Source organism: Lichenostomus cassidix, chromosome 1Aa, assembly GCF_008360975.1.
Source record: "Lichenostomus cassidix isolate B80296 chromosome 1Aa, HeHo_3.0, whole genome shotgun sequence".
NCBI lineage: Eukaryota > Metazoa > Chordata > Aves > Passeriformes > Meliphagidae > Lichenostomus > Lichenostomus cassidix.
In genome coordinates, this window is record NC_139480.1 from 15025271 (window position 1) to 15169016 (window position 143746).

The 143746-nt window shown below is 41.9% G+C and overlaps 2 protein-coding genes and 1 long non-coding RNA gene across 11 annotated transcripts; 1 reads left to right on the forward strand and 2 right to left on the reverse strand.

Annotated features, from left to right (window-relative positions):
* Positions 1–3127: 3127 nt before the first annotated feature.
* Positions 3128–23165, reverse strand: LOC146443230 (histone H2B 5-like). Of its 5 annotated transcripts, none has more exons than XM_085041472.1 (2): positions 23000–23165; positions 3128–8074 (listed from the first exon to the last, which is right to left on the reverse strand). In XM_085041472.1, the coding sequence occupies exon 2, from the start codon at positions 8040–8042 to the stop codon at positions 7662–7664; it is 381 nt and encodes a 126-aa protein (XP_084897598.1). In that variant the 5' UTR covers positions 8043–8074; positions 23000–23165; the 3' UTR covers positions 3128–7661. The 5 variants fall into 5 exon arrangements, with proteins under 5 accessions (XP_084897598.1, XP_084897595.1, XP_084897603.1 ...); XM_085041469.1 differs by having other exon boundaries at positions 3128–8071; positions 23000–23134; XM_085041477.1 differs by lacking the exon at positions 23000–23165 and adding an exon at positions 22345–22549 and having other exon boundaries at positions 3128–8071.
* On the forward strand, positions 22681–98471 carry GRAMD4 (GRAM domain containing 4). 5 transcript variants are annotated; one of them, XM_085041455.1, is made up of 20 exons: positions 22681–22924; positions 46703–46910; positions 55167–55287; positions 68113–68233; positions 75738–75799; positions 77732–77864; positions 78337–78362; positions 80174–80265; positions 81818–81909; positions 82829–82877; positions 83681–83752; positions 85053–85096; positions 85195–85304; positions 86542–86696; positions 86867–86926; positions 90437–90584; positions 91055–91148; positions 92212–92296; positions 93908–93976; positions 94576–98471. In XM_085041455.1, the coding sequence occupies exons 1-20, from the start codon at positions 22896–22898 to the stop codon at positions 94675–94677; spliced, it is 1872 nt and encodes a 623-aa protein (XP_084897581.1). In that variant the 5' UTR covers positions 22681–22895; the 3' UTR covers positions 94678–98471. The 5 variants fall into 5 exon arrangements, with proteins under 5 accessions (XP_084897581.1, XP_084897585.1, XP_084897568.1 ...); XM_085041459.1 differs by lacking the exon at positions 22681–22924 and adding an exon at positions 23217–23374; XM_085041442.1 differs by lacking the exon at positions 22681–22924 and adding an exon at positions 23793–23969.
* Positions 38101–39489, reverse strand: LOC146443232 (uncharacterized). The gene is made up of 3 exons (XR_014846444.1): positions 39195–39489; positions 38655–38876; positions 38101–38316 (listed from the first exon to the last, which is right to left on the reverse strand). It is a non-coding gene; the product is annotated as an uncharacterized LOC146443232 (long non-coding RNA).
* Positions 98472–143746: the final 45275 nt, after the last annotated feature.

A 143746-nucleotide genomic window follows, 5' to 3' on the forward strand; every position in this document is an offset into this window, starting at 1 on the left:
AATTAGCTGCAAGGTACATGTTCATCCCAAAAAAGTAACCTCCCAACAAAGCAACCATCTTCCTCTCAACATGCTCAGGCAGCCCTTACTGCCGTAGGCTTCCCACTTTGCTAGAACTTAGTCATGCCTCAGAAAGCTTTGTGCAAGGGCAGGTTTTATTGGGATGGAGCAGTTCAATAGCCTGTTTCCATTAGTGCCTGCAAGACTAGGTTTCCTTGGATCCCTTGAATACTGCAGCACTTCAAAGAAACCAAAAGCCCACCAAAAAAAAAAAAATTCAATACCCTCACATTTCTTTCACTTTAGTGAAATTCAATGTGGTACACTTACGTTCCCTCCTTTTTTTTTTTTTTCCAGACAGTCTCAGGCAGATATTGGAGACTGGGTGCTTGTATCAACTGCACTCATAGCTCTGCCATCTGGAGTGAATTTTTCAGAGACAGGCCTGAGATTCACAAGGATGTGTTGAGCCTGGGGGGCAAATTAGGTCAGAAACATCTCCTGCTTCATTTGAAAAGTTGTGCTGGACATTTTTCAAGAGTCTTGGCAAATATGGATGTACTTTGTATAAAGCATGCTCTCCACACCTGATGAGGAGGTTTAATGGACCATAAATGGCAGCAGTGCCCAGAAGATGAGATAATTTTCCTGCCCCAAGGCTGGATGTACCCAAATGATTGATGAGCAGCCACTGTAGCAAACTCAACACAAATCCCTGCAGGAGGGTGACTTTGTGTCCTCATTGTCAGGTGAAGTTATTTTTAAGCAGCACCCTCCTGAGATGGCTGTATCCAAGCTGTCTGACCAGCATGCAGGATGAGTCCATCTTTGCAATTACTTTGAGCGTGAAGGATGATGCCCTCATGTCTGCATCAAATTTCCTGAGTTGCTCTTGAATTGGTGACATGTGCTGGCTCTGGATGTGCCTTTTGTATATTTTCTGGTAGCAACTACACTGTCCATCCTGCTCCCCCTGGGAGTTACCAGGATTCACTCCCTGCCCCTCATTCCCTGTGTCCCAAACAGCAGCATGCTCTGTGTGTGCTGGCAGCTTGGTGAGCTCCTCAGCGAGTTCCCAGCAGCATCTGTCACTCTTGCAGCATTCACTTACTGCCTCTGGTCCCTCCTGGTGCCTCACACCCACCTATTGCCATTCCTTCTTCATTCCTACCAATCTTCCCTTTTCTATCACTATTAGAATAATCTTCTTTTATTAGAAGACAGATAAATCTGTAAGAATTTTTTTTCTGAATGAATTTCTGTAAGAGATTTTTTTTTGTCAGGGGGTGGAATTCACGTTATGGACATTAAAAGGCAGGAAATGGTGTAGTTTTTTAAAATCAACTGCTTCAAGGGAGAAAATGAGAAATGTTTTTGAGAACAGCTTTCCATTATATGAGAAAGCAGAAGCTCCATTCCTCATTCTCACACCATCTGTGTTTATTAACCCTAACTATTTTAGAAACAAAACATCTCTCACATCTTTCATGTGAGCCAGGGTAACAAAATCCACATAACTATCAAAGCAAGTGCAGGAGCCACATACAAAAGCAAGGTAAAAATGTTCTTTCATTAGTTCTAAGCTCCATAGGTCTAAGAAAACTGCCTGAAACACAGTTCATGTGCAGCTCAAGCCAGACTTTACATGAGTGTATGCAGACAACCCCGACCAGCCCTTTGGTGCATCCAACCCAAAATCTTGTTTCCAGCAGTGGCTGTGACAGAATAGGCAAGAAAGACTGCAGGAATAGGACAGACACATATATAGTAGCTTGCTCTTTGTATCTCTCAGCCTATAATATTTTTCAGCATAGTTTATATGTGTTTAGCAAGTCTTGAAGGATTTCTCTCCCAGTAGTTTGTCCTTGAACCAATTCTAGCATCTCCACCATCCATTGGCAAAAGGCCCAAAAGGTGGACTACTCCTTGCACAAAGGGCTGCTCCTCTTAATTCAAACCTCATCCTCTCATAATTCCTTTTGATGTTCCTCAGCTTTTCTATTTGGTTCTGCCAACAGCCATAGTCATGTGACACCTGAGTCCAACTAATGGCCTTTGAATAATCAGTCATTAACAATCAGATAATGAGTAACTAAAAAAAAAAAAAAAGAGTCATCTCCCAACATCCTGGAGAAGGATGCCAATAGGTTATGCTATGTTTATAACCTGGTTTGGGTCTTCCTGAGATGTTGGTGTCAGCTCTGTTTTGAAAGTGCACTGTGGGTGTGTCTCTGAAAGGGGGTATCAAAAGGGAAATCAGTACAAGTGGCAAAATTTATTTCTTTAGAAATAAATACTTCAGATCAGTTAGTTATAAGTTGGGGTTTTTTCTGCAAAAATTGTTTTTCCCAATTATGTTATGCTTGTGACTGTTTCTTTAGAGACACTAGAAACATTTTCAGCTGATTTCTGTTATATGCCATATCTGAAGTCTTAGCTTGTTTCTCCAGTAGATGGTGTCCAGCATGGCACATGCATTTCCCACTCCAGTGAGTGCATTATGATGTGATGTCCAGCAGGTAAATGTTTCACTGGAGTGTATTTACCAATCATTCTTTAAAGGGAAGATCTTTTTCTTTCTGGGGTTTTCAGGTGCTACATCTCATTCCATGTTTGCTGCCTATAAACTTCTCAGAGTCCAAGAAAAGATGTTTCTAGTGTTAGCAACTGTTAATTCAGATGAACAGAAATTGTGAATATGCATAAAACACTTCTTCAGCCACAGAATCTCGCATTGTTCAGTCCAAACTGTTCCCACTTGGGGGTAAATGATGAGTGCCAGGCAGAGCACACCCCAAGCAGGAGTGTGGCAAGGACAGGCTGCAGGCTGAGCTCTGCCTGGGACAAGCTCATTTGAAGGCTCGAGAAAAAAAGATATTTATTGTGCACTCATGTTTGGGGTGAGTGACACCCCAGGAGGACACACAGTGGCAGCCTGTGACAGCCCTTCAGTGCGGAGCTCCTCTGGTTTTTGACTGACCCTCTATCAGCACCAGCTGTGCTCCATCTCTGCTGCAAGGGTGGTTGCTGTTACCACAGATCTGGAGGAAATATCATGGAGAAGGAGAAATACAGGGCTTGGGGGGACATGTGATAAGGCAGAAGCAAAGACACCCTGACAGCTGGGTCCCATGGACTTCCAACAGGTTGGTAATTACATTTTATTTAGACATTTAACAGAAAGCAGGTAATTAGCACTAAGATATGTCATAAACCAGCAGCAAGATAACATGGATCATACTTGATGTAACACTTATTGTCAGAAAAACTCTGTGTACATAAGCCCACGAGATACCATGCATGGAGTAAGCATGAAAGATTGCTCCCCAGGTGGTGGTCCCAGGAAACTCTCCAAATTCTGTCAGTAAGTGATTTTTATTATTTAGTTCACATTCTTTCTTTCCCTGTAAACAAATTGATCTGGATGTAAACCGTCAGGAAATGCTGTGATGGGACAAAGGCTCAGGGCTGTGCAGAGGCCATGTCAAAGTTTACTCCAGGGGTGGCAGGACTTGGGGCTACCCACATGGCTGGCTGTCACCAGAGCAAAGGGTGCACAGGCCACACAGGGCAGGGCTCTTTGGTGTCCCTCCGTGGGACACACAGTCGTGTCCAGGACAGGCACTCATCCTCCACACTTTTTTTCACTCTTTTCCCCATGCTTGACTAAAGACCTGTCTGTCCTGAGCAGGAGCAAGCCTCCATGCAGGTGGCCACTCAGTTCCTCAATAGGTTGAACTCTGCTGTGAAAGGCAGATAGGCTTTAAGCCCTTCTGGGAAGCAGGGTAGAAAATCAGAAGCAGATCTATAGCAGCTTGTTTTCTCTCCTCAATTGTACATGAAAACAAATAAATCAGCACACTGATGTCCTTGGGGTTAATACAAGGTTATTATCAACGCTGTATTACCCTTCTCATCTTCGTTTCCAACTTTCAACCTGCAGTTGATTTACTTTTTTTAATTGGCAAAACACAGGAACAGCCCAGAGATGCTTCTGCGACTGCAGTAGGAATCAGGTAGGGACAGTGGGGCTTGGTATATTATCTTCAGTTTTTAAACATTTTCTCAATTCCAGAGCTGGAAATGAGCATTCTTTAAAAGCACAGATACTGTAGTGCAGAACCCATCTTCTGCAGCAAACCCCCTTACCAGCAAACTGTAAAGTATGTCACACCTCCGATAACTTAGTGGACAATTGACCCTTGAAGTTTAAGACCATCTTCTAGTGCTTCTAATATTAAGGCTCAGCCCAAGCTCATCACATTCAAACTAATTCCCATTAAACTGCTGTGGATGTGTCCTTTACAGGCAGCTGTGGGAAGGGCCTTGTAGGTTTGTCTGCTGAACAAGGAGCCTCCAACTGCTACAGCTGGGTGGCTGCATGGGAGCAGAGTCCCCTTCCCAACCTGCTCCCTCTCCCTTGATTTGAGTCCTCTGGGATCTGCAGAAACAGGATGTGCTTGATTTCCAGCATCAGGACTATTAGAGAAACTGCTTGTGGGACACTGCAAGGATCACACCCATAGTGGAGTATTTAAAAGCCACATCTTTGCTGCTTAGCGGGACCACTGCAGGACTCAATTTCCTTCCTTCACTTTTTCTTGACACTAGGGCCATTAACTTACCAAAAGTTTTCTGTGTCAGTCCTAGCTTATACCAGCCTTGCCTTTCCTGGACCATCCCTTTCCCTTGCTGGCACAAGTATCTGTACAACAGTGACAGAGCAGAGCAGCTACCAGAACAGGGTTAAAACAAAGCTTGAAAGAAACAAAAAAAAACCCAGTTCATTTTAACATGGATCAGTTCTTTGATCCTGTGCTCACCATTGTCAGGAGTGAGTGAAAAAAAAAATACAAAGGGACAGTGAAGAGCAAATGATGCATGAAAGGACAACCTAAACTATAAACGGACAGACATGATCAGTCTCAGTCACTTGGTTTTAGACAATATAAAACTCTTCTTTAAGCCTTCAAGTATTTTTGTAGCCTTAAATCACTGGTTCTCCTCTCTGAAACAATCTCCAAAAATGGAGAGTGGCAACAGTGGCAGAAGAAAATGGGACCAATACTCTGAGCATGGAGCGAGCAGCTCTTGTCTGAGTTCCCAGCCTCGTTCCTGGCTCCCTGAGCTGCCCAGGAGACCCTGGAGGGCCAATACTTCATTCTATTTTCCTGAATTCTTGCAGCCTGTGAAGATTGAAACAGGACTCTGCTCTGCCCAAAAGAGTGAGAGTTTAGAGGCTGTGTCAGGTAATGCCAGGAGATGATGTATGCCCTGGCTCAAACACACTGCTTGGACCGGAGTGGGTTTATTCCATTCTGTATTCCTACCTTCAAGATGACTCCCCAAGGGGATGAATTCTGACCTCCAGCTCATACAGACAGAAGAAGAAAGCTCTAGTAATGCATCCAGCTGTTCACTTCCAATATTCCCCTGATGAATCATCCACAGCCTGGATTTCCTGTGGCAGAGAGGTCAAGGATGGTGGTTCTAGGCCCACTGCAGGTACATGGTAATCTTTGGTATGTGATTTTGACTATTTGATTGGAAAACAAAAGGAAGTACTGAAGTGTCACCTGCAAAGTGTCCTGGCCAAAAGACCCAGGTCACCAATGCTACTGAATACAGGTGCTGCTGCTGGGAGCTGCCCCTTGTGGGGGCTGGCACCCAGGGAGTTGGGTTTTGCTCTTTCTGGAGATATCACCAGAGATTCCTGCTGTCATTAGGCTAGGAAACACAACTGTGTTGTATCAGTGAGCAGAGTGTGGGATGAAAGCCCCTTTTCAAGTGTGGGGTGTTCACACCCAAAGCAGGGGTGTGGGAGCAGCCCAGAAGCAAGCTGACCTTCACTCTTGCACAGAGACCACAAGGGACCCCAGGCTGCTCCCAAGTTTCTGAGAAGCGCTTTGCAGTCCTTCCCTCAGAGCAACTGGAAAATGACTGCAATGCGAATCTTCTGGAGCTGCAGAGACCTACAGCTCCAAAAGCAACATAAATTTGTCAAAGGTCCCAGTCACACTCAAAGTGTAAAGCACCAGGATGGAGATAAATGCAGGGGAAAGACAGAGAAATACTGCAGGGCTGCTATTTTGGGATATGAATTTACCTTTTAATTAGAAACATGGTCTTCAAGCTTAGGGAGAATCTGCACTTAGTTCTGGATCTTAATTCTTTGATGCTCCTTTTATTTACAGAATAAGTTGCAGAAAGCTGTTGTTATTTTAGACATGAATATTTTTTCTTGAGTGTTACTGCCTAACAGAGCCTTTCATTTTTTTTTTTAATGTTGGCTAATTTTGTGTTTTGAGTAGGAAGCTTCAACTTCACACCAGTTCTACACAGGCTCTTCTGCTATCCAGCAGTCTGGGCAAGGTAAACCTGTAAAAAAGACATTTCTTCACTAATCTCTATGGCTTTATCATGATTTTATTATTGCTCACCTTACTGTGGACTTGGAAAAGATATGGGGAGTATCTGAAATAGTTTAAAATTATTTAATCTTTAAAATATCTGGGATGCAGGCAAGTGTCCCTATATATCCACCCAGTCCCCGTTTTTGCTTTTGCTTTCTAACTGCTGAATGAATTAGGGAAGGCAGGGCCAGGTGAGCTGCCTGCAGTGATCTCTTTGGGGAGCTGGCTTCCCCCACCTCTCAAAACGCACTAACCACCACTGCTCCCACACCTCTGCTTCCCAAATCCTCAGTCCCTGCCCAAAACCTTTGTGCTGTTTGTCCTGCACCACCCTAGTGCTCACAGGAGAAGAGACCCCCATGGGCACCACCCCACCCTGCCACACTTATGGTGAAAGGGAGTGCCCAGGCAGCATCAAGGCAGGAGAAGTCTCTGAAAAGCAGCAGAATTAGCAACGTCTTGCACACCAAACCAAGTCCTAAAGCAGGCAAAGCAGCAGCCAGGAAAGGTAAGACACCCATTCCCAACATCCCACCTTGTCCCTCCCTCCAGCTCAGCACAAGGTGGGAGGCAGTGGGCAGCTCCAGCACCAGCACCCTCATCCTGCTCTATGGCTCATCCATCAGGAGCAAGGAGGAGGATTAGTGCTTGGTATCAACGTGGGCATCTGCCTGCCTGCCAGGCTTGCTCTTTAAAACAGGCTGTCAAGCACAGATAGCTGTTGAATCAATATGTGCCTGGTAGCTGTTGATGTCACTTCTGCCAGTACAGGGTGGGCTGAGCCACTGCACACCAGGAGAGATCCAGGAAATGAGAGAGAGGATGCAGCGCTGATTCTTCAGTACCCATTTCAGATGACTGTGATAAAGCAGTCAAACAGGAAGACTTCAGGGATGGTGTCTCTGTGTTGCCACTGCCAGTCCCCCCTCTCAGTGCCAAACATGAATGTTTGCCAAGCACAGAGGAGACTGGATATACTATGGTTGGTCAGTTCTTTGAACGAGATGTGAAAGCAGGGGCCTGCACTACCAGCCTCAACAAATCCTTTCCACATCCTGAACACACAATGAAAATCAGCTGACATCCAGATCACTGTCTCCTCTTCCTCTGGGCAGCTTCTCATGCCCATCCCAAGGCTGCAAGTTGCTGTGGATAATAGCTGTGACATTCATCCAGACCATGGCTGCTCACCTGTGCTTGCATGGAGGGCTTGGTGCTCGATGGTCCCACTGCAGAGGGGATGTCCGGCTACTTGGAGCTCGTGTACTTGGTGACAGCCTTGGTGCCCTCTGAGACTGCGTGCTTGGCCAGCTCTCCTGGGAGCAGCAGGCGCACAGCTGTCTGGATCTCCCGGGAGGTGATGGTAGAACGCTTGTTGTAATGGGCCAGACGGGAGGCTTCGCCAGCAATGCGCTCAAAGATGTCATTGACGAAGGAGTTCATGATGCCCATGGCCTTGGAGGAGATGCCGGTGTCAGGATGGACCTGCTTCAGCACCTTGTAGACGTAGATGGAGTAGCTCTCTTTCCTGCTTTTGTGACGCTTCTTATCACCCTTCTTCTGGGTCTTTGTCACGGCTTTCTTGGAGCCCTTTTTGGGGGCTGAGGTTGACTTCGCTGGCTCTGGCATCCTGAGAGCTCTTTCGCTGGGTCTTGGAGCTGCTTGGAGAGAACATCAAAAAAATCTAATTCTTTTTTGATCTTCTACAGAATAATTGTACTGCAAGATGAGAGAGTCTGAGTCGGAGGCAAGCAATGGCTCTGAATCTGAGACAAACCCCATGACCCCGTGTGAGCATTTCTGAACCGCTAGCAAAAACTTCTCTGGTTTGCATATGGCTTTTTGTTGTTTTCTGTCCAAATACCTGCAACACTGAACTTGTCAACATCTCTGAACATAAGCCTAATTTGCATCTACTCAGTAAATATGAGATGGAGCCTAAACATCTTTCTGAGAAGAACATTGCAGATCCAAAGAAAACACTAAATGCGGTATGGATTAAATTAAATCTTGCTGGAATGGGCCCAAGACTGTTGCAAGGTATTACTGAGGCCACCTTTACAAGAGACTGGTCTAAATAATTTTATGTGGTTATTACAATCTCCAATAAACCATTTTTATTTGCATGTAGGTAGAAGTTTATTTTAACGGTGCTTGCATTTCTGTGGTTATTTTTTGACATCATGTTTTCCAGTGAAATATAGAAATAATAGTTTTAAGCTAGGTAGCTGAACCACAGGAATAGCTCAGTATTCACATTTGCTATCAAAAAATACCAGACTAGAAAAGCTTAGAGGAGGTGGCAAGAATCACCTGGCAGAGAAACAGAAATGGGGATATGAGTCAAAAAGCAAAGTGCTTTTGGGCTACATGTTGATGGAAAAAATTGTTTCCTGCTATTTGATGCTTTTTGCTTTCGAGAGAGAAAGCCTTTGCTGGACAGTTTACACCAAAAATGCCTGACCCTCCTTCTGAGTTTTTCTTCATTAGGTCACAACCTGCAGAGCCATGACCTGCAGCTGACTGCTGCCATGCAGAAATGCAGTAACAAAAAGACAGCAGATAAACCCATCAAAAAACTGTGTGCCTCCCCTACACTAGAAATTTACATGTGCATTACTACGTGGGCCAAGGGGAATAACTGTGTTGCAACCTGGTAAATGGTTTTGTTTTTCAGAGAACACTTGGAATGCTCCCTTGAAAGACAAAGCTCCTCCAAGCTTTGCTGGAGGGTAAGCTTCCAGCATCACCCCAGGGCTTGGGTTTTACTGCTCTGCATTTTCTCTGAAGATGACCCAGGAATTACAGTCTGCTGCCCAAGAGAGACCAGTAGGGAAAAAAAGAGCTTCAGGGCTGATGGCACAGGGGAAAATGGATAGAAGTAAACAGGAGAGAGAAAGCTGGGATGTAACACATGGTCTGCACACTCAAAGTATCAGAGAGGGACCTAAATGGAGCCCATGCCAAAGCAAAGGCTGCACACTCAGCCCTGCCTCTCCTCCTTGGGAAGGAGTGGGATGCTTGGTTTCTCCACCACTGCCTGCATGCACAGAGCCAGATGCAACAGCACTGCTGCAACCAAGTCTATACCAAGTTCCTGGCTGCTCCCTGTGGGAGCAGACATCTTTGATCCTAAGGCTGGATTTACATGCCCACACCTCAGTGGATACCAGCTCCTGCTTCCGAACCATGTGAGAAACCTCCGTGGCTCCAAACCAGCCTACGAGATGCTGCCTCCTGCCTGCAGCGAGCACCAGGGCCACTGCTGTCTGCTCTGCCCAAGGAAGCACCAGGGCTGGGCTCCAGGAGCCACATGGGCTGCAGCCACTGGCATTTCAGGTAAGGCTGTGCCCAGCTGCAAGGGCAGGCTGATGGCATTGCTCGGGATCTATGGAGCAGGGAGGCAGGGTCTGCACCACAGCCCTCTAACACACCCTCCTGTCTAGAAGCCAAGGTCAGCACCAGTGTCTTTAGTGCTGAGTTTCTGCTCCAGAAAAGCAGTTTCTTCTCCAAAGACATGATTTTCATGTGCTAAGTTTTTGACTCTGCCACCTCATGCCCCTTCTTAATCTTTCCAGGTATTCTTCTCAATGGTGGCATTTGGAAGGGCAAGTGCTGGACTGCCCCAAAAGTTCTGGACCCTTCAAAACTGACACCTGCCCCCTTAAACACCACATATTCTACCTCTGGTGAAATCACAATTTTTCTTCCATTTTTCCTCTATTTGGGAAGCAGTATTGGGAAAAGAAATCCCCTACCACTCTGTTTGTAGACTCAAAAATATGCCTTTTCAATGGAAAATGATTTTTCTATGAGAAGAAATAACTATGCACTTGCTTTTTTCTTTTGAGCTCATTTCCTGACTGAAAAACACCACAAATGAAAAATGCAAATGAGTATTTCTTCAGCTTTTTGAAAAGTATGTCCTTCTAAAATATGTATCAATTCTTAAGTGCACTTCTACTGCAGCTTTTAAAAAATGAATGGAGAGCCCAACAGGCACCAGAGTGATTTCATATGGCTCCAGAAAATGTCATACCTACAGGACATTTCCATCCGTTTGGTCAGGTAACACCCTTGGGTACCACAGCCTGGATCTCACTCTTCTCCCAGGTATGGCTGCAGTGTGGGAAGCAATGGTGCTGAAGTTCAGAGACTAGCACAGAAACTTGTGCTTCTCCCCACCCATTTCTTTGCAGCTGACTGTTTAACAGGTAAATAACACCTTCTTTGAAAACAGGTTGTGTTCTTTGTGGTTTGTTTGGGCAGTGCCTAGCACGAAGTGCCTGACTGCATTTGCCAGGTACTAAGTAAATAATGTTAATAATTGCCAACAGTATCACCAACCCTTCTGTCAACAGTGCAGTGCAACGCACAGCAGGTGCTGCTCTGCTATAAACACAGAAGTAGAGGGATTATTCCCAAAGTGTTCATGTGGAGAGTTTGTTCAGGGAAACACTAAGTGACTTTTACAAGAATGGTTTCTTTTTATGAAAATAGTGCATTTGTTTCCTTAAAGGAGAAAAAAAAAAAGAAAAAAAAAAGAAAAAAGAGAGTTGGAGAGAGAATCTGAAGAGATTAACAATTATTAGTTTTTGTTTTGGAAGTCCTGTCAGCATGATTGACTTCTCTACTGCAAGGTAGACCAAACACTGGGCATAGGATACTCAGAGAGGCTGCAGGATCTCCATCCTTCGAGATACTCAAAAATCTAACTAGATATGGCTCTGAGAAACCCACAGTGGCTGACCCTGCTCTGAGCATGGACTGGACTAGATGTTTGCCAGAGGCAACTTAATCCATTGTGACTTTTGGAGACTGAAATTGGGTAGAACATTTGATCCTTGATCAACATTTCCCATGGGACTCTGCAGCCAGAGAGCTCCACATGGACCCCTAACAGGAGATGGTGTTTGTCTCCAGGTTCAAGCCACTGAGGCCCCTGGGACACAGGGTATGGCCGTGCAAGAGAAGGCAATTTCAAGCAGTACATTTGGAAGGTTTCAGATTTTTGAGGAAAATCTCTGGGAACACTTTTTCTTTATGGCTTTGTATGCTCTGAGTTAAATCAGTTATCAGTGCTGGCAGTTTTTTCCTTCCTCAGAAAACCAACAACAAAACCAATCACAGTAATATTCCCAGCCAGTTCCAAGCAGCAGCCTGACTGCTGCCAGAAACCAGAGCAGTGCGGAGTGACAGATACATCTTCCTTTGTGTTGACATTCCTTTCTTCAGCATCATTAAAAGGAAAATGAACGGAAAAACATATTCAAAGATACAAATCACCACAGTGTCTCAGATCTGAAATGGGAGAGGAGCCCTGCTGAGAAATCCCACGTGGAGCCTGATGCTGTCTCTTTTCCCCAGGCTTGATATATCAATGGAGAGAGACAGGCAGTGAAGCTCCTGCAGCATTTTTGTTCATTTTTGGCCTTGCTGCTGAGTCTGTAGGACCAGTGCCAAGCTGGTGCCACTGGTGTATGCATGCGTGACCATGGGTGGACTATGAGCTGGCATTTTGGACCTCTCCTCATGCAGGGGTGGAAACAGAACTTGGATTTTTTTTTGCTTTCTTTTTTCCTTTGAAAGCTGTTCTTGCCATGATGAGCTCTGGGGCACCCACTGTAAATCCCCACGCCCACAGGGCTGTTCCCTTGCTGTAACTTCCTACTCAACCATAAAAGTTACATTTCTAGAATCAGCATTTTGTTCTTAGGAGGTTTTGGTGACAAATTAAACATTTGTGGGAAAACTTCAAACTCTTATCTTTTAGACATCTGAAATTCTTAAATTTCAATATCTGAAATATTTGTTAATCTTCTGATGTTCTACTTTAATCTTTGCTAGAGCAAATGAGTGCCAATGGGCACCTGCTGATAATTCTGCCCCTTAAATAGAAATACCCCATTAATTCTGTTCCATTATTGCCCCTTTCCTCATTTTATCCTACCGTATAAAAGAAAGAGTACTTGGCTTTATTCCTACATGCCAAGAAATATAAAGTGAAAATTGCTGCTGCTTTTTGTTTTCTTTTCTTTGAAACACAAAGGGCAACAAATTCAGGAATGTTTGCACCGAAAGGAAAAGGCTTTCTAATGGATTCACCTGCTCTGAAATGCTTGTAAGAAGTGGTAAATATAGTTTACAAATTACCAGGTATCAACAAATTACTGTTATTGGAAAAGAGAATTTCTGCAAACTGCAAATCCCCTTCCTTTTATTCTGTACGGCCACCTACTATTATACAAGAATTTGTTCATCTGTCAGGTGTCATTATATAGTAATAGTTGAGAAAACAAACAATATTTGGGATTATTTGGTAAGCAAGCTCTGCCTCAGGTATAAAGCAGATCTGAAGCACGATGAGTCACTGTGAGACATTGGTGATGTTGCCTTGTGCAAAAACTGATAGTCATATTTTGGTCTGGAAAGAATTTTTCCCTTGGTATGCTGTCCAGCATGTGATTATGAAGTAATATTTGCTTTATGTAAAGAGGAGGAGAATTTCCTAGAATAAGGTAAACTAATCTGAAATGCCTGATTTCTTCCAATGGTGGAGGGGTGCAGAAAACAGTTTTGGGATCCTAGGTTTCCTCCCAGGTAATCTAATACCAATAGTGAGACCCCATCCCCACTTCCACATGCTCTGCTGCACTTTATATCACTGTTCCTGTAAAGTAATAATTTCAATAGCTACTTTCAAACTTGGATATACACATGCAGTTTTCTACTGAACAGAGGACTGTGAACATAGGTTAAAACTGAAGATTTTCCAAAGATTTTATTCCCTTTTTAAGAAAGAAATGTGACAAACTCAGTCCCTGACAAAGACCCACGATGTTCACATAGCTGTTTAGATTTCTTTAGAACAAATACAAGTAGAACAGAACACTGTGATACACTGGTGTCTGAGCTCTCTGACTGATCCTTATCTTGTTTGTGTTAACCCATTGCTTGGGAGGTCAAAACAGAATACTCCCAACAGGAATCTCTTCTGTTCTTTTCTATAATTTCCATTTATGATGTTTAGAAAGCACATTTTTAATCACCAGTAACAGCTGTCATTTCTTGTGCTGCTTCTGCCCAAGTTGCAAGTACTTCTCAGGGCTGTAGGGGCATCAGTCAGAGATTATGTATTATTACCTACAAAGTAAGGAGCAGGACCCTAGATCAAAGCTCTTGGCAGAGAAGATACATTGAAATTTTAAACAAAATAAAATCTTATCCTTGAGTCAAGCAGAACAACAGAAAGACAATATTGCAAGAATATTATCAGGAGGCTAAATACTGCAGTCCTTATGCTGCTTAAAAGTGTGTGAAGTCAATGGGGATTTAACACAGGTCTGAAACCACAAGTACAATTTTTAGAAGTGGTTAGCATCAACAGCTGACATTGATTTCCACTGGAATCCAGAAGGTCTTATAGAAATCAGAACTCACATTTTATCAAGGTTTTGTTACTGTTAATAAATGAGTACTTAAAAAAGCTTTATTATCTGCTCTTTAAAAGAATACTCATTGTCTACTTGCTTTGGGATATCTCTGATCTGCATGCTTGAGCAAATACAAATAAATACAAAAAGGAGAAATGATGTTTTCTGTGGATCAATACCTGTTAAATGTATGTGGGGTACCCCCAGTACCAGCATCTGCTACAATTACACTCCAGTCAGCTTTCCTGCAGTGTCAGGGTTTCAGAGAAGCCTGTAGGAGTTAGATTTGATGATACTTGTGGGTTCCTTCCAACTCAGAATATGCTGTGATTCTTCATTATCACAACTATCCTGAGGAAGCCCTCAGTCCAATATAATCCAACAGGGAACACAACCAGGCTCACTCCCTTCCTGAGGTTTTATCCATAACTCAAAACCTCACACAACTAATATTCAGCATGAGCTTCCTCTCCAAGTTTTAGAATCATCAGGATTTTCTGCTTCTGCCACAAATCCTTTCCTCAAGCAACAGCCTTCTGTTCCCTTCATATCCCACTTCAACTCAACTGGAGCCACTGGGGTCAACCTGTCAGCAGCAACCCTGTGTCCAGTTGTGGGGTTCAGCTCCCATCCTTGGACTAACTCAGCAAAACTGCTCTGGAGGTAGGGAGAGTCAGAGCCTGCTAAACATGGAAGGACAGCTGATTTCTTCCTGACCTGGAACAACCCTGCTGGATAGAAGGAGCAACACATCACAGCAACTCTGCTGCTCAGAAGCATCACAAGCTCTACATGTCTTTTTGGTTGTTTGCAAAGTACAGGCCATTGGAGATGGGTGTGAGAACAAAAAACAGAGATGACTGGGGTCTGTAATACCAATGGAAGAAAGGTGCTTTACTTCTTCCATGACTCTCTATGTTATTGAAAATAAAAAGTGCAGAATTGAAATAATTGTTCTGTGCTGTATCAAAAATGAATATCACTAGATCTTTAACCACATAATTTCAATTTCTCTGGAAAGGCAGAAGAGCAAAAACTCACTAAGGCTGCTATATCCAAATAACTCCTTCTACAATGGAGCCATGGTCTCTAAACTAGTAATCATAATAAGCCTAAAGAACTGCTATCACATTTAAGCAAACTATTTTTATGCATTTTATGGAGTAATGGAGAATTATCAAAATTCTAGACTATTTTCATAAGTGCTGAAAAAGGCATCCATTAAAAATGTGCTAATTCAGCCATTCAGCCAAAAATAGGAGAGAAGCTACAGTCCAGCACCTGCAGGCCATAAGGAGAGAGTGGGTGGAAGAGGGAGAAGAAACCTCCCCAGGAGATGAGAGCTGCTCCAAGTTAAGGTGGGAGTTACGTGGGAACTGATGCAGACACATGGGGCCTCTTCCTCCTACACACCCCATACCCAGGTTTTAGCAGGTTCCTGTAATCCTTTTCCAGTGCCACAGATGATTTTACATAGCGAAAAGAAACAAAAGCTGAGATTGTACTCCAAGATGTGTACTTTGGCCAAACCACAGTGAGTGGGAATAATAATTTGGACATAAACCCATGCTGAAGTGGAAAGCTATGTGCCCATATTAGGGTGAAGACCAGACCAAGGTCATTAAGGCTTTTATGAATGACATGATAAGTACATCACAATATAGGTCTTACCATATATTCTCAATGCTATGGATGAAATCAACCCAGCAAAACCTTTTAACAGCCTTCAGGGTTGTATGTATATTGATCTAATGCATGTATGCCCAACACACCTGGGCATTACCACTACCAACTCTCCACCTACATGGGGGAAAGTGTCAGGCAAGGGCATGATGTGTGCAGCTGTAATCAATCATGACCGACATTCCTTCTAAATGAGTGTCTCTCACTTCAAACACTTCCCAGTTACATTTCAGCAAGTCCTGAAAACGGTTTCAGAAAAAACAGCAGAAAGCATGCAATCAAAAAAGTCAGGGATATGTGAAAGCAGCTTTATCATGGCTGTAAAGCCTGGGTGCCTGGGAACACACAGTGTAAACACAGGAGGTGGGGTACAAGACAGGTATATCCAAAAGGAACGCATGCTATGCCACAAGCTAAAGGGCAGCAAGTGGCACAGCATCTGATTTCATTGCTACAGGACACTGAAAATATTGTAATGTGCGTATTAATAATTAATTTGCCATGGTAAAAGCAATTTTACTGTAAAACAGAGATGTGTGACTATTACTGGAGCCTGCAGGGAAACAAAGCAAAATGTCTTTCCCCAGATCTCGCATCATTCAATAACCGGATTGGGAACACGATCCAAGACTGCTGACACCTTTTTCTGCCGCTGCCACCAGATCACATTACCACAGTCAGAGAGTCCTCTGAGCATTAGAGGTCATCTTCTGTAGGAAGCAGGAAAATGGAGAGTCTGTCAGATGGAAGGAGAGGAGAGAAGTAGGGCTGGGACAGCCAGCTCCGGCAAAGCTCCCCTGAAGAGGCAAGCTGGCTTTTCTCCAGAAATAGACAGGGGTGAGCACTAAGGACACAAGAGTTGCATTGGGCGGGGTCAGGGACAGGAAGGACACACGTTACAACAACTGAAGGTAAAAGTAAACTCTGAAACAAGAACTGACAATAAGCTGTTTTAAAATGTTCATGAATACATTCACACTGGAGATGAGAGGGAACCTCACTTACATCCTTACTTGGAAGTGGGAGGAAAAAGGCAAGGGAGGGAGGGAGAAAAATGAAGAAATCCATTCCTTCCATATTTCAAAGACAAAACTTGATATTAAAAAAAAGTAAAAATTCTAGGAAATGGCTCCAGCATAGCAAGTAAATGCTCTAAATTAACCAGACAACATTTTTCTATGGTGCTGTGCTACTGAAGAATTACTATCAAAACGTACAGATGTCCTTCACTTTGTACTTCTCTTTCTTTACTCTTTTATTTATTGTTCCTTCCTTTTTTTTCTCACATCCATTACAAGTGCCAGGAGGTTCAAAGCCCCAGCAGGTTTGCTGCCACTTGGTCCTGTCTCACATGTGGTATTTGTACAGAGACTAACACGATACTTTGAACAGCCACAGGGCTGAAAAACTGGCAGCTCTCCAGAAACTTTTAAAAAACCTGGCTGTCAGGTTAGCCCATGCCCAAATTCCACATTGTACAAATTGCTTGTGAATAGTGTTTTAATTTACCTCTAATTTGTGATAGCATCATTATCACATGCATTTAGTGTGCCTGTCACTATGCTGATGTGAGCTAAAAAACACCATCTCCCTTCCAGAGAAATCAAGGCATAAATGGGGATATACCAATATTTACATCAGGCAAGGGTGCAAAGAGCAATATGCTGAAGACTTGGTTGCAACCAAGCAGCAGTGGAGAAAATGGGGGCTGCTGGACAAAATGACAGTAGTCCTGGTGGTCACCAGCAACAAGGACAATTAAATGTAAGACTTGCTTTTCAAAACTCAGAAGGGTTTTCAAAGGCAGCAGGTTTAAAATGCCAGTGGAGTACCATATTAGCTGTTCAATACTGTTATTTTTAACTATCCATGGCTCCATCCTTACACATTCACTTTCCTCCTGAGTCTTCCATGCCCTTAGTTTGCCAGCTGATTTAGTCCAGTAGTCTCCAAGCTGTTCCTTCCTCCCATGAAGTGCTCACCCTTTGCCCTTCTCCCTCCCTGCTGGTGCCTCTCCCAGCATGCTGCCTCCACAGAGCTCATTAGTGCCTCTGCTTCCAGAAGCACATCTTTGCAGGGGACTGCTAAGTCCTTATCTTGAGTTGTGTCCCAGTTATCAGGCAGGTGCAATCAATAAGGAGGAGGATTGGAGCTGGGCTGAGGACCCACAGTGCAGGAGAGGAGACAATATGGGGTTAATTCTGGCATGTGAGGAAGAGGAGGGAGGGTGGTACAGGAAAGTTGAGACCAGCTGCAGCCTCTCTATCTTTGGGGCAAAGCTGCTGCATTTGCAGTGCATTTTAAGACTTAAACACATCAAGAATGAAAATAGCCTATATTAGGTAAGGTCAGACAGCTCCTTTCTGACAAGATGCTCCCTGTCTCCTGTCTTGTAGCACACCACTTGTTACTCAGTCAATTTCCAGGTCCCCTACCTAAGAAGGACTTCTCCCTTCCTGTCAATATGGAAGCAGTTTCCCTTCTCTACCCTTCCTTCACTGATATTTGCCAATGGTTCACTTCAGTCCTTTTGATTTTCTGCTTTCCTTCCCATTCCTCGATTCTACCTGCCTTTGTGACAGAGAAATGAGGAGACTCTTACCAAATGCTTTCCCTGGCCTCCCTTCATGCTACGTTTTAAGTGCTGAGCTCCAGAGCAGTACCTTCCTTTCTGCCCTTCCCCTACCTCATTTCAAGAATTTCTTTGGAAAAAAAGTCACATGCTTTTCTGCTCTAGCTTTCTAGGGTAACTCATGTCCTCTTTGTAACTCTCAATAAGCTTCCTGGGGTGGTTCTGTTCTTCTACCCTTTCTTCCATTGCCTCCTGCACACACTATCTACTGCATTGCCACCTCTGTGTTTTGTTTTCATTACTACCTTTAGTCTTCCTTTGTGCAGTATTTTCTGCTTCACAAATATCAGTCTACTTCACACAATCTCTCTCCCCACAAGAGACAGTGTCATACAGGTTATAAGAAGAGATGTGCTGTGCCCAAAAGCATGTCCATCTTTCCTGACACTGTCTAATAAAGGCATTGCCTCTGACAAACTTTGCCCACTTACATCCTTGATCACTGCGGCCAAAAGCCCACAGTTTCCCCCTCAGCACACACCACCTGCAGTGACTACCTGGGCGGAGGTCCTCAACCTTCAGCTGATGGATTTCAACTCTCCAGGTGACACATCTTGTGCCAGAGATGTGCTCTCTGCAAATGGAAACTCTGTTTCATGAGCCTCGGGTAAAGGGTATTTTTCAACAAATAACACAGAAAACCTTACTGCATTGGACCACCTATGTACTTTCACCAAATTCAGAAAAAAACCCTCACCCTATTTTTTTTATAAGAAGTTTCAAAGCTGGTTTGAAAGGTAAAGAATTCCTACTCCAAGAGGGTCGATGAAATAATATGACAAGGGTGGTGATTAAGTCTCACCACAAAGGAAAATGTTGAGTTTATGTAGGTGGCATATAAAACCCCCCACTCTCTTTATGAGTCAGGTAAGCTGCCAGAAAGCAGAGGTGGAATCCGTGGGATGGAGCTGTTTTCATTCCAGCCAGTCAGTAGTAAGCTCTTTGAACAACAACAAAAAAGTTTAAATAATAAATGATAATTTTTAAAAACTAAGACTCTTATTTAAATAGAAAAATCTAACATTTGTCCTTGATCCCCAGTGATGGTGTTTGTAGTCAGTGATAGTCAAGGTGAAAAATTATTAAACAACTCCTCTCCCCACCCTCTGAGGTTAATGTAGCATTTTTGGATTATGCATATATTCTTCCATCTCCCACCCAATGCATATGATCCTGCAGTCACAGCTCTCTCCTCTCCCTCTGGCTCCAGAAAAAAGGGAAACTGACAAGCTGAGATCCCGGTCTCACCCCACACAGAGCCCTTTTCAGAGGAAGAGCTTAGCTCTGATGAGGAGAAAGTATTTCTCTCCCAATGGTGGCACAAAAGTGGCTTAACAAATGTATAAAAGAAAACATCTGGGGGGCAAAAAAGGAAAAACATCTTATTTTGGGTCAGTCCAGCATCCAGGGGATAATTCAAAGATATGACAGTGACCTTCATTTAAAATTATAATTTTTTCATTACGAAAAAAAAAAGGAAATTGAGAAATGTAAAAAAGAATGTCATTATGTCCTTGAGTTCAAGGGGCTTGAAGTCCTCCTCTGGTACTGTCAGTGGGAACACAGCATCTGCTCTGTTCACAGTGCAGTCTGAGAAAGATGTTTTCTTAAGTACAATTCTGAATTTAAGAACATTTCCCACATACTTAATTCTTCAGTCTACCCAATACATATGTTTGAGGATGGGCAGGAGCAGTTTATTTCAGATGATGAGAAAGGGATGAAACAGGGTCAGACTATCACCAGGAGTAATTTCTTTGTTTCAGCTGGAGAGTGGAAGATGTGGAGATATCTGTACACATATATATGTAATATTTAAGTAAAATTATATATATAAATGTAAGGGAGGAAAAGGACAATGACCAAAGGAACAGCTTGGAGAAAAAAACATCAAGAGGAAGGTAGAATAAGGCAGTGGACAGAAGTGAGGTCTCAGAAAGGAGAGAGCAGGAGAGGACATAAAAAGAATGACACAGAGGGGAAAAAAAGAGATGTGAGAAGAAGATATGTGAAAGAGAACAAAAATGAGACAAAAGACACGAGTGAGCAAAAAACAGAGACAGGAAGAAGGTAAAGTAATGAGCACAATGTTTGGTAGGGCAGAAACACTGAAGCATAAATAAGACACAGAAAAGAGAGACTCATAAGAAGAAAAAAAGACCTTGCACAGCAGAGAAGACATGAAATAAGCAGTGGGAAAAAAAATTCACATGCCAGTACAGCACTTCTCAGAGTCATGGGTGAGAGGTGCTGCTGTCCCAAAAGGAGACAGAGCCAAACCCCAGGAAGTGACAGGCTAAACCCAAGGGGAGCAAAGGGTGATGCTGGGAGAAGATAACGATACCCTTGGACTAGGTTGCTGCCTTTTGTCTGAAACAGAAATCACAAAGGTCATTGAAATTGCTGCTTACATATTACATCTGATACTTGAAAAATCCTCTTTCCCAATACAGTCATTCTTCCTTCTCTCTCGATGTTGGATTAAATTAATTACAGTACACTCCACAGCTGTACCTCCCTGCCAGGGAAGAAAACCCCAGACACCATTCTGCTTAAAGTAGACCTTCCTCTCTGGCTCCTTTTGCCTACAGAGGCTTCTGTAGAAATCTTTCAGTAGACAAAGGTAAATTTCCTGCAGCTCCAAAATCACCATGATGATTTGGCTATCATTAGCAAAATGAGGAAAGAAAGAGGAAGGAAACAGGGGTAAGTGCTCAGGGAAAAAAGGCTTTTTTTTGTTATTATAATCAGAGAATTTAACCAGTATAGGGGGAAAGAAATTGCTGCCTGTAAATAACCTGTCACTCCTTTGCACATCAAATAATAGGAACAAGAGGGTGTGTGTGGGAAGTACATTCATATTATCAAATTCGTTCTGATATTAACGTGTTCAATATAATGAAAACATAATCAGGAAAATAACGTATTGTAACATAAATACTGTGGAGGCTATAGAGTAAAAACCCCAGGAAGATCAGTGTTCCCAGGGTAGCTCCAATCTGAGAAACCAGAGCTTTATTAGTAGTAACAGGAGCAACATATGGAGATGAATGAAACGATGTTTGTAAATGTGATATGCAATTGCACACTCTCGCTTGGCTTTCCTTTTTCACAATCTGACTCAGCCTCCACACTCCCCCATCTTTTGATTCATAAATTCTTGATATCAAAAAATAAAGCGTTACAAAACCAGCATGCAAAGGGCATGAGATGACGTGAAATCCAAGGATGCCAGTGAGTACAGAACGTGCCATCAATCACCAGCCTTCAAACGGACAAATCTGCTGGAGATAAGCAGCACAGACAGGGCCACCCTCTCCAGGGGCTCGCTGGAGGATGCCGCGCAGCAAACCACAGCTCATCCCCATTGCGCTAGAGGCGCATGCTGAGCTAGACAAATCTATTACAAAATTGTATAATACTGCTTACACTGCACAGCAGCCACTCGGTTAGGCAGCCCCTGCATCACCAAACACAGGAGACTGGAGGTGAGAAGAATGAGAAATGAAAGGGTTTCTTATGGCATAGACTCCCTGTATTTCTCAAGCTATGAAAAAAAGATCAGGATTAACGACAAGCAACAAAAAGCACAACAAACAGTGCACGAGCAATGGTCTACAGCCCTATACATCTACTAAATAATTAACAACCTCACAGTGTTGACACAGAGGGGGTCTGCATACAGGGTGACCCCTTCCTTCCCTGCGGGCCTGGGCTCCCCAGCAGGTGTGCGGTCAGGCTGCAGAGGGCCAGCGCAGCCCGCGGGCACTGCAGGCGGTGCCAGAGCGGCCCAGGGCAGGTGCCCCGGGCAAAGCTGCGGCCCCAGCCCTGCCACAGCCGTGCCCCTGCCCGGGCTTCGCCTTCAGCCCCCGCTTAACCGGAGCGATACGATTGTTACGAGCGCAGCAAAGCACTGCCAAGGCTGACACCGTTTCCGTGCATTCGCCAAGCCCGGAGAGCGACGAAGCCCTGATCGTGCGAGGCTCAGGGTCCGGCACACGGCAGGGTAAGGCAGGGCAGGGCAGGGCAGGGCAGGGCAGGGCAGGGCCGCCCGCACACCGCATCGCGGTACAGCGGTGCGGCAGCTCGCATGCTCGGGCAGCGCGGCCCCGCCGCGGACACTGCGGCGTACGGTGCCCACCGCTGCCGCACCGCAGGCAGCCAGCGCAGGGGAGGGTCTTGCCTGCTGGGCGTCTGGACTCCTCCGCGGGCGAGCTCCAGGCGCCGGAGGGGCGCGGGGCAGGTGCGCGCCGGCGGGGCCGGGGGGCGGCTGGCTGCCGCTCCGCGCAGATCCGGCGGGCGCCGCGCCGGCTGGGCCGTGGGACCGGCACCCGCCTCCGGTCCCGACCGGGCTGCGACCGGCGGGGCGCCTCGCTGTGCGCCGCCGCCGCTGCGGGCCGGGCCGTGCCGCACCGCCCATAGCCCGCCCGCCGGCTCCGCCCGCCCCCGCCTCTGCGGGCTCCCGCCGCGGGGCCGCCGGGGGCGGGGCGGGCGCGCAGCGCGGCCCCGGCGAGTGGCTCGGGCGCTGCGGCGGCGGCGGCTGCGCGGGGCGCTCGGCACGGCCGCGGCGGCGGACGGGCACCTGCTGCCGCCTCGCCTGCAGCGGCGCCGCGCTTTGTCCGGGCGGAGCGGGCGCGCCCGGCCCCCGCGGCGCCCGGCCCGGCCCGGCACAGCGGCCGGCGGCTCTCGGGGCGTCGCCTGGCTCCGGCGGCCTGGGCACAGCGGGGAGCGTGAATGAGAGTTTGCTCCGATTTCCGAGCAGGGTGAGTGCCGCGCCGGCCGTCTCGGGGGAGTAATAACAATAATGAATTTTTTTTTTTTTGTTTGGATGTCCGTACCTTTACACCCTAACCCGGCGCCACCTCCCCGGGGCAGGTTTGCCTGCGGGGCGCGGTGCCCCTCGCCACCCGCGGCCGGGAGTTGCTGTCTCTTGGTCCTTCCGTTCCCTTTTGTTCGGGTCTCCCGGGGCTGCGGGCAAGGCGCGGACCGGGGGGTTGCGGGCGAGCCAACGGAGAGCTCGGCCGGTGGCCTGGCTGTCCGGGCCGTTGCGGCAGACGGGACACGGTTCCCGAGCGCGCAGGAGGTGTCCGGCTGCTCCCTCCCTGCCTCCCGGCGAAGCTGTGGCCCTCCTGTCCTCCCCGCTCCCCTCCGGCACGGGGGAGCCGCCCTGGGCTGCGGGGACAGGCGGTGGCATCGCCGCCACCAGCCAGAAGGTACCGGCTGTAGTAAACACAGCGTATGGGGCGGCGGTGAACCCGGTAGAGGTCACATCCTTGTGTGCACACGCAGCCCGATCTAGCCGGGCTGCCCAGTTGTTGTCTTGGGGACGGTGTGGTGGCTGCCGGTGCCTGTCCCTGCCGGAGCCGCGCTGCCGGCCCTTGGCTCTGCTCGGCGGTGTTTCCCAGCTGCGAGCAGGGATCTCCCTTGGCGAGCGAGCAGCACTGCGAGCTGCGTCACACCCTCCTTTTACCTCTTCCCGCCCCCGGCCGGGGTGGCAACTGGGTGGCATCCGATTTAGCAATAAGAGCTGGGAATGCAGATTCTGCTGAGCAGTGGCTGAGCCTAGCTGAGTTCGGGGCTAGCCACATGTTCATGTTAAATAGCAGGCAGCAATGCACTGATCCCTCAGAGCATGCAGTGTCTGGATGCATCTTGGTGTGGAGCAATGAGGCACGGGAGTGTTGGAGCAGTAGAAGCAGAGGAATGCTGCTGGAGTGCTTACTTTCAAGGGGACGGAGAGGATGGCAGGGTAAATGGCTGTTTTTCAATCCAGGCTGTCAGTTTGGACTCCTTCAGACAGGTCAATAGGTATGCACATATTTTGTGGCCTTCTGTGTCCTTCTCTGGGTCATTGCCGGGCTTGTGTGCACAAATAGGGCAAATGGGAAATGACAGCTTTTTGTCATGTTTTTGTGTCATGCCTTCTTGCTGCAGCGCAGGAGTTTTGGATGACTAGATGTGGTACTGTTAAGCTTGTGCGATTATGGAATGAATGATGGACAAGTTCTCGGGTATCACATTTCCACTGGTGGTTGAGATGTGTGTGGGGAGAGGAAATATTTAATAAAGGAGGGTTCTCAGGTCCTTGTGCTTTGCACTATCTGGCAGTATCCTGCCTTTGGTTTTAACATGTGATAGTTTCATTCCACAGAATAAGAAATGTGAGCTTAACTACTTTTTTTAATGCCATATTTAGTTATCAAATACCATATCTAGTTGTTCAGAAAGGGAGGGCTTTTTTTAGTCCTAGTCTGTGTTCTTCTGAAGCTGACAGTTAAGCTACTAGCTCTGAAACTGGTCAGATATGAAACTGGTGTTGTTATGGCACCAAATTGTGCAAAATTCCGTGAAAGCCTGAGTTATGTTTCACTGTTTTTCATATGGTGGCCACAAGAATGTTTGGCTCATCCCTCTGCCCTAATAAAGGTGGTTTTGGGTTGAGATGCCAGATTGAACTGAAGATGAGCCATGTCATGCATTCGGTGCTGCAGGTAAACTCTGGGAGCTGTTTTTGGGCAGTGGTAGGTGGGACTAACTTGAGTTCAAGTATCAGACTGATGGGTTTGATTTTGTTTTTTTCTCATTTGACTGTGGCACTATTGAGACCTGATCTGCTCACCATGTCCTTGGTCAGGGGGTGTCTTTCAGGTGGCCTGGGGTAGGCTGCTGCTGTTCAGATGTATGTGTGCCATTCCTGGGCATGGTGTGGCTTCTGCTCTGGGTGAAGGCATCACCCAGGCTTTCACCTCCTGCCTGATGCCTTGCCAGCATCTCTGTGGCCTGGTGACCTGATATCAGTAGTTGTGGGGGTGGGAGGAATTAAGGGCAGCAGCTGGGAAAAGCCTGTCCTGGCTCTGCTCTTTTGTGGGACCCAGTTTCAAAGAGACTGGTAGAAGGGAGATCCCAATTGAGGAGGCAAAATCAGGGGGCTGACTGGCAGCCCTGCTGTCTTCCTGGCTGTAAACTAATTCCCAATGATTTACAGCAGAAACTGTTCCCTGGCCCTACCCCTCCTTCTCCTGTGAGTGATATTCAAAGCTTATAGGAATAGAAATTCATTATAAGAATGAATGGCTGGGGCAGTATTGCATGCCAAAGAGATTCAGTGTTGTTTGAGACATGGGGAAAAAAACCCCAGCTGGAATACTTTGCTTTGGTAAGGGAACCCTCACAGTGTCTGAGAAGTGATTTGTGCTGCTGTTAAAGGTCACGTGTAGGTTCTGGGTATGAAACATTGTGGATACATACGAAGTACATACATTTGATACTACATATATGTGGTGCGTCTTCAGCATAATTTTGATTCTTGAGTATTCAATCCTTAATACAGAGATGTCAAAGCTAGGGAGAAGCATTAACTGTTTAACCTCCAAAGTGATGGCAGATCTCTTGGAACAATAACAAAGATCCCATTTCTCCTCATTTTGTCTGCTGAAAATTCATATTTTACTTTTTGACTGAATCACCACCAAATCCATAGGGATTCTTCAACACCCGTCTGTGTTTTGTGTAACATATGGTACCATTAACAATTTTACAGTGACTAATTTTTTATTTAGGGAGTAATAGATCACATTTCCTGATGTTTTGTTTTTTATAGGTCTGGGTAATAAATACTGTTTAGGAAGGCTTGAGTCAAGGGCAGCAAATACCTCACTGATTTTTTTGGGTTAAAGCTATGTAGCTACTCAATGGCTTGTCATGGTCTCTTTCTCCCTCTCATTACCCCCAGTATTTCAGACTTTGCAGTGATACTCTCTAACTGCAAAGTTCCCAAAGCCCTGACTATTACCAAAACACTGCACTATTATGTGCAGAAAATTCCATCATCTTGAATTGGAGGCTCTCTTGTCCAAACCTGTGGCAGGCCCAAATAAAGTACACAGTTTTCTAGCTTTATCCTGTAACACTGATTCTGTTTCTTTCCCACATAGATTTTTCTCAGCTAAAGAGTATCTGCATGGCAACATCCATGCTGGGAGGAGAGATCGCTTTCTCTAATGTGTTATTTTTATGACACAGGGTTTGATCAGAGGGAAAGCTTTTGACAGTAAGTGCTTAATCAAGGTTTTTCAAAACAGATTTTCTCTCTGCCCACTGCCCTTAACCTGGCAGGTTAATCCATGAAATAATCTGTGCACAGAAATACAGACAACAAATGTAGTGCTTCAGTTGTAATGTTGGGTGTTTTGAGGTTTTATGTGCTTTGGTCTTTGAGGTTTTTGAACGTGCAGGTTTCCTCTTTGCACCTTGTGTCAATTGCCATCACTGCAGGACACACACTCACAAACCAAAGAAATTAGGCCTTTTCCTAGAGGTTAGAATTCACTGAAACAGTTACAGCTTAGTTGTGAACTCCCCTTAAAATTTAATGACTTAGTGCTGCTTTTTGTTATGACATAAGAAAATGAAGTAAGGAGTCTTTGAAGCTACTTCAGACTTCATAAATATTAACAGGCTCTGCAGTCTTCAGAGAGAGTAAGTTCTGGATGCTTTTTCTTCACCTTAATAGTACGGTTTCATTTGCAGAGTAAATCTTGTCTTGACTAAACTGAAAGAGCAGCTATCAGATGCAAATCAGAAATACCGTATTTGTGGGTGGGAGTGCTCTTGCTGTGTTTTCCCTTCTCTCTTGAGCATCCAATCCTTTCTCCTGGTGCATGCTCTGATAGCAGTAAATTTAATTCCATGGCTTACAAGGGCAGATCTTCAGAGTTGCTTAAATGATTGAAAATGCAGGTTTTTTGCTTCTGAGAATAATGGAAGGTAAAGATTCACAGCTTGTTTACTTTCATTGAGAAATCCTTTCTATTTGCATCTTGGATCACTATATATGTTTAATATTTGCCTGTGTTAATGAGGAAAAAACTCCACTGGTAATATTCTCTAAACAGGCCTTGAGCATACTTAAAATTGTCTCTTAAGTTTTAAAACTACATCTGCATTTTAACAAAAACTGAAATTCTGTTTAGCTGCAGCTTCTTACAAATCCCAGGCTAATGCAGAAAGTTTTTGTTGATGGCCCATAAAGAACACTTAATCTGTAGGTACACATTACATGAATTCATGTTTGGTGTATTCTTTTAAAACTTGTTCTAGGTGTCTCATCAGTAATTGAAGAGAGCTTGTCTTTTTATTTCACAGAACCGTGGAATGATTAAGGTTGGAAGGGACCTCTGGAGGTACTTGATCCAACCCTGGCTCAAGCAGAGCCACCTAAAGCAGGCTGCTCAGGGACAAGTCCAGATGGCTTTTGAGGATCTCCAAGGATGGAGACTCCACAACCTTCCTGGGTAGCCTGTGCAAATTCTCAGTCACCCCCACAGTAAAAAAGAGTGTTTCCTGATGTTCAGAGACAACTTCCTGTGTGTCTCAGTTTGTGCCCATTACCTCTGCATCTGTCACTGGGCACCACCAAGCAGAGCCCAGCTCTGTCTTCCCTGCACCCTCCCCTCATTTGTTTCTATACATTTATAAAATCCTCCCCTTGAGCCTTCTCTCCTCCAGGCTGAACAGTCTCAGCTCTCTCAGCCTCTCCTCACAGGGGAGATGCTCCAATCCTTTGCTGGCCTATCTCTGGTATGTCCATATATCTCTTGTACTGGGGCCCTCAGAACTAGGCACAATACTCCAGTTGTGGCCTCGTATTTTCCAGTATGCTTTAAAAATAAGAAACTTCTAAAATAAACTGTGCATGTGTTTTTTTAAGATGCAGGTCCAAGATGTCACTTTGGTGCTGCATATCACTGATGCAGCTCCTGAGTACTTCTGCTCTTCCACAGGAGCCGATGTTCCTTGTTTAAAAGCTCCAAACATTTCAGCATTTTCCTGATCCCATCAGTGCAGGCTTCGACAACTCTTTTGACCTGTGATTAAGGGATTTATGACTAGGTTTGCTGGCTACGCATGCCTAATAAGCGTAATCATTGGATGCTGAGTCACATGGGGACGGACATGTGTTTTTGGGGTGTGTTGATACAGACTCCTGTGTGAAACAGAACTCATTGCAGCTTATTATGAATGTGTGTTTAGGTTTGTGAGGGCACATTCTTGCTGAGGGCTGGTTTGGTTCTCCAGCAGCCACCCTTGTTCTCTGTCGGGACTGACCTGCCTGCCCCGTGGGCACCTTCTGCATTTCCCTGGAGACGAGCCCGGAGGTGAGCAGCTGTCTGTGGACTAAGCCGAGGGAAGTTTGGATGCTGTGTGCGTAAATGGGTAGTTCTGTAGTTGATGTTAAAGACAGAATTTGTAAACAGGGGTTTTATTTTTAGGTCAACAAGGTTTCTATTTTTAGGTGAACACTTTTAGGTGCAGAATAAAGCTGTTAGTGTAATGCTGCTAACACTGGTCATGGACAGAAGGGAGAGAGCAGAGCAAGAGGAAGGCATAAAGCACAAAATATCACTTTATCCTTGGGTTTTGCATCAAATTCCTTGTGAGGGGACACTCACTTCTTGACCATTAAGTGTCCCCTCCTGTTGATATAGGTATGTGGAGTGTAGTGGGTTAAGATGGGATTTTTTTGAAGGTTCTTAAAGAACATAGCAAAATCATGTGGAGAAAGCAGTTGGTAGTTGCTTGCCTTCCCTGTGTCCAAATACAATGGTTTAATAGGCACCTTTCAAATTTTCTTAGTATCCCCCCAAAAGTAACTGTACAACATGTGAGGTCTGTATTTACCTTAATTAGAAAGAACAAAACCATACACTTCATGCTGGCCTGATATATGCAATTAGTGACTGAGTGCAATTAGTTTCCAACTGCTAAAACTGTCTTATCAGAACTCTCGACAGGACTATCAGCAGTTTGTATTAGTATCTAGCGTTACTAATGCTTGGCATTTTACCCTGGTGTAAAAGCCACTTGTTCCTTCAATATTCATTTCAGATATCAAGGTTATTTACATACAGAACACATAAAATTCACTGGTTTGGAAACCAACCAATTTTCAGAGACTGAAAATTAGTACGAGGTTTTTCAGTGAAGGCTACACAAGCATCTTTAGATGCTCAAGGCAGGATTTAATTAATAAATTTAGTTCATAAACTTAAATTTATCATTAGTTAAATTTTTGAACAGTGACTTCTTCAAGTTAGAAATATGTATGAAAAAGAGGATTTTCTTAAGAGAACTTTAGCTTTAGAGGTACCTTCAGAAAAAAGTTCTCCAGCCTCTCATGTATTTTACTACCTGCAGCTCCACGTTCCTTCTACATTCAGTAAATGGTTTGCATGATTTTCTTTCCTTCTCTCTGGACCTCTTCTCTGCATTCCCAGGTGTGCACAGTAACTGTGCTTTAAAATAACTTGCTGCTCTTCTCAAGGTTAACAATGTATTGTAATTCCTGGGGAAGTGTCACAGGGCTGCAGAGCGGTGTGTGGATTTGTGACTGTCAGCAGTTTTTCAGCAGTGTCACAGCCATAGGGGTGGGGAAACATGAAGTATCTGGAGAAAGATCTCTTAAAATGTAGGGGTTTTTTGGACTTCGCCTTGCATTGTCCATGATGCTGTGTTACAAGCCTGATGAGGATATCTTTTTTTTCTATGTTGTTTTTTAGAGCCAGGTGATGTCAGTAGTTGTGCAGTTTCAGGGACACACCTAGTTATGCTAGGACTGATGAAGGTGTCTAAACCCTGTAATTTGCTGTGATTTACTTCAGATCAGAATCCAGGGAACTGTATGGTTGTGTGCTTTGGGTAAAGCTGCTTCCCTAGACATTTCTGTAGTAGTGGGACCACTAGCAGTATCAGATTTTGTTCCAGGGATAACCCAGAAAATGGGTAAGTTTATGCTTTCTGGGTTGTCTGGAGAGAGTGGGATGTCCAACTTGAGCCTTAGAGTTCTTAGCAGCAGAGAAGAGACCAGTCTGAAAATATCTATAACCCCATTCTGGGAGTGAAGGGAGCTGTAGCCTGGGCTCTTGAGCATTTTGTAAAATGCACAACTCTTGCAACAAGATACCATGTTGGAATAGGAAAAAAAATAGCATTTTAAGCACCCAAAGATGAAATGCAGTGTACCTTCGATGTGATACTCCTTGCAGTTACATGGCCCCTGATGAACACGACTTTTACCTGATTCAAATCAAGCTGCAAGATGATCTGTAATCCACGATCCTGTTTCTGAACTAATTTTTGTGTTTGGGGCTTTCTTCATCTTTTCTCTTGCTCACCTTTTCCCTTGTGAGACAGGGAGTGATGCTGAAGCAGTTGCCTGCATGTGCCTTGCTGTTTCTAGCTGAGATGTTTGATTCCCAGCAGCTGCCATCCTGTTTGTGTGGAGCAAGGATAGCTGAGAAGTGTGGAACCTGGGAGGACCAAAACATCCAAAGCATTTTCATGGGACTTACCCAAAGTCTAGGGTGTCTTTGGACTGATCATCAGTGATCATCAGGTAATAGTAAAAAACAGCTCTGCAGACTACTAAGTCTTCCATCACCCTGAAAAGATCATGTCAGAGGAAGGAGCAGGAAAAAGGGCAATCTGAATATATTCTTTGTGTGGTCTGACTCTTCAAAGCATTAAACCACTTGCAGGTGTTATTACAGTTAGATTAGGTTTATATTTCTTTGCACTTCTGCAGTGCTTTTATCCAAGATCTCACGCTCCTTTTAAAAGCTAATCTACAAAGTGACCCAAAAAAACCCCTCCAAGTGTCTGAGATCACTTTTTGCACAAAAATGTAGTGTGACTTGGTTTTGTGTAAAACCCTGCATGGTCTCAGCAGCTCAGTGGGATCACCTGTGGTCGTGCAGTGAGGAATGCCCTTTCCAACATGCCATGAAGAGTGGTTGGACATGTTTATCCTTTAAGAGATCTGCCAGCTGCTACAAGGTGCTGTGCTTGCAAGATTTTCTTCAGATGTAAAAGCTTCCTGGAAACTTGCAGTAAATTAAAACTAACGTCAAGAGTTTTCAAAACACTGCAGAAATGAGAACTATGTTCTCTTCCAGATTATTTGGAGCAAGCCCTGTTCTGTTTGGAAGAAATGTTCTGAATACAAAAACTTCTGATACTTAAGAAGGGTCTCGGCTTATTTTGAGAAACTTTGCCTTCCCTCCCTGGCACAGTTGCTTATGGGGCTGATGACTGTACCTGCATTCAACAGCTCTTCTTTTTACTTTCAGTCATGGGAATAACCAGCCAAAGTGGGATAGTTCGAACTTCCCCAGAAAACTGTATTGGGGAATATTTTTACCATAAATATACTTTTTGTAAAGCTACTTGTGATTCTTTCCTGTTTCTTCCAGTAGCAATCTTTCCCCAGTTTGAGGGTTCTGCCAACAAAGATTTCTTCTAATGCTGGATCACTTATCCCTCTGTGACAACACATTGAAAATAAATGAAGCACAAATACCATTTTGTGGAATATTTTACAGGAGGAATGTGGAGCTTACTTTGTTTAGCAGTTTCAATTTGCTTGGTGAAGCTCTCTGGCCCTTGCAGTTCTCTGTTAAAGGAACACGGGGACAGTATATGCAGAGTACAAAACAATGACCTGCATTTTCAGTCTGGTTTTCCTGGTGCACTGCAAGCCTGGCTGTGTCCAGTGTCTGCTTTGAGTTTCTCTTGGTGCATACAGCTAACCTGGATTGAGATACTCTGGGATCTATTCAAAACTCATTTTGTGTTTTGTTGGTAATACTTCGCAAATGCATAAATAGTTTTTTCTTTAGCAATAAGCTTTAAGTATTAAGCTGTTGTCTGTGACTCATTAGTCTGTTATTGGCGACAGTTTATTGTCTTTGTTAAATCATGGAAAATCCTTGCATGCAGTTTGTATTCTTTATTGTCTGAAGCAAACTACATCTGTTTGTTTTACCCTGAAGGGGGCTTTCTTCTCAGCTGGCTAAAAGTTCATAATAACATCTGAGAGCTAATATGAAAGTACGGCAGACCTCATTCATTGACCAGAAAGTTTCGTGTGCATATTTAATTGTTGAACAGTTGTGTTAGATGAGTTTTGAAAAAGTGCATAGACTGACACAAAAAAGTGTCTGTTTCCTTACTTTTTTTTACTTTCTCTTCTCATTTCAAAAGTTCCAGCAGAACCAAGTGTTGGTAGTTACACAGGATAACATTTTCTGAACTTTTTAAATCAGTGGTTCAGTTGCTATGGGTTACTGTTGCATTCTTGTAAAAGTCAGAAGAAAAGTCGGTTATAGACACGTATACTTACTGGAAACACTAGGAAGGGGTTTGACCTTGAAGATGACTGAATGACCACAGATTGCTCATTATCTGAAATGGGAGATGGGAAACTGTGTTTAGGAAACAGATGCATTGCTGAAGTTTATGAACCACAGAGGAAGCACCAGACACCAGCTCTTGAAGTAGATTAGCTACAAGCATTCAGGTGTTCTTTCTTACAAGTTGATAATTGGAATAGCTACTTTTTCTTTTTAAATATGGACTAACTAGTAGATTCAGCTTTTAAAGCAAAAGTTGTTTTTCAGAATGCAGTCAAAACTAGCAATGTGATTTTAGCCCAGTGTGCACCCTTGTGTAAGAATGCCAGTGGTCTGACCTTTTCTGCAGCTTTGTTAACTATGTACCAAATCCAAAGACTTTTTTTGTCTGTACAGATGTGAGCTCTTGGTCAAAGTTCTTAGTGTTGGTTATATACAAATCAGACTCAGCTTTCTGATCCCAATGTCAGTTGTAATTCCTGGGCACTCAGAAGCCTTCACACTTACTAGAAAATAGTCTTCTAATTCAGAAAAGCTTGCTTTCATGTCTCTGGACTGTGTGCTTGCCTCTTCTGAAGGAGGGGTTTTAGTAGGGAGTGGGTTTTATTTTGCTTGCTGCAATACATCTGTTGAAAGGCCTGATGCCCCTGCTATGTTGTGGGGCATCAAAGTTGAGTGCAGTAATTAAAAGCCAGAACAATCCTTGATTAAAGATGTGTAGTTTCTGAAGCTTTTGCATGATCCAATAAACAGAATGATTTGGTAGGAGATGAACTTTCCCTTCATTGTGTATTTACAGTTTTTCTTTTTACCCTGAAGACAGCCTGTCCCTGTTACATGTCAACTCATCTTCCAAGACTTCAGTGTTGTTTCAAGCAGACTCCTGTTTACAGCCATCCGAGTCCCTGCTCAAGCTTAGTCTGTCTGACTAGATCCTGCAGCTGAATGGAGGCTCCAGATGTCTACAACAAAGAATCCCAAAGATGTCATCTTTTCCCTTTTTTTTTTCCCTTCACCCAAATTTGATGTTTTTGTAATTTGCTTCTGGACATATTTTGCTCTGGAGATCCCTAAAATATTGAAGAATAATGTGGTGTAACTTTTTCTTTTTTCTTTTTTTTTTTTTTTTAACTTTTATGCCAATTATGTAAGCAAATCAGAGGTTAGTGGGAGTTCAGTGCTAGCTGGTGGTTCCATCATATTCAGCAATCTTGAGTATACTTCTGACATTAATGCAAAAAGTTATTTTCGCATTCGCAAATTCTCAATTGCAATTCGCAAATTCGCAAAAATTCGAAGTTTCCATGACTTTGAGAAACTGTATCTGTAATTGTGTAGTGTAAACAAAAGGCTAGATATCCCTAAACTGGAATTTGAGCCTGACTTGTAATTAAACTTTTGGGATCCTTCTTGAAAAGTGAAATCTGTGGTTTAGGTTTTAAAATTCCAATATTTAAATATGAGAATCTTATTTAAGAAATTGGGAATAAGTTAGAGCTGGAAGAAATCCCAGTTAAGAAATTGACAGAAGTGGCAAGAATGTTGCTCTCTGCCTTCATTTATCCTCCATCCCCCACATGCTTTAGGGAGTTTCATGAGGTCTTTTGGAGGTCTGTGGGTGGTCTCTGAGCTTCAGCTGGTGACATGGCCTCTCAGTTTTAACATGAGGCACCACTGGCTTCTCTCTGGCTTTGCCTTGGAAAAACACACCATTTTGTAGGAGTGGTTGGATGAAGAAAGGTGGGGTCTCTCCAGAAATCTCCTTTGTGAACTGAGGAAGCTTTGCAATGGGCACAGCTGAGGTGGTTTTATGGTGCAGGGACTATGGCTCCGTGCTCCTTCTTCCCCACCCCAGCCATGACTGCTTGCAAAGATAGGCTCTGTGTACATGGCTCTCTGCCTCTAAGTACTTTGACCTTCAGACCTTTATCGTTGGCAACTGAAGTGTCAGCATGGCATAAATAAGTCAGATCAAGTAGTGTAATTCTGGCCCTCATCCCAGCCTTAGAGGCAGATGTAAATGCCATTCTCTAGCTGGCTTTTAACTTGTTTGGTCTGACTGAAATGATGACTGATACAATCTTATTTCTCCTCCCTTGGTTTCTTCACTTTGTTACTAAACTCTCTCCTGCTATCTTTGTGTTAATTTAAATCTATTTTGAGTCTGAAGGCTCATCAGCCATGTGCCAGGTTGCTATTTGCTGTCATTGGGTTTGGATCATCTTAACAGCCTGACAGGCTTCATGGTGTATCTGTGACATTTTGAGACAAGTAAGTACTTTTGCTTTTTTTTTTTTCTTTTTTGTAATAGAGGATGAAAAAAATATGGTAATTTAGAGTGCTTGTACAGGCTTCATTAATAAACCAAAAAGCTGATCCATGAAGTGCAAACACCATTGGAGTCATGTTACCCCATGTTTGGGATCAAAAGAACCAATCCGGCAGAGATTTTTTTTTCTTTTCCATGTCTAGTACATCTCATGTTGAAGCCTGGTGGAAACCTTGCTAATCTGGCTCTATCAGGAGAGGAGCTGGCTTCTCTTGGGAGAAATGCCACTTAGCACATGTATATACTTTGGTGGTGATGCCAACAGCAGGTTCCCCCTTGGCAGAGACGGGGAGCTGGGTTTGTTGGTATGCTCTGCTTTATTTAAAGACTTGCTCTAAGATAATCTTGTTCCAGTTGTTTCAAGCAGCTTCAGAAATGTAGGTGTTAAGTCCTCTGCATAACTTTTTGTCATCTGCAGTTATGAGGCAATAGGGTATAACAAGCACCATTAAAATGATAATTTTTACAAATATGACCGAATTAGTACGAACTGGGCAAGCTTATGGTAATAACCTCAGCTGGCTGGTTTATGGTTCGGGAGAGACTTTGTATTTTCCTTACAGACTTACGTATAGCATAATTTCTGTGCTTCCTTAAAAGTACGGAATTTTTTCTTTAGTTTTCCTCGACTCTATTCATGCTTTAAGGAAGCCTCAAAATTGCTCATAGAATGTGGTTGCATATCTCCATCTTTTGCCCCTGTTCCTCTGTCAGCCACGCATGCAGCCATCCGTGTGTGCCAGGCTGCTGAAGGTGGGGAGCTGAGCTGTGCTGCTCTGTGTGTGTGTGAAGATGAGTGGGTTACAACTGCTGGCTGGAGCTTGTTTGCAGTGGTCTTGAGTGTCGAGGTATTTTGATTTTGTTTGCAAAATGAAATAGGTTTTGTCAGCTACTAAAATTTGGGAGATAGTACAAGAATGCATGAGAAACTTAACTGGCGTAATGTCTTTTTTTTTTTTTTTTTTTCCCCCCTCTTCCTCACTTTTCCATCATTCTTTCAGAGGTTATCCTACTTCCTCATAGGCTGTTGTCCCCATTTGTAACTACTGGTGGGGTGAGCAGGTGTGTACTTTGCTCAGCCCTGCCTTCGTACTTCTCCATCAGTTGCCTGTTTAACCACATTTGCTTTTTTAACTGCACTTAATACTATGGGCAGAGGTTGTTGGCAAAGAGTGTGGAGGAGATACCCAGACTACATGTGCTTCTTGGAAGAATCAGATTTAATAGCAAAAATTTCAACTGAGTTTTGCTGTCCGAAACATGTTAAAATCAACACATGAAATGAAACATCTGCAGTTATGGCAGAACACCCAAACAGTTTACTGAACAAAAGAGTTAATGTGCAGGATTGTGGTTATATTCCTTGGGGATCTAGTTTGTCACAGGGCTGTACTCTCTGCTCCCTGGTATGGATATACCAGCTGGGGGTTTAGTTTGGATTTTGTTTTTTTAAAAAAATACAATTTCTATTGTAAGCACAGAGACAAAGAGCAAATATTCTGGCTATGGTGGGAACGATGCAGTTTGAAATCTGCGAGAATAGAGGTTTGCTCTGGTAAGAAAGATTACCTTGAGCAGCAGGGCCTTTCAGTCTGGAGCCTGCCATTTCACTATGTTAATTATTTAAACAAGTAATTGCAGTTCAGATATAAGAACCATATTTTGGGTACAGTGATTTCTTTTTACAGCAAAGGCAGCAGCAGTGCTGTTGAATATAAAGGGTTGCACGCAGAAGAAATGCAGGAGGGGTCTGTGATAACTAGAGGCGAAGTTCAGTGCTTTCCTGTGTCACACAACTTCCTCTGCTATTTCCTAACTCTTCCACGTGGAGTAAAATATCTCTCTCATCTTTTGACAAGCTGGGTGGGTGGAATGAAGGAGGCTGTTTTCCAGAGTGCTGCTTTCCAGCAGAGCTGCTGTCAGTCTGGTGGGAACTTGACCTTGACTTTTTTACTGTGTGGTAGGATTTCAAGGAATAGTTTACATGGCTTTTACAATGCCTGTGTAGTACAGACAGCACCAGAAATTAGGCTGATGCCTGAAGCCAGGCTTACTGTATATAACTTGCTCTTTCTGTGTTACTCCTTCATTTAACTTGGTCTGATAAATCCCATCTTTGTGTGTAGTGTGTGTCCTTTTACACATTATTTATGCAAGATTTTATGCAATGTTTTGTGCCCCTTCATTTAGAGGTTGACGTGATGAGTAATTATAACTGCAAACTTGCATAATCCATGGAGTGTTTTTACTTCCTTTCCCCCCTTCCCTCTCTTGTGTACTTGTAGCACTAACTTCAGAAGCATTTTCATGCTTTTGTTGGGAGGAAGGGAGAAGGAATAGAATGAGCAAGCAGCTCTGATTCTTGCATGGAAATGTCTGTGATTTGGGGATTATACACATTGTTTGTAAGCTCAGGGCCAGTATATAGGAAGGAAATCAAAGGTCCTGAATTGTAGTGATGGTTGTAATTGGCATGTGCTAGGTATGCCTTTGTAGTTCTTCATGGAACAGCAGTGTTGTACTTACCCACAATGGGAGAAGTTAAAAATCTTTCATGCATTAACATTATTTTTATGACTGCATTGCAGATGGAGAGATACTGGAGTTTGGTAAAATGCTCAGTTCTTTTCCTCGGCCATGTCTGTGTTTTGATTTTTGAAGTCAGCATAACTGAGACACTTGATTTTTTTTGCAACATCCACATTTCAGAAGCTTAATGAATTCTCAGATTAGGAGTAGGATAGTTAAAGCTTGCAGAAACAAGTTACGAAGTGTTGTACACAAAGTTACAGCGTCTTGGGATTCTTTCACTGAAAACTTGTATCTGAATGGTTTAGTGTTAACTGGATACTCACAAAGTTCTAGTGTCGGCCTCTGCTGAATTGTCTCCCCAAACTGAGGGAAGACCCTCAAAATAGACCATCTTGCTGTACTCCAGCCCTTAGTCTTGTTCTGAGTGAGATACCCTGATAGGTGAATGATTTGGGAAGTATGAACCTGGCCCTGTGGTTGCTCAGTGACAGAAAGGTAGGGGGGTTCATTTTGTCACAGCATATGTAACACACCTATTGTAGGTCTGCGGTCTTTTGCCTTTTAGCTTGAGTAATTCCTTCTGTATGGCCTTGCTGTCAGTGAAATCGTACTGCATGGGATGCTTAGCACTGTGGCTCAGGGGAGCTGTTTCTTAGACATGGGAGGTGCAGAATTTGGTAAGTTTGGGTCAGGCTTCTCTTGAGTGTGGGCTGTGTGCTCTCAGCTGTGCTTGTGGGTGTGCATGCACAGCAGAGATTAGTCAGGCTGCGGTCATTAGCTGTGAGGTCTGTCCTGCTTCAGATGGGTACATCTTTGTTTATAGACACAACAAACAAAAAAAGGAATGCATAGACATTCTTCAAAACTACACGATGCTATGTACCTTTGTTCTGTTTTCTTAGGATGCTGATCAGCTACGATCAGACACCCTGAGCCGATGAGGTATTTGCTTCTGAGAGTCCTCTCAAAGAAATACCTGCTAGGTCCAAGCCATTCTGTGTAGAACTTGGAAGGCTGTTCTCAAAGGATTTTTTTTAAAGCTTCGTTTGCAGCTCAGTTCTACAGTGTCTGTTTTTCTTAGCAGTACCTTCATTCTCTGATTTATCTGTCGATGATGAACATGCAGTTGAGATGATGAAAAGCTCAGCATCAAACAGGTCTCAAAAACTTGCACTTTTTTTTACCTGAAGGGATAGAATTAAAATTCTTCAGGGCTGGCATGGCTCACTCTTTTTCTAAACAGTTAGTGATTACCTTCTTAATAAACTTATTAGTCTGCATAAGATGCTCCTGCCAGTATATGTACTTCGGACTTTAAATATTTATTTTAAAGTAGGTTGTAAAAAGCCAACTTTATTTTGAGTGCTGTGTCAAGCTAGACTTCTTCCAGTTTCCATTTGAGCAGTGGAAGAGGAGACAAATGCAGGGACAACCTAATCTTACCCTGTGTTAGTTGTGTTCTGTCTTTCTCCCCCATTGTCACCCCCCTGTCTCTGTTTTTATAGGCAGAAGCTGTGGTGCTTGTTAGGGCATCTCTTCCTCTGTGTCGCAGCTTCTTCCCTGTTGGAAGCCCATCCAGTTCTGAGCTGCCTGAACCTTCTTGCATGCAGTGGCTCTTGCTGAGCTGGTGATGCTCATCTTCCTGTCTTCACCCTCAGCTCTACCCTGAGCAAGGAAGCAGAAAAAAGCCTTTTGTCAATGCCAAGCTGTGACAAACTCTTCCCCGTCCTTCAGAGTAGGGACTGAAGCTCTGACGTCCAATTTCTGAAGTGTGCCTTGTGGCAGCTTCATAAACACTGCCTTTAGGGTGAAGCTTTGCAGTCGTTTAACCTCGTTTTAGTGCAGGTAAAAGGATGCTGTAAAAGGATGCTTTCTCCCTCTCATCACCACGGCAAACATCTTCTGTGTGGGACTATCAAAAGCTCCAATAGTCTGTGCTACCCCGAGTAAGACTGTATCCCTGTCTGCTCTGATTAGACTGACCTTGCCAGAAAACAAACACAAAAATTAGTTGCATCAGCAATGAGCTCATAAACTGCATGAATGGTCAAGTGACATAAAGGCTGTGACAGAAATGAATGGGGTTGATCCCTTTGGTGTCAGCCTGTGGTCTAGTGGGCTTCAGGCTGGGCTGGGCTTCTCTGGGATTGGGATGGGAATGCAGCAGGGGAGAAAGGAGGACCCAGTGGGTGACCAGGAAGGGAGGAGTTCATGTCACAATAGGCTTCTATTACTATCATGACATGCTAACTCTTTCACAGGATGTCCGCAATGGCTTGAACTGGTGTCACCTTCAGTCCATGCATGCTACTGGAGATCCTCTCTGCAGGCAAAGTCTTCATGAAGGGTTTTTTGTGCAGCTCTTCTGGTGGCGTAATCAGTGGAAAAATGATCTTTATCTTCCCGTTTAGAAGTAAAATTCTCAATTTACAGACACATTGATTTCAGAAAGCTTGCTAACTTTAGGTTTCACAATGAGAGACAGAGGTTTCATGATGAGAGACAGGGTTTTCATGATGAGAGTCAGGGTGCAGTGCGCAGGGTGGCTCTCTGTCAGTGGAAGAGGTGTTAGGGTAATGGGGAGTTAAGGACAAAGTACAACTCCCACAGCTGCTCAGAACTGAAACAGTTCCTGCCTTTTTTTCCTTGACGCGATAGCACGTGATCTGGATAGGTACGTGTGTGTGGTTTGGGATATTTTTTTTTTGTGAGCCACTCCACACACAATTTTCCAGTAGTGGTCAAGTCAAGGCCCCCACTTTCAGCTGAGGGACACTGAGCAGCAGCTCCCCCTTCTCTGTCGTTCTGTGGAGGGTCACTGGTGCTGCTGCCTCTGGCTGACTGAAGGGCTGGTCCTCAGGCTCTTCAGGGATTAAGGCTGATGCTTTGCACAGGTCTGCAACTCTGCAAGAACCAAGCAGCTCATTTTGGGGAATGTCTGCCTTGAAATTTTTGCCAAATATGTCAGAAGTGTTTTCTGAGGAAGGTACAGAAGAGAACCCTACAGCCCCAAGACACCATGTTCTGTGTCTCCCCTCTCATCCCAACCCTTTTGTTTGCAGCAGCCAAGCTGAAGGTTTTGAAGAAAAGTCACTTTTATTGGTGCAGTCCTGATTTGTCTCCCAGGCAGCTTCATGTTGTGAGCTGAATGACACACTAGTCTCTTTTAGGGAAAAAAAAAAAGTAGATTTTAGCGTAATGCATATTCATGAAGCTGTGTTATGGTTGCTGTGACAACCTCACCCGTGGCAGTCAGGATCTGTATGTTAAAATTCTGTCTCCAGTCCCATATTGTACCACAGAACATGTTACACAGCTTTCCACGTCTTTCTTCTTCTCCTCCTCCTCCCAGTCGGTGGACAATTTAAATTGTTTGAGTTGATGCTTAATTACTAGCTGCGTCTAATTAAACCTGCAATACGAAAGCACAACTTCCTGTTGGTTTCCAACCTGTGTTAACCAATTGTTGCTTCTGCTGGCAGTCTGTAACAGAGAGGAAGTGATTCTTGTGGGATTTTTTGTTCAACTCCCTTTAAACTTAAAGAAAAAATAATCCTGAGTTACTAAGCATAATGTTTCTCCAAAGGTAGCCTAACTGATAACTTCACCTGTCATGAAAAAGACAACCCAGCAGAGTCCATCCCCCTAGTCTATCCCTGTCTAATCTAGCCTGTTCCTAGAGTTTTAAGGACTCCTGACCCTGAAAGGAGCTTTTAGCAGGTGTTACTCAAAACCAGAAAGCAGTTTATTCAGGGTGTGTTAAGACCTTGAAGTCAGGGGTGAGATAACTGGAAGAAAACTTGACCAGAATGTGATGCTGAGGCAGTGAATATCATTTCAAGATGCACCTGTTGTGATGAGTGTGGAGAGAGCTCTGTTTGAAGATTTGTTTGTGTGTCTGTTGATGTCAGAAATTGAGAACACTTGTGCAATATTTGTAACTTTTGTAAGCATGTTTGTAAGCTGCTCTTGGCCAATCCAGCTGAATGTTTGGCCCAAAATATTGCTGTCTTGGTTTCCAATGACAAGTGATGACATCATTGTATACTGAGAATGTAAAATGTTGTATTGTCTTAGATGAGCTCAGTCTCATGTGGGGGCTGTTCATAAAATGTCTGCATTCATTGAGGGTTGTGCCCTTTCTATGTACTAAATGTCTGTTTGTGTCTTTATGTAAAGTTTTCTTGAAAGGTGCCAACTTCACTTTTACAGAACCACTCCCTGTTCAAGAAGAGGTGCTGTGGAAAGGTTTGGCTTTCTTCACAGATGTGAGACTTCTGGAGAGTAGTTTGGAAGAAGTCTGTGCACAGGATAAAAGAAAAGTGTCCTTTTCTTTTATCCCGTGCTCTAGGATGATGCTGCTTGAGCAGGGAAGTTGGACCAGCTGACCCACTGGGGTCCCTTCCACCCTGACCCATTCTGTGAAAAGCTGGGCAGACAAGGAGCTCTTGAGAGCAGTTGATCTCTCTCTGGTTAGTTTCTTAAATATTAATAAGTACAAAATGTTCAGAAAGTGACTTGAAATGAGATTCTATTCATTAAAATGAGAAATTAGGGGGAAAAATCATGTAGCAAGAGGGAACTTTTTGCACAGAACATTGTACAGAGGACTCTGAATTGGTATTAGGCTTAGAAATACTTACTGTTCCTTCCAATTTTAGTAAGACATGTCCAGAAAAGAGCACACCAAGCTTTATTTTCAGTGTATGTGGATGGATTGAGTTTGTCCTGCTGTGTTACTGCTCTCCTATCAACTCTCAGGATATTATTCAGGAGCATTTCAGTATAGAACTAATGAATACTGAACATAATCCTGATACTTTCCACTCCCTCAATTTGCACATCCCTTCCTTATGATAAGACCAAAATGTCCTCATGTTGACAGCTATGTCTATATTTGTTCATCCACACACAGTCTGGCTTTTCTTGAATACCAGGGTTCTTACGTTGGATTTCTGCAGAAATGTATTTTGAGACTGAAAGGAGAATATGAAGGAGATGGAATGCAAAGATGAGAACTAGGGGTGTGCTAGATGTGCAGTGTCATCTTCAGCTTTCTGAAAAGCTGTTTTTCTAGAAAAAGGAAAATGGGTGCTTTGAAGGTTACTGTCCTGTGTCACAGTCTTGTAGAACCTTTTTGACCTGGGATGAAATTAATCCATGATGTTTTAGTGGTTTCTTTCTTTGTTTTCCCTCAGGCTCCAGACTAACACTTGCTGAGGCAATGCTGTTTGACTTTATGTAGCAGGTTTGTGTTTTGTTCACAGCTAAGGAAAACTGACTGAACCCTGTGTTGTGAAGCAGAGCCTTTTCTCTTAAAAGTGCGCATGAAGATTTAGCTGTTCAGTCCCTGCCTGGTCTACCAGGCCAGGGTACTCGTGTGAAAACCAAATGCAACAACAGAAAACCAAAACCTGTGAACTACTTGTAGGAGATTCTGGGGTGAGTTAAGGCAGATTTCAGACAGCAGCAGTACATTGGGTGCTGTGCTTCCCTGAGTTCCCTCTGCATCCCAACCTCTTCCATGTTCATGCAGGAGTGGAACAGGGGGTAGCAGTGGCAGGAAGGGGTGGGAGGGTTCTCCATAGGAACACACCTCATAAACGAGTCCCTGCAGGCTGCACAGGCAGCATGGCTCTCATTATTTCCTGGAAGCTGGTTCTCTGCTTACTGAAGCCTTTCTGTAAATGTAGGCTGAAAATTTTCTTGTAGATGTCCTTATGAATTTTATGTGAAGGTTTGGAAAAACTTGATTTTTCTGTTCTTAGTATAAATTTGGAACGTGAGTGTATGTTGGCTTTGGTTTTTAGTTCTTGATATATTAATTTAAAATGAAGGTCTGACATTTCTGGGGGTGTTAATTGAGGGTTTATGTATTAGGTCAACATAAAGGCATCTCTTCCCTTGCCCTCTGTAAAAGGAATAAAGCTTCACCTAGAAGTATTTGTGTTAGCCGGTAGGTATTAATGGCAATTAAAAAAAAATCTTCAAAGATTATTTTAGTTAGGGTTTTTTTAAATGTGAAAAAAATAGACCTATTTCACTTGATTATTGTGACATGTATGACAGTGTTAGGAAATGACAGTGTTTAAAATGCATGGAGTTAAAATACTTGTATTTTTATTAGAGTGTTACAGTATTTGTTAATGGTTAGTTTGAAAGCAGAGTGAGATGTGGGCCTGCCTTGGCACTGAGCTTCACATGTGCAGAACTGCATGGTGGTTTTGATGTTGTGGGTATGGGAATTACTGGAAACAGCCTGAAACTCACAGCCTGAACTCACAGCTGAGCTCAGAATGGGTGTCAGGATAGGGCTGGGTCCAGGATGGGTAGCTGGGAGAAGGTGAGGGAGGAATAACTATGATGGTGAAGCAAGTGATTTGATATTTAGTTACTATATTTTACAGTAAATCTAATTCTAGATCAGATTCTGGTCTTCCATTTTATAAAAGGTTCTTCAATCTCATCTAAATTTGACTCAAGTCAGTTGGAATACAGAATCTCCAAGAATCTTTTTTCCTAGTGAGCCTGAAACTGCTGAAATATCACCATTAAAAAAGTTGCTGGTTGCAGGAACAGGCTGCTGACATAAAAAGCCTGTCTTAGATCCAGCATTTGGCTGGAGGCCAGATAATGAGATTTTATAGGAGCATGTTGGCAAGCTTACATTTTTGCTTAAGTTAATGTAATGTAACTGTAAGTAATTTGGGAACTTGGTACACGCAAAACAATTTTTAGACAAAATGATCTTATTATTTTTAAATTTTAACTGAGAAGATATTTTTATGTAACAGCTTCTTTTACTTCAAGCACTTAAGAAATGCCTTGGAATGTGGTTCTTTATTATGTTCTCTTTTAATGGTCAAACTGCTGAATAATCCTTTAAAAATATTGACCCTCATGACATGTCTGTTTTGCTAGCCTCAGAATTTTAGCTGACTCCATTCAGTGGAGTGATTTAAAGAAAGGTTTGTATTTTTGGTAACATGTAGGGGTAAGTCATAAGTTTTGTGAGTAAAAAAATACCATAAATGTGTTCATGGGTAATCTGATAGCCAGGTTATTCTGTGACCTAGGGCTGAAATGCATGAACAATCCTAGGATGAGAATGGAGCTTAGGATTTCAGTTTCCCAAATGGTGTCCATCCCTGGCAGTTATGCCAATAGGCCTTTTCACTGTCCTCGTGGCTTTTTCAGTCTTCATTCACAGCTTGATGATCAGGGAGATTTCCTGGTCTCAAGATGTTTTTGATGCTTCCCATTTCTTTTGTGTGATAAATGAGTGTGAATCTATGCAAAGGGGAGAGAAAGCTGACTTCTGATCTTGAACCATCCATGGAAGTGCTGGATATGCCAGGCTATAAAAGATGTCCAGATCCAGCCTGGCTTTTGAAGAGCAGTGGATAAATGTGGTGTGAAGAGGAGAATGCTGAGGCTCCTGTTTCTGTACAGCACAGCAGTGCTCATCTGCACTAACTGCTCCATCCCTAAGAGGGATAGAGAAGGCATGGGATACATGTTTGTCCTCCGTTGTTATCGGCTGATGGCTGCCAGCCATTCCAGAAAAGAAGTAACACTCTACCATGCTTTATTATTTCCATGCATTGCTGTATCATTAGCAGTGATATGGATGATGAACAGATGGGATTTGGTTTACAGCTGCTTTGCTGTAGGTCTCTTATATGGTATGTAAAACTGGTCGAACATAGATGTAGAACATTGTGATGGGAGGGAGAGTGATACAATTGTGCTGGTGCTTATCAGAGGTTTAAACTTCCCTCATACCATTTGTTCCCTAGCTGCTATTAATAGTAAGGCCTGGAGATATTTCTGGATTTGATAGCTGACAAGTTTCTTCATCAAATAGTCAATGAATGAGCAAGAAGTGTTTCTATTTTAAACTTAGCTTTGACAAGTAAAAGAACTTCAAAGAAAAGCTGTTCTTAGAAAATAACCTTGGTGTGAGTTACCACAAGTGACTCTCTTTAAGTGATAGATTAAACACAGGGCTGCAACTTCAAGCGTCTCTGATAAAGGAAGAATTTTGTGGGATTGTTTTGCCAGGTCTACTGTAAGGGATTTGTATTAGTTTAAAAATTCTGTGTTTAATTGAAGGGTGCTAGTAAACCTTGGCAAAGGTGCAAACTAAGATGTATTTGAAGGGAATGATCTGGTTTGAACTTGGTGTGGATAGTCATTGCAAAAGTGTTAGGGTAAGCAGAGAATCCATAGGGAAAGTTGAAGAGCTCTGTTGAAAAGAGGTTTGTCCTAGGAGGTGAGAATTGCCTCAGGTGCAAAGGCTGTGATAGCAAAACGTTTTTCTATTTTGCTCTTTATTTTTACTCCTAAAGTGACATGTGTCTGAATTTACCTTTGTGCTTTCATCTCACCCCAGTGTTTGGGATGATGTGCCATGAAGCTAAGCACGACTTCAAATGAAGAGGATGGTTGAGTTGACCATAGAGGACAGAAGAGTAGTAACAGGAGCAAGTGCCTCAAAGTAAATTTTAAAAAATCAATTTGCTAGAGCATAGCATCATCCTCCAAATGGATTTCTGTGTGCTGAGATAATTGTGGCTGTTTTGTTATAACCTGCCAGAGCATGAGCTCACTGGAGTGACAGGATCAAGGAACTAACTCTTGTGTTTGTTGTTTTGTTTGGCTTTTTTTTTTTTACGATGGAGCTTGAGACCTTTGGTACAGCGTGTGATTCATTGAATGGGACCAGTTTGGCAAGTCTGGTTTAAATCAGAAATTATGCAGTGCAGTGTCTTGGGAAGCTACCATTACAATGAGTTTACGTACATAAATTAGGCTTTCCTCTGTTGTCTTTTGAAAAGCAAAGTGTTTCTCTCAGTATGATTTCAGGGGTATATGAGATTGCCAGTTGTGGTAATTTTAAGGATTTTAGTAGTACATTTGATTTGTGGTCTGTTTCAACAGTCTCTAATTTTTGGGAAGATCTTCTGCTTGTCTGTGGCTTTCTTCGGTAAACCCTTGGTACTTTCTGTTTTCTTAGCCTGAGGAAGTAGGGAGATATGATAGCATCCTTACTCTTTTGCTCTGGTTTCTCTGGGAATTTAGAAGTTGGTTGTGAAGCTTAGTGGATTTTCCTGTCTTTGATTAGAAGCATCACAAATCAAAGAACGACTTATCTGCTAAAGTAAATTTTGTTTCAAGTAACCTGTTAGGAACTGACTTCCCAATTTTTCTTTGGAGTGCAGGTTGTTACCTATTCTGACTTCCTTTAAAAACTGCCAGGAGAAAGAGGCCATGATGGTCTGGGATGATGGTAAATGATCATCTACTGTAAAACAACTCATGCATCTGTTACACTGTGGAAAAAAATGCCTGTTAAAAAGCTAAGCTGCAGCACGTTTTTCCTCCAGTGGCAGAAGGGCACTTAAAAGATGGTTGGGAGTAGTTAGTAATAGCAATGTGTGTATTTATTGCAAGCTTTCTAAAATGCTCTTGATTTCTTGATCTTGCAGAGACTCCAACCGTCATGTTAAGGTAAAGCAGAAAAGTGCAGTGCTGAACATGCTAAAGAAGTTGGACAAAATAAGGTTCAGAGGTCACAAGAGAGATGAGTTCCTCGATTTAGCAGAGTCTCCAAATGCTTCAGACACTGAATGTGGAGATGAAATCCCGATGAAAATACCTCGATCAGCTCGAGACAATGAAGAGCTGAGAGACCCTGTAAGTACTTGATTTAAGTATTGTTATATACTGTGTTTTATAGTTGTTAGGCAAAAAAAGAACAGAAAATACTAATTCTTTATCTTTGTACTATGGTTGTAACACTTGAAGATTTGTGGGCTAGGAAGTAACTTTCCAGTAATAGGCTTGCTTGTTTTTTGTGGAAAGATGAATTAATTTCTTAATATTAGGGTTCCGTGTCCCTACTTCCAATTTTAAATGCTGTGAGTTGACAGGTTTGTTAACTTTGGATGTGCTTCTGAATGCTCTCTGGTTTTTATTTGTTTTGTTGAATTACTAATGAACATGTGAAAAAGAAAATACAACCTTTTAGTCTGAGGAGCTCAGATTTGCTCAGATGGCACTGTCTAGGGCTTCAAGGATAAGACTTCTGGTTGCTTTATTAGTATTAGAGGGTCACACCACCTCCTTCTCCACTGCAGTGTTGTGTCCAGTAATGCTTCCATGCTATTACAGCTGGTTTAAACCTATGAAGGCGATGCTAAATCATTTCAGTGCTTGTAAGCAGAAGCACCAAAGCAGACCTACCTTTTTCAAAGATGCTGCTTCAGGAAAAGTTAAATATTGGTTAAAAAAGTAAAATAAAGTCCTTCTTTAACAGTTAAAAAAATGTCTGTGTATCCATGAGCTTGGAGGGCTACAGTGTAAATTTAGATTTGTCTGTTTAACTTTATTATAGAAGTGACTTGGAAGTCAGAATTTTTATCAACCTATGAAAACTTACTGTGCAGTTTTTATCGTCAAAATATGATCACACTGCTGTCTGAAGACTCATTTCTAGGAGCAGAGGACTTGCTCACAGGAAATCGTAAACGAAAAGATTTTGAACTGTTTGTGCTCATGCATCTCTTTTGGGGTTGGCAGCTTGTATCCAGTTCTGTAGCTATTAACTTTTTAAATTTTAAAGTGGGCTTGTATGGTACCATATCTAGTCCTGTTTATGGAGAGGTTTTTTGCCAGAATGTTTTTCCTGTGATCATGAAACAAACAGGTGGTAATGACAGAGCATGTTTTGGTCACAAAAAGTCTGTTATATGTAAATCCTCAAGCTTCTCAGACAAGGAAGTCTGTTAAATGCCATTCCTTTGCTCTTATTCTACTGAAGACATCTGTCATTTGTTAAGATGTAAGTATTGTGTATACTGGAACCAATCTCCGCTGCGGCCCTTCCAGTGTGATATTTTGTGAGGTTTTTTATAGGTTAATACTGGCTTATTTTCATCAAACTTAAGGCTTTATGTTTATCTGTGGGTACATATTAGATGCCCTTTGTATTTCATCAGAAGTGTCTGGATGGCAGAGCTAGATGCTACAGAAAGATCTGCCTTAAACTCCAGGTACTATTTTCTGTATTTCTTCAGGGGAATAGTAGCTCCAGGATGGTATGGAGGGTAGCAGAGAGAACAGCAAGGTAAACCTACAGTTTTGAATAGTTATAAAGCCTTAACAGCTGAACATCTGCAGTGATGGTCTCTGTTCTTTGAAAATGTTGTGCACTGAGAAGGGAACTTGGAGAAACACTGCTTTCTGGCCAATTACTTAGATCACTGCAGCAGGCTGTTGTGATCTAAGTCTTTAGGATATAGTTGATTGCAGTTCTTTAAAATCAGGCAGAAAGGGAGAGAGGAAAGCAGCAACAACATCACACTTGTTTTGCCCCACTCCTGATGTTTGGGAGCTCCAAACCAGTGGGATGCTGGAACAGCTTAAGAGTAGCAGCTGCGTTACAAATCTGAGCAAAATAAGCAAATCGGTAAGGGGAAAGAGGTCTGACATTTGAGGGATAAATTTCAGATGGGAATTTTGAGGGATTAGCAGTTGGCCCTCACAGGCATCTGCCCACTAAGCACTGCTGCCCATGCGTAAAATTAAGGGAGAAGAAATAATCCCCTGTGCTGCAGAGGTGCCAAGATTAAAGAAAGAATTGCTTATATGTTTAAATCAATATTAAAGTGGTGGCTGAAATTGTGTGAACAATGCAATTCTGAATTATTTGTCTTTTTCGTACTGAGATTATATAGTTGAATTGTGCTTGAATTGGTTTTAATTCAGTGTCTAAAACTCATATCTTAAATTGCTTTTACAGGGTGTTTTTCTTTTATAGGCTCTATAAACAACTTAGTATTATACTTGTATTACACTGATCATGAGAAGGCCAAGTCTTACTGGTTTCTTCCTGTTTAATACCTTTGGGAATCTCTTGAGAGCACACAAAAACCAATGCAAGTATTCTTTGTAAATGGAAGTTAGGCTGCATGTCTTTTCAGACAGATGTGACTGTTCTGTGCTTCCACTTCTGTTCCTTCATTGTTTCAGTTGAAATCTGGGTACAAAACTCGTGGTCTTGAGAAAGCAAGATTGGTGGTTTGGAACTGAACATAGGCATACAAAATTAGAGTTGTAGTCCTCTTCAAACTGCATCTTTCCTGTCAGGCATTCCCTAATCAAAGACTTCGTCCCTGCCCTTCTCTGCTTCCCTCCCCCTGCCCCTGTCTGGTGTATTAATCCTTATGGAGGCAGTAAGGATAGATCTCTGTCTACTAGAACAGCACTGTGCAGTCATGTGAGTGAAGGACCCTTCTGTGCCTCACAGGTTTGCAGTGCACTTAAAAATGTGCACATGAGGTGCCTCTTTAGGTATGTATCTGGACTTGACAAGCGTATGCAAAAACTTGATGCAAATGGAGGTTTCAGAGTAAAAAGCCCTGTCATAAAAGCTGGTGATTGCAGAGCCCTGACCATCTGTCAGGAAGAGCATCATCCTCTGTTGCACTTCAGCAAATGAAGTGAATGTTCAGTCCCAGGCCACGCATTCTGCAGTGGCACTCACTCCCAGCACTTCATGTGCCTTACTGAAGTCGCGTATGTAAAATTTACACCCTGTAGAAATAAAGAAAGGATGGCCAGATGAGGGCATTTCATATTCTTTATCTTAAAACTATGAGCTTTACCTATTTAGTTCAATAATAAACATCCCAACCTGTGTTCGGGTAAAGCACACAGCTAGCTCCTGGTTGGAGGTCTCTGGATATTGAAGGATTTATATTTTCCTTTGAATTTTCTGTGGTTTCTGAGAATTTTTGTGCAAAAGGTGTCTTAATTTGAACTAGTTTGGACTCAGCTTACAGGCTGGTTGATTGCTTGTGTGGGTTTCCCCCCTTTCATATTTAAGTGCCTCAGCTACGTGATATGCCTTGAATAGCAGATATTTTCTTAGGTCCCTGTGGGTGTTTGGACACTGTGATCAGATCATTGCCAAGACAGCAGTGCTGGTTAACAAATTTAACTCTTTGCTAAACATCTCTTTCAACTCCTGAATGGCTCCCTAGATTTCTTCCTTCGTTCCCTCTTTACCGTAGGTGGTTGTTTGGCTTTGGTTTTGGTTTTTGGTTTTTTTAAGACAAGGACATTTGACACTGCATGCAGCGCTGCTGTTTCTGCATTGTTTTGTAAAAACACCACAGTTGTGAAATAGGTAGAGGGAGTAACCTGGTCCATTCCAAATCAATTAGCATTTGATTTGTTGTGACATTAGAAATTGAGATAATGTTGCTTGTGCAGTAATTAAAGGCCTCTTTATTCCACACCACCATTCCTGTTTTTACAGAAGGGGCGGCAAGATCCAGTTCTACATGCAGATGTATGAATGAACGTGGTGCAGAGGAGATCACATCCCCTTCCCTGAGGGGGGAAAAGAACAAACTGTTTAAACCTGTAGATGCTGGCGCTAACCTGGCAGTGAGAATTGCAAGTCAAAGCTCTCTTGTATCTGGCATATTGTACTGAAAGCAGTCTAATCTACTTATGCAAGTTCCCTGCCAGTGTGCTAGGATTAAATCTGAGTTATTGTGGTACAGAAAACATTAACGTAATTGCTGTTGCAGTACAGCTTGGTTTTTGCTGACACATGCCAATGTGTTCTGTATTGGTCATCTCATTTACAGTGATTGGAAGGTATAAAGCATGGTGCAGACATTACAGTTAAGAAGTTAAAATCTTCAAACCCGGCTAGGACTAGACTTTTTAAAATTTATGTAGAATATAGCTGTTTTTTAGGAGCCTGCCAGTATGGGTATGCTTCCAAGAACAGCTACTAAGGATTAACTATTCATGCAGATGCTTTCATTCTTAAGCACTGTTGTTGAGTTTTCTCTTTTCTTACAGCAGGTAAATGCAGCATTCATGGGGAACCCTTTCATAATTTGAAGTAAGAAAATATACATGAGGTCTCAGATGAAAAACTCAGGAGGCTGGAACTTCCCCCCTCCTCTTTTTTCCTCAAATGAATGCCAGTTAAAATTTGCTGTTTCAAACTACCTCTTCCCTGTGTTGTGTCCCAGCTACTTTCTGGGCCCTGAGGAGTGACTTGAGTGGATGGTTTTGCCCCTGGGGTTGGCATGTTGTCTTCACTGCTCCCCATCCTCTGTGTTTGAGAACTGCTCCTCTCCAATGTAATTACAAACTTGGAAGTGAGACCACAATTTTGTCAGATATTCCCTGAGAAAAATAATCCATATACGCATGATGTTATGGAAGGAAATTAGAAGCAGAAAATAGGAAAGTTGTATTTCTGTGTGATACTGAAGATATTCTGTGCTGCAGCTGGAGAGGACAGATCCACATCTGCTTAGTTAGGAGGTGACTTGGAGCCTTTCTGTGGCTGTACAGTGGAGTGGCAGCATACAGAACAAAGTCCCAGGGCTCGCAGGATGAAGGAGTTTTGAGGAGGTGCTGTTATGAAAAGCCTGAACTGCAGACAGCTTGAAAAACACATTTGTGGGGAGATGTGGATTTTAGGTCCTGAGCTGGATGTGGCTTGGAGAAGCAACCCTGGACTCTGCTAATGGGTTACAGGCAGTCTGTTGTCATCAGAAATGTGCCTTTAACCCCTGTGTCTCTGACTGCACATTCACCTCGGGCATTTCTCTGTCTTCCTGGGCACTGCCAGGCCTTGCACATAGTCTTGGCTAAGCAATAACGATTGCCAGCATTTTAAGAGGGCTCCTGTGTCAAATACTGTCGAAGCTAGAGAGGCAGAAGGAAAAGCAGAAATCTGTGGAAGCCTTCAAGGCTTTTACTGTGAGTCAGGAACTAGAAAGGACATGTACAGTGCAGTGTAGTTAATCCAGCCTGAGTGCCAACGCTGTCCCACAGAGGCAGCAGAGAGGAGAAACATTTACCCAGAAAACACTGGAATTAATACAAGGATTTTGTTAACTTGTGAATTAAGTTAGATATGCTAGTGTCAGACAGAGGGACTTTTTTGAATTCAGAGGCAGGCAGTTGACCTTCAGCAAATGTAGAGACCTTATTTCTTGTTTTCTTAAGTGTGTTAGTGTGGGAAAAAAAAACCTCCTGGGACAGAAAGAGACATCTACTTCAATGTCTCCCTGAGCATGCGCAGTTTTTCTGAATGCTTCTAAATGGTAGTCATAAAATGTTGTGATGATGCTAATTTTGGAAATTGGGTGCACCACCAAGCTTGTGTCACTGTGTATCTTAATAAACCATTTTATAATTACATTATAATTACATGATCTTGCTCCTAGTATTCTTAGCGAGCAGTCTTATGTTTTAACTCAGTGGATTTTTTCTTCTTTTTTTATTTTAAGTTAGAAGGTCATTGTAACCTTTTGTAGCTAGTTTAAAGATGTGCACCATCTGATTTTTAACCAGTCAGTGGATGTCAGGCTGCTTGGATCCAGTGCTTTAGCAGATAAACATGTTTGGAAGCTCTAAGAATGAGTCATGTTAGCTGGGGTCACTCTCCCCAGTGCTATGCACCTCTTTCTCTTTCCTTCTTCCTCAGAGGCACAGTTAAGGTATCCTGGGCTTTAATTGTCAACTCGACATCTCTGGAGAAGCAAAAGCAGAGCTGGTTCTCTAGATGGATTTCTGAATTGTAGCACATCTTTGGATGAAATACCTTGAGTATCCTCAATGAGGATGAAAACTTGAATATGCTTAGATACTTACTAGCCCCTTTCTTTTTCCTCCTGTCCCTCACTTCAGTTTCTGTGCTCCTTTCCCTTCCCTGGGGTTGGGGTGGGAATCAGCTGCTGTGTAAGCATGAGGCTGATGCCCAGAGTCCAGGCACATTCCTTTTGAGTACAGCATCATGCTCTTTGACCAGCACGTGAATTTATTTATCTATCAGTTTATTTATTTGTAAGCAGTGGCACTGTTTCTTCAGACAGTTCAGCTCCCTGTGAACTCCTGCATGCTGGGAGCAGAGATTGTCCCTTTGTGCCAGATGTGGGTATCCTATACAGGAAGCCGTGCATTAATACCCGAGCAGCAGTCTGTATTTTAACACTTCCCTCACTGCCTGCCTGTGGAGTGTGTTTCAGGGTGCTGCTGTTTGGCTTCAGCCACACCGTCCTCCTCGGGGCTCTCTCCAAGTGTCTGCCAAGTGATAGCACTAAATCTTGCAGTGTAAACAAATACAACCCAGCTCTGTAGATAAGAGATCAACACAGAGGTTAATTGGCATCCTGTGCTCATCTAACAGGCTCTGATAGGCTTGTGCGGTGGCTGGAGCAGTTGCAAATGGCATCTCTCACTGCGCCTCCCTGGCTCAAGGCAGGAGTGGCTGGGAGGTGTCGAGGATGGTGAGGAGGATGCTGTGCTGCAGCTCCCCATGTGAGGACTGCCCTGGGATCTGTCTGTCTCTGCTATGGCATGGTTTGTGCCTGCTCCAAAATGGGAAGTAGCCCCAGGCTGCTGCTAAGCTCACAGCTTCTGCTCCTCTTCAGGGCCAGCAGCGTTGACAGAGTGCTGTGTGGGTGGTGCTGCTTAGGGGACTGGAAATAGCATTTCTGCTTGGCACTGTATTGAGCAAGCCCAGGTGGGGAGTTGGTGCTAGGTAAATTCTGGGCAGTAACTGCCTACACCATGCTAATATGCCTGTATAGACAAATTCTGAGGCTTAACTCAGCATCTGTTCAATTCAAGCAAGAAAACAGATGTTTAATAGGTATTTCCACACTGTTTTATCTTGGAACTGCAAATTGATCCCAACTGTGAAAGTACTTTGCTGTCAGTAAGCTTTCTGCGCATCTTTCGTAAAACCCAGAAAATGTCTTAATTGAATGTCTCCTGTAGATTACTTGAGTTTATAAATGTATGTTATTTAGGCTGTCATGGTTAAATGTATGCAAGCTGATGTTTGAAAGCAGTGCAGTTCCTGTATGTTTTCAGGGTTCAGACAAGGAGTGGGGAGTAGTCAGAATAAGTAAATAAATTCCTTTTTGTCTTGAGATCTTTTCTGAGATGTAGGCTTCTGTAATCTATCACTTTGGATTTGAGTATAAACTGCTGGAGAAGCTCCTGTAATTCTCTTTGACAGATTTTTCATACCAGGTGGGGGCTGTACACAAGTGCTGAACAACCATTACCCAGGAGATGCCCTCACCCACCTTTTTCCCTGCTGTCTGAAAATGCCCAGAGAAAGAAGGCATCACCTGCTTTCTGCTGTGTGAGCTTGGGGTTTTTCTGTTTACTTCATGGAGGTGGTGGTTGTCACTGGTCTCACTAACTAATCAAACTGCTTTTTAATTCCTGCTTTCTCCAGCATTTTCAGTATTCTGCTGAGATCATTCAAGGGACAGTGGTAAATCCGTTAAGGCATGCCATCTTCTGATTTCCCCCTCTCCTAGCCTGCCGGGGTGAGCTCCTGGGCACTGACAACATCCTTCTGCAGTAATGGGGCAGTGGGGGAGTGAGGAATCCCTTCCTTGCTGAGAGACTGTGGTCTTGAGAATTACGCATTCCATAAATGAATATTAAAATATACAATATGTGTTTTCCAATAGCTCAGTAATTATCTAGAAGATCATTACTTTTGCTATCTTCACAGTTTTATATGTCAAGTGTGTTGCATTGGCCATTCATTTTATGGGAAGAGGAGAGGGATAGTATAAAGCAGATGAAAGGCTCAGATGATGATACAGTAGAACTGATAATATGGTGGTGGGAAATAAATTGTTTTTGCTGACTTCCCGAGGTTTGCCGAAATATGTGCTGTGAACTCACATTTGATTAGCTCTCATTCACTTATTTTGGTAATCTGATGCTGAAAGAGGCATTCAGAGTTGTTGTGTATATGTTTCTCACAGGCTTGTTTCTTTACTGCTCCAGAAATCAGTTGATGTATTTAAATAACCAAAAAAAAAAAAAAAGAGAGAGAGAGAAAAGTGCTTCTTAACTTTAAGCTGTGTTCTGGCTTTCTTATAGGCTGGTCCAGGGACCATCGTCATGGCTTCAGGAGTCCAGGATTATAACAGAACAGAGGCTGACAGACTGAATGAGGTCAAAGGTCACCTGGAAATAGCCTTACTGGAAAAACACTTTTTGCGTAAGTATAAAATGCTCTGTGGAGAGAAATGGCTTAAACCTGCTGAAATAAGGCTTCTCTAACTGGAGAAGTTGGCATCAGAATTTTGAGGTTTGCTGATGTGCAGATAGCACGTGGGCTTACACTTCCCTAAGAGGAACTCAAAAGCATTCCCAGGGTTTCTGGGTCACTTGTGTATTTTTTTCCTCATTGCATTCCTCACAACATACTCACTATGTGACAAAAGCTGCTTAGTTGAACTCTTGAGGTTGACATCTGCAGGTTATCTTAGAACTGAGTCAACCTTAATCTGCCTCCAAAAGGTGTTGTTCTTTCTAGTAGTAATTGCTAGGAAGAAATTTCTGAAGGGGAAACCAGTGCATTTTCTTGGCAGCTGTTTCACAAATAATGCATCTTAAAACGCATGTTCCTTAACAGCATATGAATTATTGGTAAGTGGTGTAAGAAATACAGAGAAGAGTGTAGATTTCAAGTGTTAATTGTTTGGGTATATGCTTATATATATGTATGTATGTGTGTATATATGAGAAAAAGTTGTCATTCATGGCTAGAGGCAGCTGCAAGATTTTGAGGATTTTATCTCAGCAGGTCTGAAGTGTTGGTTTTTAAGATGGGATAGTTAGAAAAATGGAAAACAAAATAACTTGATGGAAGTAGAGATCTCTATAATAAACCAATGAGAATTCTTGATCAGTTGCTTCCCAAAATGGCTATTGTACTCTTTTGGTTTTGAGCTTCAGAGGATGAGGATTGCTTTTATGTGTTCAAAGCTTGTTAGATATTTTCTAAGGGGTAGAAATAGCAAGACTGTAGATTCCATTCAAGTTCTATTCAGCACGTTCTCAAGGATTTGTCATTAATTTTCTGTGACTTGTTTTTCACTTGGTAATGTTTCTTTGATCTATTCCCCCCCCCCCCATGTCTGTGAGAGGGAGGCCTGATAAAGGAGTCTGGGCAGAAATTTATAACAAGCTGCTATCAACTTGCATTGATACCTGGAAGGGGTATCACTATTGGAATGTCAAGCAAAAATTGAAAGATTTGTTTGACTTGCCTTGTTTGTTTCAGTGATTTACTTGATTTTTATTCAACTATTCAGTACAAAATTTCCATGTACTCCTTCCATCCCCAAAGATATATCACTTAAGCTCCTGTTATCCAATTGTTTTTTAAATTAGATGGGAAAAGTGATTTCTTGATGTAATCTAATGTGTAGGACACAGTAAGACTTACCAGAACTGATTTCTGATTTGAAGTAGGATGTGCTTTTTTGATGTAAACACATTATAAGGCTGCCAGGCACTTCCATGGCTGGTGAATTCATTTTTCTTTCTTAGTATGTTCTTACAGTAACTAAATGGGGCACATAGTTTTGTGACTACTTGTAGTCTTCAGGTTCTTGCTGTAATTAGAAAACTTTCTGATCAACTGTTACCCCTTGTAGCTGAATCATTTTTCCTTTGCATAGAGCTTTGTAGCAAACTCCAAGGTGAAGGGTAATAAAATTTGCCCTTTCATGTAAACTTTGAGCAGATGGTTGGGGGTTCAGGCCAGTGGGGTGGTTCAGCTGAGTGACTTCAGTCAGCTGGGGGTGTCTCCAGCCATCACTTCTTCACCAAAGCCTGACATTTGCTCTAGCTGAAATTACAGAGTTGTCCTGACAAATTGATTGTAACTCAGTACATAAAACCAAGAATAAGAATCATAAACTGGTTGAGAAATAAGTGAGGTAAAGCTTATCCCTTATTCAGCCACATTCCATTCAAAATTTTTGGATGAAATAGGTCACAGTGTTTGTCAGTTATAGTGAAGTAGGAGTTCAGCTTTTGGGTATGGCTCCTACATTCTTATCTTTTCTTGCAGAAAAACATTCTTGAAATGTGCAGTTTGTTGTTTTCAGTTTGCCCTTGGAAGAAAGCCTGGTCATTACTGGTTTTAAACACTATTGCTGCAGTAGGTGTTTTTTAGGAAGGCTAGTTGATCTGCAGTATTTCCATACTATTTTTAACTATGGAATTCGTTAAGGACACCTTGCTATGACTGCGTTTTTGCATAAACTGTTTGCCATGTCCACTTACTCCATTTCCTCCAGCTGGGTGTGCAAAAATCAAAGCAATTGCTAGTAAGTGAGGGAAATATGTAAAATTTCATGTGTTTGCTTTTTAATATGCTGAGGTTGTACTTGCTATCAACTTGATTCTGACTTTTTTCTCTTTGCGTCTTCTATACTTTTATTTGTATTGGTGTGTCGTTAGGCAGGAGCTTTAAGGAGGAGAGATCTCCTATCAGCTGTACATCATGTGTAATTTACACACACATTACACAGCTGCAAGTCAATGTGGGTCTGTAGCTGCAGGTGCCTGGCTAAAGTGTTTCTTTAGACTCCATTCAACCAGTACTAGGCACAAGCAATAGGTGTGATTTGGCTGAGTAGTGCATTCAGTGAAACACATCCCAAACCTAACTGTAGCCTCTACAAGCTGCAGAGGAAATCTGGAGCAAGTAGATATGGAGACAAACTGTTGTGTGTAAAGGGAAAATATCTTCATCTGAGATGCCAGATGAATCTCTTCTTTATCAACGAAAACACCCAGAGATGTGAAGATGGAGAGGAATTGCTTAGCATGTGCAGAGCTGTAAATGCAAATAGAATGTGTCTGGAAATGCAAGGGGTTTTAGCTGCAGACTAACAGGAGGATGAAGCACACAGAGAAAGAGATCTTGGATAATGTCTTAAGCAAGGATGAGGGATCATCTGATTCTCCCAGCCAAAGGGGCTAAAGTTGCTTTTCCTGTCTGTGTGGGAATGGTCATAATCTCTTTAATCTGATGGCTCATTCTGAGCCTTATTATAGGAATGCTGAAAATGTGCCTGTTGAGTTTGTGGTATTCGTGTGGGTTCTGCAGAAAAAGACTTGGAACAGCAGCTGAATGAAGAGTGCAGAGAGCTTAGCCTGCTGGAGTTTCCAGTGCATGTGGACGGAAAAAACTTCATCTTGGAGCTGTGACAATCAGCATAATTTATTTCTAAAGGACTTCTTGTTACTACAACCTATTTTTTAATGCACGTGAACACTGCCTTGGGCTAGTTGAGGGCCCAGTTGGGGCAACTACTGACCCAGGGCAGTTAGATTGATATACTAAGGTTAGTAATGTTTCCATTTCAAAACCTACTTTTATCTTAATAAAAAATAAAATTGTTTGCTGCTCTTGCATTTGAAAGACAAAACAACCCACAAAATGATCTTTCTGCTTTTGCACCTTTTTTGTTTGAGGTAAACACCTTGCTTTTCTTCCTGTTACTTCCTGTGCCTGCTTCCAGAGGGCAGTTTTGGAGACATCAGTCCTCTGGTCCTGGTGCCACAAGGTGCTTTGTAACCACATGTGCATCCTGTGGTGTTCATGTAGTATTAGCTAATTCTCATTCAAGGGTGTTCAAGCCTTTTGCAATGCGGAATTTAGCAGCTCAGGGAAGAGGAGTTGGTAGCAGCAGCTGAGAGTGAACAAATCAGGTGACTGTTAGAGAAGAGGGTTAGTCATGAACTGGTAAATCAAAGGAACCTCACATGAAGATGAGTACTAGAAGGAAATAAAGTCCTCTCCCACAAGGGTTTTTGCATTCCACTCCATACAGCAAACTGTGGCAGCAGTCTTTAAGGTCTTACCAAACCAGTGGTTTCAGTCATGATGTTTATACCACATCACAAAAGAAGTTGGGATTATGCTCCTTTCCCATTGAAATTTCTGCTCCAGCACACTGTTCATCCTCATGTGCTTTTCTGAACCATTTGTGTGACTAACTCCACAGTATTTTCTCTGGCTCCCACTTTCTGGTATAAACAACTTGATGATTCTTTGTAAGAGCAACCTAGCAGAATACTGACCTCATGTTAGTAGGGCTCTAGTAAACTATATGTAATTCTCAGGCAGAAATGGCATGTTAGAAAGTGTTAAACCTCAGAGGCCAAGTTTGTGCTGGTGGTTGTGACCAGCAAAAGACCTGTCCTGAAATCCAGTTCTGTACAGGAGTGCTAACACCTCCTCAAACAGTCCCAGTAATTGTATGCAACAGTGAAGCTGCTCCAGAGTCCAATTACCAAGAGTGTCAGAATACCTTTATCCGAAGGTGAGGGTCACACCAGCTGCAGTAGCAGGTCTAGAGAAGAGAAGTGTAGATTCACTGCATTGGTTTTGCTGTTTTCTTACTGACATTGCAGCCTGTAATCTGAGCCTTAGGTTCCAAAATCTTGAAGCAGAATCTGGAGCTGATTTACGTAGCTGTGAAGACCCTGGCTAGAGAGAAAGCAGCTGCTCTGTATATCTGAGAGACCCAAATACCAGCTGTGGGCCATAACAGCCATTCCTTGCTGCATGGTCAACCCTTGGCCAAGGGATCCTGATGCTGTACCATGGGCTCTGAAGTGGGGTGTGGTGATGCTGGTGAGCGCTGAGGGTGCTGTGGCACTGGAGCTTACCCTCAGTTTCTCACATCCTGTACTCCTTCCTCTAAACTTCCTTCCTTTCAGTTTAAAATCCTAGATTCCCAAGGACTAAAAAGGTGTCCCTGGGAGATTTACATGTGTCTATTGAGATTGTGGAGTTCGTCTGATGAGGAGTGGTTCATCCTTGGTGACTGGTGGGAAATCTGGAACGTTTTTCCTCGACACCCAGAGATGGTGCAGTAAAAATCTGTGAGTCCAGGCTTTGCTATAGAGCTGTCTCTTCACCAGAGCTGCTCTCATTTGCTTACTAACAAATTTCAAAGTTTTTCTAGGACTGACCTGACTAGGAGACTTCTCAAAATCTGCAGAAAGTTTTGTGAGAGGTTTAGGAAAGGTTTTGCTTATATCCAGACACTTACATTACATACCGTGTATATTGAGTTGATTTCTAGCCTTCCTGGACAAAAAAGAGAAAAAAACAAAACCGAAAACAAATGTCCAAAACTCTGTCTTCATTTTCCTGGAAACATTGTTGGAAGAGGCAGTCATGAGTAGTGTAGAGTATTTGAGGTTTGAGGCCTCAATACAGACTAATGAGCATTTAGATCTTCATTTCTCATCTTCAGGGACTCTGCTCTGACTGGTGGAGGAGATAGGTTGGGCTTTTGCTTGCTCTCAACTTGTCTTCCAAGAGCAGGAGGTTCCTGAGACCAGGGGAGAGGGAAAGGATGTGACTCCATCCCAGTGCAGAAGCAGACTGGAGTCGTGGGCTGGTCCTTGGTCTGGGCCTGGCTTGTGCAATCTGCCCTTTTCACTGGACAAAGCATGTCCTTGTGATGCAGGTGATGATGCCTGAATGCTGGAGGATCCCTTATTGTCACACTGCCTTTTCAGGGCACTGATGAACCAAAATGCAGCAGAATGCTCAGAGGGATGTATTGTTTGAGCTCCTCCAGAGCCTTGAACAGATACCACCTACTCACTGCATTATGTACGTGGGCTGTGCTCGTTTCTGCATTTTTTGTGTGCCCAGCTTGGCTTCATGAATTGCAGAGAGGGTGTGAAAACCCAGGCAGGGCAATGGTCAGCACTGTTGTGCATCTCCCTTTTGTGTAACTGGGATGGAGATTTTCAGAGCCATGTGTGGAACCTACGTTTCCCTGCTCAGCTTAGTAACACAAAAGCCTTGGAAGAGCCTGCTGCTATTCCTAAGCCAGACGTTATTTCAACATTTATAGACTGTTTCACTTCTGCCAAAACCAGAGAGTGAAAAACATTCCTTCAATAATGACAACATTTTAGCAGCTCTGTTTATTTTAGGTGGGTTTTGCAACACTTCTTGCATTTTTATTCTCTGAAATTTCTGAAAATTCATAGAGCAGCAGTATTTTTCATTACTTCTAAGCTGACCTTTAAAGTGTATCTAGCAACAGAAAACATTCCACTTGATGTTTTGAGAAGGGGATCTGTCTCAGTAAGCTGTATTTTCAGGAAGTGTAATTTAAAATCCTTTCATAATGAAGGGCAAATGAACCAGGTCTGTGTCTATTACAACATGAAAACCTCCACTGAAGTCATTCAATGTAAATGTAAAGTTACTAATTGGTAGTTAGCAAACTATTTTGTGCAAACCTTAGCAATTGCATCTTAGTTCTTTCTAACCTCACACACTCCAAGTAGGACATGACAGAAATGGTGAGAGAGGAGACTGGAACAGTTGGCACAGAGGAAGAAGATGTTGTCAAATATGATGTATTTTGTAAATCAGTCTTCCTCATCACATGAAAGAGATGAACACTTCATATGAAACTCTTGCTGTTCAGGTGAGGAGAATAGTACCAGAGAATATTAACTGTGCTGGGAGGCAGGATGATGGTTCAGACTTTGCCTTCCCTCCACTGTCTCTGGATCAGAGTTGGCTCATTTCCTATCAGCCCAGCAGGAGCCCACACTGCTCCCCGCCCTGTAGGCGTATGCAAAGAGACTCCAGAACTGGTCCTCTAAAGCTCTGCTTAGTGTAAGTACTGGAGCAGGAGCTCTGTCTTTGGAAGAGCGAAGAGAGGCACAAAAGAACGATGGAAACAAACCAAAGTAAAAAGCAATTGTTTAACTGCTGAGCCTGTGTTAAAGTTTTAAAGGGAAATTGGCGTGACTGGTTCTGAATATGACAGGTCACTTCTTTGTTTTGATGGGTGCAGACTTAGCTAGAGAAAGGTAATATTGAAAATGTGGGGTTTATATTTAGCTGTTTCACTTCTCCACTCTACCAAAATGCCTATATAAAACAGGGTAGAGAGGAGGAAAGGATATGCATTCAATAAAGATGCTTAATCTTTAATGATTCTGTCTGCATTTTGACTTTTTATGACACCAATATTCTTATTGGAAAATAATTTTTGCTATGTTTTGTGTCTGGAGGATTCATGCAAACAAGCAAGAGGCCTGACCACAAAGGAAAGCCATTAAATTGACACATCAAGGTGTTCCCAAATGCAAAAGAAAAAGGGAAAGAAAAAAAAAAAAAAAAGGAAGAGGTCTTCCAGACCACTTGTTATCCAGCTCTGGAAGAGCTGTGGGCAACAAGAATGCTGGTATCCATTTTGGAAGTGTCCACCTAACCACTCAAAGACAAAGGAAGGGTTAGAGAGTCAGCCTGGTGTTTGGAGCTTGACAAAGGATCTTTTTAGGTTCTTCCTTCATAAAATGCTAAGAGTAATCCTCCTAAGCAGGGAGCTTTGTGATTCCCAAGTGAAGTGTGAAAGTCCAAGCATTAAAGATAACATGAACTTAAGAGGTGACTTAAAGAAGAAAGGATAGTTAATAAAGTGGAGCTGCTAGAGGGATGGCTTAAATAAGCACCTTCTCAAGCATCTGGCGTGCAAAGGAGTAGAATATCTCAAAATGTCTGGGATCAAAGCGTAATGTTTTATCTGAAAACTTTTGGGTAGATTTATGATAAGTTTTTTGGCAATCTCCATGGTTCTCAAGTCACTGATGGAAAAAACATGCCCTGGAGAAGTAGAATCATGGATTAGAAGAACAGGTAACAAATAGTGCACAATTAAGCTGTATCTAGTTATAGCTATGAATTGTGAACATTCCTTCAGAGGAGTATGTAAATTGCAGAGTAATTGCAGGTTAGGGATTTCCATTGCAGGTCCTTCCTCCATCACTGCTTGTTGGTCAGACAATGTTCTTCGTGTGTCTTGGCTTTACCACAAGTGATGGAGACATTCCATGTCTTTCACAGCATGGCCATTTGCTGCTTGTTTCTAAGGTGCAGACTAAAAGCTCTTCAGTGTCTCGGATGATAAAAATAGATCTGTTTTCAGACTCCTGACATTTTGTCACATAGTCAGTTTACTTGGGACAAAGTTAATTCTTTGGGAATTGGGAGTCTGGTAAGGATGGAAGCTGCCTGCCCTGGGGGCAGCTCCCAGTGTCTGCCTCCATCAGCACAACTGGTGGTTGGGATTTAGTGTGTTTAGTAACAATTAAATAACATACTTGAACTCCAGCAATGTTCAAAGGGTTGTAGGGAGATTTACCATGATTAACATAGTTGCAGGAGGGTTATTTTTGTCCTCTTAAGTACTGGTGTTTCCCCATGTAAATATGACAGGGAAGGGTGCACATATGCTTTTTGCCACTTCTAGTTTTTAACTCCATTTCCTTAGATCTAACACTCAACTGAGTTGGTAGCTAGGGATTGGCAGTCTCTAGCCCTGCCCTGAAAGAAATTTTTGGTCACTTTGTCCCAGAAGGGGATCTTGCAGTGTACCTGTAGGTATAGGAAGAAATGGTGTTATATAAAACAGCTACAAGGAGGTTCCCTAATCTACCTCCAATCCTGGGATTAAGGGAAACATCCGCTTTACTGCACATGTAGTGTTGAATTAGACATCCAACCTTCTGCCACGCCTTCCTAGCCTGATGTATCATCGTAATTTTCTAAACACTGCTCACATTCTGTTCAGTCTCACCAGAACAAAATACTTCGGTATTTAAGTGCATTTTATCAGAACACTTCGAACAAGCAAGTATTCTGAGGGGCAAACTGAAATTTTTCATTTGCTCTAGTGGCTGATGCTGTAAGATGATGCAACACAACACTGGGTACTTGTCTTTAGTTACATGGTATCAACTAAGCTTTTTAAAATGTTAAATCTTTAAAATTTAATTGTCCAATCCTTAGAGTTCAGATGTGACAGTTATGTTACACTGCGTAAAGGAGAAAATGCTGTAGAAAAATTGAAATGGGTAAATTTTTTTGATAACCTGTGAGATGCATCACTGATGATGGTCTTTATTATGGGGTCAATTCTCCTAGGGTTCACAGTACAATAATAAGTGTAATAATTGTTGTTGAAACACTATTGCTGCCTTGTCTTACAGACTTCTACAGCTCATTTTAAAAGAGCAATAGCATCCAGATATTGTCCTGCTTTTCTAAACAAGTTGGCTTTGCTAGAGAGCTTTTTAGCATTTTTTCAGTATTACATCTGCTGTCACAACCTGAAGAGCTACCCAGTGTATAGGTATTTAGAGATTGTGACTGAGTTCATAGGCTTCTTTAATACTCTAGGGCATGGAGGCTTTTTACTTTAAATTCTTTACTTTACTACATTTTCCACAAAAATCACTGCTAGCAACTATACCTATGATTTATAACCCAAATATATATATATATATGAGTGATATATGTATATATATAAAATATCTATTGAGCTTTTATAAATTCTTGGGGGCAATCAATAGTATGGCAGCAACCAAGTAGGTGTACACTGTTACAGGCTACTACAAATACTTCACTAATGAAGCCAACTTCCTAGTAATACCACAGAAATATAATTATGATGCAAATATTTACATTAATACCAGTATCAAGCTCATCAGACAGGTCTCAGAATGGGTCAGACCGTCCCAGATATGGGAGGACAAACCAAACTGTCCTGGGTGAGGGTCTAAGATCTCTTAGAAAGTTTGCGTGAAGAGTTCAGCCTGTTTAGGAAAGGAAAAGTATGTGCAGCATGGGAAGTTCTTGGAGAGAAAAGTTTTGTTTTGGATAAAAATTAAGTCATATCAGAGATAAATAAGGGAATTATAGGACACTACTGCTTCAGCAGCCAACAGATGCTGTTAATTTCTGTTTTTCACCCGCAATAGCCGACAGATCTTGTTTTCTGTTCTCTCAAGGCAATTATTTCTAGATGGTTTTCTTTTTCTTGTAGATAAAACAGCCAATGACAGCTACCAAGTCTCACTTTCTCAGGATGTTTTCCCTGTGTTCAGATTATTTTTCATCAGATGATAAGTGGCTGTTGTGGTTCCTTGGTTTTGTGTTTATCAGTGGTATCTCAGGGTGTTTCATGTTTCTAGGTACCTGGCTGTGCCTTTCAGAGAGGACAGTTGCACTTCTCAACAATACTTCTGGTTCCCAGGCCTAGTTCCCAGGCTTGCCAGCATTTTCTCTGTCAGTATTTCAGCAGACACTTTCTTCTGTTACTAATTTCCCCCCTCTAACCAGGTCACCTTTATCGCTGCTCACTTCACCTGAATGTCCATCTAAGGCATGCACTGAGCCTCTAGCAATATTTTAATGATTCTTGTCCTGGAGAAGACATGCCTGGGAAGGAAATTATGGAAGATGATTAATCTGGAAGCTGAAGCTTGACCTTTTATATTTTACCCTTTTTTGTGTGTGCAGAGCAAGGAAGATGTTTGAATTTTGACTGTCTGAAGATGAAATGCAAGGAGCTCTCAATTCTCATCATCAAGAAGGGTACTCCTCTGTAAAACTCACTAGATAGATAGCATGGTGAAGTGTTCTTATGAATTCTTCTCAGGGGTCCGTGACCTCTGCTCTTTGTAGCCAACTTCACTCATTCTGCAGGAGGACTCTTCAGGGATCGAGAAATATGCTTTGAAAGTGCAGTTCAGCTGTGCCAAATGGTAGATTATTTCAGGGGAGAGAGCAAGGAAAAATTTCCCCCCTTCCCTTCTCTGTGGCTTCTGTTGCTTAGCAGAGTTAAGAGTATTTAACTAACTGAACACGAAGGTTTTACAGTGCCAGACCACACTGCTGCCAAAGTAGCAACAAATACTGCTTTAAGGACTTAGTGGGGTGGATTTGAATTGCAGTCATGTATGGGAAAGTTAGGAAATGCCCTGAAATGTGAAGCTATGACAGTCCTTAAGGATGGGATGTTGGTTTTTTTTGTTTTTTTTAAGGAGCTCTGGCTCATTTACTGTTCACCCTTTAACCTGCCTCTTTCCATAAAGAATATTTGGCACTGCTTCTCCTCTTAGTGGTCAAATTTCTGGAGGTTTTGTTTTGGTTTTAGTAGTACAAGATGTAGTGCAGTCAGAACAAATGGAATTAAGGAAGCGGGAAGATGCGACTTTCAAGGACATCGAGGCTAATTTATAATGTGTGAGGTTTTCTCATGTACACAGAATACGTAGTCACTTCCTCTTTAATAAAACAAAAAATGCGTAATGAAGAATTTTTTTCCCTTTAATGGTCTTGAGAAGATAACATCCAGTCAGGTTTGGAACTTTCTGTGACATCTTCATGGTATTGCACAAGCTCCAGTGCATTTGAAGTGCAACAGATGTTCTCCCTCATTTGTGCAGGCTCTTGTTCTGGAACAAGGCAAGCCCTTGCAAGTAGGGTAAACTAATTATAAATGTAGTTTTCTTGCTGGATTTAAAATGCCTTGTGGATACATAATTAGGAACAGCTCCATGTATAAGTCTTCCCTTATAGCTGTCTTTCCATTTATTTACAGGAGAGACAATAGCTGCTGCAACAGGGACATTTCCCTACCCCACCCTTGGGGATTCTCAGTTTTAGTTGCTGGAGGATAACGTGGTTTCTGTGCTTCAGCTCTTCTTCCCAGGGTCACTAACCATCTCTCATTGGGGAGATGGGTAACCACACTCCTGTCTCTTTGCTGGAGTTCAACCTGTAGCCTCATGGTGGAAGCCATCGTGTTGTCCTCTTGATTTGTATATCTTCTTCCCATCTCTCCTAATTCTGTGCTCTAAAGCTCTTACTGCTGCAGGAGGACAGGCAATCTCCCACCAGCAGATGAAGTGACTGGACACACTGCATGAGGCCTTCCTGCAGGACACCGAGAGTCTATCAGTTCCTCTGGACATTTCCAGACCTTCTCAAGAAGCATAATCATTGGAGTCAGAGAGGCTCAGATACCAAATTCTTGGATTATTAAAGATTTAGAAGGCAGTATGTGAAGAGAAATGAAAGAGATGGTGTAGCAACCCTCTGGGAGGGTATAACATAGTACACCAATCATGTAAAACAATGTAAAAAGTCTGAACCCCTGTGTCTATGATGATAGTGGAATTAGCAAGTATTGTCTGTTCTGGTTTGTTGTAAACTTGAAATACACCTGCTGTTCTACTATTGATTGTTGTGATTGAGCTTAAAAACTAGCCCAGAGAACAAAATGTAGAGTAAATTTTGATTTAAAAAGAGATTCCCAATCTTCTTTTTGCCATGTCTCATGTATGCCTATCTGGGAAAAGTTGTCAGTAATAGTGACCCCATTTTAGCTCTAGAGTTAAATAAGGTCGTTAGCAAGGACACTGCCAGTGACAAAAAAGCAAGGCTAATTAGCCACAAAAAGGCCTTATGCATAGTTGAAACTAACTTCCTGTAAAAAATGTTGTGAGAGTGTGTATGTGTTTGTATAAGTAAATATATGAGTATATTTATATATATAATTATTACATGGAGGTTAGTGGGGCACACTATAACCTTGAAAAAGTGTAAAAATTTTAACTTAGTTTCTTGTTTCACAAACCTTTCTTAAAATTGTAAGATACTGAGGCTTGTAGAGGGACCATCTGACTTGGTGCCAGAAATTGATGGGCATGGGTTTATATGGCATCATATATCTTCCTGTGAGTTCATGGGTTTGTGTTTTCCTGCCCATAGGCATAGGGAAGAAAACAGATTGATTTTTTTTTTTTTTTTTTTTTTTTGTTATGACCACTGGATTTATCAATAGACAGCCTTTCCTGCTGATTATTTCTTTGGGAATGAAGAGTACCTCATGTTGTGTTTAAATAAAGATAGCATGTACCACGGGCTTGTTTTGCATCTTGAAAATAAAACTTTAGAGTTGTTTTTCTCCTTGCTTGACAATTGTGATGAAACATTCTGTACTTGATACAGCTGTGTGCTTTTTATGAAGTCTGTCTAGCCCCTGAACACTTGGTTTTTTCTGGTGAACATATTTGGTATAGCATGGATAAAAAACATCCCCCACACCTAATCTGTCATAATTAGATTTTAAATTTCTTATAGAATATACTAAAGGATAACTAAATCTTTGTGTTCTTGTTTAATTAACAGAGGAGGAGCTCAGGAAGCTGAGAGAAGAAACAAATGCTGAAACATTAAAGCAGGAGCTAGAAAAGGAACGGCAGAGGAGATTAGAACTAGAACAAAGAGTCACTGAAATACTTAAAACAAGGTAAGAGAAATCTCTTCACTGTAAAGCTGAGAGCCACTTGAGATCTCTGACTGTCTCTGAAAAGTGCTGGTGAAAGCATGTGTTTCCAGCTTAGGTGCTCTTAAATTAGTAGTTCACAGAGAGAGCAGCTGTCTGTGTTTTCCTGCAAAACTACATCATTAACATCCCTGTACATATAAGTTACTTGGCCATACATAGTGCTGTAGCTACAGAAGTGCCATGACACTTTCTAGTTGAGATATTCTTCATTTCACCTTTTCTGATTTCCTCCCACTGGGATCTTGCCTGCCTGGAGCTACTGCATGCCAGAGCAAGGACATCCCAGTGCCACACCAAAGCCTTAAAGACATGGGAGTAAGTGGAATTTGAGCCTTCCTTGCCACTGCAACGGCAAATGAAAACACCTCCTCATGCCCCTAGGTCCCTTTCAGCCTTGAGGACATCCATCTTGATGATGCAAAGAGTCACATTTGATGTTGTCTCTCCTTAGTCTGCTTGGCTACATGGACTTTAGATGTTAGGACCATAGCAGTTGCTTGGTGGCCTGGTTGGTCTACACCACTTGTGTACGTAGCTGTTACCTTCCAGCAGCAGCTGGGATTTCTTGGCTGAGCAGCAAGAGCCATAGCTCAGCACCAAGTGCTGTCATCAGGAGACAGTGCAGGCTGAGTTGGTGATCACATGCTGCGAGCACTGCCAGTTACTTAGAGGTGACAAGCAAGAGAAAACAGGCAAAATGTTTTGCTTGGATGTGAGGTTTCCCAGTGCCATGCAAAGTCTTCCCAGCCTCCTGCTTCCTTCTGTACTCAAGTGTAAAAATGCCTTTCTACTCAGGCCAACAGTCCATGTCCACTGGTATCCTGTAGCACTGGAAGTGGGAGCCATTTATAGGAAACATGTGAGCTTAGTTGCCTGTTGTCTGTTATCTGCCTACCTCGTGTTCCTGTGGAATCATAAGAATTGTTTAGTTTGGAAAAGACCTTAAAGATCTTTGAGTCCAACCATTAACCCTGCACTGCCAAGTCCACCACTAAACCATGTCCTCAAGGGCCACATCTACAAGTCTTTTAAATACCTCCAGGGATGGTGACTCAACCATTTCCCTTGGTAGCCTGTTCCAGAGCTTTAGAACCCTTTTAGCGAAGGAATTTTTCCTAAGGCCAAATATAAAACTCTCCGGTGCAACTTAGAGTAATTTCTTCTTGTCCTGTACCTTGTTACTTGGGAGGAGAGACTGACCCCCACCTGACTACAACCTCCTTTCAGGTAGTTATAGAGAGCAATGAGATCTCCCCCGAGCCCCCTTTTCTCCAGGCTAAACAACCCCTGTTCCCTCAACTGCTTGTTGTAAGCATTCACAAATATTTTATTTAAGGGTGTCAGAAGTACATTTCTGTCTTTCACTTCAGTCTTGGTTTGCAGACCTGTTATCCATGAATTTATTTAACACTATTGAAAGTGCTGGGGCTATCTTCCGCTGGAAGCTCTGGAGGCAGTACCCTGCAGAAGTCCCTCTTGACTCTAAAGAAGGAATTTATTTGCTTTCTTTTTTAATAGATTTCTTAGTGGTTTCAAGAAGTGCCCCATAGTTACAGATTTGTAAGGTCTGGTGAGTAGCTGTTCAGTAATCAGTTTATTTGCCATCCTCAATGAGTCCTCTCTTCTAATACCCTTCTCTCCAAACTGAAGAGTTCCAGCTTTTCCACTGTCTCCTCAAGAGTACTCCATCCCTTCCATCAATTTGGTTACCATTAGTTAAACAATTTTGTCTTAAGAGGTTGAACTCATGGAGTGTTCAGTGTTGGTGCACCAAGGCTTTATGTTAAAGATAAATTAGGCCTTCCCTCTTATTCTCAGTATTTAGTACAGTGGGATTTTTTTAGGAGATGTTTCATAGTGATGGTTTTCCAAAATCACTGGTTCCATGCAAGGTTGGTCTGTGTGAAGTCTTGACCTGTGCTGTCAGGTCAGCTTAGAAGGGGCTCTCAGAGGTCCTTGTGGAGGAGTCAGGTTCCCAAGCCAGCACCACGACTGTGCGGTGGGAAGGTGGTTGGGACTGCTCTGATAAGCACTTTTTTTTAGTGACATTTTAAAGTTGCTCTTACAGCTGGGATGTGAAAGTGCATTTTCATTGCCTGTGCTGGTTGGTGTGGCTGTGCATCTAGACTGGTATTGCCTGTTGAGTGGACAGTTGAGAGGAGAAGCTTGGGCTCATCACATGCAGAGAGTATCTGTTGGCTCAGTAACAGATACAGTGAGCGTTGTTTCCTACCATTGGTAGATGAAACTGATGTTTAAAGAAAGGATACTTTCTTGTCAAGAAGTTGTTTGAGATGCAAATTCCCCAGGCTTGTCTTTAGCACTGGCACAGGCCTTCAGCTTTGTCCCGAGGGCAGCTGTGCCTGGACTCCAGGTCATGCACAGAGAATGGGGAAAGAGATCTCATTGCTGGCAGTCCTGGAGGAGGATGAGGAGCTGTCTTCTTCTGCAGGAAGGTGCTCATCATCCTGCTGTGTTTCAGAATAATAAGGCTGACTCAGAGTCTGATCTGGTCCACTGCAGCTTGTGAATATGGGTTTTGCAGAGAAAAGAGATGGAAGGTCTGTGTTTATCAGTGTTTGTGTCAGCATTTGTGCCTTGTTGGATAGCGGACAACAGGAAATCTCTCGCAGGCGTGACATGGCTAAATTAAGGTAGGATGACGTGACTCCCTGAGTGCTGTATTCCCATTTAGATATCCTAAGGATTACACTAGTCCTGTCAGCTTGGGTATTGCACTTGGGGATTACGTTCAGCCAATTATCCTCTCTACCGGAGTGTTTCTCTAACTAGTCTTCCTACTATCTCAACCGTTTTGTGACAGGCAGGGTATGTAAGGTGACAGCAAAATAAGGCTTTGAAAATTTTTCAGTTTCTGCCAAGGGGGAGAAGAATTTTGTTGTCTGTGGCTAGCACAGGTCTTTCCCATGAGAAATCCTTTTGTGTTTTATAAATAAAGATAAGGTTTGGATGTTATTAAAAACAGTGTCCCAAGACTTGGACGGTGCAGACCTGGCCAATCAGGCCTAGGGGGAGGTTTTTGACTGACCAATCTGGGTGACTTTTGAAAACTCTATATATATGATGAAATCAAAACAATAAAGGCTTTTCCTTCTTGCCACTGAGAACTGACTTCCTTACTCTGCTAGCTGCTCAACAGCGACAGTTGTCCATGGTTTTTCCTCAACTTGTGCTTCCTTGTGTGAAATTCTTCATTGCTTACTATGTTTTGCACTTCACTGTGGGCATTTAAAAATACTTTTATTAGGACTATGGGTGACATGTTGGCTTATGTAGTCAAATATGTAATAGGCCAAAATTATGCCTGATTGAAATTTAATTTTATTAAGCAAAGTAACTGCAGAAGGTTCTATCTGCTTGTGTCAAATTCACCCTGCTTCTCAGGTAATTGTTTACACGATTTTAAAATAGATATTCATATGTTCCCTGGTGGGGGAGTGAGCAGCTTGGTGCTACTTAGTTGAAGGCTGGGGTTTGCATGTACTGTTCTTTTTGCTTGAAGAAGTGAACTGCTAAAGAAACCAAATTATGCTGTGGTGTAAGAAAGAAATTATTTTAAAAGTTGCAGTATTCTAAAGTGTTTGTGAGGCAGAACAGTACATGTAGCAATGTATAATAATGTTGAAGTTTTCCACAGATACAGTTGAGAACATTCCAGCATTTGGTATGGCAGCTGAAGCTTATGACATTTTGCTAGTGGAATGATACATAAATAATCTGGAATAGTCTGTGTGAGCTGTTGCTGCCATATTTTACAAATTGTGAGCTACAATCATGCAGGAAAAAAAATAGCAAAAAGTTTTGCAACAACACTTACCAGCAGCCTATGACTTACACAGCAAACCTTTTTATTAGGTATCATTGTGAACTATTTTTGCAAGGACCAAATAGACAATGCTTCTGCATAAGTCACTGTTCCTTCATTGTGGATGAGAATAGCAAGGGCTTCTGAAAGATTTGGTGTATTTTATTGGGAAGAACATGGAAAACATGAAAATTATTTAACTTGGTTTTTTAACAGCTCTTCAGGTTAAGAAGCCATGCATACCTGAAAGATAGGTCTTTAAACTAGGCTAAGAAAATACCTCCTTTATGCTTATCTTTGCATGTACGAGGATGGAATGTACTTTTGATGGAAGTGCACACACATTCAAGTTGCTTTGAGCAGTAGGAAAGATGTAACAGCCTTGAATGGCTTCCAAAACAGCTGTTGCAAGATTGGTGGTGGGTCACTTGTGAACTTGGAGTTAGCCTGTGGGAAAATTGCTTTGAACATGTCTGAGAACATCCTGGCAGTGACTGCACCTGTTGTGTGCAGCAGCTCTGGTCTGTGTCCAGTTTTTTGGGGGAGTCTGTTGATTCACACACATCTCAACTTGCAGCTGTACTCAGGGCCTAATATGCACCAACTAAAAATGTTTATTTAAGGGAAATGGCCTTCAGTGTCAAGGCTCCCTTAACTATCGTGTTGTACTTAAAACTGAAAAAATAACACTTTGGTGCTGTCCTGTGGGCTAGTACTGAATGGACACTGCACTAGTTGCTTTTGAGTGGTGCATGTGTCCTAGTCATGAACACCGTCTAATATTCATTAATACTGATGCTTCCCTGACCTCAGGGTATTAAAAAAAAAAAAAAGAGAGAGAGAAACAAAAAAGGCAGTTTGTGTTTGTCTCCTCCACTGTCTGAGGTTGCTCTTATCTGTTTCAAACAGCCTGTGCTTTAAATGGCTGCAATCTCTAGTTGCATAAAGATGACCTAGTCTCATGTTGGGGATGTGTTGATGTTACCAGTTACACCCTTTTTCTGGTGGAAAGTGTGGTCCAAGAGGAATTAATGCAGCTTGTTCTCTTAGGTTCAGGCAGCGGTTAGGAAGCCCACGTAGGAACACAGTGTTGTTCTGGGGACTATTTATGTTTTTCAGCCTTTTAACTCATTTCTGGCATGCAGAGTGGTTCAGACACTGTTGGAAAGATAATTTCTCCCCTCAGTCAGTGGTCTTGATAAGCTGGATGGTTCAACATGACCTGGTTTTGGAATTGAACTTCCCAGTAGGTGTGCAAGCCTAAACAATGAATTCTGCATTTCCTGGCACCAATCTGTCTGAAGTGGCTAATTATAACCTGATTCACAGGTGCAGTAATGAGCTGTCATTAACCTGATGATTCGTAAAGGTCAGGTTCTTCATGGGGAAGGAGTAACAGGCAGATGGCAAGTAAGACATTGCCAAAAAAATGAAACAAAAGCACCAAGAAGGGCCAAAGCCACCTGTCATGTGCTCCTGATGGAGCCCAGTAAGGCTGCTACAGAGAACTACTTCTTGATGAGATTTTCTTGACTTTTTGCCCAAGAAACATGGGGAGTAATGACGCTGTGCTGCTTCTGAAAATACATCCCAGCATGTCAAAGGAAGACCCAGCCTGAAGACTCTGACAGCTGACAGTGGTGGGATCCCATCTTGGCTCTGTCACAGGAGTTGTTCAGGTGTGACACCACCCCAGTCAGTGCCTCTACATGACTGGAGTGGGTGGAGTAACTGGTTCCTGCCTGTGTGAACCTGCTTGTGAATGACTACCTCCTTTCCACCTAAATGTGCCTTCAGCTTCAATGAAACACAGTTCCAGTGACAGATTTCAGATGAAAATGCCCAGCTATATGGTGTAACCATCTAATGTGCAGATTGAGGAAAACAAGACACCACTGTATAAAATAGTTGGTGCAAATTTGATCATGTTTATTGCTGTCTGTCTTTCGAGAGCTGGAAATGGAGGTGAGATGCAAGGATGTGGGAGAAGAAGCAAAGATGGGAGTTTTTAGGTGAGGAATCCATGGTTTGTATAGAAACTGGAGGAAAATGGTACAGGAACCAAAGTTAAAGTTTAGCTAGAGAAAATAAACTGGTGGCATTTCAGGTGGCTTTTGAAAAGAAGAGTTGCTGTAAATACTGTAGAAATAAAAATATTCTAAAAGTAGAAGCCATGGGGAAAAGTCCTGAAGAGTCACAAAAGCAAGTGTCTTTGAAAGCAAAAAACATTGAATTCAGCTCATCCACGCCGATAAATGTCCAGTTGTAATTAATAAATCAGTAAATTACTTCTAAATGTTCTTTTTAGAAATGAGCAAGGATGTGGAAAGCTCATTAAGAATGGGGAATGCATGTGAAGGAAGGGAGAAGCCTTCAGGCTCTACAGTTTCTCCATCATACTCGTTGATGTATGGTGACATTGAGGCAGCACACGTTAGTAATGACCTTTTCCTTGTGCAGACAGTACAGTGAGATCTTTTCCTAGTGTCCTTTCTAGATGAACAGCAGGAGACTTTGTCTGTGTATATTCCCCAGTGCAGTGGGATCCCTCTTCTCACTCTTCATTTGCTGACCATGTTTCACTTGATTCCCTTCCTGAGGAGCAAAAGATGAAAGGAGTGTTTGAAAGTACCTATACTGCCTGATCATGAGTGATCATGAATTTGCACAACTGGCACTTTTTTGTTTCAAGAAGTAATCTTTTCAGTCACACAACTCCCTGTCAAGTAAAGCTTGCTATAGCTGGTGCTATGTTGTTGAAGCTCCTGCTTCATTAGGAAAGTCTTTCTGTATGATATCTGCATGGATGACTGAAGACTTTGGGACTGAAGCCTGAAGTATTCTCAAGACAGCTTGGCAGTTGGAGGCTGTGTGCAAATGTAATTTGAAGCCTTGTACATGTGCAGAATGGCAAAAGCATGTGTGTTTTAAAAAAATCTGTTCCCTTTTAATGGACGAGAATATTCTTGACTCATTTTGAAAGGTGAGACCAATGATGTCTGCTACTTGACATATTTTTAGAACATTTTTTTTGCAATTTTTCTATTAAAATTTTTCAAGTTCTTAAAGATATTTTTCAAGTTGGTTGGTATCTGTGTATTTTGAGAGCTTACAACATAACATTTTTAATCATTCTTAACAGCTGTTCCTCTTGTGAAATTGAGTGGTGTTTGACACTAAAAACAATGGCAGAATTCAAGGTTCATGCATTAAATTGAGGTTTTGCTCTACTGTTGTGGTTATCAGCTTGTGATATGGAATCCATTTTAATTTATTGCTGTGGGAAAAGTCATGGTTCTGAAGAGTTTTCCTGGCAGGCATTGCAATGAATATACTGCACAAAGGCATAAATAATGCAAGAAATTTGATACTATGCTGTTGAGTAATTGTAAGATGAAGTTGAGCTGCTGGTGACAGGAATGGCTAAACTCCACCTCTCTTTCTAGTGGATGATATTTCCTGGGATCCTAAATGCAATGAATATTTTGAATCTTGTGAAAAGGCGTGAGTTGGATTTTCTCTTGTCATGATTGTATAATCTCAGCAACAGAAACGTTGGTGGTTCTGGTGCTTCCTTTACCTAAAAGGAAATAAATTCTTCCTCTGTAACATTTCACATTGTTTCTGTTTTCTTTGTAGACTAGAAGAGGTGCCTGCAGCTCAGCAACCTGCAAAGTCACAGGCACAAGCCAATGGAACAGGTGAGCTTGTTTGGCTCTCTAACAGTACTTCAGTTGGATTTTTTTTCTTCCTATTTTTTTTGCTCCTTAGGAGATCAAACCTTGCTTCTGAAGAAGCTGAATATGAATGACCATTCATGGAGCTTCTCTCTCTGTACATGGTTCTGCATTTACTTTTTGTAGTTGACTTTGCATACCTGAGCAAGGAGTTTGTGTATTGTAAATCCTTTAGGTATGTAATGAAACCTGTTGGCTCACTTCATCATTCTTGCATGCCTTGCTGATCCCTGACCTACCAGAAAGCAGGTGTAATACATAGAAAAAATGTTCTATTTTGTTCTCAACTGCAGAAATTCTGTTATGCTACTAACATATTACTACTTCTTTCCTCTAAAAAAAGAGACATTATGGAGAAAGAGTAAGCTTAAGAGTTATTAATTTTTTGGAGACCTACACTGTCATCAACATTTCTCAAGCTGATGCTTATTATGAATTCAATAATGTAGTGATTCCTGAAAAAACTAAGGCAACAGTCAGATTCTCAATCTTTCAGTATGCTTTAGCTTTCCACCCCACACCTTGTGATTGAGACTTAGGCTTTTAAATGTGTGGATTATATCTGAAATTGCTCTTCCTATACTCCCATAATGTCAGTGCTTTCTGTGAACTACAACCTGCCATTTTTTTCTCTTGTACACTCAAAATCTTTCTCAGTAATTTCTGAAGTATTAGCAGGTGGGAAGCTACTTAATTTTATTTTCAAATGGAAGTATTTTCTCAGCTGTAAACTGTCACTAGATTCCTGTTTTCCTAGATTTCATTGTAAGTCATTTATAAATAGTTTGAGTCTATTTTCTGAGAACCAATTGTTTTTTCTCACAAGCTTAAATGCATAATTTTGGCTGTTGTAGTTGGCTGATTAATCTTTCATGCCTCTGTTTAATCATATATTAATTTTATGGATTTCTGTACTATATTTGGTCCTGAAGTAATTATGACCAATGTCCTCCTTCTGACATTGCTGTATTGAGCAATGTTGCCAAAGAATTGTCTGTTCCTTCTAGATGACGATTTTCTGAGTTACAGGTGATTGTTTTGTTCTCACTTGACCTGCCTTAAGGCTTTTACCCTTATATTATTTCCATGTACCCCTATATTATGTTATATTTTTCCACTGGAACTGATGTACAGACAGTGTGCATCACTTCAATATTTTGCGTCATAAGACTTCCCAGGTAGTATTATGACTGTATATTCCATATATAGAAAGTGGCATATTTTTGAAGCATAATTTTTGAAGCCTGACTTTAAAAAAAAGAAGCTGCATGTTTTATTTGTATAGCTGTATGGACATGCACACACACACACACACACACACACACACACACACACACACAATCTTTACAGACTATCTGTGGTTGGAAAGTGGAAGTAAAAATGCCTCTAGCAGAATCTTGCTTATGTTTCCACCTCCCTTTCCTGTCAAACCCCTGTGGCTGCAAGGTGGTTGTCCAGCTCTCTGCTCAGGAGTGTTTTACTTTGCACTTGCTTTTCTCAAGGTGACCCTTCAGCACAGCAGGAGCACTGAGATTTATGTCAGTCTTTTGTTTACAGAAGCCTCCTAGCCAGAAAATGTTTTTACTTTGTTTGCTAAAAAATATTGTTTGTTAGGATGTTTTACTCTTTGTACCTCAGGTAATAAGATGCTTCCATGTACTGTCCTAAGAGCAATGCAGGAGTCACCTTTAGTCTTATTTTACCAACTTAATGCAATTGAGGTTCCTGTGCAATGGAGAAGTAAACTGCAAATTTCCACAAAGACTGTTGGTGAAGGACAGGGAAGCTGCACCAAGTTTGCTTCCCAACAAAGCATGGTGTGTGGGAACAGGGGCTGGCATTGGATAAAAATGTCTTCTAGAATTATCCTGATAACCTTGTGCTTCTCTTTTGTAGATAAGCGTAGTAACACAGTCTGTTCAAGACTCCAAAAGTGGTTTGGTGACAAATTTGGGGAGCATCTTGAGGACTTCAGATTTCAGCCGGAAGAGAATACAGTGGAAACAGAAGAGCCACTTAGTGCTAGAAGGTAAATCCCTTATGTTATTGTGAGAAATTGTTGACATCTTTACAAGTTGCTTTTTTTTAATCACCTTTTTTTTTCTTAAACAACCTTTTACATAGTTTGAGCAAGTGTTTCAATAACAAATAATAAGACCAAACTACCTCAAAAGTTTTGTGAGTGCTCTGGACAAAATATGAATTTTTAAGTTTATCTGCTGTCTGAAATATACAGTAAGATTTATATTATTTACCAGGTTTTGTCATATGCCTCCCAAAAACTGTGAACAAAGTCTTAGGCTGGAGAGCTTTTAAACTTCAGTTTTTGGTCTGGTGCAAGGTAGACTGTATTAGTTACTAGAAACACATTTTGTAACAGGCAAGAATGAAGATTTATGCACATATAGTTTATAACTGGGAACAGTATTTCAGGGATCACATGTACACAAGTGTGCACTAGTTAGCTATTTAACAAATTGCTTTTATCTATTATTTTTCAGGTTAACTGAAAATATGAAAAGATTAAGTAAGTACTTAGCAGTATTTTATTCGTTGTATTCATTCTGGTTTCATTTGGGAGAATACTTGTGACTTCTTGTCAGTGGTGTGCGTGCATTGCCTTCAGATTAGCTTTTAAAAAACAGCATTAAGCTTTGGGTGGTTCTTAACTTCCACTAGGTGAGCCACAAAATCTAGATCCCTGCTGCCCAAGGAGCCTGGTGGTCACTCAGAGCTCTCCAGAACCTTGTTGTCACCAGTGATTTCCAGGTTTTGATCTTCTCTATGGGCTTGGTGTAAGATTTTGGAGCAGAGCGGATGGAACCAGTGCTTGACTCCATGACCTCCTCCAGGGCACTGGGTGTGCTCTTCCACTTACTTCATCTGCTGCTTTGACTGCTGCTGATGTTTAAGGATATCCAGTCCTAATTGCTTAATTACTTGACACAGGAAGTGTGCTGATGACAGCTGAGTTTCAAGCCAAACAAACTAGGCCAGCAAGCCACAGGCTCTCTTGAAGAAAGACTTTAAAAATTGTGAGTTCTATTACAAAAGAGGATGAGAGCTTCTGATACTCCCTGTGCGGGAGGTATCATCATTCTTATCAAGAAAGGCAAAACTACTGTGATCCAACAGAGAAAGCAAAGGTGGGCTTGCAGCAGGCCTCTCCCGTTTCCTTGTGTTCCCTAGGTAGTTTGCCCAAGTAGTAACAGAGTGTAGAAGAAGAGGGTCAAGGATAAGAGGATTTTAGGGGGCTGAGAAAGAGCCCCACTTGCCCTTGCTGGCTGGGTGTGTCTGTGCGTGGGTAGCACAGCGAGTGACAGCAAGGCCAAAGCTCTGCAGAGCTGGGGACAGACTTCTTCAGGGAGTGATGTGCTGTGCTGCTGGGCTTAGGAAGAGTAAGCAGCAAAGTGCTGCCAGTGGATAGAGTCCTTCAGAGATACAGCCAAGAGATGTAGCCTGGCTACAAGCTAGCAGTGCAGCAGTGGCGAGGGAGGGAAGGTCTCTGGATGCTGTCTGCCTAGACTGTAGCAAAGCCTTGATGCTGTTTCCTGCAGCATTCTCCTGAAGAACCTGGCTGCTCATGGCTTGGAAAGGTGTGCACTTTGCTGGGTGTGAAACTGGCTGATGAGGCCAGAGAGTGGTGGGGAATGGAGCTACATCCACCTGGTCACAAGTGGTGCTCCCCAGGGCTCAATACTGGGGCCAGTCCTGTTTACTGTCTTTATCAATGATCTGGACAGCAGGATTGAGTGCTCCCTGTCAGTTTGCAGGTGACACCGAGTTGGACATGAGCGTTGATCTGATGGTGGGTAGGAAGGCTCTGCAGAGGGATGTTTAGGGACATGGTTTAGTGGTGGATTTGGCAGTGCTGGGTTAATGGTTGGACCCAATGATGATCCTAAAAGTCTTTTCCCACGTAAATGATTCTGTGATTTTAAGTTGTTCCTTGGTGGCTTGTAATTCAGTACATTGTTTTACAGTGAGACAAACTGACCTGTGCAGTGGTCTTTGGGGTAATATGAACATGGCTCAGAACAAATGCTTTTAGCATCCAGGGTATCCTTATAAAGGATGTTGATTTTTTTTTTTCTTTGTCTATACTTCAGAGTTTAGACGTAATCTTTGTCTTGCATAATACAGTTTTTGGAAATGCATTTTTGACTAATTGTTCAGTTATATTGGTGGGTTTAATTTTTTTCATTTGGATAAACTTTTTTATCGTTACATGTCTTTAATATTCCTATCGTTTTCTAATTTGGTTGTTTGTAATTTGTAAGTGATTTAATGACTGCCAGCTGATTCTAACAGTTGTGGTTTTTCTCCACTCATGTTTAGAGAGAGGTGCCAAACCTGTTACAAATTTTGTGAAGAATCTTTCTGCCTTATCAGACTGGTATTCTATCTACACTTCTGCTATTGCCTTTATTGTAAGTTACCCTACTCCTCCAGGAGTAGTAAGAACTTTAACAAATACATCATTTGCTGAAATTCATTGAAGCTGGCATGTATGAGTAGGGGGTGTGCTACAGTTCAAGTCAAATCAAATAGTGTAATTTCATTTAACACAAAATACCAATAATTGTCACTTCAGCTATATATAAAGCCACTTAAATTGTGTGTCCTGGGTTTCTTGTAGCATAGTTGTGTAATTGTTAAAATAGCTTAGAACTATCTGGGTATTGTTCTCCCCTTTCTTGTCTCTTGTTTCGCAGTCCTCGTAAATTTGATGGTTAGTTGAGCCTCTGCAGTTTTTTCTTGTCTAGGGCTGGAATGTTGATAGTGATTATATTTGTTGAGAAGCTATTGTCCCCATCAGGGCTCTTTGCCATTTGGATCATACTGATGAGAGGCAAAACACTTTGATTTCAGTATGATTCAATGTGCAAACATGAGGTCTGTGAGCTAAATTCAAGCATTTCTGTGCTATCTTAATGTGGCTTGAATGCTGCAAAGAGACGTAAATATCTAGGGGAGTTTGATTTGTTTTCTTCCCTCCTTTTGTTAATTAAATTATCTAAATTCTTTTGGTCACAGTGCATATGAAATTTATTTCTGTCAAAGAAATTACCAATAGCTGTAGCTTAATGAACCTGTGGGGTGAAAATGTCACACAACTTTTTGTTCAATAATCCTTCCCTCTAAGTTACAGATCCTATGATATTTTGTATGACACAGCTGAAGGAGTATTGAGACTTGCCCCTGCCACTACCCTGTGCCTGTCCCTTCTCCATATCTGCTGATTTTTCTCTTGCCTCACCTGGTAAACCCATTTTTCAGATAAAAGCTGAAAGAAGAAACTTGAGCTGCTTTTTTGAAAGCTCTGGGACCTGGGAGACAGAGCAACATTTCACTTTGGGGTTATCAGTGAAAACCCAGTGTCATTCACAGAGAGCCTGTAGTCTTTATTTTCAGAAGCTGGGAAGGGAGCAGAATACCTTTTGAAGCTCTTTGTGTTTGTACTTGTTACATAAAATGAAACCTGTTTTCCTGCAATCTTTTTAGTCTTGGTAAAAATTTGGGATTTAATTGACCTGAAATAACAGAGCAAGAGTTCATCCTGTTTCCCTGTATGGAGCTAATTGCTGTAATTCCTTTCTATACTGTGGCTTCTATGCCATTGCTGACCATATCATGGTCATATAGCAGATTTGCAGACTTTAGGCTTTACTTCTTTTTTTGTTTTTCTCTCTACCCTTTCAGGTAATTGTAGTGTTGGAAATACTTAGTACTCTCTCTGAGGCAGCTGATAACTAGTTAAGTGTCATCTCTGGAGATTTGGTTAATTCTTGGATTTGATTTTGCATTCCTGAGTGCAGGGCCATCGTCACTCATGGACTGGCTAAAATTTACACTTTTTTTTTTAATATGAATTGCATGATTCTGAGCCCAACAGCACAGTGGGAAATGGTATTTCATGCAACTCACTCTACCGCAGTTTGTAATCCACATCTCTCTTTGTTTTTTCTTCTTAATCTGCAGATTTACATGAATGCTGTATGGCATGGCTGGGCCATTCCTATGTTCTTATTTTTAGCAATTTTGAGGTTATCCCTAAATTACCTCATAGCCAGGTATTTGCATAAATACTAGTTTATTCTCTTAAGTAATGCTTTGCTTGAAAGATGTTTTGTTATTCTTGCGCTGAGTTGTAAACTGTTACCTTTTCTAATGTTGTGAGTTACATTTAACAATGTGAAATTCAATGCCAAATATCCTTAGTGTCATTTCTCAGTTTATCTAATATTTTACTACTATTGGGAATTATCTTTGTATCCTGTGCCTTGGGTTATCATAAACAATGTTGCATGCTCTCAGACAAACCCCTCAGCACCCTAAAATTCTAATATAAAATTCTGCAGCATTTAGAGTACTTGGAGAACATCACCTTCAATACTGAAGCCTGCTGTTTTTCCCAGCAGATAATGTTCACCTCGGCCTAAAATGATGGTTTTGCCTTTTTATGTAGCTTTTGGCATATTTTATCCAAAGTATCCTCCATTTGTAAATTCACTCTCTTCTAAAAAGTAAGACTTGGGGTGTTTTTTTAATGCACCTTAAAATGGTGTAGAGGGCCTTAACATGCATATTGTAAAATAATTTTCTGACTTCTTAATTGATACTTTCTGCTTGACATTGTATTCCCTGGAAATTGCAGGTAGCAAATAGGCTTCTGAATAAGTTGATGTAATTTTGTTCACATGAAAAATCATAAATATTCCTAATCCTTTACTCCATGCACACCATTAACTGTTGTAAAACCCACAGGCAGTGATTTTGTTTAGTATCTACTTAACTAATGTTTTTAAAGCTGGCTGTTGTTGGCCCCTTGTGCTTTTGTTATGTTGTGGGTTCTTTGTTAATTTGGGGATTAAATTATTTACTTTTAAGCCATAAGTGCTTATTGCAGAAAACTACTTTTTAACCTTTTAGAAATAATCCATATTGATGGTCAGAGTTCTTGCTCTCTTTAACTATTTCCATAATTTCTAGGGGTTGGAGAATACAATGGAGCATTGTGCCTGAAGTTTCTGAACAGATGGTAGGTCTCTGATCAGCTTCTCCTGTGCACCTACAAAAAAAAATTGCACCTTTAAACCTTCCTCTGTGTCTGTATGGGTAGTAGTGGAAGGAAGAGAAAGGTGCAAGTAAAAGACACTATGTTTTTTTTTCTTTCTCTTGTAATTTAAAAGCCTTTACTAACAGCACTCTTAGGTTCAGATGCTCCACCCTAAAATATTCCAAACTTCAACCACATTTCTGAAATAAATTTTAATTTTTCAGCTTGGGACAAATGAGGTTCTGTGGGATCTTCAAAAATCATTGTATTGTTTTAAGATCATCACGTCCAGCTGTTACTGTAGCATTGGCAGCTCCATCACTGAGTCCGGGTACACGCCCCTGAGTGACAGATCTAAGTGTCTTTTAAATACTTCTAGGGATGGTGACTCCACTTCTCTGGGCAGCCTGTTTCAAGGCTTAACAGCCCTTTTCACGGGCAAATTTTTCTGAATAGCCAATTGACAGTTTGAGGCCATTTCCTCTTGTTACCTGGGAGAAAAGACTGACCCCACCTCACTACAGCCTCTCCTCAGGTAGTTGTAGAGAGTGATGAATTCTCCCCTGTGCCCCTCAAAGCTTTGAAAACTAAAAATAACCAGTAGTGAAAGACATAAAAAGTAAATTTGAAACAAGGGAGGAGAATCATAAGTATAGAGACTATTTAAAGTGAGAGGACTACTGCCAGGAATGTTGAGGGGTCACCTTGTTCTGACAAGTTTTGTAAAATATGTTTTATTTAAGATTTAAGCTGAAAATCAATGGCTTGTCTCTTTCTTGCCTAAGGAGCACCCAAAAGAGGACCTGACTGTGTCTGAAAAGTTTCAGCTTGTTCTGGACGTGGCTCAGAAGGCGCAGGTACAGTGCTGCTCTCTGGCTGCTGCCTTAGAAACAAGGAGGTTCATAGTCCAAGTGGTCAGAGGATGTTGTTACACAGCATGTGAAAACAAATGCTTAAAGAAGCAACACTTGTCTTGCAAATGGTACTTAACCCACCAGCAGTGGATTAATCTCATTAAGATTCCTGGAGCTTCTGAAATGGCATGATGCTTCAGAAAACAGGTTGAGGTTCTGTGACCGCAGCTCTGAGTGATCTCCAGAGGGGAGCAGAAGCATATTTCTACCTAATATATGCATATGAGCTTCTGATGTAGATTGGGTGGTGAGTCTTAACACTGACCTGGAGTGGGGATCCATATCCCAAATCTTCTAGTCATAAAACTGATGTAGGAGACTCTGTTCCTTTAAGATTTAGTTGAAGGCTACTGTCTGTTTAGCTGTGTTAATTCAACAGTTTGCACTGCATCTCTAAAATAGCATGTTTTAAAAAACTCCACCCCCTCCAAGCCCTGAAATCTGCTGGTGTGGGAGAGGCTGGAGGAAGGTTTTCTCCCAGCTCCACGAGCTGGATGAGGTAGCAGCTGAGTGACTGCACCATCCGGTGGAACTGGAGCCCTGTGCCATGTCTGATGATGTGCTGCTGTCAAAAGGGGTTTAACCTTCCCTTGCTGACTGAGTGCTCAGCGCCTTCCTTCTGCTGGGAGTCCTGCACATGTTTATGTGAACATGTTTGGAAATTTATTGGGAAGGTGAAATTTTCACATGCTCTGACAGTAAGGATGGGTCAGAGAATATGACCCTTAGTCCAGAGCAGAGGTCAGTTGCATCAATGATTGTTAGAATTATTTGGAATCTACAATCTCCAAGGGTTTATTGTAAAATCTGATAATGGTCTGTTTCCAAGAAGCTAGTAGTCCTTTTGATGAAATCAGTAACTCAAAATGTGTGAAGAAACTCTCCATTTTGTTACCTACAGACAGAAGCTCTTAACTCTTAGATTAACAGCTTTATTTAAAATATTTGCAGTAATGTAAATGGTTTAGAGTCATGACAATGGGATCAAATAGTTTCTTCACTTGTAAGGATCAATCACAAGTTACAGAACAAGGTTAAATGAGATGGAAGTCATCAAGTATTGCTATTCTGTTCTGTATTTACTCAATTGTAAAGTATATAAATAGCTAAAAATTAGTTTTAAAAAATCACTTCTGGGAATTGTTCACCAGCAAAGTCAGAAAGCTGTTGGTTTCCATTATGGTGGACAAAAAACCCCAAAACAGTGCAGGATTTGATTTTAATTTTCTTGCTTCTTACGCAGAACCTTTTTGGCAAGATGGCAGACATACTGGAAAAAATTAAAAAGTAAGTTAGCTGAGGTGAGGCTTTTTTCCCTTTTAAAACAAGACTTGACCAATATTTGGAACACTAGTAATAAAATTTTTCTTCTTTTTTGTTTTCAGCTTGTTCATGTGGGTCCAGCCAGAAATAACACAGAAGCTCTACATTGCTCTATGGGCAGCTTTTATTGCATCCTGCTTTTTGCCATACAGGATTATTGGGCTTGCATTGGGTAAACACAATAAATAATTGACCTGTTACAGGCTAGACTTAATGGCTAAAACTAACATGACCTTTAGAGGGAGAATTTTAGAGTTTAAAAGAGAAAACCTGCATTAATAAATCATGCAGTGTTTTAAAGTATTTTCATTGTGCTTGGCATAATTTGTCATGACCATTTTGAAAACCATCTCAGTGTGTAATAGAAACAGACTGGATAATGCTTTTGCTTGTTGAAGAGGAGAAGTTTATGATGAGCTGTTAGCAGAACTTTTCAGACTGTCAGTTACAAGGTTTCTGGAAAATCCTATATGGTGAGGTTTTTTTTGCTCATATATTCCTGTAAATGAAATATGTGTCATGACAGAGGAGGCATGAAAATGACAGGGCAGGAAAAAAATAGAATTAATGGGACTGCTGGTAAAACTTGGAGGATGGGCTGGACAAAATGAACAGGCTGCTGTGAGTGAAGTTACAGATACTCAGTCTCAGCTGGGAATTGAAAAAGGGTTCTCACTACAGCATGAGACTCTTTTTTCTAAGGTATGAAGCCCTGTACTGTGAACCAAGAACTCCCATTTTTTTCATTAAAATAATGATATAATCAAACGAGTAATACTTTTAGTGACACTGAACTTCAAATTTTGTTAGCTTGAACATAAATGTTGGTTTGCTTGACATGGCAATTGAATTTAGATGTGTGAGGAATTATTTTTTACCCTGACTCTCAGGAGATCTGTATTGCACTCAGTAAAGTTTTGAGAGAGTATTTTAAACCTGTTTTTATCTGGCAGAATGCAAAGAAATAACTTGTGTAAGATAAGAGTTGGGACTGGAAGACAGAGGTTTATGTAGTACATGAGAGCCCTCTGTTGCCACTGAAATTCTTGCAGGAGCTGCAGATTGAATACTCTGGTGTGGTTTTTGTTTTGGTAGTATATCATGTTTTCATAATGCTTCTGGCTATAAGGAACATGTGTTTGAATTATTTAAATGTTCTTCTGCATAATAATGGCTATGTAAATAGTTTAAAAGAACTGGGAGTGGGGAGGAAGGAATCTGAGCAGGGGAAGGAAAGAAAAATAATTTTCTGGTGGTGGAATCAGAATCAAAATAGTAAACACAAGCATTTAACACTGTGACTGAAGATTCAGAATTTGGCTCAATTTTTGAACTTCTGAAAATACGATCAAAACACTAATGTTCTTAATGCTTCTTCAGCATTCATACTGAAGTGATCTTTTTTTCAGGACTCTATGCTGGAATCAAGTTTTTCCTTATTGATTTTATCTTCAAACGATGCCCCAGACTAAGAGCTAAGTATGATACTCCTTACATCATCTGGATAAGTCTCCCAACAGATCCGCAGCTCAAAGAAAGATCTAATGCCACAGTGTCGAGACGGGTAAGGGTAATAAATCTTTTCGTCCCTGTGTTCTCAGCCTCTGAAAATCAGATCCCTTTCTCCCTTTTCCTTTTCTCCAGTGACTAGAGCACATTAAAGAGAATGTTAATTAAATCCTTACGATCAATGTTAGTTGATTGTAATATCAATTTTTTTTTTTTATTTTCAAGAGTTACAGTTTTTCTATGGATTCTGTTTCTTATATGAAAGGAACCACTTATCAAAAATATGTATGTATGTATAGATATACTGTGAACTATGAAGCTAAACACAAATAGAACACCATGCGTATTCATGCCAATTTCTCTAACATACATTCTGTGTTATTTTATTGTCAGATATAGTCTTTTTGTATCCTCTTTCTGTATTCTTAGACATTATTTCTCAGTGGAAATTCACATGCTTAGGCAAATTGAAGAACAGTTAGTTAAAAAAATAAAGGCTTGAGTATAATATGCAGCTTACCAATGGGGTAATCATTAGCAAAGGTAATAAAGTAGTTAACATATTTAGATATTATGTCTTACGATTATTTTTATTAGTGACCTTTCAGCATAGTGGTGATAAATGACTTCACCATGTTCATACTCCAACAGTACATTTTCTGTTCGTTAAAATATCATAGTTAAATCACTAAGTATTGTGTTTTGTGCATCTTGGTAAATTGTTTTGGGGCCTGACATGGTAACTGAGCAGGCTTTTGCATATCCCTGAATTTGTAACTGCTTATTAGTTTAAAAATTAAAATAGTTGTAGTCAATCTTGAGTCTGATCCCATTTTAGCATTTGCTTAATGCCTCTTAGCACAATATCTAATTGCATTCGTGGAGTATCTGAGTACTCTCTGAAATGCACAGCCCTGAGCAGTAATTCATCCTGGATATACAACTGGGGAGCAAAAGATAAGCACATGAACCCTTAGTTGTTAAGAAGAAATCTGGAGCTTGAGCATGGTAGAGCAGAGGGTGGTAAAATAACTGCAGCACAATCTGAGTATTTCAGAAGGAAGTGGAGAAGAACACTCAATACAGAAAGTGAGTCTTCAGTTTTCCAAGGGATGAGATGGGTTAGTAATTATTTGGATGAAGCCATCCATGGTCTATATTTCTTTTGCTTGCAGAAGATGGTCTTAAAAGTTTCCATCCTTGTCATGTTTACAGGTTGTATTCCACAATCTGTGGTAGTTGTGACATCTTGGTAGGTCTCTCTAATCTGCCTTAGAGGTGTTAAGATTCTGAATTGCTGAATTTGAGTCCGTAAACTCAGAGAGTAATTATTCTTTCTGGCTTTTCTTCATAGCTTTAGTTTTGCAAGTAGAGCCATGGTTTTGTACTATTGTGTCTGGCTCAGTGACCTTGGCTCATCTTCTTGGAAAGGATGTGCAGGACTGCATTACCTCCTTCCAAATGTCTTTGAAAACATTAACCTGATCTCAGTAATTTTAGAGAAACTTTCTTACTTCCTGAGAGATTTCTGCAAACCTCACAGTATGAAAAAAGATTTTTGTACTAAAAGGTAAAAACCAAAGAGGTTTTTATTTTTTTTAATGGAAAAAGACAGAGCCCAAAAACATGTAGTGCCAGTGTGTGTGCATTTGCTTTGGCTTCTTATCATTAAACAGCATACAAGACACAGTAAACTTAGATGCAATACAATATTCATTGCCTGTACCACCACTCTGACCTTGTGTCCTTAGAGAACAGTCCTGACAACAGTATCTGATGGGTAAAGGTTGTATGTCAAAAGCTGATGACAGATCCACTGAAAAGGAATGTCTCCAGGTGTTCCTACCTCCAGGATGTTGGTGGTGTTTTCAGATAATCAGGACTCTTCCAGCATTACAAATCAAATCACTTCCAGTTTGATTTAAGGCTTATCAAAACTGGATGCAATGCTTTTCTTTTAGTAATTGACCATTGGTTGTCTGTGGTAAAGGAAATACTTGCATATATTAGGCAGGACTAGAAGTAAGGGCAGAACTTCTACATCTTCAGGCACCAGATGGGCCATGGTGCTGAAGTTTAAACTCCATTTTTTAAATCTCATAATATAACAGGTGAGTAGGAGGCAGTGTAGCAGAGAGCAGAAATAGTCCTTATTCCAGCACAAAAAGCGTTAGACTTTCTGCTCTGATCATTTTTGTTTTGGGCCATGGCACTTCACCTGGTTATGCTCATGTGCAGCCAAATAACTTGCCTAACAAGGCCTTCAGAAAATTCATTTCATCTTTAGTTGCACACAAATTGTTGGAGAAGCTGTTATTTTCCTTGGCTCCAGGGACTCAGCACTGCAGAAGGGCAGTAACTAAGGCAATATTACAGTTACCATCAGCCATTTGCTCTCCATGTCAACTTAATTTTTTTCCCCTGAGGCATCATTGTGTTACAGGTACCCTAAAAAGATGGATGGCAAGTGCCTTGTGCTGTGCCTGTTTTGTCAGTCTGGCTTCTAGTTAGCAATTGCAGTGCACATTTTTTAATTTGCTTTGGATTTCTTTTGTTAGTGGTAAATCCTGTCAAGTGTTGAGTGCTGCCAGTTTAGTGCAAAATAAAAAATAAAAAAAAGCAACCAAAGGCTGCTTGTCCTTCAACAGCATTGAGCCTTTACAGAAGAGCTTAGTCCTGAGCTTGCATGTTGTCAGTTTTGCCAGTTGTTTAACTGTATGGTGGGGCTAAGAACAGAGCTGCTAGTGCCAGCTTTTTGAATCATGTGCTGCCCTACCAAGATGAAAATGAAATTGCGGGCAAGATTTCCAAAAGAAACTGCCTGCTGTCCTTCCAGAAGCAAGGCTTGTTGCGAAGGCAGTGTCCAATGGCTAAGGAGCTCTGTTTGAAAGTAGATTTTACTCAGGTGCTTTGGTTTCCAGAACTGCATACAAACTTTTTTCCCCACAAGGATAGTGACAACCATTCAGATTTTGTTTCATGTATCAACACTCTCAAAATTCAGTGCAACTTCAAAGCACAGGAAAGATCAATGGCTCTAATGCAACCTGAATAAATTGAACTGGTGTGCTCTAACCACTCATAACTCTTTTTTAATTGCATTCATTGTGTGTAGTCTCTTGGTTTGTGAGCAAGATCTTGCAGTGTCACTCAGTTCATGTTTTATTCTGTGTATTATACTGTTAAATAGATTTCACTTTTTTTCTTTTGTCACTGTCACATTTGTGTTGTTTGTTTCTTTTCCTGCTAGCTGTCAGGGCATGAAAAGGTATGGATCATAGTGTGGAAAACTTCCTTTCATTTTCAGCATTTGTATTCATAATGAGCTTATGCAGTTTTGTGTGGCTTTTTTTTTTCTCTTTTTTCTTTCTAAACTTCTTTTGTGCAGTAATATTTTGTTTATCTCTTGAACATAAGCCAAGTACTGATAATATATTGTCTGTTAGTAGCCCCAGTAGTTATAATCACTGGAGCTGTGTGGAGTGACTTAGCTGTATCTAATGAGACATAACCTTTACTGTGGAAAAGTGGTATTTTAAGATGGGTGCATTTAGCACCATGTGCTTCACCCCTGCAAAGGGTGTCCATCAAAGGGCAGCACTTTGAAAGGTAATGTGCAGGTACCTTAGAGATTTGTGCTGTAGCAGCAGTATAGTGCAGTAGTCAGAAGTTAATGTATTGAAGTAATGAAACTTTTTTTAGAAGGAGTAGTTAGCTGAATTATTTTTAAGAGTGTAGCTTAAGTGTTGCTGCTCAGATTTTACAGATTTTGTAATCATGTTTCTTTTTCTGCAGCTTCAAACAGCAGCATCCAGGAGTTATGTGGGCGCAAGTGCCCCAGCTGGAATAAGCAAAGATGAAGACACAAGTCGTTTTCATACCACCAAGAGAGGGAATTTCCATGAAGTTTTTAACCTGTCAGAGAATGAACGTCCTTTGGCAGGTATGATGCCACAGGAAGGCTACATTAGTGGAATATTTTGTAAAAAGCCAAAGATAACTTAAAGTTGAATTCTTTTTCTGTGCATTGTATAGGTGTAAGCTTTTGATTTAAAAAGTCTTGCTTTAAATTAGGATGAATAGAGATGGTCTCTTTCATTCCATATCCTTGCAGCTCTATGAAAGAGTGCACAGCCTGGTGTGCCTTTTGTGGTTATGCAAATCCAATAGTCAAGTTAAAGGGAATAAATATGTGGGTGGTTTTTATTTTGGTTTTTTTTTTTTTCAAAATGAGTGTTAAAGCAGATGTTACGATGTCTAAACCATCTGATTTAGGCTTTTCTTTCTAATCACTTTTAGGTTTAGGTATCCGAAGTTTAATATTCAGTGTTTTCTATTGTATAAGGAGACTGTTGGGAATAGTGCCTGCCTTTCTTTTTCTTACACAAAGATTTATTGTTATGACTTTTTCAGTGTGTGAAAATGGCTGGCGCTGTTGCTTGATTAACAGAGATCGGAAGATGCCTACAGACTACATCAGGAATGGAGTTCTTTATGTCACAGAAAAGTGAGTCACTGCACTCCACGCATTTCATTGGAGGGAAATGCAAGACATTAAAGAATTTTAATCTAAAAGTGGTCCTTTTACAATGTCTTGAAACAAAAATGCCATTTCAAGGTGCTTTGCAACCCCAAGAAAGCATCATAGGAGAGGGAGAGCTGAACCTGGTGTGTGGCAACACTTAACAGACGAGATTTTCTCTTGGAAAAGCTTGCATAAGGAATGCAAAGTAGCTCTAGATAGACAGTTGTTAGTAGCTGCAGCTCTTGATGTGGATAACATGCTGTGTATATACTAAAAAGAAACCTAAAACCCAAGTGTGCTTTGAAAGTTGTGATCAGCAGCTATTCGACAAATATTCTTAGTCTGGGTTTATTTTGAGCAAGAATTCAAGTTCCTTGAAATGACAGCAACAAAAAGAAAACTGAAAATTAGGCCTTGGTTTCAAATTTTTATGGGTGAGCAGTTGTTTTTTTTAATTTCCTTACTTACCTCCCAGAACTGAATAACTATGGTCATTACTGTTTGGGTCTTGTCCTGAAGTTCCTTTGGAGTGTAATGAAAGGAAGTGAAGCTCATCTGTATTCAAAGTCACCTAGTGATGGAGGCCACTCTCCAGTGTTTAGAAATCTGAGCTTTTGTCTGCAGCACAATAACATGAAACTAACACAGTGTTTCTCATTAATCTTCTTTTAGGATGGTGAAAGATGTATAAGCCTTTTGAGATTTGGTATTTCAACTGTTTAAGGATATATGTCCCTCGTGTGTCTTTAAAATGCTTGTCAGGTTTAACCATTCAGTGCAGTAATATAAATACAAGAATTTTGTGTGTGTGTGTATGCATACCACATGTTCTGGCCTTTCAGACACATCAGCCAGTTGCTAGAATTTATAAATGTTTGCACTAAATTAGAAGCCATAACTGAACTGCATATTGTGTACCTCTTTCTCTTATTTTGGAAGTTATTTTAACCTGTGAGATTTCAAACTTCAGAAGAGACAAGAGGAATATTTGAGAGATTTATTTTAGAATGATATATCAAAATGAGCATTTTCTTTTCTGTTTCAGTTACTTGTGCTTTGAAAGCTCAAAATCTGGCTCATCAAAAAGAAATAAAGTTATAAAGCTATCAGATATAACAGATATCCAGAAGGTATGTCTGGTTGGTATTGCAAACAGGGGAGAAGACTGGTTTTCTGTTCCACTAGTCATGTTTTGCGTTGTGTTTTTGTTATATTGAAAAAGCATGCCATTGATAATTTGTCTAGGTGAAATGTAATTCTTTGATCATGAATGTTTCCCAGAACTGCTTTTTCAGACTCAGCGCAAGCAAACTTGCTATGAGCATGAAGACAAACTAGTTTACTAAACCCTTACAGTCCTGCATTTTTTAAAAATTTTTTTTTATTAACTCCAGTGTTGACTAGAGCTGCATAGACTCAAGATTTATTGGTTGCAGGAATTGTGTGTTACTAACTTCATGTTGGGTGTACTTCTTAAAAGTAGGTGCCTCAGAGGGGGGCAGGATTGTTGTCAGTGGAGAAAGGCAGATCATTACAATATCCAGACTGGGATGGGCTGGAGTTTTATCTGGTTGGGACCCATCAGTAACAGTGGCAAGAAGTGGATGGTTGGAAGCAAAGCAAGGGCAATGTCATCATTCCTCTGGTTGAGATTTATCAGCCTGTGGTTACTAATGGCTTTATTGGTGCCTTGCATCACTCTGTGGCCTTTAACGTCACTTTTTGTTACTGTTTCTGAACTTCTCCTTATCTTGAACACAGACACCCCTGCTTTCTGCTGCATCCTCTACCACAGATTAAATCATGTTGTGCAAAGAAACATCTCACCCTGGTGTCTACTATTGCATAAGTACCTCCAGATTTTCAAATTAATTCCTTCTATTTATATAACATGTCTATAAAGCAGACAACTTATGCTCAAATGGAACATTCCTACTGGAATTAATAATTCATATTAATGGATTTCAAACAACATACTTCACGTAATGCTAGTTCGTTGTTTGGTAGGCCTTTACTGCCATAAAGGTCCTTTTGCATCTCTGTAGTTTATTAATGACGATGAGACAGGAATCATGCAGTCAAGCATAAAAGTCTGCTGTGCCTGGTTTTATTTGGAGGTGGAAACACAGATATAACTTGGAAGTCTCCTCCTTCCTGTGAATATTCCCAAGTTCAGCCAGCTGTATTCTTATCTTTATGAACTTCCTTTAAAAAAAAAATAAAGGCAATCTATGCGTGGCACCAGTGCTATGGTTTGGTTGACATGGTGGTGATGCTCAGTCAGAGATGGGAACTCTTTTCAGCCATAATGATTCTATGACTCTCTGACACCCTGTTTTCTATCTAATTTTGAATCAGGAGCTTTTTGTGGTCTGCTTGCTGCTCCTCTAGAGTGGCTGAATGTCACTTGCAGGGGAGGCTGTGGGTGATGCACACAGAGCTGGGCTGTGCACTGCCTGCACCACGGCTGGGCAGCTTGATGTGCTGGAGCAGGACTGGTGCTGTGCTCACTGTGGGGCTGGGGCTGCTTCCAGCAGCTTGGGTGTTGCTGAGCTCCTGGGAGGAAGTGGAGAGGAGGATCCTGGCTGTACCCACCAGGATTGTGAGAATGGCATCTTGCTTATTCCTGGGTTTAGTAGAGGTCTCTTAGTTGTGGCTGGGAGAGCATGCCAGTGATTAATTATGTAACCTCTGCAGTTGTTGAGTACAGAAGATACCTCATGTCTTTGTGTTTTTTTTAGTATAAAGTGCTCTCTGTTCTCCCGGGATCAGGGATGGGTATTGCTGTATCAACACCATCTACACAGAAAGTAAGTAGTTGGTTATATCTGAATTGCTGTGTTGGACTTCTTACCTTCTTTTCCTCCTCTGGTTAGCACCAGCATAAAGGTTTTTTTGTCCCCTTATGCCAGTGGTTGGCTTTTTTACTTTTTTTAAGAAATTCAGTTGTCTATTATTCAGTATGTTTGTCTTCAGAATTTCAGTGAATTAAATATTTAGCTTGTTCTACTGCATCTGGAGTGTTTTACTCTAATACTTCAGAAAGATTTTCCCCAGCATCGTTCATCAGGAGCATGGGGGCTGCTGTGACATCTGAAACAAAAAGCTTGTTAGCTTGAGAGTATCCACGGGGGAGGAGGCTTTGAGGTGGAAGGCCCTGACCCTCAGATGAAGTTTTTAACGAAGTGAAAAATATTAGAAGCTATTCCATGTAGCCAAGGATTTAGTAGAGAAAAGGATTATTTTGTCTTTTTCAATGCATTTAGTAGAGAAAAGGATTATTTTGTCTTTATCAATGCATTTCTAGTACAATTAATCTGTTCCTATTGAGTTGACAAAACTATACCTAGAGAAATTTTTCCTTTTTGTCAACTGACATGATATGTTTTTTGTTTTTTTTATTGTTTAGCCTTTGGTGTTTGGTGCCATGGTACACAGAGATGAAGCTTTTGAGACAATTTTCAGCCAATATGTGAAAATAACATCTGCACCATCCAGCAGTGAAAGCTAGTGTCTTATCTTGGAAGAGCTAAAGGAAACTTTCTTCTTTTACGACTTGGTAGTAAAAAAATGAACATCCTCATCTATTTTGCAATAATTTTTCTTGTCTGGTGGTTTATATTCTATCTGTTACATAAACCAAGTGTATTTTATATATGCCTTCATGTTTGTTTTTAAGGTTTTTGTAAAAAAAAGACAAAAAAACAAATGAAACAAAACAGTGAAAGTGCTATCATCACTATTAGCCTTGCACATTAAGCACTTTTAATGTTTATTTACTGACATTGAAAGCTGGGAAGATACTCTGAAACCTGACTAAATAACAGATTGATCCCTTTATCTCCACTGATGTCACTAGGGATACATTTGTCCTTTTATTTTAGTTGTTTTTCCTTGAGATGTGAGAATGATGACTGCAGCAGCCTGAAGTCTCCTTCTTCAGCTTGGAGTTTTTAATTGGGTCCTTTATTAAAACTGATGGCAACACCAAGGAACTGTTAGCATCTTAGTATTTTCACATTTACAATTTAATTTAAAATAACTCCTCCTTGCTAATTTTTGTGTTGCAGAAGGATGTTTTACTGGTTTAGTTAACTTCAATTTTTCCTGCATACAGATGTTTAAATTACTTGTACAGTGAGTCGGAGGAGAAAGTTTGTAACTACATCTTCCTTTCCTCATAAATCAAAGTAAGAGGAAGGAAGGCAGGCAGATGCTTTTTATAAAAGAGGGCACCAAAATGCTGTTCCTAAAATGTTAGGCATCATATAATTATATTTCTATAGATACTTGTCCTAGAAGGGCTCAGCTGTTGTACATGTTGCATGTACAAGGCATTTGTATGTTAATGCATTGAAGACTTCAAGGTTTTTGTGTTGGGGGAGGTGAGAATAATTAAACTAAACTCAGATGTGACCTTTATTAATTTGGCTTTTCTCTTGAGTTACCTTGTAATAAAAAAACTTGCTGTAATATAGCAACTAAAATCACTAGTTCCTCTGAAAGCATAATTTGAGGAGCATTGCTGTGCTTCTGTCTTCCCCCTTGCAGAATTAAATTTTAGTAACAATTAAACCCAACTGGCAGGTAAAACAGGAAGGCTGCACTCCTCTAAACTCTCTCAGCCTGTGTAGCAGCAAAGCACATATTGACTTTTGTCTTTTATATTAGAAAGCTTTTATACTCTGTATAATAGCACTCATCTGAGAGGTTTAGAATTTTATTTGCATTTTCATGAAAGCACAGTAGGAGTTACGCCAAGCCTTCCAGAGTGTCTTTTCCTTTGCTGTGTCTTTTGAGTTGAGTAGTATGGATGTTTCCAGACATGAATGGCCCTAAAAAAAAAGAAATGGTGATGCAAATCCTTATGTAAAAATGGAATTTAATTTCATGGATTTTTTTCTCTGTTTTTTTAACAGGAATTTCCTTTCTTTGTAGGGAAAGGGTTAAAATGAAGGAGGGAGAGGGGTAGCAAACACCAAAGGGTGTTTAACTCTTAGCACAGTTTTAAATTAAAGTCTGTTAATAAATGCAGGCGTAATGAAGACGGTGACAGTCAAACTGTACACAACTTATTTTAGTCTGGCCATGAAGAGGTAGGATATGAGAACTTGATATGAAGAAATACCGTTTAATACCATGATTTGGTTGAGTATCATAAAGTGAAAACTGATGGGGTATGCCCTGGGTGGAAATGTAAGCAAGAATGGGGGGTGGGGGGGGAGACCACAGTAATGGCTAAAATGCAATTTTCAAGTTCTCACTTTAGAGTAGCTCTTGAACATGTCTGTACATGATCTGAAAAATGGGTGCATTTCTAACACCATCTTTGGTATCCTGTAACTCAGGGCCTGGAAACTTCACAAGTAAGTGAAGCTGGTGGGAAATCCATTTTTCCACCGTTTAAAGTGGATGTAGCTTGACAGTTCATGGTTTCATAACTTTACACATTCAGGTTAAATGTTTAAATAAAAATTCTTGATCTTAAATCCTTCTCATCAAAACTACTTTAAAATCAGTTAACCTCCTTTTTGTAATTGCTACATATTATAATTTGTCTTTTCTTTCTAGAATCTTCCTTGAATAGCAAGTGTGGCTAACAAATAGGCATTAAAATGGCTTAATGGTATATAAATCTTAATCAAATTCATTCATTTTGTCTTAAGAAAAGAATCCCTTGGGTGTGTTTTAAGGTTATCTTTTTTTGTTTGAAGAAACAGAAAACTATATTTTTTACAGAGAGCATGCTCTTTTTCTTATTTTTGTATCATTTTTCAAGTGTAATTTATACCTTCACTCTGATCATAACAGCCGTTTCAGTAGGAAATAATTTGACTTGCACTTATTACCTCTTCCCCCTCCCACCCTTCACTGGCTGACCCTCGTGTACAGGGTTGTCCTAGATTCTGGTTCCTGGAGGAGCTTATAGGATCTATACTGATGGTGCCAGGACAATTAACCATACCTAGGCTTCGGAGAGGGAGAAAAGATATCATTATCCTTTTCCCAGACTGAAATGCCTCATGTGTACGATATGCTCTTAAAATTTATTTTCTGAGCAAAGAAATTAGAAACGTCTTACAAAATCTGATGTGTTGGCGTTTGAGATGAATCCGCACTTTAACAGTGTGAACGTAAAAGTTAGCGATCCTTAAAGCAGTAAACCTAGTGCAAACTGCAATGCAACATTGGTTCTAATGTAGAGAAAACAGACTGGATTTCTTTTTTTTTTTTTTTTTAATAGAGTTGTAATATAGTTGACAGACGTCTGTACATATTTTGCAAATTTCACTTTACATTGGGTTATCCGGTTTCCCTGCTGTACAACTGCTCCCCTGGTGTTCGTGACTTCAGAGACTGAAGGTAACCTTTGTGTGTTTACTCACTCTTTTCTCCTGCTGCACCCTCCCCGGTCTGGAGGACAGGAGGGGATGGGCAATGAGTAAATATATACTTGACGTGTAATTACACTGAAGCTCTCAGCTTGAATTCCAATCTTTCTACTTAGTTTTGCAGTACAGCCTGGTGCACTTCAGAAACAGGCTGGGTCGGAACACTTAATGTAAAGTGCTTCTAAATAGCGGAAGTGATGTTCTTGTCATTCTGTCTGTCTGATTGCTGTTTATATTTGCAATTCTGTTCATGTCTGTGGATGTCTGGATCATTCACGTGTAATTGGATTTAACTTCTAAAGAAGTTATTGGTTAGTTTGAGTCCCTTTTGAAGAGAATAAAAAAAAAGGGAGATGAAAACTGACTAATTCTTTATCAGTGACCATTTAAATTCAAAAGGCGAAACAAGCTGAAATATGAAATCATGCCTTTCTGTGCACTGTAGCTTTTGTGAGGCAAGATTGAATGAAACAAGCTATTTATTAGTAGCAACATCACACAGGATGCCAGCAGCAAAACTCTACCCTCGTTCTGCAGACAAAGAGAAAGGGGATTTTACCCGACTGTGAAGAGATGAAAGGATGTACCTGTTTTTTGGCAACTTAAACCTATTTGAAAACATTGGTAGTTTTTATTGAACTCTGTACATTTTGGCAGATGTTTAATTTCTACTAATCATTGAAATATAATGGATGTTAAAATTTTTATGTCTGAAGTTTGAGTCTATATTTTGAAACTGTAAATAATTCATTATCAGTGTAACTTTTGTTTGACAAAAGACTTATACTGTATGAATAATTGAAATAATGAAATTATTTGCCCTGTACATTTTTTAAGAAAATCTTGTTTGTTTAAAAAGTCTTGTATAAATTATAATTTTTATTTAAATAAACCTAAAAATGCTTTGTGCTAATGCTTCTTTGTGCTAATGCTTCTTGCAAACTTCAGTTATTTATTTATCAAAACTACACCTGATTTCTTAGAACAAGGTGAATCAGTGCTTTTTGGCAGACTCATAGCCACAGGTCCATCACTGGGCGGGAGGCAGGTAGGTCTCATTGCTTTTGAAGCTCAAGGAAGTTGAATTTTAATTTTAATAATTCCATTACTGTATTGGAGAGTGTATATATATTTTGGTTAGGTCTTCTCTTTGAGTACATCACTTTGTAGTTACACAGTTAATTTAAGGAATAGAAAAAGCAAGCAGTGATTTCTAAGATGCTACTGCATGGATGGCACAAGAATGTTAGGAGCAGTACAAGTCAGCTCCACTCCACTGTGCTGCAGGTGGGCACTGGAGGTAGGGATAATCCCTTTTCCATCCTGAGGGTGTGCAGGAGGGGTGCTCAGCAGCAGAATTCCATAGCCATGAACAGCTGCTCTGCAGCCTCTGTGTCACTCCAGCCCACCCTGCAGCGCTGAGTGTGGCTGTGCCCCTGCTGGGCATGAATGGCCAGGAGGGCTCCCTCATCCCTGCTGTGTTCCTGGGAAGTCACTGTCCTGCTGCCCTGTGCTGGCTTTTACAGCATTCTCAGGCCTTTGTGTGCCCTAGAGAATGTAATCCCAGGGGTGAGCTGCCTGCTCAGATAATCCAGACCTGTTTGTCTCTACAATGATCCTTTCTGGTTTTGGCTCAGCTGAAATAGATCAGTCTGGGATGGATCCTCCACATGTGAATGTGTGATGCTCTACTTATTTCAATATTTAGTTTTCTCATGGTGGCAGCAGTGCAGCTGGTGATATAATGGTGTTTTACGCTGGTATTTTATGTGTTCTGACAATACTTAACTTGTTCAGAGAACACTTAACTTCCTTCTTGTACTGCTTTAATGCATTTTTCATTAAATATTTGTACAAGATGAGTTGTACCTGCAGCAGTACTCACAGAGGTTAGGTTTCAATCCTACCTGCCTGAAGCCTTGTGGAAGGAAAATGTGGAGCCTGGAAGTCTGGTTTTGGCTATAGTCTCCTTGGCGTGTGTGGGGGGGGACATGATCTTCCTGCAAGCAGTGCTTGCTGTTCTCAAGGTCACTTGAGCAGCCCATGAAAAGCATAGAATTGAGTTGAATGAACTCTTCACCTGCCCCTCCTGTAACTAATTCCTACTGCAGAAAGGAGGCTCTCCAGCCACACACTGCAGTGTCACCCAGACCCTGGCTTAGGGCATGTGAGCAAGGCATGGCCTTGTGCAGTCCTGGACTAATGGTAAAGGGCAGGGACAGCATTCAGCTTCGAGAAGCTGAGGGTTTTTTGCTGTTACTTTTAAGTAATTTTCAAGTTAAGTCTGAGTTCTGCTGAATCCCTGCATTCACTAAATTGCTCTTCTTAGACAGTTTTAGGATAGGCTAAATGTTTTATACATTGTTGGCTCATCTTAGACTTTTAAATATTTTTATTTTAAAAGCAATGGAAAAGTACTAAAAATGTGACGAATTCATTTTCTGTCTCAAAGAGGTTGGGATATTGCAAAGGGATCAGTCCCTTGCAGCAACAATGTCCTCACTGAGCTGTGAATGCTTTAGAGGTTAGGTGGGCGTAATGCAGTGCCTGAGGGATGTAGTTGTGAACATGCCTTTAATAATATATTTAGCCTGAACTGATGCTGTATTTGGTCAGGTTGGATTTGACGGGGAAACAGAGAGAGATGAGGGGAAGATAAATAGCTTTTTCTGTGTTTAAATAGCTGTCACTTTTCTGCACCTTGTGAGCTTCACAGCCTAGTTGGAATGGGAATTAGGCAAAATTTCTGTATTTTCAAATTTTTGCATCCTCTAATGAAGTTCCTTCCATCTTTGCCAATTTCTGTGAAAAATAGTTGCATATGGATAGTGATCTCCTTCAGCTTTCCTTTTTTGCTATGCTTCCCTATTAAATACCAAATTTGTTTATTATATAGCTTCTGCCTTATGTTTCACTCTCCAACAATTCTCTGTGTGGTTTTTTTTTTTTCCTTCTTCAGTTTTCCTCATGTACATATACAAACCTTCCTCAAAAACCAACTCAAAGCTTGGCCCATTTGACCTATTACATCCCTTTTCTTACGTACTACCCTTTGTTTCATCTCAGGCTGGTCTCATGTGAATAGATACCTTAGAATATGTATGCCTAGAGCAGAAATTTCTCTTCATCCTCACTTCACTTAGTAATTTATGGCTGGCTTTAACCTTACAGTATAGCTGAATGTTCAAAGTGAATTATGTCCAAAGAGAAGTTGCTCTTTTTTTCATCCCAAATGTTCCAAATTTCTCCTTTTCTGTCTCTGACAGTTTTGAATTGAGAACTTTTCCACTGATTCCCCTTACCTGTGTTTTTCTCCTTCAGAATTGTTCCAGTTTTCTTCCTCTCACAAAAATAACCCTGTAATTTCAGTCCTGATTATTTAGAGATACTGACTGACCATGTCCTGATGAACATGTCACAAGTTCACTAAAGCTGCTTTCACCTGTTATATCTTTCATTTTGTATAAATTGGAGCTAAATTGCTATATCTGCTGGTTTGGATTACTCAGTGGCTTCCATTTTCTCAAGCTAATTTGTCATGTCTTTGCTCCTGATGATCTGCATGACTGGGGAAGCAGATGCTTCTTGAACCTGTTGAGTGAGCTCTTTAAAGTGAACCATCTCTTCTTGACAAAGCAACTTTTACTGGTGCAAGCCTTTGCCGAGCAAAATATATATTTGCAGGGGGGGGAATGTAGATGAAGATGATTTTGCCTGCTGATAAATGGTGTTTGGGAAGGAATGTTTGAGCCTAAGCTGATATTTGCTCAGGCTTTTCCATGCCAGTCTCTTGCGCACCATACATGGCATGAGGTTTTAACCTCTCATGGCTAAGTCAGTGAGAGCTTCTGAAAATCCTCTCCTTAAGTTGTTTTTGTCAGATAAGTATTTGGGAAGGACTGCTCCTAGTATAAAGTCTGTAAACAAAACACCTGCATTCAGTGTTGGTTTTGCTTTGTGGAAAAAGATTAAATCTTCTAAATATTGTTTGGGAAAAAGCTGTTGGTGGGTCCTGGAGTGTGAGCTAACAGCAACCTCCATTAGACATTTCTTGTGAAGTGTGTATACTTACACATTTTTTTACTCTCATAATGCAAGGCTTTCCCATGTTTCAGATGTTTTTTTCTTGCAATGCCCTGCATTTTGGATGCTTGCAGGAAGTGTGTGAATGGTGTTGGTTAGTGGACAGGCTCTAGGAAGTTTTCAAAGCTACACAGGATGTCATCATTACTCACAGCATTCACTTGGCAGGGGAGATGCCTTAGAAAGCCATTTTCCTGCTCGTCGATGGAGCTTCATGCTGCTCTCCTGGTGTGTTGACCCCTATGACTTACCAAAATAAGCAGCCCTGACTGCACAGCTCATGGAGTGGTGGAGCTGTGTCTGCACTCAAATCCTTCTGCAAGATAAGTGGCTTTGGGCACTTTCCAAGGAAAGCAAAGCACAGCAGAGGGAAGTTAAGCCCTGAACATTACCTGGGTGATGCAGGACTGAAATGGTGAAGGGAAGACAGATGGGATGTGAGGGAGAGGCAGCTTTGAGTCCCAAACTGGACTTGTGATGACTGTGGGTGCTCCTCACACCATCTGTGGCTGTTCAGGAGGGCTTTTGGAAAAAGAGGGGAGATGCTGCCTTCAAAGATGTATAAATATGTTGAGATTCTTCATTTAAATATGCCAAAAAGTGTATAAAGAATGTCTAAATGAAGAATGTAGATTTACTGTATTGCCCGAATACAGCTATTTTCAAATATGGTCACTATGGTCATCAGGCAAGATGACTGTGTGGCAAATACCAGTTACATTTGGTGACTTCTGGGGAAAATAAACACAAAATCATCTACAGCCTGAGCAAACGTCTTGAACTTGCTGCTCCACTAATTCATGCTTAAGATTTATTTCTACTGTTTGAGTAGTTTTACTGTTTTACATTCCTGACAAGGTGGACTTTTTAGTGAAGACTTACTGTGCATCTCACAAGTTGGAGCTTGTTAACACCTGCTGCTATAGCTGTGCCAGCTCCAGGTCCAGCTGGGCAAACTCCTCCTTGAAAAACCTGAGCTCTGGCCTCTGCTCAAGCAAATATTTTAAGGTGACTGTGGTTTCATGCCAAACTAAGAGCTCCCTGCTTCCTGCCTCCTACCTTAAGCCAATGCTGGGGCTCACCAGACCCTCCTGCAATGGCAGGAGCCCAGCAGAGGATGTGAGAGCAGTGAGAGGAGCAGTACATTGTTCACCTTTCTGTAAAGCACAGGAAGCTGTTACAGGCTGGCTTGGCTGCCCTGGATCTGCAGCCCAGGTATGGTTTTGGTGGCCATAAGGGATCTGATATACAATTGCCTCTGTGCTCCCCTTTTCAGGTTTGCAATGTCTACCAGATTTCGGAGGTATCTTCTCAATATAACTTGGATAAGCATTAAAGGCTGATGTTGAACATATAATATTAAAGAATATTGCGAAGGAATTGAGCTAAAATGTCTGTGTGTGCAAGTTAACTCTGCACAAAACCTGATGTACAAATATTTAAAGAGTTGGAATGCTGTTGTTAGCGGTATGTTTAATCTGCTAAATCCATTTTCTTCAAGCAGAATTTTGCCCAGCTTTTTCCTTCAAAACTTCAACCAGAACTGGCAAAAAAAGGTGAGGGGATGGTAGTTGTTAATCAAATTTCTGGGGCCATTGCAATCAGAGCAGGGATGGTTAGAGAGAAGGCAGGAAGCAGAGTCGGGAGAGGTAGTGGGATTTTTGTTTGAGCATGTTGTCTCAGGGCTGTGCTGAGTTAACCTCATCCCTCTTACAAGCAGGAGCAAAGTGGGGATGGCTGTCTCAGAAACCCCAAGCAGAAGAAGCAGAAGGCATGGTATCTGAGGTCTGGCATGTTCTCATCCTAAAAATCATTAATAAGGGTCTTGGATGTTGTTAAATTTAAAAAAGGTTTTGATTTTATTTGCTTTGCTTTTTTAGCCCACATTACTCTTCTATTATGAGGAAGGTTGTTGCGGTGGCCCTCGCAGAGCTATCTGCCTCAGGTCTGCCAGCGAGCACTTGGGCACCAGAAGAGTCCTGGGAGTAGGAGAATGTCTAACTTACAGTGACTCTGCAAGTCACTCCCAAGGGGCTCTGAGCCCCAGCTCATGAATATGCACCCTTCTAGCAGTTGGTTGGCCGCCCACTTCTCCTCCTCCCCATCTCCATATAAGGATTTTTTCTAGAAAGTTCGTCTTTGTTCTAAGGTTAAGTAAATAGTGATTGGTTCAGTGTAATGTCTCTCCCTCCCCTGTGTGAAGTTCATTGGTTGTTCCCCTTGTCAATCTTTCCTGTATGTATTCCCATTGGCCTACGAGCCTAGCTCCTCCCCTTCAGCGGTCCCTTAAAGCCTCATGTACAACCACCTGCTCTGCTCTTCTGCAGACGCCTTCAACCCTTCTCTATCCTTCCGTCATCCTCCCTGATCCTTCAAATAAACCTCCTGGAGTTCTCCCACAAGAGCCTACATCTCTTGATTCGCCATGCTCGTGCCTCTAATTGCTGCGTCTTCTCCCGAGAAGCTCTGCGCTTCCAGCAGACTTCCCTGCAAGGCGCTGCGAGGCAGTGCTAGGCCTGATCTCCCCCGAACTGGGTTGCGGCCTTGCCACCCCCGGGGCTGCTGCTACTGGAACCATTACAGAGGGTCTCACCTGTCCTGTGTCTTTTAACCTCTGATATTAGGTTAAATTTCTGTCTGGTTTCAGACTGTTTTTGTATAGTTCCTGAACTGCAGGAACTACCTAGACTCTCCTTTTGGAGCCTAAGCCTGCAGATCAGAAAGCAACGTCAGAGCTGGAGGTCTGTGCTGTGCTGAGCCAGCCTGGCCTCAGGGGACCCTTGGTCTCCATTTCCTCTTGCTATCAATGTGGTTGAGGTGACCTAAATGCTCTTTCCCTTTGTTAGTTTTTTTGCTGAAATACAGCTGCTGAGTGAGACTTCTAACCAGTTTAAAGGGAAGCCCTAGTGGGGGATAAAGTTGAAGTTCATTTATCAGATGTTGGTTTTGATGCTCTCTTTAGGAAAAGCAACATTGTGGTCTGTCTAATTTTATATGTTTTTAATAAGCAGAGGCACTATTTGCTATGGTGGGTAACATGCAGGAGCCTGCTGAGCTGAGGGGCGATGGGCTCTGTGCACAGGATGGGGAAGAGATGCTTATCCCCATGGGGTACAAGGATTGCTGCACTGTGCTGAAGCTGAAGGTCTCCATCACCCAGAATATTGCTTAGCTGGGCACCTCTGTGACCTCTGGGGTAGGGTTTTTAACAACATGTTTTCCTGTGAGCTCTGTCCTGGTGGGTCCTGCTGCATTCATCTCATTGTTGAAAACAACCTGCATCCTCCCTGAGCTCTAGGCTGGTTCCATCCGCTAGTATTTAATAATGAAGGGAAGGAGCTGCTCAAGATCTCATTGGCAGTTTCTACTTGCTCACCAGCAGTGAGGTGAAAATAGCGTCTGGCTAGAGATCAGTGTGCAGGTCTTGGGAAAGGTCCCTGTGCCTAGTGATTGCAGTGGCATTGAGGTGCAAGCTTTTGGCATGCACCTGAGCCCTCTGTAACAAGGAAACCATGTTTGCACATTCCAAGAAAAGAAGCAATGTTGTTTATCCAGGCTCTGTAATACTGGAATGCTTTTTCACCAAGGTGAAGGCCAAAGTAATAAGGGTGTCCAAGGAGAAAATGGCCTCTACCGTCCCTCCTGCTTCCCAGCCCCACTGCCATGAGCTGCTGAATGGTTCATGGCACATCCCAGCACTCCAGCCTCAGCTGCAGGTAACTTGATTTTCACAGAAGGGGTTTTTATCCAGAGAGTTTGTCAGGCATATATGCAGATCTGATTCAATATTAAAAATAAATAAAGTAACAGTTTTGTTGTATCTCTGACTCAATTTGCTTTTTCCTGAGACCCATCAAGTCTTCCAGAAAACAGAAAAAGATAGGAAAGAAACAACAGACAATGTCATTATTGAGCTAAACTTTTTTAACCGGTGGTAGCAAACATTTTAAAAAAAATATATCTCTAATATAATTAGCTGTGGCTGTCAGTATCTAAGGAGCAACTAAAATAACCATGTTAGACTTTGCTGTATATTGTGACAAGGAAATTTAAGGGTCTGTGAATGTTTAGCAATGGAAGGAGGAGGCAGAAGCAGGAAAGGTTATTACGAAAAAATCCCTTAAGATCGAGGCACAGCAAGACATTGTGATCTTCTTGCAGACCTCAGTTATTTACTTTCCCAGGTACAACACTGTCTTTTTGCAATTGGAATGTGTTTTTTACCCCAGAGCATACGTAAATCCTTCCTGATGGACTAATTCCTAGTTTATTCTCTATTCATGCCCCTTGATCTTTGCATCAATAAATAAGAAGTGTAGATTTGGGGATAATTAGTGCTATTATAAGAATGTGCATATTTTCTTCCTGGTTGTTTCGGGTCTGTTATCTGGTTCAAAGTCAGAAAAAACCCAGATTTCATTGAAAAGATGTTAAAAAAACACAGTCCCTTTTAAGTCATCAAATTCTCTTGATAGTAGTCCCCCTGACTGTTGCTTTGTTGCTATGGTGATTGCTAGTCCATTTAAGTCACTTTAACATGGTAATGATAAGAAGAAAACCAAATTCATAACAATGTCATTAGCATAGCTATTTTCATGTGTTCCATGAGATTAGGAAATGACCAAAGTCTGGGGAAGAGTAGCCTGATTTATTTTCAGTTTTTATGGGCTGCTAATGATTTAATGGCAAAGAGATCTGATGCAAGCTGCTATCAAAGACATCAGCTCAGAGCTCTGACATGATAAAGCAGTGGGGCCTTTGTGAACCACTCTGGTAGAATAAGACAGCCTGAACTAATTAAAATACCTTCAGGGACATCCTTCACCGCTGGCTTGACATCAGACTTGTGCTCTGTGAGGGATCTGGTCCTGCTGCCGCCGTGCCAGGGAAGGAAAACCCAGTGTTAACCCAGTTCCCAAACTTTTTGGGTCCTCAAATCCTCAGAGCCAGACAGCTGAGTGCTGGGACTCTGTGAGCTGGTCACCCTTGGCACTACAGCTGAAGAACCCTGGTGGTGATGCTGCGTTTGTGGGCCAGGAGCTCTGAGCTGGAGGTGAAATGAACTGGTGCATCTGCAGAGGGCTGAGGGAGACCTCAGCTGCCCTGAGTCCCTGAAGGGGAGCAGATGGGGAGAAAACCCCAGCACTCCCCACAGGACACTTCTCTGCCTGTCAGGACAGGTGCTTTAGCTGGAGGACTTTAAATGAATGGTAGGCATCACAAATGCTGCCGTGTGAAGTGCCTGGTGAGCTTCATTGGCCTGTGGCTATGAAGAAGCCACGGAGGATGGCCCACTGTGCAGGGGCTGGGCCAGAAGCAGGGAAGGAACCTTCAAGCAGCACTGATGAGGGAAGCTGAGGCTATCCAGGCACACCTGTACTTCCTTTGGTCTTTTAGAGACTGTCTCAGAAGATGAGCCTGTATTTAACCCTTTAGTGAATAAAGTAAATGTGTTTCTTACCGTAAGTGTCATGGCACAGGGCAGTTTTGGTTATTGATGCCAGCAGCAGTTGTGATGTCCTCCTGCATTTCAAGGGTGCTCCCACCCAGCTGACAGGCCTTGTACGAGGACAAGGGACACTGGGTGCCATACCAGAGAGGCACAGCTGACACAGACAGGTGACAGCCATCACCCCTTGGCCAGTGGCAAGGTCTGACCCTGGGATGGGGGCAACCTGCAGTGCCACCCCCCTGCAAACTGGGTCCATTAAATATTTGTCCTCACTAAGGTCATACATCAAGGACATGGCTCCAAAACCTCTTCTTTGATGAAATATGCACTTCATAAAAGATATTTTAGTGACTGAAAATCTTAAAAATATTGACCAGTTGGAGGGAGGACGGGATGAGCTAAGGTAAAAAAGTAAAATAGATGAAATGGCAGACTCTGTGCTGCTGGTGTCGCTGATGCTGCTTTGGTTTAAGTCTTGTATGCGGCGAGAGAACTCTGAAGTCCCAGATATGACAGACAAGAGTTATCAAAGTAAAGTTACTGTGACTATTTTTATGAGGCTCCTGGAAAATTAAAAGCCTCTCCTTTCCCTGTTAAGAAAAAAAGTTTGATCTGAAATATAAAAATATCACCTGCTGTTCAAGGCCAAATTCTTTTTCACTTCTGAAAATGTGGAACTTGTTATATCCTGAGTCACCCAACAAGTGAAGAAACTCTAATTTCAGAGGCAAGAGGCTGGTGCTTAGAGCCTTTCCATGCCTCCAGCCTTTCCATGGCAGGAGGCACAACAGGAACAACTGGAAACACTCTTGTCCCGGCACTTGGCTTTAGGATCTGTCTGCCACTGGTTCCAGCTACAATAAATTGTAAAAAAACCCCAAAAACAAAACAAAACAAACAAAAATTACAGAAAGGCAAATATTGATTTTATGATATTTTTGCCTGACCTTCTTCTCTTTACCTAGGGGTAAATGTGTAAGTTGTTGATGCACATACAGTGCTGACAGGCTGTGTCAGCGTGTGATGTGTAGTGAGAAGTCCCACTCCAGAAAACAGGCTCTGAGAAGCTGGGAGTTGGGCAGCATGTTCCTGAAAAACCCTCTGGTGTCATCGTGGCCTAGCAGCACCTTGCTAATGCAAGACTTGCTCCTTGTTCTGCCTTCTGTAGGAGAGATTCGTGAAGTAAATCCAAAATTGAAGTAAATCCAAAACTGGTGCTGCCACCCTTTCCTTATTGTATCTCAGAATATATATATATTTATATATATATATATATAATATATTTTATATATATATATTATATTTTATATATATATATAGCATAGGTATTTTATACATATATAGTATATGTATAATACATATACATACATATAGATATATATATATATGTGTGTATACATATAATACCTGGTTTGGCTAGTTTGAAGAAGGTGAGCCAAGATACACTAAAAATGCTGAACCTAGTAGATCCTTAAAATTTAATACCAATATCTGCCCACCCCAGCAGATGACCCTGCTGACCCTGATGAACCAGAAACATCAGTGTTTTGGCTCCCACAGGTCAGTGTCATGGAGATGCCAATTGTGGCTAGTGCACCACAGAGCATCTGGAGCTGCCATTTGGAAATTGCCATAACCAGGGACATGCTGGAGGCTTATGTGGAGGGGTAGATTTGGATGAGAAGTTTGCTTTGTAGACAAGAAGAGATACTGAAATAATTGAACCTGTTCTATTTAGAAACTGTTGCTGCTTTCACTGGCAAAGATAAACTCACGGAGTGATCCCTGTTAGAAAAGTGTAAGAAATGCAGGATCTTTCATGTGTTTCGCTCCATGAAAAATAAAACAACAACTGTGATGCAAGAATTTTATTTTAATTCAAAGCCTGTACAATGTGACATTTTCCTTTATCTCCTCCATCCATATGTGGCTTCTATGTGAATAGCAACACAAGAAAAACAGCATCAAAATTAAAAAGAAAGCCATAATATTTTTGGCTTGCAGAAATTTCATCAAACAATTCATCACAGAAGGGACTGAGCGCCAAGGCAGACTCAGCTTGTCATTTTGGATGCAGGCAAATGGAAAGGTAAATGAAAGGCAAAAAATGAAGGTGTTGGGTCACTATCTCTAATAACACATCTAATTCTGTTGTTATTCCATCTCCAGGTTGATCTGGGGAATTTGTTGAACTGTGAATTTCTGTACACATATAAGGTTCATGCTTCAGTGCACAGTGCTGATTGTTCATCAGAGGCCTGTGAGCAAAGGCAGCTACTGCAGAAATTCAGTTCTCTTTCTGTAATGAGCTTGTCCAAAAGAAAGAAGAAAAAAGATTAAAGTCAGTCATAAGTTGTATGTGTTTTATTTTCCATTATGATCCTTCTTTGCAAACACCCTAAGTTTTGCCCAAATGACTTCAGTATAAATGACTATATATATGTTTTTCTTCATTTAAACATAACACCAGATGAATTCTTTTATCAGAGACGTGGAGCAATGAAGAGAACAAACAAAAACCCACTGAATGGTTATTTATTGCCTGTGATGTTTCAATGAGGACAGCCTTCCTGTTACCAAATTAACCAGCTTCCCTGTTTATTTGACTAACAGATGAACAAGATTGAAAGGATTTGCTATTGCGTCTTCTCCCTAGTAATGCATCAGTGTGGAATGAACGTCATGGCGAGCCAGAATGCAGCAGGAAGGAGCTCTGTGCTTGCAGGGGGTCTCTTGCTGCAGCACTACTATTAATGTGGCTCTCTTTCTTGAAGATTCAGCACAGCAAAAATGCACTTTTAAATAAGTGGGCTATTTAGAAACAATTCACACAAATGGGATGAGCCTTAGAGTGTGTTTTAAAGCAGCAGCAAGGATGAGAGTTTCGTAGGAACTGTGCTCTGTTCATCCGCTATCCTGTTGGGGGCTATTAATTGCTTCTTCTTGAATGTGTATTGAGGACAGCTGAATACTATTCAGCTCTGCAATTTTGCTTGAGGCCAGGCTTAGAGTGAGGGAGGCTCTTCCTTAGAAGGTTCACCGTAAGTGTTCCTTCAAAAGAAACTCAAATTCTGCAGGTTTTAGTGTAATTTCTTTAAAACCTTGCCCACATGATCTCTGCTGAGCTTTACTGCATTTCCCACAAGGTGTTCAGCTGTATCACTGCACAGCAGCTCCAAGTATGCACAGCAAGTGCTGGGGAACTGTCTCAGATCCCTTGGCTGTTCAACCAGTCATGGCAACACATTTTGTTTCCACCATTTCAGTAGCACTTTTATTTCTCTTTTTCATGAGCTCTTAGTTGCAACCTGGTAGTAAAAACACAGAGCTCTATAAAATATATCTTGTTAAGGTAACTTTTCCTATACTGTGCATCATTTAAGTGCTTGTCTACATCTTGCTTATCTCCAAGGGTTCCATCAGCAAAGGTTGTGCTCCCAAAACCCTGCTGCTCTTGCTTTTCTTTCTGCACTGCAAAGTCAAGTAGGGTTGAATTTTGGTTGGTTTGTTTTTTTTAATTGCTCACAGAAGCCATTGAAAAGTCAACATTTGCCAGTTTTTACCACAGGTATAGCTGGCTTTAATTAAGCCTCTAAGCTACTACAGATTGTTTGTTTTCTACAGCCAGGTAGAGATTAGGTTTTATATCCCAGGGGGAAAACAAGTTCTTCAACATTTGTTGTTTGGCCTGATGCAAGTTGGAATATCCATGTGAGCACACAAAAAGATCTGAACAAATTGTACAAAAAACACCATCTAATTTGAAAATATCTAGATGTTTTTGTTTCAGGCTGCAATCTATAGCACATACCTGTTTCTGAAGCTGTGTCTTTGGGACTATGAGTTTACATTCCCTTTGTGCCCATTTTCCCCTGTAGCATTAATCTTCAGGCTTTGCTAGCTCATAGACAAAATTTCTGGGAAAGAAATGCCAATTAGATAGCGACCTACTTTGCTTTCTCTCAACCCAGCTTCTTATGGCCTCTTGTCAGCCTCCTGGGAACACATGAAGGTCTGAGGATCTGAACATCCTCTCTTTGGTGTAACTACATCTCCCATTATTTACCCACAATAATGCTGAATCAAAACATTATTTTGATAGAAATCTCGTGGTGGAGCATTGTTAATTTTTTTGGTAATGGCACCAAATTCCCATCTTTAAAAATGAGACTCAAATGACCCACCACATTTCTGTTTGGTGAATTTATCTGTGCTGTGTTAAACTGTTCAGAACTGTGTTGACTCCCAGATTGCTCTCACATTAGACAGGGCCCAATTGATTTCTTAGGTTTGGTAGGATTTCTGCCAAATCAGGCACCATGAAATTACTAAAGAAATTTCTGGCAAAAGGCAATCACGCAGGAAGCAATCAAATGTTTTTTATGGATAAACTCAAAGCAAGTTTTCTTTCCCCTTCCTTTACTTTAGTGCCCAGGTCTGCCAAGGCTGTCGAGCATCCATCACATATTTACCTGCCAATGCTCATTTCAGATCCAGAAACAAAATTAAAAATGCAGGGAGAGGCATTTACACGATTTGCAGAGCTTCTAAAAGCATGAGGAAAGCACTAACCAAAGAGAAATTAAAATCTATGATAATTTTAATAATAATTTAAATAATTTTAATAACCAAAGAGAAATTAAAATGACATGATGAGGAACTTCTGAAGAAACTCATTCTGATGCAGTACAGGAAGAGATGTTGATGGGATGGCTTCATAGCCTTTAAATATTTTCATGTCAGCAGATGTATAAGGTCAAGAGTTCTTCAGAGGTGGCAAAGCATAAAAACTAAGCATAAAAATGGGTAGGTTACACACTGTGACAAGAGTGTGTCAGCATGAAAAACAGGCTAAGCCATGGTGAAATAGGGAGCTGAGACACTGAAAATGCAGGCATCTAGGAACAGGTTAGATGAAACTTTGAAGAAATGGCAGATGAAATGATCTTGGTGAAGTTATCACTGACCAGAAAGGCAAAGGAGTCTCTTTTCCGAATTTTAAGGCACCTGTTGGAAAAAAACAAACCCATTCTTTTGACATTTCAAAAGCAAACCTATTTTTTTGTTGTTTGCTACAATTTCAACATCCAGTGTGTTATAGATTTTAAAACAAATATTTTAAAAGAAGTAGAGATTTAAAAATAAACTTTAAAATTGTCGGTTTCCATTTAGAGCCATGGGTAGAACATTATCAAAGCTCATTCGGATCTCAGTGCTTCCATTTGGGACAAGCTGGGGCCAGGCTAAAATTAAGAGCATCATTTTGATATACATGGGCCCACGTGGGTGGAAAAGCTGCTGGTGGATCCAGCCATAGGATCAGACTCTACCTTTTCTTTAAAAAAACTGAGACCAACAAACAAGCTCCCTCCTACACTTGTGAATCACAAAACTCAGGCAATTTCTTGGTGTCTGAGATTTTTTTAAAGCCATAAAGAGGTAATTAAAAAAAATCCAATAATAAATTGTTTTGGTTTCCACTGAAGATAAAAAACACAGTTTGCTCCCCAGGGTTCAGGTCTCCTATACAAGTTCTCAGCAAAATCCTGGCTGAAATTTTTATTATTTTGGTGTTTGACTTTAGATGAGGGTGGAAGTCTTTGGGACAGGTTTAGTTTAGTTATTAGAATGGATTTGCATTTCCATGCCATCGCTGTTTGAGTTTGAAGGGTGTAAAACCATTTGGATTAGAAATCAATTATAAAACAAAGTTAATCAGATCAAACCACTTTGAATCACATCTATGTAAGAAATGCAAAATTAAAAACAAAGACAAAGAGGAAAATATTTTTTTTAAGTTCAGTTGAAATTCTCTAAAGTCATGGAGATAAATTGAAGCAGAGATTTTTAATTAACAATATTTAAAAATAAAATATAACACTGCAGCACAAAATATAAAAAAACCATTTTGTCATTATATGTAGTTTAAATCTATCCACTTTTAGTTTAAAACTGCCACCTCTTTTCCTATCATGCAGTTGAGCGTTGTGGAGGCTTTTCTCTTCTACTCAAGGAGAAAGGGAAAGCTGGCAGAGGTGTACATTTAGAAGGGATTTATGGTTCAGGGAGATGAAGACTTTGGTGCCCAGGAAGAGCTGTGCCTGCTGGGATCTGTGCTCCTGGGATTGGGGTGACCATTGGGATGCTGTGCTGGGCAAGGACAACACGATCAGGAAAAGTGGATCAGGGCAGCTGAGAGGCTTCACATATGCCAACTTTCCAGGTTAAACACAGCTGTAGAAGAAAAAAAAATCCCCTTTGTTTCCAGTCTGAGGCCAAACTCAGCTGGTGTATGTGGAGCAGCTCAGCTGCATGTGCTAGTACTTTTACATGGGGAATTTATGGTTGTCTCAGAAAATGTTTTCTGGGACAGTTTTTTCCTTTTTTGGGCTCTCATTTTCCCAGTTAATTTCTATCTCACCTGGACACACACCAATTTCTAGTATATATAACTTTCCTTTTGCCCTTTACTACCCAGCCCTGTGGTCTGGAACACAGATATCAGAGCAATGAATGTGTTAAAAGAGGTAAAGTTTGTGTGTTCATCTAACATATGTTTTGTCTAAATCTGTGTATCGATCACAGCAGGCTTATTCTGATACTTAAGCATGTGCTTGAACATTTTTATATACAGGAAATAAAATTCTGTGATATTTATGAATGCTATTATGAGTTTCTGTGTTATTAGAGTTTCATTATCCTAACAGAAATTGAAAAGTAGTTAGCTCATGGCCATAATTGAAGTGTTTGGCTATAATTTTATTGTTGGTGTACAATTTTTGCCTCATATTTTGTTTTAGGACAAAGCAATGTATTGTACCACACAAAATCAGATTGCTGAAGCTGGAAGCATCTCAGAAGACTGACTAGTCCACCCCCTGCTCAGAACAGGGTCAGTCACAGCAGGGCGCTCAGTCCAATGTCCAGTGAGCCAAGGGTGGAGACCCTACAACCTCTCAGGGCAGCCTTTCTAGTTTTTGATCTCCCACACAATAAAATAGTGGTTAAGTGATGTATACTACAAGTTCTGCCTTCCATAAATCACTGTATAAAGCAAAATAGAAATCAGTTTAAATACACAAACACACATTTCTCCCTAAGTACATTTTTACCACAATGTATTATCTTATTGCAGCAAGGAAAATGCCACTAGCTGGGACACATAAGATGGCTGGATACATAGAGCTATTTAGGTATCTCATACCCAACCAAAACAAGGAGAATGTACAAAGCTTCCCAGATGTGGCCTGAATACCTTGGACAGGATCAGGGTTGAGCCTGACCCCCTGGCTCCCTACCCTAAATTTCTTGTTTTACTCTATCTTCTCTCTCTTGCCTCCTCAGACCTGAAGTAACAGTTTTGGCCTTTTGGAAGCCCTAGACTGTTTACTCCTTGTAAAATTACGATATTTTGTCTTATTAAAATGAGATATATAATAATATAATAATACTGGAATACCATTGGGGTTTTTGCTACATGGATTTTTCATTCGGAACCTCACTCAACATTTCATGAAAATAGGAAAAATTTGGATATTGTATAATTGAAATCTTTACTATTTTAACGGGTTTTTTTAACACATTTTTTTAACACATTTTTAACACATTGCATAAACATGAGCAGATCTTATGAAATGTGGGTTTGGTCCAAAAAATAAAAAAACCCCCAAACTTAAAAACCATCCCAATAAGATGGATGCTTTTGAAGTATGGAACTTTATCTTTCAGGCAAGCAGAAGCAATGCACACTGAATACTTGCAAGCCACAAAATGCAAAAGCAAATTGCATGTGGTGAATTTTAAAAAATCCCAAAAGAGTAATATCTTAAAACCAAAGCAAACAATTATTTAAATTCCTTGTCATGAAACATCTTCTCTTTGACATCTGTGAAACAGCAGCTCAAAGCAGCAGGGTTTGACAGCCTGAGTCCCACCAGGATGAAGCTTCCAGCACAGTCAGGTACTGCAGCATTTCAAACACTGCTGCAGCACAGAGATGGCTTACTGCTGTAAAATACCTGTAACACTTCTCCAAATGAGGTCAGCAAGTTCGTTAAGAGCCAAATATTCTTGCTTTGTGTTAGGTCTCAATAGCGGATGGTGGAGTAATATCTCAGAGAAGCACTGGATGGCAGTAAATGCCCAACAAAACCCAGGCAGACAAAGGCAATTAAATAAAGCACGGCAGAGAGAGGCTGAAAACTTCGACTGCTTCAATGATCAGTTCTTTACAAATGGCTATTATATAATATAATAAGTAACTGTAGCTTTACTTATTCATTAGAGAGTTTTGTGCATGGCTACAATCCATCTGCTTTAAATGGCGTGAAAGTGAAATTGGCTGTCTCAGACTTTATGGGAGTTGCTGAATATCAGGAAGGAGAAGAAACCTTTCTGTTTTCAGGTACATTGCAAAGTGGATGAACAAAAGATTTTTCTTTGAAAATTTAAATAACTGAATATATTTTCTTATTTGCCGAGGTTTTTCAGATTGATTGCTTTTTTGTATGTATAGGCAAATGAGAAGAGAGCAGTGTTTCTGTTGAACTTGATATTGCTTTTTCTTTGAGATGCAGTTTGACTGATAAAAGAAACAGCATTGCCAAACTCGACATTGTAAGGCATTTCATTTGATAATGGATAACATTCTGCTGAAAAAAAAACCCAGCATTTTTGTATACAAGGCATAACAAACCCCTATAAAAAGGCTCAGAAATCAGCTGATGGACAGATCTCTGAAAGTAATTATATCCAAGAAACCAGTCTCCCAGTGGAGTGTGCTCACTGGGATTCAGAAAGTGCCTGCTCGTGGTCCTGCTCTCATCAACATTCCCCACAGCCAGGGTGCAAATACACCCCAGTGCACTTGACTGCAGAAAGTTTGTGTGGGGGAGAGCGATAAAGGGCAGCCCTTCAGAGCTACCCAGTGGTGCAGCAGCTTGGGCTCCCTTGAGTAAAGTGCCTTTTAACGGTGGGCTGCACTGCTGGAGATGGAACTGCATAGCTGGAATATTTTTGTGCAGGTACCAGTGACAGGACTCAGGACTGTATTTCAGCAAGCAGTAGCCAAGAAATGTTTTCAGGGAGGATAGCTGGCTGCTGATGGGCTCTCAGACTAGCCAAGTGGCTAAAATGCTAAAGTAATCCATGGCTGCATGGTAAGGAATGTAATATTGATGAGAGGTAAGAAGGGAAATTATCACTCTGTGAGGCATTAGCAAGAGCTTTACTGGAACAAACTGACCACTTCTTGGATCCACAGTTTAAAAAATATGCTGATAAATTGGGGAGGATGAACAGAAATACTGCAAGAATGATTTGAAGTCTGGAAAAGCTTATAGCATGCCAAGAACTCAATATGATTTATCCAGAAGAAGCTTAAGTGCCTTGGTCATGGCCTGTAAGCCCCTACCCAGGGAAAAGGTTTCTGAAGTTTCTGAGCCTCTGTAACACAGCAGAGAAAGGCTGGAGTCAGGGTCATAGGAAGGCTGAAGATCTAGGATGGAAGAAAATGACTTCTTCAAAATCTTCGTGCATTATCCATCAGGACCGTGGGCTTAGCCATGCAGGGACAGCCATTATGGGAAAAAATGAGCATTCAGTGTATGAGTTTCTCCTCTGATACAGCAGTGGGTATCTAGATGAGCACCTTAAGTCAACACTTGCTTTAGATTTATTCAAGCATAAATAGAAGCAGATTTTTGTCTGTCCTTCACCAGATAAACTGCAACATTCCTAATTTTTCCCAGCAATATTAAAACAGAGGACTATGTTGCCAAGAAAGAAATTGTATAGGGATCAGAAGCAACATACTGGAGACAACAAGTTCCTTAGGATAAACAGATATTTTTGTTGCAAATACAACAGAGTTCTTTTTATATAAAGAATACCATAGATATGTCAGATAAAAGCCTTGATACATAGCTAGATAACAGACTGTATTCAATAAGTTTTCCAAACATCTTGTTCTGTGTGTCAGATCTAATGATGACTGGTGACTAGACACTTCAGCAAAATGCTGCTTTGCTATTTATTTCTCATTTATTCTCCTGAAAAATCTCAAAACATTTCCAATTTGATGCAAAGAAGTTTCCCGAAGTCAATTGAACATGCTTCAGAAAGCAGTTCACTTCCATGGTCAATATGCAGTCTATAAAGAACAATAAGGAGAAGGTAATTTCATTTTGATCATTTTAACCTTCTGTGTTTATACTCTGCTTGGATTTTAGTACTCCTGTCACTTGCTGTGAAAGTTGCATTATGTTGAATCCTCTTGTCACTTCCGAATTTCACTGAGATGGAGTAAAAGGATGCACTAAACTTTGCCCACATGAAGGCCAAGATAGACAGCAGCCTGGAAGGCATGAAATGGAGAGCCCACAGCCTTGAGCGGTGGGAGAAATCTGTGCTTTCAGCCCATCCTGTCCCACAGTCACAAAGGTGGATGTCCTTTTTAAGCATTCCCTTGGCTGAGTTTGAGAATGTCACCAGGGAAATTTATTCCAAATTAATTGCCAAAATAATGGGATGGTCTCCCTCAACCATCAAAAAGTCCCTCAAGTCATAAGACTACTTTTGCACTGGCAGCACTGACCTCCTACACCACCTCCAAAGCCATACCCATCCCATGGATAGCAAACATGTGGATCTGATAACCAGAGTCTGGCAGAGATACCTGCAAGCCCCAGGCATTATTATGGCTGCTTGTGGAAAGGAAAAGCTGCCTTTCAAGGAGGCAGCAAAGAGTGTATGTTTAGCCTGGTAAAACTTGGAAAGAGAGAGGATATATTCAATATTCAGTATTTAGGGAATGGTCTTCAGGGATGTTTGATCTAAAGGGCAGCTTAAGTGTGGGATATAAACTCGTCTTGAATAAACACAAACTGGAAATTACCAGAAGGATTCCAGTCCATTAGGAGAATAAGAATCATAGTCCTAGCGGAGGAAATGCATTTACCTTAATAACTTCAAGGTGGATCTAGGTCAGTTTATAAAGGTCATATTATGTGATGAGATGCTGCTGAGATGGCCAAGGCTGACTGCATGAGCAGGGAGGTTCCCCCAGCCTTGTGCCTCTTGTTGGCATGAACTGCTTGCCCGTGTTTATCCCTGTTCTCCCAAAAGTCTTGTGTCAAATGGCACCCTGGTGTTTTCTGTTTTCTCCCTCCCATACCCTGTGTTTATTTACAACAATGATAAGAAATTTTCAGTCTGTGGTTTCCAGACGTTGTGGGTAGAGTGAAAAAAAGCCCAACCCCCCCCCCCAACCCAGCAACCAAGCTATAGTTTTACAGTGAATTTTAGGCCTGCAGTAGTTTTCGATGTTTTGTTGCCATATTAACTTTTTCTCTAACATCATTAAGTGTTAAAATTCCATGATTTAACACTAGAAAATTTGTGTGTGTGGACAAGCCAGCTCTGCATTTTAATGAGTCTTATGTATATGGAATTTTAATGAATATTGCCTTCAGTGGACCATTTGTCTAATCAAGAATATGTGAAATGCTTTCTTTTCTGTAGCATCTGAAGAGCAGTGAAAGACAAGCACTTGACCTGCCACCATGCAATTAATGGTGTGACATTTTCCATCTGCAACCAGACAGGGAAAATGGGGACAGATCTGTGCAGCTGGGCATGCTGAGGAGCAGGACGCAGTGGCTTGGGAAAGCTGCTGTGATCTGAGGGTCAGGAAAGGCTGGCAGTGCTTCAGGCACTCTCTGAGAGGACCAAAGGATGCTGAGCCCTGAAGATTGCTGGGGTGAAGTTTCTTTACTTACCATAGACAGAAATGTTGCACATGGGGTTATGTTGCTACCTCCTCACTCCATCCACCTCTAGTCCTAAATAAAAGAAAGTATTTTCATAATGACATTCACAAGGCATTCAGCACTTTGCAAATAAATGAAAGACTTTGTAGTCTTCCCTGGTGCTGTTGCTCATGGCAGTGCCTGTTCCTTGGTGGACCCCTGGGATTGAGGACCCTGTCCTGTGTGACAGGGGGACCCTGGGTCTGGAGGACACCACCAAGAGAAGGTCCTTTCGTCAGTCAGACCTCTGGGGCAGCAGAGAACCTGCTTTTCCTGGGCAGGGAGCAGAGACTCCTCCCTGCCTCCCACCATGCTAAATTCCTTGTGGCATGTTTGGCAAACACCTCAGCTCCCATCTGAATCAGAAACCCTCAGTGGCTTCTTTCAGGGACTACTCTGTCTTATTTCTGTAGAGATGACCACCTTCACTTCCTCCACGTGTCTCTCCCAGGCATCCCTCCCACCTGCTTTCCTGGCTGACTGCTCCACTCCCATTCAGGTGCAAGGGTGCTTGCACCTCCACAGTGGTATTACCAAGATTTTTTCTGCAAGCACACAATACACTTGTTTTTTGTACTTCTGAGGTTGCCCATTCCTAAGAAATCTTAAAAGATCTTTATGTGAGGAGAGAGCTCCTTTGGCTAGAAGTAAGTGAAACCACCTGCCAGGTCACCTTCCTGTGTCTTTCTCTGCTTTCTCCTGGTTTCAAGCACAGTTTAAGTGTCAAGTTGCAAAAAGATGTAAAAGGAGAAAACATTGGCCCCTAATACTTGTTTGGCTTGAATAAGATGTTCCCCTTGCACTTTCTGGCAGTTAATGGAAGGCTGACATATAAATATTTGAAATATGTGGTGTTTTTTTTTTTTTGTTAACTCCTCACATTAAATTCTGGAAATCCAAAGTCCGGTGGTTTTATCCTTCAGGATGCTGAGCCTACACTCTCATTCCCTTGGGGTACTGAAGCTTCCTAATACCTTGCAGGGGGAGCACTTTCTGCCACGTTGGCATGGACATGATGTATTATGGGAAAAGTGGGGCTGAGTGATCAGGCAGACAAGTACCTTGCTATCTCTGAATAGATTTTAAGCTGTGGCAGACTGTTCACTGTCCTGGTGCCTATTGGGTTTGGAACTGAAGGAGTTAAGAGTGGCAGCCCTCCATGGCCATGGCAGAGGGCTGGAAAACACACTCCTTAGCATAACAGTGCCTTGCCTCCTGAGCAGCATTTGGAGATCTATCATATTTCTGTTTTAAATTCACATCCTTGCCTCAACAATATGCAATGCCTCCATCTCCATGGAAATGCTGGTGGTGTTCAGCATTCACAGCTCATGAGGACAAAATGCCAAAGATGCATTTTCGTCCTGTAAAGAACAGGCCCAGATTCTGCTGCAGCTGCCAGGGGCTCCCCATTGCTCCTTGCTTATTCAGTACCACAGCTCACCTCAAAATGTTTTTAAGCATCAGTGCTCCAGCCTTTCACTGCCTCGAAACACTTTTAAGGAATCCCTCTGTGTGAAAGACCTGCAGGCAGTACAAAACTCACTGCAATATGACTGCCCCTCTCCTGGCAGGGTTTCAACACCCCACAAGTTTATGTAGTTGCTGAAGGAATGAATGCAAGAGAGCTCTGAGAGTATTCCTTGCTCCTCACATAGAAAAAAGCAACTGGGTTACTTTCTTTACCCTATGTCTGTCTTTATGTATGCATATTACACATTTATAAGAAAAGGCAAACAAACCCAGAGGTGTGTTTTATTAACACTGCACTAATTGACTGTTTCCTTTTTTACCAGCAGGAGAAACAGCTTTTCAGGCAGCCCACCTGGAGAAGCTGGGATGATGCCTTTGCCTGGAGAGAGCCCTTTTCCTGCACCAGCCAGCATGGGATCCCTGGCAGCAGCTCCCACACTGCTTAGGGCTGGTCCCTTCCTGGTAGGCACCTGGGAAGGAAGCTGATGAGAAGGAACCCAGTAGAGGTCAAGCACACCAGGGCAAGTGGTGGGGAAGACAGCATGAGAGCTGGCAGCCATGGGAGGCTGGTGGGACATGTTGGTGAGCTTGGTCATGTCCCTTCCCTTTTCAGGAGAACATGGATAATGACAGTAATGTCCTTTTGTGGAAGTATTTTGAAAACTGCAGATGAAAAGCCAATATATAAAGGCTGAGTACTATTATTGCCACTTCTATTCCCACAGAATATGCTTATGCTTGGAACACTCTCCTGCTTCTGCTCTCATTTTTAACACAAATAAGAACCAAAAAAATGCATCTAAGAGGATTGCCAGCCTATGGTGAGCTATCTTAAACAAAATTATGGTGGTAGGAAAGAGACATTGTTTTCTTGGGACCTGCTCTGGCATCAGCCACAGTTTGTCCCCATGGGATGACTCTTCATTTGCAGTTGCTGCGTGGCCATGGGTGATAGATACCTGCTCCCTTCTCCCTGCACAGGCTGCAGAGGACAGAGCACTTTTCCCTTCCATTAAGCTATTGCTTTGAGAGGTGATTTCTATTAAAATATAGTTTGTGACAAGTAAGCCTGGATAAGACATTGGACCAACCATAAATAATAGTTATGTTAGTTAATGTTAATAGATTAAAAGGAAAACAAACTGCTTGGAGCTGAGGGGGTTTAGTATGTGACCAAGACATAAAACAGGCAAGAAGTCCCCCAAGCTGGGTATTGTTTCACCGATTGTCACTGCTCATAGCATAGATTTTGAAGTAATTTTGCATACTTTTAAATACAGACTCTTTCTGCACATTTGAAGCCAACCCCAAAGTATCACATATTCTGACCAACACCTGCACAACATCATTTTCCCCCACAAAAGAAAACATTTTTGAACAACTTCTTTTTGCTGTGCTGCTGTGTAGAATGATGGCAGTTCCCAGAAAAGGCTAAGCCTGCAGAACAAGCAGAGAAGAAAGCCAAGCCAGAGCAGGCTAATCAGCAGTAACGAGCTAGAAGGATGCTTGCCTTGCATTTACCTGACTGTCCAGCAAATACTGCAGCGGAAAAGGCTTTAAAGGCTGATAGATGGAAAGAAGCCAGGCTTTCTAAAATTGATACGCAAATACAAGCTAATGCTTAGTGAGAAAAGCTGCTTATATGAGGATGAATATGGTATCACGTATAACAAGGAATTATTTGGTTTATTTTAAGCTGATTTATTTTAAAATTATTTCTGAGCTCCTGAGGAACTACATAAACATTTTTCATAGTATTTTACAGCAAAAGCAAAAGATCTGGGTTTTTAATAGAACTTCAAAGTTGTCTCCAGACCCCACTGGGTTTGTATATCTGCTGGGCAGCTAACACATCAGCTTTTTCACAGCCTCAGCCCAAAAGGGAGCCACGAATAACAGTTACCCTTAAATGTCGGTGGAATATTTTAACTGTTTTTAATTGGGTTCACCTCATAACACTGGCAGCCTTGGTTCTCCCTGCTGAGAGGGGAGAGAGAGAGACAAGAACAACTTCCTTCTACCCTACTGAGGTTGTCTGCAGTACCAAGTGCCTTTTTCTGAGCCAGCCCCAGTGGTTCCCCAGGCACTGAGGGTATGAACAGTCATCCCAGCTGACAGAGGACACTGGGAGTGGTTCAGATGCCTTACATGCTCTCAAGAATCTCCCACAGGTGGCAGTGCCATGGTCAGGAAAAGCAGGGAGATTGTCTTTGTGACTCTGCAAAGAGCATCTCCAGGTGCTGAACGTGGCCCACCCAGCTGAGTGAGACAATCCTGCTGGGAGAAGGTCATACGCTGAACATCAGGAGGGGGTGAGCTCCAAGAGGCGGCCAAGAGTGTCTCATGTTCTCCCAAGCTGCTTTCTTGGTTGTTAGGTAGAAAGTGCTGCACTGACACTGTGCTGCAAAACCTGTGGGTAGTTACAGATTTTTGAAAAGTTTAAGGCAGACAACTCACAAAAAGTGGCTACTCCAGTGACTTCTACCAGTGGTAGTCCCAAGGTTATTTCAAATGCAGAAATTAGCACCTTTGTCTTCTGAGTCTGTGAAAACCTGATGGAGTTATTTTTATAAACGAGTTGCATATTTTTATGGGCTTAACCTTTTATCCTGAAATTTCTCATAACTGTTTTATTAATGCTCAAGAGATCTGAAGTACAGATTGCTCAGCTTAAATAGGTAGAAAATTTAAATTACAGTTAAGACTTGTCAGGAAAATTAACCTGAGCCACAGCTTCAGTTTAGAGAGTGGCTGGTGGGCTAGGTACCTGCCACCAACCATCCACCAGGACAAGCTGTATTGTGTACTTTCAGGCATAAATGAGGGATGATGTTTCAGAAGCTGAAGGACCTGCTGGGACCAAGATGCATTTAGGACCCCCATGTCCCACTTGCTGCTTCTCACTGGACTGTGCCCAGGGACACACTGGAGTGCAGGAGCCATGAATCCTTCCTGGGCTTTCCCACGTGCCCAGTCCCTGGGTCCTCTGGAGCTGAGAAGGACACAGTGACCCAGCTCTGCACCAGGCTGAATTTTGGCAGAGGCAGGAGCTGGTTTCACTCTGAAGGGGAAACTCTTTCTCCATTAAAAGGTGTAGCATGAAGAGAGCAAATTAAATCAGAGACATTTTAATCTCATTTGATTACTAAATTAGATTTGACTTCTAACTTCCAAGTTTTTCACACAAGTATTCAAATGCCATGTTATTCTAGAATTGTTATTTGTTTTTAGAAAGCCATGAAGGTTCTCCTTACTCTCATTCCTGAGAAAAGAAGATGACTTTGGGAAAAAATTAAACCTTGACCTTCTCAAAAAGGCACAAGGATAAAGCCAGTAGTATACACTCCTGCATCTTGGGTGAGGGACTGGAAGCAGAGCAACAGTGCGGCTGAGAGGAACATGGCACATGCAATGGCAAGGGGCAGGGAACCATCACACACAATGGGCAGAGGAGAGTGATCAGTGCCCAGAGGGCTGGGCAGAGGAGAGTGATCAGTGCCTCTCCCTCTGTGCCTAATGGAAAAGATACGGGGGATGGACTGAGCCCAGCAGGAAAACTTGAACACAACCAGCCAAAAGACCCCTGTCAAGCCAGAAAAACACAGGTGAGGAGTTCAGAAAACTCTAGAAGAAAGTAAATGGAAGGGTTATAACATGAAAGCAAAATAGGACTTTCTTTCCTTGTGTGGATATAGAAATCCACTGAACGTCTTTCAGAGCCCACAGGATTCAAATGTCAGCTTGGGAAAATTGTATGGATTGATTCCACTAAAGGCTTGGACCAGACAGGACTCACCAAGGGTTGCATTTGCATTATGGTCAGATTCTATGGCACCACAGAATGACTTGGCTTTGAAGGGATCTTAAAGATCATCCAGTTCCAACCCCTTTGCCATGGGCAGAGACATCTTCCACTAGAGCAGGTTACTCGAAGTCCCATCCAGCCTGGCCTTGAACACTGCCAGTAATGGGGCAGATAGATAAAGAGGTGTATAATTTGATTCCCTGTCTGCTATCCCAGGTGAGAGGCTTGTGCCAGGTGAGTTCATGTGCAGGCTTGCAGAATTAAAGCTGCAAGGGTCGTCTGGGGACATCTGTCTCAACCCTGCAATCAAAGCAGGGGCAATTTCGAAATTAGCTATATCACATTGCTTAAGGTAGGTGTGCTACACCACATACCTGACTACATGGTTCAGTGAGCCACGGGAACCCAGGTGTTTAAAAATTAGGGATTCTTTCTTCCACTAGAGCCTCTGAGGAGGACTGGTGTCAAGAGGCTGTATGTTACAGTTCATTGAACTAGAGATGAGTTTCCCACTGGGTTCACAGTTTGGTTTTCATCAGGGTCTGGGAAATCCAGTGCTGGAGAACTAGGACTGGAATGAGTCCTGCAAAGTCTGTCGGCTTTGGTTGGATTTGATGTCACTAACATCATGCACATTATAGTGAGAAATGTAGCAAATATAGGGTTCCTGTGAGTGAAATACTCATGCTGTTCCTGTGCCCTGCAAGGCCTGTTTGCTGAGCTGAGGTGAGGTGAGTGTTCACTGGGATGACTGATTCACTTCAGGGCTGGTTATATTTCCTTGTTTGTTAGAAGGTGAGATAGAAAGATATATGATAAGGTTTAGAAATCAGGGGCTGAAAATGAATTTGTATTTTTGTTTATGATCACCATTGAACACACAGTACCAAGCCAGTCCCTGGCTGGGTAGAGGATGAAGTGGTCTGTCTCAGACATGGCCTGCACGCTGTGGGGACACAGCACCAAAGAGCTGGGGCTGACATGTGGAGACCCTGACAGGTCAAAGTGAGGGCTGGCTCCTCGGTGATGCATCTTCTTACAGGTTGTGTGTCAGGCTTACAGCTGAGGTCATCTTTAAAGCCAGGAATTAAGGGCCTGAGGGAGGGTTGTACACTGACATCTCTCTGAGGCTCCTGTGGGCTGGCACAGGTGTTATTGGACTTTACAAGATAAATGTAAATAAAAGCAAAAATAGATAGATAAGCAAACTGGGGAGTTGCATAGGACTCTGTGCTTCAAAAAAGAAAGTGGACAGGGGAGTGAGGCATGGTCTGCAAAGTGGGAGGTGGAGGGGAGTCTCTCTGGGTGCTCCATGTCCAGAGGTCTCTTCTTCCTTAGGTCTCTCTGCTGCCAGAATATAAAATGCATTGAGGAAGGTGATGTCCTTTCCTAGCTGAAATTTCCAGTTCCAAGAGAAATGGTATGTTTTTGAAAAGGGGCCAGACATAAAGTGACTGACCTTTTTGGTCTGAACATTGGGGAATGTATTTGTGTTGTGGGGAAGTGTCCATATACAGCCTAGATAAAAGGGTGAAATGGAAGCCTTCAGACATCACCCACTGTAAGTTTACTGACCACAAAGGGCAATATTTTGTATTCATGCTTTGGATGTATTAAAAGATAAAATATGAATCAAATAGCATGACTTGAAGCTGATTTGTTTCAGAAGAAAGTAGAAGTTAAAACTTTTATGCATCTCCACATCAAAGTGTTATTACTAGCTAAGGTTTCTTTTTATAATTTAACCCCATATCTGAATTGAATTTCAATGGGCTGGTTGCGCAGTGCACTCCGATCTCCACATCAGTCGAGTTTGATGAACACCCCAAAGCTCAGTGGCTGAGAAAGAAAGAAGAAAAGCATGTCTAGGAACATCAAATGGGAGTGCAGTCCTGATATCTTTTGTCAGTAGAAAGATTGTTTTAATACCCTGTCGGTCACAGTAATAACCTTAAACAAATAGATCACTTGTATTTTCTTTGTAATATCAGTGCTTTTACAAGATTGACTACCTAGTGGGATTGTCTGTACAAATTCCACAGTTGTCCCCAGGCAGCACTGTGAAGAGGACACTTTAACTCCATATGCCATAGAAAGATGCCTTCAGTGATGCTCCATGAATTAATCATATCCCTGAGGGCTGTGGGAGGATAATGGTAGAAAAACCCTGCTGGAATGACTTGGAGAGCTCCAACGAGCTGTCACAGCACCTGGCCACTTTGTGCAGTGAGGAGCACTGATATCAAACAGGCTGTACCTGCATAAGCAGATAGTGCTGAACCTCACTGAGCTGTCGGCAGGAGAGAGGGAAGCACCACTTACTTTACCTATTGGAATGGGCTCCCCACCGCCTGGGGCCACAGGGGTTGCTGGAGAGAAAAGGAAGTAAACATTTATCTAATGGATTACTCTTTTTTTTCCTAATCCCCGCTCTTGAGTTACAGAGGCACTGTAAGGATGAGCTGTGTGTATTCTTTTTGCTGATAAAATTGCCTAGCAGTGAGCTGAAGGTTTTATGCACAAGTGTTTGGGTATTTTTTTTTAAATTGGTTATCCATTGCTTCTTCCCAAGTTTTAGGTTCCTACTCTCAAGCCCTGAACAGCCATTCCATGTATGCAGCATCAGGGAAGGTGGGGATAATGATTTGTGATGATAGAGTAATATTATCACAAAGACCACCTTGTCTTCTCTGTTTTTGCTATTTATGGCAGTCTGTGCCAGATCTGGTTTAATTTTTTTTCATCTTTTCTGGGCAACAGAAGGTATTCCTTTATATGAATATAAATAAAACTCTTTCAGAGTAATGATGTTTTTCATGGAGGGTGTATTAACCTACAGGAGTGTGAAGTAGGTTTACATTCAGAGACCAACATGTGCATCAGGATTATTCTTTCTCAGGAATAAAATCCCCCTGAGCGAGACCTTTTCCTCTTTTGTTTCCATTTGAGCCAGGTGCCAGTTCATTACTCTCAGACATTTAAAATACGTCAAATGCAAGTAATGTATCGTGTGTTTTTTCCTAAATGTTTTTCAGTTGGTTTGTTTCTACTATATTTTAAATCCTTTTTTCCCTTGTCAAGACAAATCTTGCCTCGAAAAATATGAGCACAGCTTTGGTTTTTTATTTCCTTACACCTTGCTCTGTAGCCAGATCCTAGCTATAGGGTCTGATTAACCTCTTTGTGCCAGGTGACTCCCAGGAAACTGCTGGAGAAAATCCTGATTAACAGTCACAAGGAGAAAGCAGGAAATCAAATCACTGCTTAAAATTTTTTATACATGCCAGGCACATATGATCTGACCACATAGACATTTGAACGGCCAAACAGGTAAGGCAGGTCTAGACAGATCCAAATACAACTCTGCCCTCAATCTGTCTCTTTCTCCTGGTTGTTAGGCAGGGAGGCTTGATGAGACTAGTTTGGATGAAGCCCTCTATCCTTCAGTTATTTCCATGAATGAGCAATGAATGAGCTTCCCATCTTCCCTTTTCCCAGGCTGTCACTCTTGCCATTTGCCTTCATGCAGGGAATTGCCCCTTTTAAAGACCTCAAGGCTGAAAACCAGACGACCTCAAGTCCAAAGTGTAGCACCACAGGGACAAGTTCCTCAAATACTGTTGGCTGCCCATGTGGTTGATAGCTCCAGCCAAAACATGCTGGCTTTGAGGAGGCAAAAAGGGCATTCTTATTTCCTCAGGTCAAGCTCTCTGAGTCAGGGGAAGAGGCCAAGGAAGCAACTAAACCTACACAGAGACTTAAGAGAAGATTACAGAAACAATTACTGCCAGTTGACCTCATCTCATTCTTCTCATATTGTGCCTTTTAGGCAAAGCTGGTGGCAGGGCCAGATCCATCCTATGAGGTGCTGAAGGGGTCTACACCCTAACTGAAGCTATTCTGCATTTTTCACCTGCTCTGACAGAAGAACTGGGGAAATCTTTTTTCCAGGTTGCACTGTAGGGATCTGTGTTCTACAGAATTTTGATGGGTCTTGATTTTTTTCCCTAAAGTTTTGATGGGCCTGACATTTTAGCTCTTGTGCCTTCTATGAGATTTCTGTCTCCTTTCCTTTTTTGGATAGGGTAACGGTTTTTTATTTCTGTCGTACTGGAGCAGGCTTTGGACTGGTCAGATAAACAACCCATTTTATTTCTACTGTGAGTAAAACTCTTAAACTGTTTAGTCAAAACCTGTCTTCTCCAGAGAAATGCCTCATTGCCTGGATGTTTCATTTTGAAGCCTTGTAGCCATGAAATCTGTTGGGAGAACACAAACAGCTGTGATTACCTGACAGCTCTAGGAAATGGCACAGAGACAAGATACGTCTTTGAGATAAAAGCGCAGATTGCAGGTGGAGGCTGCAGGCAGATCTTTAAAAGTTGTCTGTAACCTTTGGGCTCTGGTGAGCACCAATGGGGGGGTGCCCTGCCAGTCTGTATCAATGAGCAGCAGCAATCTGATCCTGCTCTTCTGCCCAACTGAGAGCCATTAGTTTTGTTAGAATTGGATTGAGGGTGTCTGTAAATGTGCTACAATTATTCTCAATGTAACTACATTTTACCCAGAGGATCCTAATAACAACAGAGCCCTTGGCCATGTTCATGCTGTACGTGTCCCATCCGAGAAGCAGGTCCTGACCTGCAGTCCACCTGCTCTACAGGGTGAGCATGGAGAGGTGCTCATGGGGAATTTTGCAACATTGCAAACAGAAAATCTGTCTGAAGGAGTCAGATTTTGGAGTGCAAACCCACAAATTCTTCCTCATAGCCATGGTTGTGACAAGCTGCCTTTGTGTCTGGTTATTCTGCAATGCAGCTCACTGGGACTGCAGGAGATGCAAGCAAGTGTTACTTCCTGAGGGTCTGCTCACTATCTCATCAAGTTCTCCTTAGAGTAGGTTTGGAAGACAAAATTTCTAAAATCCAGTGTTTCCTTCTTTCTCTCTTATCCCTGTCTCTTGCTTGTGAATGTATTAGTCCTTATTGCAAGGACTCTCACAGGCACTGAGCCAGGACTAGCTGGGTTTCTCAGCCACAGATAACATCTTCAGATCTGTTCATTTGCTTTTTCTCCTGCAGCCTGTCAGCTTCCCTTCCTTGTGTCTTTCTACTCCCTGATCTTTCCTTTCCAATTATTTTTTCCCGAGGTTTTTTACCCATCAGTCTCCAAGCCATTTGTTACTGTACTGCAAAGGGCCTTATGCACTCTCCCTTTTTTTTCTCTCTCTCCCATTTTCTCCTTATTTTGTCCCCACAACAAAATTCCCCATTAGAGCTGATGTGCACTGCCAGCTACAGATCCTGCCTATGCACCTTTATGATGTGTGATGGTGCCCCAGCCCCCTTTGTGCCACATGTGGGTGAGGAGAAAATTCACTCCTGCAGGATACAGGACTGCACTACAAGCTCTGGGAATATAAACAAACCCCAGTGCCTTACTCCTGCCAGAGGTGGTGATGTGATGGGGTAACTTAAAATGCTAAAATACATGATGGCTATGCTTTTGTTGGTTTTGCTTTTGAAGAATGCCATAGTGGAGCTGCAGTAAGATCCACACAGGAAGAGCAGAGGAGTGTGGCTGTTGGGCAGCCTGGTCAAAGCCTTCACAGATTCCAGGCTCTCCTTGCCCTCCTGCTGCTGCAGAGCAATGCTGGGCCAGCATGTTGCTTTTCACCAGCTGTGTGTAATCACAGTGAGGAGGCAGAGCTGTGAAAAATCAGGACTGAATAAAGCCAACTTCTGAACTGCCCTTATCCCACTATATGTGGCTGGGGAAGCAGCCCTACGCTGTGCTTACCCTGCAGCTGGTTTGAGTTCACCTGTGCCTAAATCTCCTGATAGCACAGCACCAAGCAGCAATACTAGAGCAGGGAGCACTTCTCTCTGTCAGTAACCCAAGTCATTATTAAGAAGGAAAGGGGAAAAACCCCCAGATTTATGTGGACTCACTTGGATATGACAACTAACCTAGGTTGCACTCAGCTTTAAATTCAACTGTCCTGGAAAATATCCTCAAGAGATTTTTGAACAGGAGAGTCAGAGATATTACAAAAGGGAATTGTTTGCTTGAGGTTTCTACCAATTCTGGGCAAAATCCCATGAGGATAGTTGTTCTTGTGAGGTTTTTTCTGCATCTGAACAAGAAAGAAAATATGTTCTCAAAGCATTACATTTCTCACCACAGTGGAGTGGTGTATCTGGAAATTCAATTCTGACACTTCATGAAGATTAAAAAATGAAGTTGGTTGAATTGTGTGAGACTATTTTTACCCCTTGTCACATCCACAATGTCTCCTATGTGTGGGACAGCTCTGCTGCCAAAGGAGAACCTCAGCCCAGAGATGACGTGGTGGGATATGACTGTCGTGTGAGATGAGTGGTTCTTTGCAGCCCCAAATCCCTCCCATTGCTTCCCTCTCATCGCCTCTCCGTGGGCTGCAGAACTCCAAAACCAAGAAATAGACTACACCAAGTAGCTGTTCACTGGGAGAGAGGTGGCAAAGGTGGCCACAGGTGATAGTTGGAGGGGAGTAAACAGTATTTTCATCTGTTTTTGTAGAAAGAATAGGGCTATAAAGTTTGGTCTTGTAGCTGCTGTGTGTGAAGTATTCAGGTATGTCAGGTTCAGGCGATGATGGGCTTTTGTGTACCACCACCAGGTCCAGACTCTGGGGACTGAGAGCTGCTCTGTGAGGGGTGGAGCCGTGAGGCACCCTGGTGTGGGCCATGCTGTCACTGCAGGGCACTGACCACAGCCCCTTGACGGGGAGGCAGAACTGCGGGGTGGCAGCAGCAAGTTCCATCCATGAGCCAGGGACAGGGCTGGGGACAGACACCTCTACAGGATGAGCTGAAGTGGGCTTGAGGGGGTGCAAGAATCTTCCTGAGAGATGTAGCAACCTAAGTCAGTCAGACAATGCGCAAGATCTCCCTTGTGAAAACAGGAGAGGAAATTCTGACACCAGAGGTTCTGCTTGAATTTCTTTGATGGTAAGACTGTAAAGAGCACTAGCGCTGCCCTGGGCTGCAGGCAAGGCCCAGCATTACATTGTGGCATCCAGGTAGTGTTCTCCTATCCCATGCTTCTGTACCCTCTGCCTGGGTCTCCTGGCTGTGTATGTAGTCTGGCAGATTGTTTATGCACATTTCTGCTCCCTGGGCAGCTCATTGAAGCTGCACCTTTCTCCAAATCCATTGCTAAGATGTGGTAGGATGAAATCAAGAACTTCTAGTAACATTTTGCTGCCTGTGAAGCTTAAACACATGGTTATGGCATAGCATAAGGTGCAGGCAGCTTTGAGGTGGCCACACCTCTAAATGCAAAATGGGTGGGGATTTATGCACAGCTCCACTCCTCAACCAAGCACTAGGAGCAGCTGCTCTCCTCCAACTCAGCTCAGTCCTCCCACTATCAGCACCATGCACTAAGCAGCAGCCACCACCTGGGATGTGAGTGCTGGTGATGGAGAGCATTGTCTTAGGTCATGATGCTGTGCCATGGGGACTTCAGCTTGGAGTCAAGCTCCTGGAGCTATGGTGACATGGCAGTGGCAGGTGCTGCACACCTGCATGGCTGTGCTGCTCTGACATCTGAACACTACCATTTCCTGGGTTTGCACTTTTCCCCAAGTGCAAATCCCAAAATTTCTCACTGAATTTACCCAGCAGCAATGATGCTTATGGCCAAGCTGCCATCCAAGGCACTTCCACAGGGTCCCATGGCTGAGAGGATTATTTGCAACTAGCTCAGATAACAGAAATTTCAGGCTGCTGATACATTACAAAATAAACAGGCATAGTTTGCATTTGGTTTTCATAAGGAGGCTGGATATGACCTGGGGTATGCAAATACCTTGTGATGAAGAGAAAAAGATTCCAGGACTGTGGAGGTGTAAGAGTTGACAAATTATGTGGCATTATGGAATAATACTACATTTTTGTGCAAATTGAGGAATAACAGCTGTTAAGCATGTCAGTATTTTGGGAGCAGAGGAATAGAGAGTGTTGCTGCCACATACATGGAGAAGAAAGGAAGTGAGTGCAGCAGTGAACAGGTGAGAGAGCCTCATGCTGTTATCCATAGGAGGATAAAAGTACTAAATCCTTATTTAGCCTTGCAGAGTTATTTAAAATATTAAAAGTAGTGAGCCTCAAAGGGGATTAAGAATGGCTGCAGAGGGTGAGTTAAATTACAAAGTTAACATTTGAGGTTTTTGGACTTATTTGCAGGAGTAAAGCAAGTACTTTGTTTCACAATTCTTTTTTTTTTTTTTTTTTGATTGACAAAAACATGCACACCACATATTTAACTTACCAGTATTTGTGACCTTTAAATCCAGAGTGTGAACCTGGAATTTCATCTCTGCCCCCAGTGCTTACCCTGCAGAAGTCCCCAGCCCCACTTATCTGACCCCTGGTTCTGCCACTGCTGAGAACTTATGAACCTCAGGGATTCTCAATCAGCATTAATCTCCTGCCTTCCCTGCCTCTTTCCTCCTGGTGTGTGAGCAGTAATCTGATTTTCCTTCTTCATAAAGGTGACACTTGTCTCCCCTGCTTTTTGACCCCACTTTCTTATACCCCTTTTGCTAGAATCAAGGGACGAGTTGAGTCTTCTAACTGCAGCCTTACCCCTCCCAGTCTTTCTTTTATCTTCTGGGACTAGTATCACCCAAGTTGCTAATGATCCCTTGTGAGAAACTGAAAAATTAATATTTAATGACTCAAACAATTGGCCATTTGCTAAAGCAGCGGGTGATTTGCTGATGCTGTGCAAGGTCACCGCCCAGGTGCAGAGAGGGTGCACAGCCACCACCAGAGGCTACAAGCTGGGTTTTGGCCCAGATAAGGGAAGAGGCCAATAAGAAGCAGACCCTGCAGAGGTGGGATAATGCTGTTTATCATGCCAATGTCCTCCCTTACACAACTGGCTCTGGTGTAAAACTCACCCCCCACCCTAGGGGAGGTATCAGAACATTCACACATTCCTGAAGGTGTTATGCCTTCTGATGGGGCATAACTGATTCAACTATGCTGACCTGAGATGCAGCTGTCATGTCTTAAAAGATGTCATAAACCATCAAAGATGCCGAAGCGCTCCTAGACTCATTTCAGACCTTGCACCAGAGGACTGCATGTGATTCACAGTGTTACATCAGACTCTTTCTTTTTTTTTGTCTCTTTTAGTATTAAATAAAATATATCAACTTTTTGGCACCAACAACTAACCTTGTTTGGCTTTAATCATGTTTTTGGGGTATATTTCAAACCTTTCTGGGTTTGATCCATTTTATTCACAGAGACTTAGTTTCCTTTGCTTTTGTGTTTAAACCAGATTGTAACAGCTTCCCCCACCCCTGATGGATCAAGACTGTGGCCACCACTTTGATCAGTGGACACCATAATTGCAACAATCAAGTATCACACTGGATTCATAGGTGATAATATCTTTCTGCTCTTACCCTTTCTTTTTCTTTCTTTTCCTTATACATTTTCTAAAGTGTTATTTTTATGCTTTTAGATTGCTATATTTCTATGGATAATAACCAAAATGGCTACATACCTACTTTCCATTGCAAGCAAATTTTTCTAAAATAAACCTGCCATATGCATATTTATAAACACTGGTCATTTAAGTGTCGTTTCACTCTAACCTGCCCCAAGGGATCTATTAAGAAGAACCTTGGCTTCTCTGCCTTCAGGAGTGGGTCATAACATCCCTGAAAACCTCTACTATTCCAGTTTAATTTACTTGTGTTCATGCTGACAAATCTCAGACCTGTCCATCACAGTCTACTAGTAACCTCATATTAAGGTGGACTTTAAGTAACTGGATCTAGATGGACTGTGTGAGCAGGAGGGTTGGACACTAAAGCATTTTAGCTTCAGTGTGACACCTGAGCAGCAGAAACACTTGTCTTCAGCACCAGGACAGAGTCGGTTTTCCCATGTAAGCTGGTCCAGGAGGAGAGAGTCTTCTGCAGGTGCTGGAGGAGGGATATCCTGGAACATCCGGCTCCAGAACTCAGAGCTTAGGGAGCTCTCTGAGACACCTATCCACAGCTAAGGGTTAGGGAGTCCCACCCCCAGGACAAGCAGTGGAAAGTGCAATTTCAGTGCCTGTCCTGTGAGAGGGCAATTTGAAATGCTCTGCATGTATCTGAAACAACTTCACCAAGCTGGCAGATACAGCACAGGATGACTGCATCCTGCTGGTGTGGACTCTGTATTTGAGTAATAAGATTCATGAGCACATCAGATATCACTACAAGGCTCTGTTTAGGCAACTGAATACAGTCAGTTGAGCCCTGAGAGCAAATTGTCTTCCCAGCTTTTGAAGGTGCCTAAAAAGAGCCACTTGCATTATTCCAGATGTCCCAAGTTACTTGGGACACTTGCTTGGGCTGTGGTGGGTATGGCAACAAGCCTGGGAGGTCACTGCTGTAATGCCAGCAAGGTGCCTACAGCATCTCAAATGGTTCTTGGTGTCTGTGAATCACTGTAGATGTGACTGTCTGTGTTAGACTGTCTGTGTTAGACAGAGCTTGTGCTCCACTGACTCTGGACTGGGCTCCCCTTGAGTGTAATACAAGCTTAAACATGCATCTTAAATAGTGATACCTTGGTTTAATCTGGACCTGAATTCTGTTCTTAGAACCGACAGTCTAAATGTAACCCTGTATTTTTTTTTTTTCTGTAGAGCATTTAGCACACTTCAGGAGTTAAAAGTCTTAATAATGCTGGCAACGTAATAATACCGAAGAAATAACATAATTATTCTTATTCTAATTTGCTCAAAAGGGAGTCCTATTCATTCTTCTATTTCTATGGCTCTGTAGTAAAAAAGAGATGAAGTTCATTTGCTCTCCAAAATTTATCTGTAATTATTTAATATATATTTAAATGGCATTTAGAACATATCTATATCTATATCTATCTGTTGCTGTCATATATATATGTATATGACATTAAGAAATAAAAGATACACACTAGCAAAGGTAGAAACTAGAAGATGCTGGCTACAACCCCCTTGGAGCAAAGAAAGTTTGAAAGTTCAGGGCCTTCTTTGGAGCAAAGCCAATTTGTTTTCTCTCCTCCACCTGGCACCTTCAGACACACAGGGGACTCCTGCCTAATGCTATCTTACCCAGCCTTGGCCGTCTCAGCCTCCCTGCTCTTGGCTGCTCGGCACTGTGCTGGCTTTGTTTTTGCTAAGCCTTGGCTAGCAGCACTCTGGCTGGGATTTGTTAGCAGAGCTGCTTCTGAAAGCCAGGGAGGGTGGAGAACCTGGCTCCGTCTGTCCTCATGGTTAGTCTGACGAGTCGCTCCTGTAGGAGGACCAACTGAAATGTTGTTTCTCCAATTTATCCTCTGCCAGCTCTAATTTTTCATGTTCTATTTATGCTACAACTTAGTTGATGCAGCAGGTGCTTTTTAAATAAAGGGAGAGAAATACTGCTTCCTGTTTATTTATATATGTTTGATAACTTCTAGGAGGACAGATTCTGCCTATGCCATCCTTAATACAAACTGAGTTTGAGACATCTGCAGTAATACGAGAGAACCAGGTGTTAGAAAAGGGCTCATCCCCCAGGGAACCTTAACCTTTCTCCCATCAGGCAGGACTAGACTTTGCATACATGGTCTCTCAAAGGTTCTGCTTTAAACACAAGCAAAGGATCAAATGGCAGGAAATGAGATCTTCCTTCCAAATTGGGGGTGGGAAGTGAGTTGATTTACTTTTTAAGAAAACGCTGGCACACACCAAAAATGCCAAAAATTTGTGTCTTACTGAGTCACAGACAGTGCAGTTATCTGCTCAAGTTCCTTCATGTTTTCCTTTCCACCCTTGTGGACTGGGACATGGGTTATTTTTATACAGATACAAAATGGCAGATTTGTTGTTTTACAGTAAACCCTTGCAGCCTAGGACACAAGAATAAAAAGAGGACAAAGTCATGGTTGCATGGTTCTAAAACCCAAAATTTTCACAAATAAAGAGCAACCTCCAGTGTGTGTAGCTGTTTGGAGCTCCATATACCCAAGTAACTCTGAGTCTCTTCATCCAGTTTGGCCAGAGGCCTTAGGCCACTGATATCCCTCTATAGTTGTCCATGGCCAGCTTGAGTTTCTTGGCAAATTGTGATTTTTAGTGGGATTTTAAGGGTCTTGGTGCAGCAGCCTGCTCTGGTTGCAGAGCTGATGGAGGCAGCAGGACAGGTCACCGGGCTCTGGTTCAGATTTGGCAAAGTGACATTGATCATGTGATGGGTCATAGAAGGTGTCCAGATATGTTGGAAATGTGTGATTTTAATCTCCTCTGCTGTAGTGGGAGACATCTCCTGCTCCTCCAGTTCTGCCCTTACCAGTGAAGGGACAGAGGGAGAGGTGGCTGGGTGGTAGAAGGGCTGCAGGAGGTGAGAAGGTGGCACTGGGGTGGTGGGGACATGTTACACTCAGATGGGAACCAACTGCCAGGGAGAAAGAGGTGTTGAAGAAGGTGAGGATATACAGAGCTGGAAAAGAGCAGAAGTGTTCAGTGGGTGGGTGTATGAGAGAATTGCTAAACTGTTTGCAGAAAGGGCAGTTGCATTGGCAGGGAGATAGGATGGGGCAGGGCTGATTCTAAGGACGGCAGTGAACAAATGGAGCAAGCAGAAAAAAGCCACAGGGAAAAGACAAAAGATTGGAAGACAAAGCTGTGGGGGGGCTGAAGTGGCACGTGTGAAACAGGGAACAATTTGGATATGAGAAGAAGAAAAGCAAGGAATTGTCAGGGAAAGATAAAAAGAAGAAATGTGAAACTGTAGCTGCATTTCATAATGATTTTCAGTGGCTTCAGGAGGACTGTTGTGTGTCTCCTCCTACATGGAGCACTGGCCACACTTCTGGACCAGCAGACACACTGGGGACAAATAGCAGCCTGCCAGCAGGATGCACCTCTGCTTGGTGCAACTTCTGGTGTGCTTGTCCACGAGTAATTTGGTTTGACAAAAGTAATTTGTCAAACAAAAATTTGACACGAGTAATTTGATCTCCACCTACATTCTATACTGCAGTCTCATTGGTCTTCCTTTCAGTTTTCTGCTTAGGGGGTATACAACATCCCCTAAAACACCAACATCTCCATTTCAAGAATGTATTGGCATAAACATGGATCTAGTCAAGAGATTAGTGCAATATTTGATTTGCTAATAAGGCTTAACAACTCGGTGTTTTCATATTGAGCTTCAGGGTCTGTATTTTAAACTAAAGAGGAACACCAGAACAATTTTCATTAATAAAATACCAGCTTATTTGGGTTGCTAGTGGTAAAGAGAGAAATGCAGGAGATATGCTTTTATTTTTTTTTTTGTATACTTATTCTAAAATTGACCTGACAGCTTCTAGCTATTCCTTGGTGACAGATTTCAAACTATTCAAACAGATAATTTTCAGCTCTAGCATTTCTCTTTGGAAATTTATGCAAAAATTTTTCCACGATATTTAGCATGTCAAAGGCTGTCTAACAGCTCCAAGACTTGCTTGTAAAATATGCACACACAAAAACGTAACAAGGATCTGTTTTGGCAATAAGCTTAAATCTCAAAGAAATGTTCCAGTACCTTGATTAATTAAAGACAATCCAAGTGTTACCTCCAGCCTGCACTGGTACATCATTAAGCTGCCTAATTAATACTAGGACATACTGAAACAAGAGAGGCATTTTGGAATTTCAGTTACTAAGGGAAACCTAAGTGCTGTCTGTTAAATGCTTTGGCCTCCTTTTCTTGTAGAAAATGTGCTTTATAACTTCCCCATATGCTCCTGCTGTTCTCTCCCTGATGGATGTTGCTATGGAAGCAAACTGGGGGAAAAAAATCAAACAGCTAATAATGTTTCTGCAAATGATTGCACAGGTGGAGACGAAAAGTACAGATGACACAAGTTAGTTAAGCAGGGGATTTGAGCTGCAGCAACAATTTGAGGCCAAAAATCAAAACACACACACTTTGCTTCCTTTCCTCTACATAGATTTAGCAAAATTCCAGATCTTTGCATACTGTTGGGATTTATTTTACCCCTGATTAAGTGCATTCAGAATTTTTGCTCCAAAACACTGAATGCCCTGAAACACTGAATAAAATAGTAAAATTATAGAGGCTTAGAAGGAGAAGACAGAACTGGGTACATTGCAATGGGTGGGATAGCCTTGGAGGTCATAGGTCGCTCAAGGCTATGGGATAAAGAACTTCTGTCTTTCACTCAAATTAAAAGTGGTCCTTCAGCTCTGTGTTATATTTGACTATAACAAAAGGCGAGGATGCACATACTGGACGTTGGAAGGACAAACGTATGGCATGACTTTTTATATTCCTTCAAAGGAATAAGCTTTATATCAGAAAGTATAAGCTTTCTGATATAAAGCAGACACCTGAGAAGTGTATGTGAGTGAGGAAATGCACCAGCATATTGATATAAAGGATCTAGTTAAGTACTGAAAATGAGAATACAGAGAGCCAAGGAGTGAGAGTGATACAGCTTGCACCTGGCATCCCTCAGGCCGCCAGCCAAGGCCAGCCAGGTTGGCTGGTGTCTCCAGGGCACAGAATAGGTAGCTACTCTATTTATTGCTTGCTTGCTTTTCAATCATGTTGGCTGCTGCTCACCCTGACTCTGTGACACTGAACTTTTCTTTAGCTTTTCTAAGTCTTAGATAAACTTACACATATGGATCCACTTCAGTCTGGCTTATGCTGCTTGGTTCTGCGTCCAGGTTCTGCGTTCCTCTCTGCTAACAGCTTGCAGCCTGTGGCTTCTTCCCCCAGTCCCTTCAGACATGTTTCAAAGTGCAGCTGCATCCCCTGAATGCTCTGGGATCCGGGAGATGGCTGCAGACTTCCTCTGGCCTGGAGCTCGTTCCCCATGAGGCCTCCTGAGCCCACGCTGCAAAACAAAGATGGGCAGAGATTATGCCACCAGGGGACATTCAACCATAGGCCACCAGTCCCATTTCACTGTCATTGTAAGTTTTTTTGGGTTCTGCTGCACACCATAATGTTGCCTGTATTGGCGATGGTAGCATGGTGCTGAGAGCTGGAGTCCTCCTGACAGTAGACTCAAATGCTGATACACAAGGTGGTAGCAGGCATTAGCAATTTATTATTCCCTGGTACACCTTTTTATCCTCTTTCTTCACACACATAACATGTGTTCCTTATTCCATTACCGTTGGTCAGTAAACTATCCACAGGTGCCTTTTCTAATTAGTCCTACACTCTGCATTCTCTGCTTCATTCTCTAACAAAGGTGTTTACCTCACTTGTTTAAGGGCACAGCTGTAACTTATTTAGGTTTAGGCTGCCCACAGCCTTTTCCTATCTTACCACATCCTCACTCCTGGAAGAGGTCCATGCTGATCACCTTGCTTCACACATAGCTTTTCACTGCAGATGCTGCCAAGCAGAGACTCATGTCTTATGTACTAAATCAGAGCCCCATACATGTTTAATTTTAAGAACTGTCCCCTTTCTGCCAAATCTCCTTATGAAACTTCCGATGAAAATGATACATGCTCTCAAAACTTTATGGTGCAAACTTTTTAAATACTTGTAATCAGGAGATGGATTCCAAGGAAGGGAAAGGCCAGCTCATCCACCCACCTATGTGTGGGCCAGGTGCCTGAGTGTCTGAATGACTCCATCACACCCATGTATGCTACCCTATGGCACAAGGATGAAGAAAAGCAAGAATCAAAAGATTCAAGGATGCATTAGAGCCACCTGTAGCCTATATTCACCCAGAAGATATTGGAACACAAGCACAGGTGAAGGTGCATAAGTGTGGTCTGTAATCTCAATCACATAAGTCTTGGCAAAAAATTTGGGAATTGGGCATGAATCATCCAATTCAGGCAGCATTGTGTTAGCAGTCCAACAAGTGACAAAGTTATGGGGAGGGGCTGGACCCAAACTCTATAAATTCATGGCATTGGTGTTCCATCACCACTCTCTTGCTTAGTGAAGGCTCACGCCCAGATCCATGTATGCATTCTTCTGCTGGTGTGTCCCACTTGCATACACTGTATATGTACAAAGACATAAATATCTTTCTACCTCTAAAACTGGATAAAAATAAGTTTCCCAGCTCCTGGCAGGGGTTACAAACTGGGCTGTCCTGCTCCTGGATATGTGGCAGCCCTGACTCGACTGCAGAAGAGACCTGATTTAGGCCATCCCATCCTCTCACACTGCTCTTGAGAGAGAAGAATCCCCTTTTTCTCCGAATGGAAAAACTTTCCAACCACATCCTTTGATTATTTAATCTTTTTCTGCTGTGTGTGTATGTTCTTGAAAGGAGGGACTGCACTGCATGCAGCCATAGTCACTTGGTATTCAGGGGAAGTTCGGAGTTAGTGAGGCGCCTCTAGAGCAGCTGCAAAGGGCCTAATATAAATATGAAGAGCTGCCGAGATTCATGATTGCACCTGGCTGTCCTGCTGCTTTACAGCCATTGCAAATTAATTCTTTCTGCATGTGAGCAACTAAGTCAAGTCACTTAAACTAGTGGCCTCCTGCTGTCCTCTTAGGAAAAGAAATAGATGATTTGCACTGTAGAGACCTAGTCCTGTGCCAGGGGAGCCACCAGCTACTCTGCTGTGCCTTTCCATGACTGTTGGAGCAAGACAGGGAAGAAATTGCAGTTTAAAGTTCAGCTCCTGTATAACTCTTGATAAGGTTCAGTTACAGTCTCTGGATCAGCATTCCTTGGGCACATGAAGGGAGCATGTGGATCTTCTCCCTTGTCCTGGTAGAGCTCTAAGCACAGCAGTGCAGGGGAAACAACGATGTATTTTTCCACTGGCTTCACTGGAGCACGCTGGCTGCAACTGGAACAGCAGGGAAAAGAGACCAGAGCTGTTTGGTTAGGGACATTACTCAAAATGGCAAAAGCTGCTGAAGAAGCTGCTGCTGAATGCCTGGACCACACGTCCTTGAGGCCCCAGTGCAGGAGGTGCAAACTCCAGCTCCCACAGGCAGCTCTGAGCTGCACTGCCATGCTGCCATCAGGAGTGAGGTGTGCCTCCTGCACAGTGTGGTGCTGAAGGACAGATCACCCTCTTTTGCTTTCTGGAGTGTCTGATTTATAGGCACATAGATCCCAAGCACTGCAGAGACCCAGTGCAGCACAGCAGTGTTTGTGGTGCCGTATATCTAATTCCTGTAATGTATGCAAAGCTCTCAAAATGCTAACTTTTTATTTCAGTCTGTGAGAGAGAAATATATTCTCTCTTGGGCTGGCGACATTATTATCAGAGTTAATACTGTCAGAGAAAAATGCCTCTTGTGTTTCTGTCCTGTACTGTACTCCAGGGAATTCTGCTTGGGGGAAGATCCTCCAGTCTCGCTGAGACCCAAGGGGGCCCTGTTACCCATGTGAACATCACTAAAAATCAATCCCTCTTCAAACTAGGCCAGGAGTGCTGTGTCTTCTACGTTAGTTTGCAGCAATTCATCATACATTTCTGCTCCTTCGAACACATCTGTAGAGAACATCAGTGGCAAGGAACCAAGGGGAATCAGGAAAGAGGAATATAGGGTTGGGTGGCCCTACTGAGGTCTAGGCTGCAGAGTCAGGACTCAGTTATTCACTTGACATGATCTGTGATCTTAATACCCCATTTTGAAATAGGGGCAGAGTCTAGGCATTACCTTAGGCATTACCCAGCCTTTCTCCCTTGCCAAGGCATAATTAGGTGCACCTGAGACATTCCTGGTTGATATTTTAAAGATTTTTCAGTATGTTCTAATGCCTCACTAAATGACTGTCTAATACACCTAAACAATCTATGCCCCAACAACAGGTATTTGCTATTTAGGACATATTACTGACCATTGGTTTGGTCATGTCAATACTACAGAGCCAAGAAGCCAGAACATCCCCCTTCCCAGGGAGCAAGGCTAATACACCAAACAGGGCCATCACCTGAGCTCTGTGTCCTGACAAGAACAGGACTGAAGGGATAGGTGGAAGTCCCTCAAACCTCACATTGGTTCCCCACCTCCTTGGTAGAAGGGCAGTGTTAGGTCCTGCATGTCACTCTGGAGTTGTTTTTTGCCCTGCAAAAGCCAAGGAGGGACAGAGAAGTGTCTTAATCAACCAATTTGTCTCTTAAATGGCCCTAAGAGGCATGCAACCTTCCCCACCCAGTGCTGGGCTCTGGCTGCTCAGGGCAGCAGTGCCTTCACCTGCCTCTGGGATTTACCAGAGCAGACCTCACCTGAAGGAAATGAATGTGAAATTGAATAATAGCAGAAGATTTGATGATATAGTCATCCAAGTGTTATGGAGTAATTGAGCACACAGTACTACACATACACATATGTGCTTGTTGCTTTTTAATGCCTGTGGTCATATTTCTGCTTTACCCAAGTTTCCTTTATTTGCAAAAGTAAAAGTGCTATTATTGCTGACCATAAAATTATTCAGCCCTTTTATACATAGCTATAGGAGTTAAAGTGCTCCACTGATTTTCGATGATGCAATCAAGGATTTGTGTGCAAACAGTGCATAAATATGTACTTTCATTACTCAGATGTAGTTTGCCTGTCAAATCTGAATGAATTTGCTGTTTTTGCAAAAGTGGTCACTGCAGAAGCTTTCCCAAGACCCCCCAGCAGTAAAAAAAATCCACATTATGTCTCTTGTCTGAATAAGAAATTTTTTCATCTCCTAATCTTCTTTAATGGAATTGTATTAAAAAAAAAGGCTGTAGTGAATTTTGCTGCAACACAGAGTAATCCCAAAATCATTAAAGAAACTCCCCATAATTTTCAAAGAGGAATCATCCTTCTTTTTCAACTACTTCATCAAATTAAGACCAGACTCTGTCATCTACCTAACAATAATTTCTATGCATTGATTTGATAAACATATTATGGTACAAAACTGAAGAGAATTAGGATAAATACTAGGATACATATATTTGGATACCAAGATCTATATATTGAAAGTACACCCCAAATCCACACATTTATATTTTATGATTTTCCTGTCATCAGTATAGCTATGAGGAAAATTTTAAACTGGACTTCATGCTCCTTTTCAAGATGGAGCATTGTCTATAGCACTGAACACAGCATAGCAGAAAAATATACATTGTTAAGGGCTTGCACTTGTACTCTTATTTGCATTATGGAAACAGGATAATAAAGAGCTGAGGAGATGGATTTGTAGGAATTTTTCAGTTAAGGACAAGTTATTGTTTTTCTCTTCAGTGCTATTTATTAATAGGAAAATTCTAAATATTAACATGGTACAACTACTTCTATCTCATGAAGATATACAGTTGGAGGTTTTTCCTTACTCCTGACTAGGATGTAATGTTACTGCTCCATTTAGATTTGGTGATCAATTTGTATGACTGCAGGGGGATTAAAAAAATCCTGTTAAGAAATGATTAATGGTCAAGTCACAGCGATGAAATAAAAAACTAAAACTAATTAATTCATTATCTTACTCTAACTCCCCAAATGACTGTATCAATTGCAGCCTAATTCCTAATGACTGGGACAAAGAGGTGACATG

Excerpts from the sequence above, each read along its gene's own strand:
- LOC146443230 (XM_085041463.1), bottom strand. The coding sequence starts at position 14,062 with ATGCTGGTACTGGGGGTACCCCACATACATTTAACAG. Across the intron at positions 8,075-14,025 it reads ACCCCACATACATTTAACAG|CAGCTCCAAGACCCAGCGAA; the intron begins GTATTGATCCAC and ends GTTCTCTCCAAG.
- GRAMD4 (XM_085041442.1), top strand. The coding sequence starts at position 23,794 with ATGCAGTGTCTGGATGCATCTTGGTGTGGAGCAATGAGGCACGGGAGT. Across the intron at positions 46,911-55,166 it reads ATGAAGAGCTGAGAGACCCT|GCTGGTCCAGGGACCATCGT; the intron begins GTAAGTACTTGA and ends GCTTTCTTATAG. Across the intron at positions 75,800-77,731 it reads GGCACAAGCCAATGGAACAG|ATAAGCGTAGTAACACAGTC; the intron begins GTGAGCTTGTTT and ends TCTCTTTTGTAG.